The sequence below is a fragment of the Mus caroli genome, unplaced genomic scaffold, assembly GCF_978045245.1.
Source record: "Mus caroli unplaced genomic scaffold, Mus_caroli_1 scaffold_7, whole genome shotgun sequence".
Classification (NCBI taxonomy): Eukaryota; Metazoa; Chordata; class Mammalia; order Rodentia; family Muridae; genus Mus; species Mus caroli.
This window is the reverse complement of record NW_028227262.1, coordinates 123,909,533-124,043,933: the sequence shown is the minus strand read 5'-3', so window position 1 is coordinate 124,043,933 and position 134,401 is coordinate 123,909,533. Positions and strand designations below refer to the sequence as shown.

The following is a 134,401-nucleotide window of genomic DNA, read 5'->3' as shown; positions in this document are numbered from 1 at the left end:
GCAAGTCTCTTGTGATTTGCAACAATTGGTAGCAACTGGTGCGCATGCTCAGGCTTCAGACTCCCCAGGGAATAGTGACACATTCACAGTCTTAGATTCCCCAGAGCAGAGTCAGAAAAGAAACAGAGTTCATTGGTTTCATTCACTCGGTAAGAGAGTAGATTGTAAGGTAAGAAGGATCCAGGTGTCCCATTACCTTTAACATTGACTTTGAAAGCATCCTACCAGGAGGTGGAGTTAGAGCTGATCACAGGGAGCAGGAGGAACGCAGCAACCTTGATACATTCAGAACTGAGAACTGAGGAGGACCGAACTCCCATCACCATGCCCGTGCCTTTCCAATTTTTATATATACACAGCCCCGTGTAGCAATCTTGGTATAGCTAAGAAAACAGACAAATATCGGACCAAATTTTTAAAAAGGGAAGAAATAAAAATGTGAGATAGAGACAAAGGCAACAACAGGAGAATTATCTAAGGGCACAATAGAAAATACAGTAAAAATACAATTGCAGTAAAGAGCCTCAAACTGTCTACATCCTAAGCACTGCCATTTGTGAATATGTGTTTACATAGCAAAAGGAACTCTACAGTGAGACTTAAATATCTGGAGATGGAAAGACTGTCACGGGTTATAAAGTTGTGCACACACAAGGGACCCAAGAAAAAAAGGTCCAGAGAGTAGAGAGAGATGAGAGGGTAATAGTCTATGAAAATCTTTATAATTATTTTTCTTGTGTTGAGGTTCAAATGGGCAGACGCACAGACACCAGACATAACAACAAAACTGACAAGGGTCAAAAAACAAAAAAAAACTATTTTGGAAAAAGATGGACTTAAATTAAAATACGGGATTTTACCAAAGGTTAAGTGTCAAATGACATGTCACCATGGAGGTAGTGTTCAGCATCAACTTGTTGGATGACTGAAAATGGAAACACAGATAAAATTACTCTTCTTTTAAGGTGGAAAAAATGAAAATAGAAGAAAATCCCATTTGCAACGGTATTTGTCAATACCTCAAAATACTGCAGGTTTATATCCTGTGCGTTCAAAATATAAGATCAAGAATAAACCCTTGTGAAGCCCTTGTGTCTTACAAGGAATTTTCGAACTTATTTCTAAGAGCAAGAACAACCAGAATCACATGGAAATAATGTAAAGAACATCAAAGTTAGGAATAAAAATTCCCACTCTGGTGTATGTAATAAACAGAACAAACTAGATGTATGCGTGTCATGTCAACCAGATAGATCCTGAAAGCACAAATGTAGAAATAAACAGTGAACCATCAGTGGGTTCATTATACCGCACTGCCATTTGAGCTGTGTCGATATGTGGATAGAAAGGACACATGCTATTTGGATTAGTAGTCTATTCAAAAGTTGGTGTATGGAAATGTTATGTGAAGAATCTTCTATTGTAATCATATTTTGTTATCATATATAATTGTATTGTGTAGTTATATATTATATATTTATATATTATATGTACTTAATTATATATAATAATTTTAATTAATTATTTTCTTTCTTTTAAAAAAATCCAAAACAAGAGCTAGGTTAACTACGGAACAGAAAAACAAGATACCAAAATAAAGTCTGTGATGCTGTTTTCTCTTTCAAAGTACCTTAAAGACTGGGCTATATATGTAAACAATTTTCTATTCTTCTTACTCTGGATCACTTAAATGAGCCACTAATTTTAATGGTACTCAGCAAGGAAAAGAGGCTGAACTATAGGGGGAAATCCCTTTATGTCCTTCTTAGAAGCCCCAGTAGGCATCTTTAAAGTGGCAGAACACAGCTCCCAAGTAGACAGCTTATGCTTATGTAGATTGTGAAAACACTGAAGGGCTGCCTATGTGTATGTGAATGCTGCCTTCATTTTCCTAAGTATCCCCTCCTCCACCTGAATAATGATGCCTTCCTGTTTGGATGGATGGCATGCCCTAACTCCTTAAGTTTCACAGTGACCATGAAACACACACACACACACAGGAACTCTTTGAGCCAGGAAGAATATCAGTTATTTAGCTTTCAGAAAAATATAATTTTTCTTCTGAAATACAAGGATACAAAAGGCTGCTTTCAGATCCGCTCACATGATTTAATATGTTGATTAAATAAATGAGAAAGAACTATATAAAATGTAAAAATTCAATGTCATTACTAGTCCAACTATTTGTAATTCTTAGCAAATTTTAAGCACCATTAAGAATATATAAGCCTTAGTGGGTAATGCCTATGATAAATAAAAATCTGAATTAATGAGTTTATTTTCTAAGAAAGTTTAGAATACATTTTAAAAGAAGTAAAACAAATGCCTTTCAAATGCTTTCCCAAAGCTCCTCTCAGCTGTTGCTATAAATTTAAAAATAGGAATAGTCACAGCTCATCTATTTCTGTAGTTTCTACTTTAGAAATAAATATCAAGAAGTTAGCTGCTCAGTGTCTGAATTAAGTCTGAGGTCATTTATGTGTGCATGAAGGAATGGTGTGGTCACGGCTATCTTCTATGTCAGCATATCAGGAGCTCTTTATTGATCTGATTGCCATTGATTTTTATTAAAATTAAGGAATACATGTAAATTATTACATCTCAGTATTTCTTTTTTTAAAAAAAAATCTAAAATTTTTTATTAGACATTTTCTTTATTCACATTTCAAATGCTAGCCCGAAAGTTCCCTATACCCTCCCCCCGCCCTGCTCCCCTACCCACCCACTCCCACTTCTTGGCCCTGGCATTCCCCTGTACTGGGGCATATAAAGTTTGCAATACTAAGGGACCTCTCTTACCAGTGATGGCCAACTAGGCCCAAATTCATTACACTCCATTTACTGTTTGGTGTCCTGAAATGAGACATATTAAAGTGTATTACTAGTTCAAGTTTTAAGATATATCATTGAACTGGAGAAAAACTATGCAGTGGGCAATTTATTTCTCAAATAATTTTTCTTTCCTGTCCTTCAAATAATTAAAAAAATCTTTTTCACAGGAAAACTTTTAACATGTTGCCAATAGATTACCATCTAAAATTCAATGGTCTTCTCTTGATTTTGACAATTTGTAGTTCTAAATTTTCTATGTTCTTAATAAACAATTATCACTTGGAAAGGCTTCATTCACATACCTATTAGTCTATTTGTTCTATTATTCTGTTACTTTTACATAGGAAAGTTTAATTAGAATTGATAAGAATATAGTTTTGTTAGAGCTGTAACACCAATCATAACCACATTTTAAAAATTATATAATTATAAAGCATACATATACTTTAATTTTAATTATATAAATATATTTATATACATTATAAATATATATATAAGTATTTACATATCTGTGTGTGTATGTGTGTGTGTGCACATGCACACGCATGTGTGTATGTATTTGGGGGCATCTTAAGGTGCACAAGACCTTTTATCAAACATAAAACAAAACAAAGTAAAACCTTGTCCTTTAAAAAATGTAGCTCTTGAACTACATAAAATATGTTTTCCCCACTACACTACACAATGTGAAAAGCCTGAAAGGTAAAATGATGTAAAAACGAAGATGAATTAACACATGCATGACCAAATGCTTCCAAGTTCTCTTATGGTGTAAAGGTTCAAGGAGCACAGCCTCTTTGCTGCAAAACCAAAGAGAAATAGATCATTTGATATTTACTGTGCCTTGAACCAATCCAACAGGAGCCAAGAGCATAATTGCACAAATGACAGATTGTCTCTAGCAATTTCATTACTTCAGATTTAGTCCTTATAGATATTATTGTAAATAGGACTTTCCAAGAGTTATCCAAAGTTGAAATACCTTAAAGATATTTACTTCTTTCTCTTTCTTTTTTGGGTCCAGGTGTCAGTTCTGTCAGGATGATTATTCTTTTTTTTTTTCATTAGGTATTTTCTTCATTTACATTTCTAATGCTATCCCAAAAGTCCCCCACCCACTCCCTCACCCACTCCCCCACCCACCCACTCCCACTTCTTGGCCCTGGTGTTCCCCTGTACTGAGGCAGATAAAGTTTGCATGACCAATGGGCCTTTCTTTCCACTGATGGCCAACTAGGCCATCTTCTGATACATATTCCAAAACAAATAAATCATTTTATTCTTCTTTTGCTCTGTCTATGGCCATGCATTCAAGTTAAGTAAGTTGCTAATAAAAGGACAAGGCAAGCCAAACTACAAAAGCAGGACCCGTCACTGACAACAACAGACCTGCTTGCTACTTTGAATCTTCAGCAACATGACTGGAATATAATGTTTACATACTGAGCTAGTGAAGAAGGGCATGCCTTTGTATATGAAAAGCCAAAGAGTGAGGTAAGTTGGCTCAGAATTGAAATGAGAATACACTAGTGATTAGATCTCTTGGCAACCTATTACATTTTAAATCAATTCCGTGAACACATCTAAATCTTGCATCTTGACACTTTCAGCAATTATTTTTTTTGATTCATAGTTGGAATATAACTTATACTAGAATAAGTTTAATTCTGAGGGTTATAAGACTCTGTCCTAAAGATAGATTAACAAAAATTAAATGCTTCCAGGACAATCCACCTGATTTGGTTTCACATTTGTTAGGCTTTCTATCCAGAATATATTCTCTGCTGGAGTTAAGATCCAAAAGATGGGGCTCATTGCAAGGGCTCTTGGTGCATAGAAGATCTGCTTCATACTAGGCAACAGATTGACCTAGCAGAAATATGGAATATTACATTTAAAAATTTGAAATTTGGGCAAGCATGATCAAAATAACATAGTTACAATAACTATTCATTTTTCATGTTGATATTTAAGACCACTATTTTCATTTTTATATTTATTTGTATATAAGTTTTTAAGATGGTTCTTAGGACGCTTTTGTAATGTGTCTACCCTTCCTAAGAAGCCTTTCCTACAGAAAAGAAAGGACTGAGAATTCAAAGTTCTCATGGCAATGGGAGGGAGAAGATTGGGGTATTGGATACACAGATGACAGGATAATGTAAACAAACTGTCAAGAATATAGCGAGGCTTGGAATAGAAAAAAAGGCATGTGAGAAAGGAGTAAAAGGTCATAATGAACGACTTCACAAGCAGCTGGTTTTCAACCAAGAGCAGTATCTGATAGGAGGTCCTACAGAGCTCTCTGCAGCAAAAGAGTACAGCACGGTATAGGCAAATATTGGTGCCCCAAACCATCCTTGCCACTGCTTTCTGATACAGCTATATTTCCTTCCTGAACTCAGATTTCCTTTGTACCACATGCATGTGATAAAATACACCTGCTGACATGTCTTTATTTAAGCTTTGTGAAGTCAATCATAAAAGACATTGACCCAATTATTTAGGTCTAATTTTCCAGCAAGAGGCTCATCATGGTCACATGATCACCCTTGGACTTTTCATGTGTTGTCAAAGAAGATGTGGAAGCTGAAGCTATACTGGGCTCACATGTCTCCATCACCGCTGCGCTATACAAAGAAGCACAAGCTTTCCCAGACAGAGCAATTGGGAGGCACTTCCCAGAATGAGAAGAAACTCAGAGCAGGAGAAGACATGCTTATGCTATCTTCACTCCAAATGCTGTCCTGATGACTAAAAGGGTAGCACATATAAAATAAACAGGGATGTATACAGCAGTTATGACCTTAAGTAGTATTAAGGTTTGTACAAACCTATTAGCGTATCTTGATCCTGGATTTGTAAATCTGATAAAATGTTTTTTCTTGATCTTTCAACAACAAGCAAAAGTATGTTGTCTCCCTCTCCCATACAGAATTTTGTATGTGAACAGGTAACCCCCACAGACTCTGGGAAAAAGGGCAAAAAGACATAATTCCTTCTCATCTCTGTCAGATAAATTATCAAAGGCCAGGTACAGGTGTAGCCCTTTGTGTAGAGGAGTTATATTTGCCGCCCCCCTCCCCATTCCTATCTTTCCCTTGGAGTAAACACAGCCAAAGAAGATTTGTGGGTCTTGTCTATCTGACTCTAGCATAGACCATGGAAGGCAGGTACAGAAAGCCTTTCTCCTCTGTGGCCTCGAGATGAAGATGAATGAACAAGTACAGCATTTAGGAAAGACTTGGAGATCACAAAACAGAACAGCAAGCAGTGATCAGAGATTGTAAACCAGAGCATCCTCACCGTATTGCATCTGCATGAGGTTCTGCGCTTGCACCAGAAGGCAAGCCAAGACAAAACCATTCACTTTATAATCTATTTTTTCGACTTAATAGAAATTTTTATGTACTCATTCTTTTTTGGCCAGGGTTTCAAACTATAGCTTAGGTTGGCATAGAACATGCTGTGTGGCCGAAGGTTACCTTGAATACTTACTTGATACCCCTGTCTTAGTGTCCTACGTCCTGGAAATGTAGACAGACAACACTAAGCCAGGTTAAAATCTGTTCAGGCATAAGAGCTTCCATATATATGCCAATGCTTGTATACAATGTATAGAATTCAAATCTAGGTAAACACCCATCTTTTACAATCTTGCTTCAAATCCCGAGTTCTAGGTATTTTTCCCTTAATTTTCTATGAATTATCATTGATATTGCCTTGTTGTGACAGGCACACTGAAACTTCGTATGTTAATTATAACTATGAATAAGAATTCACTAACTGGGAGCTGGAGAGAAGGCACGGAGGTTAAAACCTAGTATTACTTTTGCTGTGGGCTTGAGTTTTAGCCCCCATCTGACAATGAATCGTTGTAGCCAGTGACTCCAGCTCCAAGGGACCAGATGCTCTCTTCTGGCTTCCAAGATCACCATGCTCGCTGCCTCCCTACACTTACATAAGTTTTAAGACAATAATAAGTAAAGTTGGGATGTAATGTGAATAAATATTTAAACCATTTACAGAACTCACTAACCAGCCCTTCCCCATCTGTCACCACCAACATCATAGCTTTAATGTCTGTGGCATCTGCATTTTTCGGTGGCACGGATAAGTGAGGTCATGTGTGGCTTGTCTTTCTGTACTGTCCTGCAGTACTTCACTTTCAGTTGTTTACAGTGTAAAACTCGATTTCAAAATTACATACAGAATTCTGGAGACAAAATAGACAAAAGGTATTATTTTTTTTTATTTCTAGAAAGCTCTGTGGGTGGGAGTGGGTGGTAGGAATTAGGGGTGGGGGAGTTGGGGGTGATATCCAGAGGGTGACTCTTCCTTGTCAGAGGAGTAGTGAGGGGTAATGGGCCAGAGAATCTGTGTGAGAGGGTACTGGGAGGAGAGTGGGGACTGATAATGGGATGTAATGTGAATAAAAGATTTTTAAAAATGCATCTTTTCATATTTATTCAAAAGAATGACATCTATATACTCTTCCTATAGATTCTAAATTGATATAAATATTTAATAGTTACAGAAAATGATGATTTATTATAAATGTATAAAATTCTATTTTTATGTGATATACATTATTGGCTACTAACATAAACTGCTTAAAATGGTTGGGTTTTACTGTTCCATTAATAAAAAAATGTGATAAGGAACTGTTGACTGTTGACTTATTATTTAAATATATAAGTTTCTGTATGTGCGTGTGTGTGTGTGTGTGTGTGTGTGTGTGTGTGTGTGTGTGTGTGTGTGGGTGTGGGTGTGGGTGTGTGTGTGTGAGAGAGAGAGAGAGAGAGAGAGAGAGAGAGAGAGAGAGAGAGAGAGAGAGAGAGAGGACATAACTGAAGACATCTGTAGAGTTCAGAAGACAGTGTTGGATTGCTGACATCTCAACTTGCAGATGGTTCTCAGCTGCCAGGTATTAAGCCTGGGAACCAAACTCGGGCCGGGCCCTCTGCAAGAGTAGCAAGTGGTTTTAAGTGCTAATTCATTTCTCCAGCCCCTAAGAGAGTATGGGCTTAGAAATATTGTACAAATATTTTTTTTAATTTAGTAATTTTCTAAGTGGTACATTGTGTGTATATTTTTATATCTCTATAGTAAACATACTATGCTTGTAACAAGAAATGCATAGATGTTTCTAGAGAAAATTGCATAGTCAGAGTTAAGCAGTTGGTAGACTCCCCATTGCTCTTCATTCCTCCCATAGAATGTGGACCGCTAAATCACTGGTGGGATCTTCAGCAATAGACTGGGAGCCTTTAGTTGGCATTGTCTACTGGAAATTTATTGGTTCATAGGTCAGCCATCTCTAACTCTCACCCTACCCTTTCCCATTCATTTCCATTAAAGTATGTTAATTCCACTAACAATGGGTGCTATTGTGATGTTTTCATAAGTGTATATGTAGATGTACTTAAAGTACCTTAGTCCTGTTCATTGCTCTACTACTCCCTCACCTGGCATTCCTGCCTTCCTTTTCTCCTCCTTTTTTAGTCTACTCCTACTCCATTGTCTTCCTGTTGTTGTTAAATCTAGACTGCACATATGAAAGAAAGTATGCTCTATTTTTCTTTCTAATACTGGCTTGGTTTGCCTGAAAATCTGTTCCCTTATCTGTGAAATCCAGTTGTCCTTGTCACTGGAGTTATATAAGCTACCATTATATAAAGAAATGAGATGTGACTGAGAAGGCAGAGTTATTTGATTTGAACATTTTATAAAGTCAAAATGTTTTAAATTGTATGTGAGATGAAGACAAAATATTGTAAGAAGTTCAAACAGTTGTGTCTTCATATCCCTTCATTGGTGTTAAGTTCTCATTTTAGTTAGATTCCAACTGGAGATGTAAGTAATGTGTTTTAGTTATCGCTTGTATAAGAAAGGAAATGTGGGGACTGGGGAGATAGGTTATTCAGTAAAATATTTTCTGCATAAGCATGGGGATCTGAGGTTAGCTCCCTAGTGGGTGCCTGTGATCTTGTAGTGTTAAGAAGGCAGAGACAGGAGGGACCCTGGGGCTGGCTAGCTAGCTAGAAATGTCAAATCAGTTTGCTACTGGCTCAGTGAGAGATCCTACCTCAAAAAAATAAATGAAATGTACACCCACAAAGAAAGAGAGCTGACTTTGACTTCTGGCCTCCATACACACATGAATATATGCGGGCACACAAACACATACCTACTCACACATACAAGAAGAAGAAAGAAAAGAAGGAGGGATTTGATTCAGCAATGGAACCCATATTGTTGAGTACCTCAGTAAGAATTTGTATGTTTGAGTTTCAAAAAATGCTTAAGGCATATATTAGTTACTTTTAAATTAATTGCCTTTCAATTAAATGGCTGTTACAAGTTCTAAGTGAAATACATGAGTTCCTGTAATAGCTCTTACACTGATGCCATCATATCTATCATTTCATGATACTTAAATTACTGTTCCTTATATTTGATCCTCAAAACTTCCTTTCTTTCTAAATTCTTCTTTCAGTTACCAATAAAGCATAGGTACCTAAAAATTGCAACAACATTCAAAACAATGGCCTGGGTGTACCACTAACACATGTTCAATAGTACACTGTTTCAGCTGTTGTCATTTTCATGGAGAATTCACTGCAAATACATCCATTAACTCAAGTTGGTGATTCTAAGACAGAAAATAGGATTATTGCCACAGCTTATTGTTTTACATGTTTAAAACCACAAGCATGACTGTTTCTCATATAAATTGTTGTGGACTATACTGTTGGGTTGATTCATTAAAAATATTAAATATTCTTATGAAATACTGATTCTGTGTATATAAAAAGCAAAACAAAAAATGGTTATATAGGGAAGCTTGATGTGCCTCCTGTCCTAGTTACAGGAAGTTTCTTTTGATCATTTTAAACCAAGTGGTATGAAACAGGCTGTGTAAAAAGAGAAGTGAAATCCCATAACTTAGCTTTAAAAATCTCTATTTCTTGAAAGCATACTTGAAAGTACAAGAGAAACTCTTATTTTTTTTCAATAGAGAGCTAAAAAAATAAAATAAAATCACAATGACGAGGGGCAGCCTCAAGACATAGAGGAAATGTTGTTTCATTGGAAGCTGCTCCTCTAAAGTCTTCTTTGGATTTCTACTCAAATCTAACTGTTGAAACAAAGCTGGGGATCTTCTCCTAGTGACTGCCTTTCCCAGTGCCTGGCTGCTGCTGACAGCTCGGGCTCAGGAGCCTGCTCTGCAGGAGAGGCAAAGCCTTTGGGGAGAGAATTTTCTATCAGAGTAGACATGCCATGGTAGATCTGTCAGAGAGAGCCAGACTGGCATGCTTCTCCCTGAGGGCAGTATGAAAAAACACAATGTCAAGGAACAGGCAAACATTGCCATTGAAAGCATTTGGCGAATTAGTAAGTGTCCCAAGAAATCAAAAACGTGAAAAGGAACATCCACTGGAATCTTTTTATTTAAATATTCCATACAGATAACTAAAAGAAATTATCTTTCTTCTAATGGTCCAGTGAAACAAATGTATGGCTGACACTATATGATTTTACATATAGCTCATATTCAATTTTCATCCATTTTACAAATATGTATTAGATTTATACCATTCTGATGCACAGTGATGGGCTCTGTGGGGAGATAGTGCTTGGCAGGAACTGGCATAAAGCTTTTTTACATATAAAGTGTAGAAAGCACAAATATGATATCATATATAGGAAAGCATTAAAGACATGTATGCATAAGTATAGAGCCGGAAGATTTGCATCTTTTCATGACTGTCACAATGCTGCCTGATCTGTAGGATTTGTGTTCAGAAATAGGATAATTTGGTATTCTTAATATGAAAAGGACAAAGAGAAATCTTGTTCTAAAACCAATCAAATATGCCGAACATCAACTTTAAGGCTATTAGTATTGCTTCTGGGTGTATAATAAGTAAAATATTCTGTAACTGCTCACATGAGTTACGTGCAAAAGTAAATAGTGTTCCTTTTAGAAATGTTGCATATAGGGAAGGGGCAAAAGATTGTAAGTATGAGAATTCTAAATATACGCTGTGCAGAGTACACTGAATAATATTAGTGGTATGTAGAATATCAATGCTCTACTATTATAGTAATAATAAGAATCCATTTCATAGAATCTTACAATAAAGGCAATTAAGTAATATAGCTATAGAAATATGAACAATGTCAGTTATACTCAAAACATGCTCATATTGGATTTTTTTGAATATTGCTTGTAGGGGGCATTCTCACTGAATTTGAAGCCTAGGGTTGCTGAAATCTCATTCTATAGGAACGAGCCTCACTTCACTCCACTCCATGTAAATACTAAAGAAGGTGCTAATTTTATTTTGTCCTAGCCATTTGCACCTAGTGAGGAGTCGGGCATGAAGCCAGAGTCTCCAGACCAGCCAGGCTTAGCAGTGTGTGTGTGTGTGTGTGTGTGTGTGTGTGTGTATGTGTGTGTGTCCTTTGAAGAGAGTAGAGGAAACTTTCAGCACCCGATTATGTCTTTATTCAGGTTTTGTTATTGCACTGGGAGACTCCAGAGTGTGCAAACCCATAGCTGCCTCTGAAAGTCACCAGTTTGTCTCCTGCTTTGTCTGACTCTTCTTTTTCTCCACCTCTGAGTTTTGTCACCTTGAAGCTTCATTCATCCTGCCAATCACATCACCATCCCACTGTGACATGGTCAAAGCTATTATATTAGTTTCAGAAATGAAGAAACTGAGGCTCTGGCCATTACAAGTACTCATCCAAATTAAAGAGATTCTGATAAATTCCTCTGCACCTGACACAGTCCAACCCTTAAAAGAGAGAATGGAACTTGATTAAGAAGAAAAAAAAAATCCTACCCACAAATGTGTAATTGTGACCCTGAGTGCAGAGACTGGAGGGGGAGTCTTTTTATATTATACATGAGGGTTTCAGTGTAATATTGTGTATATCTACACAGCATGCATGTGAATAAACTCAGTGATAATAGAATGTTCAATTCACTCAGGTCACTGAGACTTAGGGCAAACAGAGAGCTGTGCATGTCACATCCACTGAACATTTGAAGTTTTACATTTCAGAATGCCTTCAGAGTTAAGCCATTTTGTTAAGGTGAGACTGACATTCAGTTTCATGGGGATATACTGTGAGAGGTAGTTCTGTGAGGGTGTTTCTGGGCAAAGTTTCCATTTCAATCGGTGTACTCGAGTGTCTGCCCTCCATAATCCACGTGGGCCCCTTTAGTGAGCTGTAGGCTTGACTGAAGCAAAAGTCCCAGGGAAGCAGAAGTCTAAGTCTTCTCAATGTTGCACGTTGGCCTTCAGCTGTGAGACCAGCTTATCCTTGATCTCCATCGCCTCTTAGTCTACCATGAAGACTGAGAACTTGCCAGTCTAATTACGTTTTCAGCTACTTCATTAAAATGAGTATCCTTTTATACACACTCTGTCTTTGAATTCTGGTTTCTGAGTTTAAAGGCAAAGAGTCCTAAGTCATTATTAGCACTGTGTTTCAGTGCATATAATTTTCTGTTTTTAATAATTCATTGTTATTTACTTTACATACCCCTCCCTCCTCCTCTCCCAGTCCCACACTTACAAATCCCTCCTATTTCTTCCCTCCCCTCCCTTGGGTACCACCACACCCTGGGACATCTAGTCCCAGTAGTACTAGGTACATCTTTTCCCACTGAGTCCCAACCAGACAGTCCAGGTTGGCAACAAAGCCTGAGACAGTGCCTGTAAAAATTTCAGTCCAGTCCAGTCTATTCAAATGGTGTAGGAAAAGCATGAGATAAGAAAGTTAGGGATCCAGAGCTGTATTTTTTTTTATTAGAGTTTATTCACTGATTGACTCAGGCACTCATTCATCTGATACATGCTGGCCTCTGTGGTAGCTGCAGGCACTGCACTGTCCTAAAAACTGATACAATGCAGAATGGAATCACAGCAACCTGATTCCTAGCTTCTTCCTGTTTATGTAGAATAGGTAGATGATATATAACTAAAAAAGCAAACCGTGATTGAGCAAAGTACTTTCAGAAAGCTCTAGGGGCAGAATATTTCAGTGCAAATGGCTAGTGCAAAGCATTTATCAGGGGGCCTCACATGGATTGGGTCACTGAATTCTCATTTAAGATAGGGTAATGAGAGATCTTAAAGAGATTGTTTTTAAAGTTAGAAGCAGTTGTCATGTGTGGCAGTGCCCATAAGGTCATGTGTGGCACACCTAGACACTAGTAAGAAGGTAAAATAGAGAGATAATTAGAGTAGTTAAGAATAGGAGAATCATTTGCAAGACCATATGGACTTAAAGATGAGCCATCAAAACCAGGCAGATATTCAAAGTGAAGGCACATGCACAAGAAGAGAGGCAACATTATAAAGGGCATGCAGAGAATGGCAGAATAAGACACACCCATAAATTAATGACAACATAACTTGTTTGACTCTTTCTTCTATTAGCCAAAGAAATCCAACATATTTTCCCTTTTAAGTTGGACATCTGGAAGCTCAGAACCAATAGTTTTTATTTTCCTAAAGTAAATCTTTGTCTCCAAATTTTCTGATGTTCTACTTTCTCTTCAATATAAAAAAATTAATATTATGAATATTTGATTTTGAAAGAGGTCTGAGGCAGTAACCAATGAAGTGAGTTTTGTGTTTCTCTAGCTTGTTCAAGGAAACCTGACAGTCTGAGGGCAAAGTTGTTTATCTAGAAATGTTGAGTGTAGTACATTTTGGTATTTGCCCTGGCATCAACAGAATTATTAAAATGACAATCATTAGAGATTTTCTTTGTAACCTACATATGTTGTTTTCTTTTATTTAAAAATTTAGTTCTTTCAGACAGGAACAATTATGAGTCAGAGCTCTGTCTGAAAGAACTGCAGGAATGGAAGGTCCAAAGTAAGATCCAGCTTAAGGGGAGGCCCCAAGGCCTGACACTATTACTGAGGTTATGGAGCACTCACACAAAGGGACCTATCATGATTGCCCTCCAAAAGACCCAACAAGCAGCTGAAAGAGTCAGATGCAGATATTTGCACCCAACCAATAGACAAAACCTGCTGACCCCTGTGGTTGAATTAGAGGAAAGCTGGAAGAAGCTGAGGAGGAGGGCAACTGGCATTCTCAATTAACCTGGACTCCCAAGATCTCTCAGACACTGGACCACCAACCAGATAGCATGCACCAGCTAATATGAGGCCCCCAACACATATACAGCAGAAGATTGTTGGGTCTGGGTTTAGTCAGAGAAGATGCACCTAACTCTCAAGAGACTGGAGGCCCCAGGGGGTTTAAAGGTCTCTTAGAATGGGGGTGGGGACATCCTCGTGGAAACAGGGGGACAAGGAGGATGTATGGGACTTGCAACAGTCGTTGGGTGGACCAGAAGAGGAATAAAACCTGGAGTTAATAATTTAAAAACATTTTTTCACACAGTATATTCTGATTATGGCTTCTAACCACTCCATTGCTAGTTTCTCCCAAACGGGATTCACATACTTTTTGTCTCTCCCTAGGAAACAATCAGGCAAATAAAATAAAATAAAATAAAATAAAATAAAATAAAATAAAATAAAATAAAAAATAAAATGCAAAATAAGGTAGGAAAAAATGCAAACCAAAGGAAAAGAACCAAAGAAAAAGGCAAAAGAAAATCAAAACAACCCTGAGATTCCACCTCACAGCAGTCAGAATGGCTAAGATCAAAAATCAGGTGACAGCAGATGCTGGTGAGGAGGTAGAGAAAGAGGAACACTCCTCCATTGTTGGTGGGATTGCAAGCTTGTACAACCACTCTGGAAATCAGTCTGGCAGTTCCTCAGAAAATTGGACATAGTACTACCGGAGGATCCCACAATACCTCTCCTGGGCATATATCCAGAAGATGTTCCAACTGGTAAGAAGGACACATGCTCCACTATGTTCATAGCAGCCTTATTTGTAGTAGCCAGAAACTGGAAAGAACCCAGATGCCCCTCAACAGAGGAATGGGTACAGAAAATGTGCTACATTTACACAATGGAGTACTACTCAGCTTAAAAAGAATGAACTTATGAAATTCCTAGGCAAATGGTTGGACCTGGAGGGCATCATCCTGAGTGAGGTAACCCAATCACAAAAGAAATCACATGATATGTACTCACTGATAAGTGGATATTAGCCCAGAAACTTAGAATACCCAAGATATAAGATATATTTGCGAAACACATGAAACTCAAGAAGAATGAAGACCAAAGTGTGGACACTTTGCCCCTTCTTAGAATTGGGAACAAAAACCCATAGAAGGAGTTACAGAGACAAAGTTTGGAGCTGAGACGAAAAGATGGACCATCTAGGGACTGCCATATCCATGGATCCATCCCATGATCAGCTTCCAAACGCTGACACCATTGCATAAACTAGCAAGATTTTTCTGAAAGGACCTGATATAGCTGTCTCTTGTGAAACTATGCTGGGGCCTAGCAAACACAGAAGTGGATGCTCACAGTCAGCTATTGGATGGATCACAGGGCCCCCAATGGAGGAGCTAGAGAAAGTAACCAAGGAGCTAAAGGGATCTGCAACCCTATAGGTGGAACAACAATATGAACTAACCAGTACCCCCCGGAGCTCGTGTCTCTAGCTGCATATGTGTCAAAAGATGGCCTAGTCGGCCATCACTGGAAAGAGAGACCCATTGGTCATGCACACTTTGTATGCCTCAGTACAGGGGAACGCCAGGGCCAGGATGTGGGAGTGGGTGGGTAGGGGAGGGGGGAGGGTATGAAGGACTTTTGGGATAGCACTGGAAATGTAAATGAAGAAAATACCTAATTATATATATATATATATATATATATATATATATATATATATATATGTATGTATGTAAAGAAATACATATAGATATAGAGACATTTGTATATATAGGAATTCCATAAAAATACAAATAAAATATATGTAAAAGATCTGCAGAGTTCCAAACAAACAAACAGGATGTCCTGGCTCAACATTATGAGACAAGGGGCTTCCAGTGGTGCCTTTGAGTTTCATTTCTGTCTGGCCATCGATGCTGCAAACATGCAGCTTACCCTTCAGAGTGGTTTGCTTTGTCAGTTAGACTTCCTTGGAGAAAACTAATTTCTCATCTGCAAGTGGCTATAAGTTGAAGGTAGCTTCTGGATGAGGGATGTGGACTTGAGACCAGTTCTCCTCTTAGCACTAGGATCTCATGTACTTCACATCAATCCACGCAGGCCCTGTACGTACCAATACAGTCTGTGAGTTCATCTGTGCATTTACCCGGCCCCACCCTCGTGTCTAGAAGGTCTTATTTCCGTGATGTGCTCTATCTCCTTTGGCTTTTTCATTCTTTGTGACATAGATATGTTTCCTTAAAGAAGCTAAACTTCTTCAGCAATTTTAATCTCAAAATGAGTTATACACAATAGGTTATGAATGAAGCAAAATGTTTTCACTCTACCCAGGGAAATTTTGAAGTTACAGCTTCTTCAGGCTCTTCTGAAATTTTCCTTTTAAGTATCAGGAGGGGAACAAAGGTCCTCTAAGTCAGATAAAGGCCCTGTCTTAGATATCTTTTTTATCCACAACATTAATTGTTAAGCAGTTTCGAAATTAGAAATTTCCAATTATGGTTTCAAGATACAATATATAAAATTGAAAATATATGTGTATATTCATATACACAAAGAAACACATTTTAATTGTTTTAAATACATACATATATATGTGTGTATGTGTGTGTGTGTGTGTGTGTGTGTATGTATCATAAATTTCTGTCTAACCCCTGTTTAAGTACAAGTGTAAGTGAAGCATTTAAGTATATTCCCTGTCTTAGTTAGGGTTTTACTGCTGTGAACAGACACCATGACCAAGGCAAGTCTTATAAAAAACAACATTTAATTGGGGCTGGCTTACAGGTTCAGAGGTTCAGTCCATTATCATCAAAGAGGGAGCATGGCAATATCCAGGCAGGCATGACACAGGAGGAGCTGAGAGCTCTATGTCTTCATCCAAAGACTGCTAGTGGAAGACTGACTTCCAGGCAACAGGGGTGAGGATATTATACCCACACCCACAGTGACACACCCATTCCAGCCAGATCACACCTATTCCAACAAGGCCACACCTTCAGATGGTGCCACTTCCTGGTCCAAGGATATACAAACCATCACATTCCACTCCCTGGTCCCCATAGACTTGTTCAAAAACATGAGTCTAGGGGGTCCATACTTAAACATAGCATAATGCAAAATGCATTTAGTCCAACTTTCAAAGTTCTCATAGTCTATAGTAGTTGCAACAATGTTAAAAGTCCAAAATTCAAGGTCTCTTCTGAGATTCATTCAACTTAATTAACTGTAATCCCCAAAGCAAGGCAGGAAACCAGCTGGGCAAATTCCAAACTCTGCATCTCCATGGCTGATGTCAAAGCGGTCTTCAAATCTCCACTCCCTTTTAATCTTTGTTGACTGCAACAAACTGCTTTCTCCTGGGCTGGTTCTACTCCCTGTTAGCAGCTTTCCTCAGCATGTATCCCATGGCTCTGGCACCTTTAGCATCTTTGAGTCTCCAAGGCAATTTCAATGTTACAGCTTCTTGTTTCAGTGTCTGGGATTCCACTTGATCTTTTGGACTCCTCCTAAGGGCTGGCATCACTTTTCCAGCTCTGCCCTCTGTAGCACTCTAAGCTCAGGTTAATCCACTCCACTACGGCTGCTGTTCTTGGTGATCATCCCATGGTACTGACATCTCCAATACACTGGGGTGTTCCACTCCAACTAGGCTTCACCAATAGCCACTCATAGGCTCTCTTCAGGGTGCCAAGCCTCAAATTCTTTGCATGACCCCTTCAGTCCTGGGCCTTCAACTACAGCTGAGGATTCACCTTCTCCAATGGCCTTCCATGGCCTCTCACAGTGCTAAGCCTCAGCTTCTCTCGATGATCCCTTCATTCCTTCACAAGCAGTACCACCTCAGTGACTCTTACACATTACCAAGTCCAGCCGCAGCATGAGGTACAACCTTGGGTATCTCTGGAGCACAGCTTCTTTGTGCTCCCAGAAAACACTTTCCAGAAGATTTAACCTCAGTGATGCTGGTCTCTTCTTAATCACTGCTAATTCCTTAGCTCCAGCTAACCAGCATCAATTTTCCCAGTAGTTCCTTCCATTCTTAACTCTAGAGCCAGAGCCACATGGCTGAAGCTGCCGAGTTCTGCTGCTTACAGGAACTATAACATGATCCCCTTGTACTATTACATTATCACTAGCTTTATGTTTTCTAAATCCTTCACAGCCTAAACTTGGCTATCCTGGTTCTTGCTCTGTAGATTGACCTTGAATGCAGAGATCAGCATGCTTGTATCATGGGATTAAAGGTGTGTACCACCATGCCGGATCTAATTAAACTGGGTAGAATCTTGCCCCAAGGTCCCACTTCCTTAATCTGTTATCTCCTAGAACACAAGCTTTTGCTCCATTTCACTTCCTGGTATGCCTTTAATACTCGAACTCTATATTTTATATTTTGCCTTTCTAAGCTTGCTATGCTTGTTCAAACTTCTCTTTGTGAGACTTAACCAGAGAACAAAGTCTCTGCTGGGCTTTTTTGAAACTTCCTTTGGATTAATTGGATTAATGCAATTAATCCAAGTCTCTTCACCTTAGCCACAGGCAGACTTTTCAGACAGGGGCAAAAAGTAGCCACATTCTTCACCAAAATACCACAAAAACAGTCTTTATGCCACATACTGAAAGTCTTCTCCTTTGAAATCTCTTGGACCAAGTCAACACAGTTCAAATTACTCCCAGTAACAAAGTCTTCCATATTCCTACTAGGATGACCCATTAAGCCCCATTTAAAGCATTCCACTGAGTTCCAAATCCAAAGTCCAAAAATCCACATTCTTTCAAATAAAAGCATGGTCAGGCCTATCACAGCAATACCCCATTCCCAGTACCAACTTCTGTCTTAGTTAGGGTTTTACTGCTGTGAACAAACACCATGACCAAGACAAGTCTTATAAAAAACAACATTTAATTGGGGCTGGCTTACAGGTTCAGAGGTTCAGTCCATTATCATCAAAGAGGGAGCATGGCAATATCCAGACAGGCATGACACAGGAGGAGCTGAGAGCTCTATGTCTTCATCCAAAGACTGCTAGTGGAAGACTGACTTCCAGGCAACAGGGGTGAGGATATTATATCCACACCCACAGTGACACACCCATTCCAGCCAGGTCACACCTATTCCAACAAGGCCACACCTTCAGATGGTGCCACTCCCTGGTCCAAGGACATACAAACCATCACATTCCCTTTGTTCTGCAATCTATCTCAGAACTTTTTCTTCTGGCACAAGTCCATATATCTATTTAAAACAACGCTGATCACCACTTAATTTTATGTCCAGCAACTACCTTTACTTGTGTGTGTGTGAATTTGACTGTACTGCATGGAGTAATACACTTGCAGCTCGTGTGGTTTTGCAACTGTCTTTCTCCACTTAGCCTACGTCTTCAAGGTTCATCCACGGTTTTACATGTACAATTCATTTTTCTTTGTCAGGATGAGAAAATACCCCATTGTGTGTGTATGCCACATTATGTTTTAGCTTTTCACTTATCCATGGACATATGGGCTATTTCTCCCTCTTGGCTGTTGTTAATAACGTTCTTGTGAATATGGATATGTAAACATTGCTTTGTTGTGCTGCTTTCAATTTCTGGGGGTGTGTAACCAAAAGTAGAATAGCTGGCTGTATGCTAAGTTATGTTTAGTTTGGTTTTAGTATGTTTAGTTTTTAAGGATGTATCATATTTTTTTCCTGCTGTAACAGTCACTTTCCCCCTTTCCCCAACAATGTATAGGGGACCTAGTTTCTTCATATCTTCTTTCCAATCATTAACTATCCTGGTGGTTATGAGATAACTCATGATAGTTACACATTTATATATCATGTAACATTCATTATGCTTTAAGAATGTTGATGTGGACTTATTTTCTTTGGTGGTGGCAGGTCATTAGATGTGCACTATATGAAATCCTTACAAAGAAATGGTGACAAACACAGACCCCTCCAGTCAGAAGGCTCCCACCATGACTTGTACATACTCTTGGACTATTCTGTCTGGAAAACGATTGTTAGAGAGCAGGCTGGTGCCTTTAGCCAAGTGGAACTTACTAGTACTTAGTTATTATGTATCTAAAATACCTGCACAGGCTACTCCCATGATCTTCAAAAGAATTTTTGTTATAAAGAGTATGAAAAAGAAAAGGAAACTGCACAATGCTTGAGTCAATGTTTATTTATTTTATTTTGTTTATTTATTTTTAAAGATTTATTTACCTTTTTATGTATGACTGCACTGTTGCTGTTTTCAGACACACCAGAAGAGGGCATCAGATCTCATTACAAATGGTTGTAAGCCACCAATTCAGGACCTTTGGGAGAGTAGTCAGTGCTCTTAACCTCTGAGCCATATCTCCAGCCTGAGATGATATTTATATATATTTTGGATAACAGCAAGACTGAACACTGCCCACTTACCAGTGTTGTCTAGCTACAAAGTGACTATATTAATAAAATGGTTACCTTTGCAAAAAAATTGCCTTCTTCAACTATATTCTGATGTGTTAGTGTTGTGTGTCATACTTATAGAGCCTTTGACATATACATTGTTGAAAACCCCTGTCACCAATCTCCAAGTAGAAGCACTATGTTATTCTTTCTAGCAAGTCTATGGCATTTCTAAGTTTCTGCAATGAGGTTAAAATGAAAAATAAAAATAAAATAAACAAGTCAATAGCAACTTGGTATAGAATGAACTGCATAATTTATATTGTATATGGCTTCAGACATGAGTAAAATCTGTAAACAGATTATCATATTGAAATGATAGCATCACATGATATGTTTCTAGCATTTATGAAATAATCAGGAAAGGGTTTTACGATTTTTAAAGAAAACAAAGGTGCAATCCAGATGATGTTTTACTGACACGTTGCTGTTTATCTGCTCTTCATTTAAGATCTTCAGCTAGGGAGGCAGTTTGCAAGTTAGAGAAAAGAATAGGAGACTGAAGAGACCTGTATATCAAGTCTATCACTCATGGGCTATCACAATGTGGTATTCATTTCCTGTGTGACTCTCAGGCTAGAATAATCAAAGTAGATTTCCATGGGACCAAAATAAATTATATATATAACTGTTTTAACTCAAGAAAGTTGGAAGCAATTTACCATGAGGAAAATAAAAAGAAAACTATTAATCTCTCATAAACTGTTTTTATCTTCCTTACCACTTAGTCCCTGTTTTTCCACACTGCCTTAAGTGAGCATGCATATGTATGTAGTCATTGTCTCTCAGTAGATGTTGTTCATGTGTATTCATACAACTAGTGACACATAAACTTTTTTCTATTAACCATTATATATGTTGTAATACTACTGAGTTCTCCAATAGTCTTTGAACACATTTGCTATTCCTGATCCTGTGCCTTTGATAAAGAGGAGTGACGAAAGGCAATTTGTGCAAATTAAAACAGAATAAAAGAAGGAAGGAAAAATCAGTGAGTTCATCTTAATACTCAGGCAAAATCATTTTTAAATGAGATACGTCAAAGCTTCAAACTTCCAATGACTATGAACTTTAAAAGTATTGATTTACAAGCCGGGCGTGGTGGCGCACGCCTTTAATCCCAGCACTCAGGAGGCAGAGGCAGGCGGATTTCTGAGTTCGAGGCCAGCCTGGTCTACAAAGTGAGTTCCAGGACAGCCAGGGCTATACAGAGAAACCCTGTCTTGAAAAACCAAAAAAAAAAAAAAAAAAAAAAAAAGTATTGATTTACTTTTTCTGTTTTAGGAGAGGAATTATGTTGTACCATCTGTGAGTATGGATGTCAGTATGGCTGAGGTTGGTTCTTTCCTTTGATCATGTGTACTGTGGGCATTACATTCAGATTGGCTGAAAGTGCTTTTAACTGCTGAGCTATCTTGCCAGCTGTATTACGAACGTCTATACTTTAAGATATGTGAATGAGGAGTCCAGATTCGAAAGTTCAAGTCTATTGCATACTGGGAGCGGCTTCTTAGAAAGTGAAAACTGCAATACCAAAGCCTTAGCAGTCCTGGGACTCTGTTGAGAAGGTATTGAATTACCAGATTGGTGTGGATGCCCCTAAGCACACTTGAATACATAGGCTAGCTGTTTACTTGGAAGGTTTACAGAGCAGAGGCCCATTCTTCCATAGTTCAGAGAGGATACTATAACGTTAGTATTCTTCCAGAACTTTTTGGTGTCTTTGAAGCTTTGCTTCAAAGGGAATTGGAATTGGCAGGGACACAAGCAGCTGTGACCAAGCCAGTTACGTTTCTGGAGGTCTCTAGACACACATTTGCAGAGACACTGATAGAGTTCGCAAGCTGCTGCTTATTGTGACCATTAGAATCTCAGACTGGATTAATTTCTAGATCAGTCCAGAATCCTGTGAGGAATAGCTCCCTCGTCTGTCAGGCTGCCACAGTGCAGTTTACAGCCTCAGGCTTCCAAACTGATTTGATTCCGCTAAGTTTGCACTTCAGATTGGCTGGACATTTCTGTAGTTGCTGTCATGATCTGAAAAATCAAGTGGTGTGTATAAATAAGTTCAAAATATAATAAGTTATAAATTTCCTGTTACACAAAATGTGTGAATTGGCTACACATTTTCTTCAGGAAAAAAAAATACTGTTATTTTATATGATCATGAAGGATGAGTAGAAATTTGTGCAATTTTAATTTATGTGTACTTTCAGTTATGTGCTCATTAAACGAAAATCCTGACTGTTAATCATCATGCAAATGGCATGTTTGTACAGGATTTAGAATGCATCTTTTTCATACCAAATATAAAAATGTAAGGCATTAGTCTTGCACTGAAGAACACTAACTATAGAAAGATCTGCCTGGCTCACAGAAACCTTAAAATTAAAAAAAAAAATGTAGTTAATAGTTACCATATCAGCAGTTTTCTCCTACCAGCTCTCACTTTTGTACTCCAGACTCCAACTCTCTTCACAAGATGCCTGGATTTTATTCTGTTCCGTACCTCAAGCTTTTAGATACTTACTCAAAATTAAACTGTGTCTGCTTAAATGGCCATCCTGAACTATTTTCTCTTCATAAATATTTTAAAATGTACTACAGTTCCTGAATGTCAAAAGGGAAGTTACCTTTGTTAGGAACTTAACAAGGGTCCTATGAAAGGGAAGGAGTTGGGAAGAGTGTAAGACAAGAAGGCAGGTGCATATAGACCTGAAGGAGTTTGCAGTTACATCCTTCATCTATGTGCTTTCATTCTCTGCACTTCCCTAGCAGAGCCTTAAAGCAAAATGAGTTAACATCTTCTCACCAGCCCAACTAGGAATCAGGCTAATTGTCTACATCCATTACTCTCTTCAAATCTCAGTATCTTTAGAAAATGTGACAAACTGAGGCTAAGAGATTGAACTTGAACAAAGCAGGTGTGGCTCCAGACCCCTTGGGAAAAAACACTGTAATATGATATACTTGCCAGGCAGGTTCATTCACTTGTTTCTTCACACTTCTCTGTCATTTCCTTGAAAGATTATTGGTTTATGGTGATGTAAGGCTTCCCAGAGAGAGCGCAGCACAAGCACTCACTTTCCACAAGAAAGACTCCCTAATAACTACTTTTTTTTTTTTTTTTGGTTGTTTTGTTTTGTGTTGATACCAGAACTACCAAAACATCAAAAGGGAGTATGTTGCAGAAGTTATTTAATCCCTTCCTGGGTTTCTACTCAGCCTTTGACCCTTTAATTCCAGATAAAAGACACACAGCCTTTATATTTACAATAAGCCTTAAACAGCAGTTGGGTGGATACCTACCTGCTATGTTATTAGAATTTACTTTTCCATTGATGACCCAGAAACATTACTTACTACTTACTGTTTCATCTGGGTGCCCTTAACTCCAACTGGCCAGCTCTCAGGACCAGGTTTTTATGGCTCACCTAACCCATGGTTGTTTCTGCTTCTGCTTCTGCTTCTGCTCCTGCTCCTGCTCCTGCTCCTGCTCCTGCTCCTGCTCCTGCTCCTGCTCCTGCTCCTGCTCCTGCTCCTGCTCCTGCTCCTGCTCCTCCTCCTCCTCCTCCTCCTCCTCCTCCTCCTCCTCCTCCTTCTCTTCCACCTCCTCTGCCTCCTCCTCCAATTCCTCTTTCTCCTCCTCCTCCTCCCCCTACTGCTCCTGCTCCTCTTCCTTCTCCTCCTCCTTTTCCTCCTTCTCCTTCTCCTCCAGTACCTTCTTCTTCTCCTGGTGGTTCTTCCACAACCCCAAGCCCAGGGGAAATCTAAACCCCACCTATTTCTTTTGTTTTCAGCTATTAGCTGTTGACTTCTTTATTTGCTAATCAAAAATAACTTGGAAGCTGGATCATAGGTCTACATGGGGACTCTCTCATCTCCGGGGCAACCAGTCTTGGGGGGAGGAGCAATATCCGCATTAAAATACAAGCAGCACCAGGCCAACTCACTACCCACTACAGGGTAAGTTGCAAGGCTGTAAGAAGATCTCTGCAATTTCAAGGCCAACTATAGGTATAAGTGAGATCCTGGCTCAGGAAACAAAACAAAAAGAAAAAGAAGGAAAAGGAGAAAAGAAAAACAATATGGGTAGAAAATAACCAACTAATAGGGCCTCAGTGAGCCAGTGCTGTGTGACGTAGAGACAGAAATTGCAATGAGAAATACAGCATGCTTGTTACAGAAATGTAGCTATTAAGTAGGAAAAATAAAAGCAGGCAGAGAGAAGATGAAAGAGAATGTACAGAAGGAAAAGAGAAAGGGAAATGAAGGAAAAGAAAACAAAATGGGTTCAGACTCATCTACAGGGTGAACATTTTCATATATGACACTCTATGTAAACTTCATATTAATTGCTCCAAATGTTCTCTGGAATACTTTCAATTTTACAAATAAAAATGGCAAGTAAATTTTAGATAGCACTTAGCTGACAAAAGTTGATGATCCATAAGTAAAAATATCATCTTGTGGCTGCCATATGTGTAAGCTTAGATAGGAGGGGAACAGATAAAAACACATGTTTAGATTATTATGAAGAGACGCACTAGCTTCCCTAAATTGAAATATTCTCTGTGATGCTTCTAGTTACAGTATTTTACATATACTTTAACTAAACAGAAAGTATCTTCTAAAAATTTCTACTGTTTGGTATATTCATTTTAATAGGCTATTTTATTTTATTTTATTTGCAAATTGAGAGATAATTTTGTGTGTCTGATAAAAACCTCTTTTGTTTCTGTTTATTTCACCATATAAGGAAGCCTTATTAATAAGATCTGCTAGACATTGTAACACCCATGTATAAATCATTTTGACCCAGAAGAAGAAGAAGAAAGGGCTAACTTGGGTTGTAAGTTCATTTAACTAGCTGAGAGAATAGGCAACTGAAGAAAATGGGAGTGTCATCATGGTTTCTTTGAAAGTGCATTTTCTTTGCTTGGATTGTAGTCAGAAATTAATTAGGATGAAGTTGTTTATGCACATACACACATGTGTGTATGCATATAAAATCAAATATGATTATATTTTTGTCTATTACTATGTTTGTAGTATTGTGTTAATGTAAGAATCTGATTGTAAACCAGAACCCTTATGTTCCTTCAGATGAGTGATTCTAATGTTTCTGTGTGACTTACAGTTTTATCCTACATAATTAAATATGGCATGTTCACAGTACTTCCTAAGGCTTTGGTTTGAGATAAGACCCCAGATTCTCCAGCATCATGGATTTCTTTAAGAGTAGGTATTTCATAACTATAACAAAAAACCTCAGATAATTCAATGAAAAGGCATATTTTGGCCTCCCAGTTGTTGGGAGTCAATTCATAACTAACTTGTTCTGTTGTTTTGGGCATGGGACCTGGTGGAAGTGCTTGACAAAGTAGAAATTGGTTACATCATGATCTAGGGAACTGAAGAGAGCAAAAAAAAAAAAAAAAAAAAGACAAGGGTCCTGCAGTGTCCTTGATAGTCATGCCTCCATGACATAAATCTCCCATGAGGCCCAGCTTCATAACAGTCTCTCAATAGCAGCTTCATGAGATCACATCTTTAATACACTGACATTTGGGAAACACTGAAGATGCAAACTACAAGACCACTTCTTTCCAGATATACTTAATATAAGATGGCAGCTTTTGTCTCTCCTTTCTTCATTTCTCTTCTCTTTGCTCAAGATGGAGTAAGAATCTCAGTTTTTCACTAAACCTTATTTAACTGTACTGATGAAGGGTAGATTCCTCTTTGCACATGACTTTGGCAGAATAGATGTCGAATAATTCACTGCAACTCTACATGAAAGAAGTCTGAAAATTTTTCATGTTATCCACATGGATCTAAGTTCTATTGTGGGACCCATCTTCATATAGCTTCAAGAATTGTGCTGTAATTCTTTCAAAATTGACAACTATTTATCTCTAATTATCTGTTATACATTTACAAACACAGAGTATATACCTGACAAAGTGCTCTTGAGTGTGTGCTTTGTCAGTGCTAGAATCGTACTGTACGCAGGGAACTTCCATGCAGATCTGCAAGTGCTCTGAGATCTCTGACTTCCTACATCCTGAATGGAACTGAAATTCTTCTGAACTACTTGTTCAGCATAGTGGGTTCTCAACTCCTGATGACTGAAATCAAATCAAGTTACATCCCAGTAAAGGGATTTTGTTCTTTAAATTCTCTTAATTTTTTTTTTCAGGAGAAAGTTGAATCCCACAAAATCTAAAAAATTACAAGTAAACAGTAATAAAGGTTGATTTTTCTGATCATGGGAACATTGCTGTTGCTATCTTTGCATCTTGTTCTACAATATTAAGAAAAATCATGGAGGCTCTCCATGGACAGTAATTCGCATGTGCCCAAGGACCTGAAAGCATTTCCATAGAGTCCCGAATCTCCAGCCTCTCCACTATACAAGAGACAAAGACATACCTGATTGCACACACACCTTGTGTGCTTCTTTCCTTTCTCTGAGTTTCTACCTCATTTCCCATCTCTTCTGTGAGATTGCTTTCCTCCCAGTTTTCTGTCCTGTGTCTCTACATCATCTTGCAGTCTCTCAGTGTGTTAAGCACCTCCCTAGTTTGTTGTCCTCTGGATGTCTCTTTCTAGTTATATTATCTGACATTTGCCATTTTTCGTTTCTAATATTATCTGCCATGCCACTTCCAATTTAATTTTTTTCTCGTTGTGACTGATGCATAATAATAAATTGGTTTTCACTTCTGCAATATGTAATGATCAAATCAAGATAATTAGCTGTTGCAGATGCCGACTATTTTCCATGTTTGGAGCCTTTTACTTCTTTCATAAAATACGTGATGAGTTGTTATACACTATCTTTACCATACTGTACTGCAGAACATGAAAACACACTTCTCCTGACAGAATCATGGGTACCTGATACCCAATTTCCCTCTGTACCCAGTCCCCTTCATCTTCATTGAGAAACAGAGCAACTAGTCTATTGCTAGTGATAGCAACTCTCTTCATTATAGTATAAAGCATAGTCTTACTCAGAGACACACACCATGCTTCCTTAGCACAGGGTATACTAGCTAGTTTTTATGTTAGCTGGACAAAAGTTAGAGTCACCTTTGAAGATGGGGTCTTAATTTAGACCTTTTTTTTTTTTCATAAGAATGGCTGGTAGGCAAGTCTCTGAGGCATCTTGATCTAAATCTTGATCTATTTACTGTGGTGCTACCCTTGTGCAGGTGTCCTGGGTGGTAAGAAAAGCAGGGTGAGCAAGCTCCGGAGCAAGAGAGCGAGTAGGCAGCACTCTTCTATGGCCTCTACATCTGTTCCTGCCTCTGGGTTTCTACCTTGAGTTCCTGTCCTGACTTCTTTAGATGATGAACTATGATCTAAAAGCGTAAGCAAAATAAACCCTTTCCTCTCCAAGCAGCTTAGTGTTATGGTCTTTATAAGAGTAATGAAAACCCTATGACAATTGGGCAGCCTTGTCGTTTCTCACTGATGCCTTAGTTCCTGCTCATACTTCCAATATTTTATAAGAGAAGATGATGATGATGATTTTGCCTCATTCTGTAGGACTTCAGCATGCTAGTAACACTCCTCAATCCTACTGCTTCTGGAAACTTTTACACTAGGTCACACAGAAAGTTGACTTGCATGATGAACACAATGCCTTTCAAAATAGACATCTTGAACAATTTTCCTCTTGAAACAAGAACAATCATAGTTTACTACCAAAACTTGTCTGAAAGACCTAGCTTACCTAGCATAAAAGACAGGAATATGGAATCTAAAAGTGAAGTAAAATTAAGAGCACAAGAAAGTAAGTGACTAAGTTAGCTTTGATTAAGAGAATGACTAGAATTGCTAATGCCTGATTGCTGCATGGAACCCAAAGTGACAAACTCTCAGAGATGAGGTGAGTGAGAAAGAAATCCTCTCACTAAATCTAGATGATGATTTGAAAGAAATTTGTCTATCTAGAAAGTGGTATCCTCCTGTACACTTATAACCATTAGCATGCTTTCCCATATGTCTTCCCTTCAAATTATTACTATTTTTGTGTGACTGGATCTGTGTGACAATTGTAAGTTAAAATAGTTTTGGCTTTAGATAAAAGAAAGGAACTTCAAGGAATTGAAAGAATAAATATCAAAGTTAATAAAAACCAATTTGACATGCCAACATGGGTTTGTGGAAGCTCGAAAAGACTTGCCTCCAGATGGAGATATAAGCAATTGTGGGCTGCTGACAGAAGGAGAATTTGTCTTCTTCAAGGATGAATTCCTTGATAGTTTATCCAATTCCAACTTATCAGTCTTAAATATAAAAACAGAAACAAACAAGACAAAATGACACAAAATCAACAAAACCAACAACACTACTCATTTCTATGATTCTCTCTCTCTCTCTCCCCCCCCGTGTGTGTATATATAAAGTGATAATTTAAGGAGAGATCATGAATTTTAGAGGTCATAGCGAGAAAACATGGGAAGAGCTGCAGTGGAAAGAGGGAGGTGTGGAAATTATGAAAAACCAGCACTAGCACGTGAAAAATTTGAACATTGTTAAAAGAAAAAACCAAAACCCACTGTATAATGGAAGGATTATACAGGGATGTTCATACTTAAAATTAATTGATTACTTCTAAAGATAAATGAAGTTATTACTACTGTGGAAGCATGGATAAGACTGGGAAAGAGCAAAAGAAGGACCCAGCTCTTCAGGGTTCTACGAGCTACATTAAAGACATGACAGCTGAAGGCTTTTCAGAACTGGGAAGGCACAGCAGTGGTTAGCATCAGGATTACCAATGTATCGCAACAGAAAGAATTTTCTCCAAACATAATGAATTTTTTAGGAATGAGGGGGCAGTGAGATTTCTCAGTGGTTAGAGGTCCATGAAACCTGATGTCCGGAGTTGAGTTTGATTCTGGAGATGCTGAGGGGGTTGGAATGAGATGTTCTCACATGTGTGGGGCATGGGGATACTTGTTCCCAGTTGTTGGTGTTGTTTGAGAGGTCTTAGAGGGTGAGACCTTGATGAAGAAACTGTGTTACTGAAGTCTGGCCTTGAGGTTTCCACAACCACAAAACATTCCCAAATAGTGCACTGTTTCCTGTTTATGGTTTGAGATGTCAGTTCTCAGTTTCCAGCTCCAAGTCTTCTGTGGGTTGTTCCAACATTTTGGCCTCTAATACCCTGAAAACATAAACCCAATGTAAACTTTCTTCTGGAAGTCACCTTGGTCATGGTGTTTTATCATAGCAATAGAAGTGCAACTAATATGGACTGACACACATGATAGAACAGAGTTCTGAAAGCTGCCCACTGAATTCCACAGGGAGACAGTGGCACATTATAACCCCCATCTCCATCCCAACCCTTCCACATGCACACAAAAATACACAACAATATAATAAAAAATTTAATCTACAGGGATGATTGAAGGCAATTAATAGATTAGCCACTATTTCCATGATTCTCAGATAGGAAAAGAACACTTTCTGCTTCCCTCTACACCATTTCTTTGGAATAGGGAGGTTTTCATGAACTTGTTCCTATAAGTCCCTTATGCTGTTGTTAATGAAAACAGCAATGCCCGCAGAGAATAGATTTTATTCTGGCTTCAGGGACATCTTAAAAATCCAGGACTGAATGGGCATGTGTCTCTTTGTGTCTGATTTGTTTGGTTTTGTTTATTATATTATATTATATTTTTATTTATATGTCACCCCTGTTTTATTGTTTAGTGAGAGACTGAACGGGGTAGACTTGGAGAGGAGAGGAGAGGAGAGGAGAGGAGAGGAGAGGAGAGGAGAGGAGAGGAGAGGAGAGGAGAGGAGAGGAGAGGAGAGGAGAGGAGAGGAGAGGAGAGGAGAGGAGAGGAGTAGGGAGGACCTTGAAGGTGTTAGAGGAGGGGAAACAGTAATACAAATATAATGTGTGAAAAAATCTATTTCAATGAAAGAAAAATAGAAAAAATAAACCAAGGATTTCACACGCAACAGACACCAAAAGAGAGTAGTGAATCATCACACCTCAAGTTGCTTCTCTTTGTGACCTTGTAATTTCTCAATTTCTCAGTCTTCAAGGGCTCATCTATGTCCGTTGTAACATCATAAACACTTCTTGGGTTGTATAGCTGCTCTCGTAGCATATACTGCTTTATCTCTTGGCAGATTCAAAGAATTGTCATTTTTATTGGCCGAAATTGGAATTCAGATATTGAATACATAGAATAATTTTTAGTTTCTTCTACTGTGCACACCCATAGGCACACACAGATACATGAATACACATGGGCATATTACTAGCACATATGTTCAAATAATTATGAATATTAGAAGAAGCCATTGCTGACAGATGCCAGAAAGAGTGAAGGGCAAAGGGATCATACAATGACAATTCTAAGGGATATAATATGCTGATGAATTGGCAAATGTCAAAGATGTGACTAGTAAGTAAGAATAGCTATCAAGTTTATCCGTCACAACCCCAGGTCAGACAAGCTACAAGGAAATGCCCGGGAAAAATACTTTCCTCTTCTTTGCTTGTGAGCAACCTGGGTAAGCTATTTAGTCTATGCTGATTTCTTCTTTATACCTCTGTCATGAATTGTCCTCTCAGTACCCTAGCATTCACTGCAGTCTTCAGTATCTGACTCACAAAACAGAAAGCCACAGAAGTACAACGTGGCTCTCCACCTTGCTACCCATGGCTTTCTGTTACACTTAATTTCACTTCTCTACTCCCCAGGTCACATTCTAGGCTTTGTACCACTTCATACTTCACCTCTGAAGTCTCAGCTCAAAAGTCCCCATTCTTTGAGAGCAAAGCCTCACTCTTCCAGCTTTCTAACTTTGAGACTTCCATTGAACAATTCTTACTCACAGATATCTTAGATCTCTAGTCCACATCTATGGACTCCTTTTGATGAATGAAGTTTAGATCCTGCTGATCTTCCTTGTGGTAAGAATCTTGAACTCTACCTTTTATCCAGTGTGGCAATGCTGTCTCTCGCCTCTAACTTCTGCACTGCACCTGTTAGCTCCTCCTATCAGAATAGTCTTTTGTTCTCTCCTTTTCCCCACCACGTACGTTCCCAATTCTAAGCATTCTTTGTGCTGCCTTTGCAGTCACATCTCTCAGAAAGCTTCCCCCACCTCCAGGTCTGAGTTACTTCTGAGATGCTTGTGTTTGTTCTTCATTGTGCTATACAGTGTCTCATGACTCTCAGCTTAGACCTGTGTATCTCATTAGACTAAGATAGACAAAGACTGGGATAGTATCTGCTCGGAGCCTGAACCATATGCACTACTCAATAAATAACTAAATGTTTAAAATTAATGAAAAAAGTTGTATGTAGATAAATATTCATAGTCTCAAATTAGGATATTCATTATGACAGGAGTATTTACTGCTGATGGAACCTTATACACCCTCCTGGAAAATTACTAGAAAAGTAAGTAATTATAAAATTTATATAAAAGTTTTATGTACTATACTTTAAGTGATTGTAACATGCAAATTATATGCTTTTAAAAAGCCATGTACATATGATCTCCACTCCCAACATTGAAAATTAATTTCCTGATTTTACATCAGTTTCTTTTTGAAGAGCTGTCTTCCTTTGGCTCAATGCAATGGAAAGTGACTTTCTGAGAGAGGAAACAGGCTTGTCTTAAATCGCCTGACAATTCACTACAGGTCCTATTGGTCTTCTAACATTTTCTGACAGCCTCTCTACCTTTAACAACATCATTGGCCTTATATACAGTCTGTGCCACAGACTTTTCTTCATAAAATCTCAGTGCTAAATTTGCTCATGCCACAAATGTGTGAGCTGCCTGAGAACATTGGTATTCATTCCACTGCCGGTCTCCTCATAAAAGTGGAAGTGTCAGATGATGATAATTCTGTCTCCAGAAAATGTCTATAAAATGCACGCAAATTGAGGAAACATAAAAGTTAGAAAGAGACATGTAAGAATAAAAGAAAAACGCTAGGCTTTCATAACTGCTGACAATTTGATACCGTAGTCCTCGAAGACTATTAGACTATATCCAGCTCCTTGCAGATGACATGTCAGAGTTCCTGCTGCTCTGGCAGAGAGATGTGTCTCTATGGAGAAAGCTCACTTCCAAATACAGCATAGTAGGCAAGGCATATCTATGCTAGTAACTTCAAACATGGGGATAATAACAATTAGAGAAATGTATAATACTGAATATAAATTGCTGAGTGCAACTTCCAATATTCTGATCCATTGTGCACGTTTTTCTTCATTTTCCTTTTTATTCTTGTTGTTTTAAGACAAGGGATTACTACATAGCCCAGAATGGCTTTGAACTCATTCCAAGCCTCCCTCCTCAACCACCCAGGTTTGGTCCTATAAACTGTTGTTTGACTCTTTTGTTTGACTTTTAGACACATGTCTATTTACTCCAATAGAGCACCAAGAATGGAGAGGATTCACCCAAGTCTAACATCATGAACCAATGAGTTCTTTGAGCTGCCTTACTGGAGTGTGGACAACGGAAAGGCAGCTACATCACAACAAAAACTCACCCGGACTGTGGTGACTCACAAAAGTCCAAGAATCAAGTTCAAATCTCCAGATGTTATTGTGCTTACCTGTAACCTCAGAACTGTATGGGTGGGGACAGGAGGACTGCTGGGTTTGTTAGGTACCAGCTTTGCTCCAGATTCACTGAAAGACTATATCACAAGGGGAGAGGGATACAGAGCAGAACCCCCCTCACATTCCCCAGCTTCTGTGTACACATACGGGAACCCACACCTATACACATGTGTATATATGATGCATATCATGCATGCATACACACACACACACGACATTATTTTACATGCACCTACATATTTATATTTTCCTCTGGTCTGGATGCCTTCCTGTAGATCTGAGTTTCCAAGTCTGTAGAATTCTCAACACCCAGAAGATCCTTTTGAATTTTCTTATGCTTCCGGTCTGCTAGTGGCAGATCATCAGCTGTTATCTGAAAAGTCTGTAACGTCTTTCTTTGTGAAAATGTCTTATATTCTTTCTGGAGACAAAATTCTACTGGAAAGAATTTTCTCTCAGCACTATAAGAAGTATATATTTTGCCCCCCCCCCTTATCTTTCATGTATCCCCTGAGAAATCAATGATCTTTGAATCACCATTTCCCTGTGCATAGTATTCCATCATCTTCATCCCCAACTCAAATACTTAACACACTAGCATCCAAATTTTTTCATAGTTAATTTTATTATATACATATGTATACACATATACATAAACATATACATACATACATACATACATATATACATACATACATACATACATATGGCTTCCAATGTATTCATTTCCCACTGGTATTTTGTTTTGCAAATTCGAGTATCTTTTATGGATAATTTCAATTTCTTTTAAACTTAATTTATTTATTTACTTTCCATCCAGACTACAGTTCTCCTCCCCCCTATTCTCCAAGTTCTTCCACCCCACCTCTTCCTCCCTCCATCTACTCTTCCTCTCTTTCTCTTCAGAAAAGGAGAGGCCTCCCATAGATACCAACCAGCCCTGGCATATCAGGTTGCAGGAAGACTAGGAGCATCCTCTTCTATTGAGTCTAAATGAGGCACCCCAGTAGGAAGAAAAGGTCCTACAGTCAGACAACAGAGTCAGAGACCACTCTTGCTCTGCTGTTCAAATCCCATTTGTAAGCCAAGCTGTGCAACTGTAATATCTGTATAGAAGGCTTAAGTCAGTATCATGCTGACTCCCTGGTTGGTAGCTCAGTTTCTATTAGCCCTTATGGGTCCAAGTTAGTTGTCCAATGACATTTTTAATTATAAGTTTGTTTTTCAATAAATTTGAGAAATTCTATTTATTTTCAACATTCATCATTTTCCATTTTCTTCCTCTTTGTCAGGTGAGAACCCACATCTCTGTCAAACAGTCTAGTATAAACTCTCATATCTTTAAATATCTGTTTCTTATCCCCAATCACTTCTTCAAATTGAATAGCATCAATTGATGTGTCTTAAGATTCAATGTCTTCTCTGTTTCCTTTCTCATGCCCTCCCCTTATACTCTTTCTTTCTTCTCCTCCTTTTCCTTCTATCCTCTCCATTCCTTTTCTCTTCTCTGCTTTGTGGTTCTGGGCATCAAACCAAGGATCTTGCAAAAGGTTGGCAATGTTCTACCAGTGATCTATACCCTCAACCCTGGGTTCAATGGTGTCTTCACTAACTCTAATACACTGTTACATGCATCACGTGATGACAGTTCAATATCCAGCTCAATAATTTACATTATGTTCTCATTACAGTTTATATATTTTTAGACTGGTATTTTCTACTTGTTATTTAATATGCACATCTTTGTTTCTCCTTGAACAGAATTATCATAGTGGTTTAAAATGACTATCTGCTAATTCCAAAATCTATTGATCTATGAATTTGTTTATATGTTTCAAATGCACTGCTTCTTTTCTTGATTCAGGGTCACAGTCTCAGGGAGCTCTGGGTAGTTTGGTTAGTTGATATTGTTCTTCCTATGGGGTTGCAATCTCCTTCAGCTCCTTCAGGCAAGCTCTTCCATTGGGGTTCCCAGGCTCAGTCTGATGGTTGGCTGTGAGTATCTGCATCTGTATTGGTTAGGTGCTGGCAGAACCTCTCATGGAACCATAGGGTGCTAGTGAGCAGGCACTCTTGGCATTAGCAATAGTGCAGGGGTTTGGTTCTCTGGATGGCTTTTCCTTCAGTTTCTGCTCCATTTTTTTTTTGTCTTTCCCTTTAGACAGGAACATTTCTGGGTTAAAAAATTTGAGATGGGTGGGTGACCCCATTCCTCAACTGGGGGCTCTGCTTATCTACTGGATTCATCTTATAGGGCTTCACTTTGATGGTCTTACTACCTATATTTATTTCAGATCAAAAGTTGTTGCTCTTTATAGAGACAGTGATTGCACAACAAAACCAACATTTTGACGGTTTTCCTAATACCTTGGGGAGTCTGCAGCACATTTTTGTCAATATGCATGGCCTATTTCTTTAGCATTCATAAGCTAATCTCGTTTTCCTTTTGAAAAACAATGTGAAGTGAATTTGACAGAGGAATAGACAGGTCCAGACAAATCACATTTGCTCAAAGGGAATGAAATAGAAAAATAGAGTATCACAGAAAATCTGTGGATTATTTCCCATGCAGTCTAAAACTACTGAAGAGAAGGCAATGACATACATTAATTAATTATGAGTCTTCAAGTGGCCTACTGACAGAAGCATAAATCTGAATTCCTTTGGCTATTTCAAGTGATATTTTCTCTGTAGATCATTTGCACCTATTAAAGATACAGCCAGACATGATTATTCAAATCATTGCCCAATTCATATCTAGAAAAAAGGCATGAATTTTCTGTCAAGTCTTAGTGTTAGGTTAAACTTGTATTTTCTTATAGTCTTAAAAGCTAACATTATTGTCAAGAAAAATGAGAAAGTTGGCTGTGGTGGATCACACATTTAATCCCAGCACTCAGGAGGCAGAGGCAGGTGGACCTCTGTGAATTCAAGGTCAGTCTGGTCTTCAAATCAAGTTTTCAGCAACAGTACTGTCACAAAGAGAAACCTGTCTCAAACAAAGCAAAACAAAACAATAACAATAACAACAAGAGGATGGTGTGAAACTGATGAAAAATGTAGAAAACTTGTCTCTTGTTATCTTAAAATAAGAGATGCCTTTTTTGTCTATATATTTTACTTAGCCATTCAGTAGAGTCCAGTGTTTTGCCAATGACAATCATAAATGGGCATTTCCACCATTATAGTGAATTGTTTTTTGTTATTCTAACAAAATTTCTAGTATGGGTAAAATGATGACAGACATGATACTCTGCTGTTTTGAGTATGTGTTACATGAGATCCTTATGCAAAGATTGTGAATAACAGTGGCTTTAGTGCTACAGCAAACAAAGGAGTGTTACTCCGTTTTTGTTTTGTATGCTCTTTAGTAGCATTAAATGATACCTCTCTTAACTAAAGGATAAAAATGCCTTAAATTAGTACACTCTTAATTGTTCCCCTACTTATTCTAGAGCCCAGCCCAGTGTGACGATGATCAAATTGTTATGATATCACGACACTGATTTTTCACAACCTTTCTTGAGAAAAACATTTAACTAGGTTTGGTGACTCATGCCTGTAATCTCTGCTCTGAAAGGCTAAGGCAGAGTTACTGCCAGTTCCACAAAAGCTTGGGCTACATAGTTCCACAGCAGCCTGGGCTGCAGAGTGACTTTCTGTCTTAAAAGGAAACAAAACTAAAATAAACTAAACTAACATAAAATAAAAGCAAAAACAGGAAACCACATATATTCTGCTGGGGTGATTTCTCATCCATTCAGTTCCTAAAATGAGAATCAAATTATTTCAAAATTGCACTAACTTACACACCCAGGAAAGACTATCGCTATCAGCAGCAGCCTGATTCATTTTGGTTGTAATTTTTGGCAGGCACTGATGGCTTACTGCTATCTATTCAATTCTGCCAGAGCTGAACAAAGTTAAAAATTCAATGAAATCTGCTTGTTGAATGTAAAAACACCATGTTAACTAGCTTTTCATCACTATGACAAGATCCTGAAGAAAACAACTTCAAGGAGGCCGAATTTATTCTGGCTTAGGGTCTGTTCTCATTTCACTGTTGGCCATATTTATAACACTGAGGTGCACGCAAGGCAGAGTGATGTGACAGTGAGAGTGCTCATGTCAGTCTCGGTTGTTCAGGAAGCCAAGAGAAGGTGGAAGAGGTTGGGCAACAGATACCATCCAAATACATGATTCAGGAGAACAGATTCGGCCAGTCTGGCCACACCCCTCAATTTCCACCACCTCCTACGAATCCATTCAGTGAGGAATTCAACAATAAGTGAATTTGATGGTTTGGTCAGACTCCTGAGCAAACACTTTCCCAAAGCTCATGAACTGATAATCACGAAATTAACAACACATTTTGGGGGGAATGTGGGACCCTTCATACTCATACAACACAGGGGCACACACCTTACATTTGAAAGTTAGTCGCCATTCTACCTCTTTATTACAGTTCATCTTTACTTTCAAAATAGAAGCATCTGTCCTCAGAGCTTCTGCTCCACTCGCTGATCCTCCTTCAGTGTGACCGTAGTTAAACTAGCTGCTCTTAAATATCAGGCTTACTAATGTAGTAATTTCTGCCACCTTACTTTGTCATTCTGTTCTATTTCTTTTTTCATGATAGAATTGATGTATTAAAATAATTTGAAATAAAAAAATTCCTTGTAGTGTCAGTTAGTTCATGATTCCTCCATTTCATTCCTGTGTACAATATCCTGCCTAGACTGGTCCTCAAATTAACTGAGTGTGCAGCTGTTTTCCTTTCTCACCACTGTAGAAAGGCTTAAAAGGATGCTGCAGCATCAGAAAATAAGAGAGGAATAAAATGATGTCTTTGTAAGAGAGCACCAACTAAAAAGAAAAAAAAAAGTGTACCACCACTGAAGCCCTTAGAGCTTTTCTGTACTCGGTTCTGAGCTTTTAAAATTTTTTTATTAGATATTTTCTTCATTTACATTTCAAATGCTATCCCCAAAGCCCCCTATACCCTCCCCTCGCCTTGCTCCCCAACCCACCCACTCCTGCTTCCTGGCCCTGGCATTCTCCTGTACTGGGGGTTCTGAGCTTTTTAGTACATTCTTTCGTTTAGTTCTCTGTTCTTCCTGATATTCTGATGTGAGCCTTATTTCAATTTGCAGCCACCACAAGGTCCAAGCAGCTTGTTTTGGCCATGCAGCCATAAGTTGAATACATCTGAGCCAGAATTTATGGTAGCAACTCCAAATCTGACACTGATAGGTAAGTGTAGCACGAGAACAGCATTGAGAACCACTGTGTTCACCATTCTAGAGAAAGGTACTTCTACTCAAGTGCTTTCCGGGCTCCAAGCGGTAAAAGCCGAAGAGGTGAATAGGTGAAGGTATGTATTCACATAGCTTCTAAAAGCAGGTCTGAGTGTGTTACCAGGGGACATGACTAAATGTACAAATTACTGGACATCACCCCCATCGACTCCTTATTCACTCTTCATGGAAATAATGTAGGCTCAAGATTTGAAGTCAAATTTCTGGCTCTCAGGTAACTACTGGTTTAAATTCAGTGTTGGTGGTAATACATGCTAGTGTTCTGATTTGAGGGCAGGGATATCTAATGTGGCAGGATCCATTCATATTAGGGTTATTAGAGACCTCCCATAACATGTCAATAACGTCTAGACTCTGGGTCCTGAGCAGTGAACAGAGCTAAGTTCTGGCTTCTAAGGTGCTCATGCTGGTTTTGGGTGGTAAAAGAAAACAGAAGGCAGAAGGTAGGCATCTTTGACAGGACAGGGTGGACTTTCTATCAGGAGGACAGTCTGAAAGTTAATGTTAGTACAAAGGATGCTCAGGAAGGAACCCTGGAACACTAAGTCCCAAGTCCCTGAGGGAGATTTTGTTTGCCTGGTATGCTGAAGACACAAAGAGCAGTGTTTGGATGAGAGAAGAGAATCGTAGCAACAGAAGGTACCAGAGGCTCAGAAAGGTAAAGGAGCACATTGGCCAGTGAAGTCCATTACAGTGCCATTCTATGAGATGAGAAAACATAGACATCACTCTGAAGGGCAGTCCAGACAAGAGAAGCTGGTACCGTAGCACGGGCAGCACGTTGTAGGGAAGGGTAAGTACAAACTTCTGGCTAGATCTTAGAGAATTATGCGTCATTATTTTTCTAATGAATTGAATGTGGAATAGATAGAGAAAAGGAAACAGGTGACTAGGCATAATGTTTGTGAATTTGGAGTCTAATACATTTGCTGTAGATTAATTCCTCTCCAAGCTGGCAACTTTGAGAATCCTGATTAACTTCTAACAAAAGAAACATCTTCATGGAGGTTAAAAAACAAACAAATAAACTGGAAAGTATAGTCCAAATGACAATGATTTATTAAAACCCACATTTACCCTGACAGGAAGCATGGCATGCAAACCATCTAGCATCTAGTCTCAGGGATCAATAGGTACATGAGTCAGCCTGCTCAAGGTCATTCCTATCAGTAGGAAAACAGCTCCTTCCGCTTAAAAAATTTCATGATTCTGATATAGTAGCTTATTACTGCTTGTAGTAGTTTTAAAATATGTAGACCTGGTATCTTCTTCAGAACTACTTTCTACTATGTTCAATTAAATTTAAATTTCTGTACTTTAACTATTCTTGGTAACATAAATCATTCTACTATTTAGATTATATAAATCTATCTCGTTACTAGTGAGACTAACATAAAGTTTTACATAGCCATATTCAATAAGAAAATATAATGTCATGTGCAATTGTCATGTACAAATGTTGTTCAATAGATTATGCATTGTTTGTCTAGTTCTGTTCATATGATATGTATTTTCTTGCCCTCTCCTTTTTTCTCATACTTTTGTTGTTTCCGGACCTAGCAGCACAGACCCCTCAAACCTGCCATGCATCCATAGTTAGCTGGAACTGTAGATCCTGCCCCCACTGGGATTACAGGGATGAGGCATTATGCCTGGCCTCATTCTTGTCCCCTTTTTTCTGAAGGTATGTCTCCTACTTGTCTTTTCTCACAAAGTGTGTCAAGTCATTTTCAGGCACATCCTGTATGAGTAATAATTGAATATAAATGTATGAGTCGACCTTTAAAATACCCATTTTGCACACTGTATTCTGTATCTTAACCTTCATTTATACTTTGGTCATTGTGTAGAAATATGTATCAGTGATTTCAACATTTGAGGACAAATTTACCTTTGTAGTGTTTGGAACAAGCAAAAGAAATTTATTCTAAGTACTACCTTTTCATCTTCAGACTCCATTTAATTATAGGAAGAAAATAAGTTCAAGGTCCCAGTCCCTAGGAGAGTTAGTGACTTGCTTATAACTGAACAGCTTCTATTGTATGAGTCCAGACATCTCAGGGACAACTTGTAACAAGATGGTTGTATGAGTCCAGCCATCTCAAGGGCAACTTTTCCATCTTGCTGGCAGGATCAAAGAAGTTCATGTTCTCAGGTCTAGGAATGAATACTTATCTTACTTCTTCAAATGTTTTCTTAATTGACTGTTAACCAGTCAAGAATGTAGAAATTGCTGTTATCTAAACCAAGGTGCATAAGTTGTGAATACATAAAACCAATTGCCTGTTATGCCCAAATTAACTACATGCAGCTGCCTGCTCCTTTGTCCCCTTACCACTCTGACCTCCAGACTTAATGTCTAGGAGAATGAATTAAGGACCCCAAAGCTAACTTTGGTCCAGTCTCCAACAAGTACTCCCATGCTTAAACTATAATGTCAACATACAGTTGGATAGATAACATTGCAGCTCCCTCTTAGCTTTGTGTTCCCATCCTTAAAATATGTATAAACTCCCTTGGTGAAACAGTACAGATTCCAAACTGGCTGCCTCCCTGAATGCTAGGAAAACAAACCTTTCATTTTTAAGCTTCCTTATCTGAAGTCCATTTTTCTTGGCTTCCACCCCAAATCCAACAGTAGAACCTTATCTAGTAAGGAATAAGCACGGGTAACTTCCTAAAAAAAAACAAAAACAAAAAACAAAACAAAACAAAACAAGAAACCCTACAACAATCTCTTTTTTTTTTTAAGATGTATTTATTATTATATCTTATCTAAGTACACTGTAGCTGTCTTCCAACACTGAAGAAGTGGGATCGGGATCAGTTCTCATTATGGATGGCTGTGAGCCACCATGTGGTTGCTGGGATTTGAACTCAGGACCTTCAGAAGAGCAGTTGGTGCTCTTAACTGCTGAGCCACCTCTCCAGCCCCAACAATATCTTTCTACTACAAAGTATATTTTTACCTGACTCCACGGGTTACTCATTTTGATTTGAAAAGATCTTACGCTGGAACTAGAATGGTAGTAAATCCTTGTAATCCTTGTACTTGGAAGGAAATCCTTATATTTAGGAGGAAAGTTTGAGTTGTGAGATCTTCACAAAAAAAGTTTTATCTTCCCTACAAGCTGTACAAGAAACTGGTATTAGCTACACTTGCATACTTTTATTAACTGTCATGGATGCCTGGGACAGACAACTACTTATGAAGTAGCTAAGTTTGACAAAATACTAAATTTTAAAACTCCCTTCTAAATAGAGGTAAAGAAAAAATCATCTGAAAACTAAGAGTTTATATAAAGCCTTGTTGTTTTATCTCTGGGAATTCAATTGATTTCAGAGAAAGGAAAAGCTATTTTAAAAAATCAGATGCCTGTAAGACTGCAACAATATATGAAAAATGTTTTGTTACTAGGTGATAGGGAGGCTAAGGTTTTTAACAGATACATTCTTCAACTCTTTAAAATACTGTTAATAAGCAGCTGAAGAAAAGGAAACCAACACAAGGTACAAAGAGCTTTTTTCTGGAGATTGTTAGATAAAGGACAATTCAATGTCTCTAAAGAATCAAAACAAGTTTCTCTACACAAGCACTTGCACAAATTCTCTCTCTTCTTCCTCCCCATGTATGACTTTGTGATCCACATTTCAAGTACAAAACACAGGCTGACTTCATTAAGCTGTCACAGTCTAAAAGTAGCAGAGCCACTGAACTATAAGTGCCTCAAGAGCTGAGAGTCTGAGATTCTTTACCCTTATCACGCTAATGATGACGGAAGCTGGACACTTTGCAACCCATTAAATGCACACGTGACAGGAAGGGACATTTATCTCTTTGTAAGGTGATCACAACTTTGAAACTTTAACTCATCTTAAATTTCTAAAGGTTTCTAATTACAACATTGAAGGAAAAAATAATACACAGCATTCCTGAATGATTTCCTGACATCAGTGTCGATATAATGTTACACATGAGTGTTCATAAGTTCCCAGCACTCCCAGGCAAAGACAGATCACTTCATCCAGATTTTACTAGTAGTTGAAATGTATACCTCCCCGATGAATGAGGATAGGTTATAAACCATCTAGAGATCCCAAGGCATAAGCAGAGGAACATATCCTTTATATGTGAAAAAATGATATTCTAGGGGTGAGTTCTCACTGCTTTAATTAAGTTCAAAATTCCCAGTGAAAACCACACAGGTGATATCCTTCCTTCCATTAATTTTCTGTCACCATGAATCTGTCAAGCATTAAAAATATCTCTAGGAAACAGTGCTACAGAAGTTCCAGTCTGCATTAGACAAGTCTCTAAAATACTCACTACCTAAAACACTGTAGCAGATATGGTGAAATCAGTCCAGGATGTCTAGACTTATTTATAGGAAAAACAAGACAAAAGGTACATTAAAATAATAATAATTTGATGGTTTTCTAAACAGATGCCCCACATGCCAAAGTTAAATCAAGAGCAGGTAAACTATCTAAACAGGTCCACATCACACAAGGAAATAGAAGAAGTCATTAAAAAACTCCTAACCAAAAAAAGCCCATGGCCAGATGGATTTAGCGCAGAATTCTACCAGACCTTCAATACCTGATACCAATTTTCCTCAAACTGTTCCATAAAATAGAAACAGAAGGAACACTACCTAACTCGTTCTATGAAGCCACAATTACTCTGATAATTAATACCTAAACCACACAAGGACCCAACCAAGAAAGAGAATTTCAGACAAATCTTGCTTATGAATATCGATGCAAAAATACTCAATAAAATTCTTGCAAACCGAATCTAAGAACACATCAAAACCATCATTCACCATGATCAAGTAGGCTTCATCCCAGGGATGCAAGCTTGGTTTAATATACAAAAATCCATTTACATAATCCACTATATAAACAAACTCAAAGAAAAAATTCACATGATCATCTCCTTAGATGCAGAAAAGGCATTTGACAAAATACAACACCTCTTCATGGTAAAAATATTGGAGAGATCAGGAATTTAAGGTCCATACATAAACATAATAAAAGCAACTTACTGCAAATCAACAGCCAATATCAAATTAAATGGAGACATACTTGAAACAACCCCACTGAAAACAGTGACAAGACAAGAATGCCAACTCTCCCCATATCTATTCAATATTGTATTCAAAGTGTTAACTAGAGAAATAAGACAACAAAAAGAGATCAAGGGGATACAAATTGGTAAAGAAGAAATAAAGGTATCACTATTTGCAGATAATATGATAGTATACATAAACAACCCCAAAAATTCTACCAGAAAACTTCTCCAGCTGATAAATTACTTCAGCAAAGTGGCCGGATATAAAATTAACTCAAATAAACCAGTAGCCTTCCTCTATACAAAGGACAAACAGGCTGAGAACGAAATTAGGGAAACAACTCCCTTCATAATAGCCACAAATAGTATAAAATATTTGGGGGTATCTCTAATTAAACAAGTGAAAGACCTATATTACAATAACTTCAAGTCTCTCAAGGAAGAAATCAAAGAAGATCTCAGAAAATAGAGATCTCCATCCTCATGGATTGGCAGAATTAACATAGTAAAAATGGCCATCCTACCAAAGGCAATCTAGATTTAATGCAGTCCCCATCAAAATCCCAAGACAATTCATTAAAGACATGGAAAGAGCAATTCTCAAACTCATCTGGAAAGGCAAAAAACAAAAAACAAAAAACAAAAAAACAGAATAGCAAAAACAATTCTTAACAATAAAAGAACAGCTGGGGGGAATCACCATCCCTGACCTCAAGCTTTACTACAGAGAAATAGTGATAAAAACTGCATGGTATTGGTACAGAGACAGACACATTGATCAATGAAATATAATTGAAGTACCAGAAATAAAACTACACACTTATGGATAATGGATCTTTGACAAAGATGTAAAAAATATACAATGAAAAAAAAAGCATCTTCAATAAATGGTACTGGTCTAACTGGCTTTCTGTATGTAGATAAATGAAAATAGACCCATATTTGTAACCTTGCACCACATTCAAGTCCAAGTGGATCAAGGTCCTCAACATAAAACCAGTTACATTCAATCTAATAGAAGAGAAAAGAGTCTTGAACTCATTGGCACAGGGGGAAATTTCCTAAACAGAACTCCAATGGCTTATGCTCTAAGATCAACAATTGATAAAGGGGACTTCATAAAACTGGAAAGCTTCTGTAAGGCAAAGGACATAGTTAATAAGACAAATTTGCCATGTACAAATTGGGAAAAAGACTTCATTAACCCCACATCAGATAGAGGGCTAATATCCAAAATATATAAACAACTCAAGTAGTTAACCACAAAAAAAAACCAAACAACCCAATAAAAAATGGGGTATAGAACTAAACTGAGAATTTACAACTGAAGAATCCTGAATGGCTGAGAAGCACCTAAAGAAATGTTCAAAGTACTTAGTGATCAGAGAAATGCAAATCAGAATGACTCTGAGATTCCACCTTACACCAATCAGAATGGCTAAGATAAAAACCGCAGGTGACAGCAAATGCTGGCGAGGATGTAGGGAAAGAGGAACACTCCTCCATTGCTGGTGGGATTGCAAATTGGTACAACCACTCTGGAAATCAATGTGGAGGTTCCTCAGAAAACTGGAAATAGATCTACCTGAAGACCCAGCTAATACCACTCTTGGGAATATACCCAAAAGATGCCCCACCATGCCACAGTGGCACATGTTAGACTATGTTCATAAGGATGTGGAGCTGTGGGAGGGTGCAGGGGGGGGTATGGAATGTAATATGGAGTGGAAAAAATAAATTAATTTTTCAAAAAAGAAATAATAATAATTTTAAAACATTATTAATTACAAAGTTATAAGGTTAAAAACACGGAAATAATGATGTGTTCTTATAAAAATCTCAAATTCCAAAAGTTGCTGGAAATAAGACATTTAGGAGAAACCACAACAGGTATCAAAACAAAACAACTACAGAATTCCTAGCTGAAATTACTTGGTTTGGGACATTGTAAGCAATGGGCTTCTTCCTCTCTGAACATGTTCATGAGAAATAGAAGATGGAAAATGAAAAATTGTAGTAATGGATCCACAAGTTAATTCAATTTTCATAAGCACACACATATCTTTTTAAGGAAAAATATGGAAAACTGTAGAGCAAACCAAAATGACTTCCTCTGGGATAACAGCTAAGTCGCTGAGTAACTTTATATATACTCTCTTGTCTAAAGCTCCCAATGGTATATATTACTTCTATCAACTATAACCATCTGTGGCTAGGAGTTGTGGTGGTGTGATTAGGAATGCCCCCCTCCCAACTCATATGTTTGAATGCTTGGCCTGTAAGGAGTGGCACTATTAGAGGGTATGATTTGGTTGGAGGAAGTGTGTTATTTTGGAGGTGGGCTTTGAGGTTTCCTACGTCCAAGTTATGCCTAGTGAAGCTCATAGTCATCCTCCTGTTGCCTGTGGATCATGATGGAGAACTCTCAGCTCCTACTCCAGCACCTTGTTTGCCTGTATGCTACCGTGCTTCTTGCCGCAGTGATAATGGAATACACCTCTGAACCTGTAAACCAGCTCCAATTACATGTTCTCCTTTATAAGAGTAGCTGTAGTCATGGTGTCTCTTCATAGCAATAAAACCCTCGTGACTTCAGGAGGACAAGATTTAGAATGTAGTTAGGCAATTACATTGGTCTAGCCAAGTAGTAGACATCCATTCTTTTTTAAGATCCAAGATCTTACCAGCACTAGGAACTTGACTTGTTTTCCAGGACCAGGCATGATTTCTCTCCCTGTTGACAGGCTCTAAGTTCAATTGGAGGAGCTGTTGGTTACTAATGACATGTAGACACCACTATTGCACTTTTATAGGTATTTTACCATGCTGTTTTGTTTTATAGTCATCACAGCTGGGTAGGACTATCAGTTTCTTACCTCCCTTGGCAGTTTGCATAGTATTTTTTGATATCATGGAAGCTTGAATACAGAAAGGAGGCTTTCAGCTTAGATTCAGCTCAAATAATATGAGCCATTTACCCTCCCTTGGTTGAGTTCTTCAACAATTGGAGCTTATTTTCAACTTCTGAGCAACAGCAATTGGTAATAATGTACTGGGAGTCAGCTGGACTGCCCTGTCCTCAAAAGGATGTTTCCTACATGCCTGGTGCTGGGGTTCTGTTAGTCCATGGTTCTTGTGGGAAGCACTGTCTACTCAAGAGGCACAATTTCTTTTAAAATTCATACATTATTTACATACTTATATATATATTGACTTATATGCATTATACATAATTTTAGGTAAATATAAAACAATCTTGTCTTTCCTTATTCCCAGAGGTAAGGGTAGTTATTACAGTACACAATAAAGACATTTCTGCTTACAGCAAATATATACTATCAGAAAAAAAAAAAACAACACAAAAAATACAATACAGAGATCAAAAGATTATGGAGAGCCTAGCCCCTCTGATATATCTACATCACAACTCCTGCTTCTATGCCTTAAACATAACACAGAAAGAAGAGCCAGAGCACTGGGAAGTCTGTTATATCAGTCTTTCCAAGAAATGGTTTCATTAAGAAGACCAGAACAATGGCAATCATCAACAGATACACTAATGCAGATGGGGAAAATCCCATGGGGCCCTAGGCCTAGATCAAGAACTACAGGCAACTAATGACTGCTGAGAGAACAGAATTAGCCTCTCCCAGGGATAAGTCCATAATTGGTTATCTAAGACAATGAGCTTATCCCTGATATTATACACACACACACACACACACACACACACACACACACACACACACAACATAAAAAGACTCAGCAGGTTATATTTATACATGTGTGTATATACAACATTCACTGTGCAAGGGTAACAGGCCCCTAGACTTTAGTAGTTCTTCAGATTGTAGCATGATGAGAACTGACTGCATGATGGGTGGATTATTCAGGCTATAAAACTCAGTGCATAGACAGTACCACCTGCCAAAACAAAAATAAAAGGCCTAATCCATCAAACCGCATAGTTCTAGGAAGTCTCTAAATGTACTAACCTTGCATTTTGGCTTCTGTAGTTCTGTTTCTGGCTAATTGCTCTTTGTTAACAGTGTGTCAATGTAAGGTGTCATTTCCCCCCCAGAAAGGATCTAGGGGGTACATTAAGATCCCAAACACCCAGTGCACTCGCCTGTGCACTTTCTATTGGCTTAAACCTGTAGCTGAATGGTCTTCTCTGGTGTATACCTCAAAACACAAGGTGATCTAGAATTAAAGAAACGGTATGCACATGGAAATGTTACAGTATTCTGGCATTCACAGTTCTCTCAAAGAAGTGTAACCAAGGGAGGCCAATCAAATAAAGTGGGAGCAAGTGCACACCTCCAGGCTTTAAAGCACATTCTTTCTGTCATAGAAACAGACCAATGCAAGAGAAGAAAAACAATGTCATGGTGTCTACACAGATGTTACAGAGACTGAAAATTGAGTCAGATACTGTAAATAAACTGTTTACTTAAATTTGCATAATGTTAAATCAAAACAAAGATTCTAGCGACATGCACATAAAGGATCAATAGCCAGCAGAAGTATAATGAATTACCATCCAATTGCTCTAGAAATGAAAATTTTCCAATGTCTGTTCCTGATAAAGGGTCATAGGCATGTGCCACCTTTAGATAAACACTTTGTGTTGATGAAACTTTTGTCCAAAACTGAAAAGAAAACTCACAATAAACAAAGAAATCACAGCAATGTGAGCTTATTTAAAGGCAAGAGAAAGCACAGCTGTTTTATTGAGAGAAACAGTTCAGAGAAAAGATTCCCTTTGTAAACCTGAAGGTACAACATGACATACTTGGAGTGACATTGTAGTACATGATCCTCTGGTTGCTTCCTGAAGGCAGAAGAAATGTTCTACTTACTCCCGAATCACTAAAGCGTCACCAATTTTAAACATATTTGCTTGACGAATATTTTAAACCAAGAGTTAATAGGTTCTGAACAACAGCATCAATTTCTCACTATACCCCAAAAGCTGATAAGTTAGGAAACGGGGAAAATGGGAACTAGGAGTAGAAAAGCATCAACATACAAAAGAACTGGAGTTTAAGACTACTATAAGGAGGGGAGATGTTAGAACCTTCTATAGTGCTAGAAAACACACTGGTTTACTTGACAATTTACCTCAGCTGTTTAAAGTAGGACTTAGGCCATATTCATCTCAGAGTCCAGGTTGTGGTGGCTACCGGTACAGATCACCTGAACTCAGCACATGACTAGCATTCAGAACACATGACCAAGTTGCCCTTTCAGTCAAGATTTAGTCTTCTTGTCAGATTAAATAGTTGTTAGGTTCAAATACGTACTTGGATTTGAATACAATACTTAGTATGCAGTCAGTACCAAATATCTGGAATATAGGCTTTTTTTTTTTTTTTTTTTTTTTTTGCTGAGTTAGAGTTCTGTTATTGTGCCAAAATACCTGTGATGATAACTTAAAGGAGGAAATATTGATTTTGGCTGGGCCTTAGAAGTTTCAGTCCATAGTCACTTGGCCTCTGTAGTTTAAGACCTATGCTGTGTACTGCATAGGATGCCAGTTCACCTCACAGCAGGAGAATGCAAAGAGTAAAGAAAAGCAGAAGTCAGGCTGCCAAATTCCCTTCCAGGACACAGACTATACAATCTAACTTCCTTCTATAAACTTCACCCCTTAATGTTTCTACAACCTCCTAGTGATGCCATAGCCCACTCAACATGCCTTTAATATGTGGTCCCTTGGAATATTCATGATTCAAGCCATAGCACCCCACTCAACACCTGCAAATTAATAAACCTTTCAAAATGTGTGCACTTATTTTAAGCTACACAGATCTGCTATCTCTTAGTTTTTAGCAAATAACCTAATACAATATAGCTAAAGCATAAGACAAGGACTTTGAAACAGCAATTATGAATATGTAGAAAGATCTTAAAGAGGATATGAATAGGTCCCTTGGTATTGCAAACTTTATATGCCCTAGTACAGGGGGATGCCAGGGCCAAGAAGCAGGAGTGGGTGGGTAGGGGAGCAGGGTAGGGGGGAGGGAATAGGGAACTTTCGGGGTAGCATTTGAAATTTGAAATGTATATAAAGAAAATATCTAATTAAAAAAAAGAAAGAAAGCTTTCTCAAAATTAAAAAAAGTCTGTAAAAACCACCTTTGAATGAAATAATAGTTTGACATGATAGTAGAATTTAGTAAAGAAATAGCATTATTAAAAAAACACAAAATGAAATAAAACTGGAATAATACATTTGAGAAATTAATCAATCAATCAAACAAACAAACAAACAAAAACCCAGATTTTTTTTTTTTCCTTAACCAAAAGATGGAAAGAGATGGAAAAGAAAGTCTCAGGTGTTCAAAACAAGGTAAAAAAGTTGACACTGCAGTCAAAGAAAACACTAACCCTAAAAAATCCAGGCACAAAACATCCAGGAAATTTGGGACACTATGACCATGAATTTAAGAATAAAAAAATAATACAGGGAGGAGAAGAATCCAGGTCAAAGGTACAGGAAACATTTTCAACAAAACAATAGAAGGAAATTTCGCCAATCTAAAGAAGTGTCTATCAAAAGTACAAGAAGTATAGAAAATGAACTGAACCAGAAAAGAAATTGCCTATATTATTTCATAATCAAAATACTCCACTTATGGAACAAAGGAAAAATATTAAAAGCTGCAAGAAAAAAAAAGGATGAATAACATATAAAGCAGACCCATCAGAATAGCACCTGACTTCTTTTTCTTTTTAATTAGGTATTTTCTTCATTTACATTTCCAATGCTATCCCAAAAGTCCCTCATGCCCTCACCCCCTCCCCTACCCACCCACTCTCACTTCTTGGCCCTGGCGTTCCCCTGTACTGAGGCATATAAAGTTTGCAAGACCAATGGGCCTCTCTTTCCACTGATGGCCGACTAGGCCATCTTCTGAAACATATGCAGCTAGAGACACGAGCTCTGGGGGGTAACTGAAAGCAGAAAGGCCTTGGCAGGGTTTGACAAACTCTAAGGGACCATAGATGCTAGCTAAGACCATATCCTCAAAATCTTTCAGTCACAATTGATGAAGAAAGAAAAACATTCCAAGATAACAGTACATTAAGCAGTATCTATATACAAATCCTGTTTTACAGAAGGCAATACAAAGAAAACTTCAGTCTGATAAGGTTAATAGCATCCAAGACTAAACAGGGAATAAATAATCCTGGACCAGTGAATAAAGAGGGGTGAAAATCCCACTCAGCAATAAAATAACAGAATCAATAAATAGTATTTATTCGTAACTTTCCATATTAGTGGTCTTAACTTCCTAGTAAAAAGACACAAACTAAAAGACTGAATTAGAAAACAGGATCAATCTTGCTGCTACATCCAAGAAATATAACTTATCAATAAGAATAGACATCACCTCAGGATAAAATGATGAAAAAAAGTTATTCCAAGGCTCTCTCTCCTACCTAGTCATCACAGAGTAAGTAGTCCTGTTCTGCCACATGTTGCCACAGTGCAGTTCTACCTACCCATGACAGGAAACATGAAGTCACATGAACCTCTGAGACCGCATCTCAGCATTTCCTCAGCTGTCTGTCAAAAGTGCTATACAATAATATCTGAATAACAAAAACTCAAACGACTCAGCAACAAAAAAATGGATAGATAATTGATTGGGAAAGGAGGCAGAGAGGGGGGAGAAATAGGAAGAAGGAAGAGGACGATAAAGGAGGAGAATGAAGGAGGAGGAGGAGGAAAAAGAGGGGAAGAAGGGAGTGGTGTATTAGAAAGACTTACAAGTTGTAGTCCAGCTAGTTCAAGGATGGCTGTATACCTACAGAAGGTTTAAGAACCCAGTAGTTATGCAGCCCACAGGTTGAACGTCTCAGCTGGTCTTCAGTGTATGTCAGAATCCCAAAGAAACTCCAATCCAAATAGATCAATACTTATCATCCTGCACCTAACTCAACTCTCAATGGCTCAAAGACTTCAACAAAAAAACCAGATACACTGAACCCGATAGAAAAGAAAATGGAGAATAGCTTTGCACTCACTAACACAGGAAAAGACTTTCTGAACAGCACACTATTAGCACAGATAGGCACTAAGATCAACAATACATGGGGTCCTCATGAAACTAAAAAGCCTCTATATGACAAAGGATCATCATTTGTACAAAGCAGCAGGTTGCCAAATAAGAAAATGCCTTTATCAATTATGCATCCAATAGGATAATATCTAAAATATATATAGAACTAAAAGTCCAACCAAACAAAACCCAAAACAACAACAAAACTGAGCAAGAAAGCAAATATCCCAATAGAAAAAAGAAGGTACAGAACTAAACAGGCTTCTCAAAAACTAACTAATGGCGAAGAAACACTAGTGGTCACAGTATTGGATTGAATTCTGCATGCTACTAGAGGAAGAAGGTAAACACCAACTCAGCTACAAACTCTAGGGTCTACAACCATGACCTGCTTCATGATACACTGGCACAATACTGGAACAAACATCATGGGGGAAAACCACTATGATTGGATTCATGGCCCACTCAATGAGATGGAACCTATTTATGCTTAACAGTGTGCTTTGTTGGCCAAGAACCTGAGACTCACTAGGACATGGGCCCAGGGAAAACCAAATACTACTGTTCTGATAAAGGTGCATAGCAATAAAATGACCCCTAACATTCCCCTCTACCCATGTGTATTAGTCAGTGTTCCCTAGAGTAACAGAACTTATAGATATCTTAATCCTTTTTCTTTCTCTGAAGCAAATTTATGAGAATGACTTACATGCTGTGCTACAGCTAATTCAATAATGGCTGGTTGGGACTAGAAAGTACAAGAATCCAGTAGCTATTCAGTCTACAAGGCTGGGTATCTCAGCTGGTCTTCAATACATTTTGGTATCCTAAAGAAGTGACCTCTAATGCTAATGAAGGAATGGACTTGTTAGCAAGGCATGGTTAAACAGGCAATGAACAAGTCTTCTTCCATGTCCTTATACAGGCTTCCAGCAGGCATGGCCCAGATTAAATTTCGATCAAAGATGTGCTGTCTTGATTCAAGATCCAGATTAAAGGAATGTCTTTCCCTAGTTTTAAAGACCTGGAATAAAATCCTGTCTTCCTACCTCAAAGATTCGAAGTAAATCTTCCTTTTTCAAATTAAGCAACAATCCTAGGTATGTCCTTCATATTTTGAGTTTTAGTTCCGGATGTAGTCAACTTGCCAACCAAGAATAACCATCACATCACTGATTAGTGCCTCACTTGGTCATCATCAGAGATTCTTCTTGCAGTACATGGAAACTAAGGCAAAATTCCCAACTGGATAGAATACGAAGTGTGGAGTATTTTGGAACACTTAGTCAGTCCTAAATTGGATGTTTTCTTTTCTTTCCTTCTCTGTGAGCCTATGTGAATCCTGCTTAGTGATTTAAGTGGGCCGTGTTTTCCTTCATCTCCTCTGACTCCTATAGTCTTTCATCATCATCTTCCATGCGGTTCTCTGAACTCAGAGGGGAGGAATCCTGATGGAGACCTCCAATTTAGACTCTTGCAGAAAAATGTCTGACTGTGGGTCTCTGCCCCTGCTCCCATCAGCTGCTGAAAGAAGTCTCTCTGAGGGAAATGGAGGGGGAGTGGATCTGAGAGAGACAGGACGTAGGAGAGAGCTGGGAGGAATGGAGGCGGGGCTACATTAGGAAATATTGTGTTAGAGATGAATCTATCTTTCAAAAAAAATGAAGAAAAAGAAAACATCCCATTAAGACTCCAAATCATTGAAGGATCTATGTGTATAGGAGAATATTATTACAAATGATGTCATTGATTCTCCCCTCCCACCCCCCTATTATGTTTGGGTCTACCTTAGGTCTTTGGACTATCCAGTCTCCAGTTCTTGACCATCCAGGCAGTATATACCATGGGCTGTCTCTTGTGGCATGGATCTCAAGTTAAAGAAGACGTTAGTTGGCCACTCCCACAAGGATGGGCTCCTTAAATAGGATGTTTTTATCAAACCTCTCTCCTAAAGGCTCATGGAATTATACAGAAGAAGAAGCAGAAAGACTGTGAGAGCCAGTGGGAACAGAGGACACTAAGGAAACAAGGTCTTGTAGACATCACAGGACAAACACACACATGAGATCTGATACCACCTGCATGTACAAGGCCTATTCAAGTCAGACAGAGTCTCAGTGCTCAGCAGAACTGGATATGGGCTCCCAACCATAACCAAGAAGCTATTTTCAATTGGTAACCACTGGCAAAGATACACCTAGCTTTCTCCAGTGGAGTCTAACTAGTAACAGTAACCTAGAAAGAAATGGTCAATAAAAACCAAACTCAATGGTATTTTGTAGACATTTTGGTTTCATATTGCTTTATTTGGGAATCCCCCCTCCCCACTCTTTTGTCATATGGGACTTTTGCTTGTATGTTATGGTTTCTGATTTTGTTTCACAGATTGTTTTTGTATGTGCATGTGGTTTTTTTATGGTTTGTTTTCTTTATCTGTTTGTTTTCTAAAGAGAGAAAAAGAACATGTGTAGAGTTGGGTGTGTAGAAAGTATCTGGAAGATGTTAAGGAACAGAAAATTCATCAAACTATATTGTACAAAATATTTCTTCTTCAAAAATAAAAGCCCATGTAAATTGATAAATACTGTTGAACAAAATGCAGAACATTCAATTGTGCTAACACCTCAATAATGCAATACGGGAATACTTTACATAAGACTACCAAAAAAGAGAAGATACAGATGATTCACACACACACAAATCATAAATCTCATCACTTTATTCACTGGTGGGCAATGAAGCATCTTCTACTGTTGTAGAGAAATACTGAAGGTCAGGCATACTCTTTGGTTCACAGAGCTACACTTACGCTAAAGTGGGCGACCAGAGCACCCAAATAAACCATACGTCTTCTGAAAGTACATCAGTACAGCCAGGCTCACAGAGACAAGCATCTGTTCAACTGGCACTCAATTAACCTGATACTCATGTGTGGATGCAGAGGGAGAATCCGTTCAGAAGTTGCTAAGCAGATTCTTCGGTATAAAAAACAAAACAAAACAAACAACAACAACAACAAAAAAAAACAAACATCAAACAGCACAGAAGTAAAATCAGCTCCCAGGGTTTTATAAATGAGAGCCAAGAAAGCCTGGTTCTCCCCAACCAGTGCTGCCTCATTTTGTACCTCCCAGGACATGATAAGCAACAAGGGATTTTTGACATGTTCACAAGACAGCATAAATAACAATAAAATATTTTTCTGTACAAATTACTAAACTAGAGTGAAAAAGAATAAAACACTTTTTCACAATAGCAAAATGTCTGCTGGGAATCTCAAAGAGTCATGATCTTTTCTAAAACTGCAAAATCCCATACACACTGCACTCAATGGCAGTACTAGACAACATTTTCTGCAACTGTAGTGTCAAAAATCTGGTAGCAAATTCGTCGCTCTGTTCCGATGGTGACATTGTAGGACTTGAGGAGGCACTCTAGCCATGGGTATGCATCTACAGACAAAAGGAAACATCACTTAGATAGTTAACTAAGCACAGAACTTGTAATGCTGACTGATTTTAATTTTTTCTAAGGAACAGATAGATGAAAGTAATTAGGATTATAGAACACCCAACAGCAGAAGACAGCTGTCATAATTCCCCCTCGGCCACATCCCAACCTTTCAGTGCTGACTGCTTAGTGGCCTCCCCTCACTTTTCCTTGATGAGTTGGAAAGAAAATGGAACCTGAAGTTCAGGTCAAATCAGCCTGGGTGTTACCATGTGACCTGCCCTGTAGGAAGCAGCTATGGACCCCCACCATACTGGCAGCAGTGGTGCTACCCCTACACTCTGAACATAGTTGACTCATTTCTAACATCAACAGAAGGTTCAGGACACTCTGAGCAGCATCTGGTATGGCCCTAAAGTCAACAAGGATAAAGTGTAAGACACTTCTGTGCATGGCTGTTGGAACTGTACATGGTAGAGACATGGAATCCTTGGCCCCAGAAGGCCATGGTGGCAGTCATATCTGCTACAACTTGGCCTTGGCAGGAGCATGGTGACAGCCAGTGTTTGGGCAGAAACAACTACAGCTCATCAATTTTGCAAAGTAAAAATTTAAAATCCAGAAGTCCATTAACATGGAAAAGAAAACTCGTCAATAAGTCAAACAAGACAAATGCAGATTATTTTTAGGACATGGTTTGTATAGAAATTGCATCCATTTTGTATCATTACAGCTTCAATGTCTGTATGCTCTATGTGTAAAGTCAGAGTCAAATGTAGGGTGACCAAAACTGCTATATTTTTATTGTATTTCAAACTATTTTAAAACACCATTATTTTTATTTATCTCAGCCACTTCACACCAAAATATGGGCAACAGTTATTTTTCACAACCGGACTCACACTTGGCTTACTTCCAGGCTACATATTTGAAACATACTAGGTATTTTTCCAAGAAAACAGAGAGAGAGAGAGAGAGAGAGAGAGAGAGAGAGAGAGAGAGAGAGAGAGAAAGAGAGAGAGAGAGAGAGAGAGAGGGAAAGAGAGAGAAAGAGAGAGAGAGAGAGAGAGAGAGAGAGAGAGAGAGAGAGAGAGAAGGGGGTTGGGGATGGCATCTTTTAATTACTACCTACCAACTTTTATTCCTGGGGGACATAACATATCCATGATCGTTTCTAGACTTCTCTGAAGGTCCTCATCAGTGAGGATTTCAGATGCTGGGATCTTGAAAAAGTGTTCCTAAAAATGATAATGATAAGCACAGGAAATATTAATCTTTTGAAAAAAACTCCAATGTGAGGTTGGAGAGATGCCTCAAAGGTTAAGAGCACTGGCTCCCTTAGCAGAGGACTCAGGTTAGATTGCCAGTACCCACACAAGTGGCTCACAGTCACCCGTAACTCTTGTTGCAGGGGATCTGATATCCTCTTTTAACCTCCACATGAACCATGCACGCACATGGTGAACTGACATACATACACGCAAAACATTTCAATAAAAAAGAAAAAGCTTCAATGCACAAAATTTCAACACCTAATTTGCTAAAATGACCTAATATATTCATCTGTCACCTAAGGTTGTGGAATCTATAAACTGCAGTACTTGTTTAAGTTAAAACCTGATTCATTGCTTTACTGGTAAAACAGCTTTGAGATGCACTCACATACACAATACGACCATGCAGCAATGCTGATGGTACTTTTGTACCCTGTAACGTAAATCTACTGTGAGGTATGATAGAGTCTAACATTAAGAAACAAGCACTTATTTTTTTCCTCTTCTAATTTAGGTTCCAGAGAAGAAATTTTTTTTTGCTTTGCTAACTATTTCTTCAATGTTCAATATACAAGGCACACAGAAGCTGACTATAAATATTCATTTAATGAGTGTATGGATGAATTGGGAAAACAGAAGAAAAATCTCTTAATCTTAACTTGGATTATGATTTATATAAGTTAAAACACCCCTCATTTCCCAAATAAGAAACCCTCTCACCCTAGTAAATGGCTGCTCTTCCTCTTAGCTTTTAGTGTTTCATGCTCCGAGAGCCACTGACTTGACTGTGCCTACTGGAACTATGGGTTCCTCTGGAACATCTAACAATGTCATCTGAAGTTGAAGAGTTTGGGACATACATCATTAGCCTTACCTCAGGAAGAAAGCCATCAGCCACACAGGCAGTCAGTTATGAATGAAAACGTATGTGGCAAGTCACATCAGGGCCTAAGTTAATCTTTCCTCATCGTCAGGACTCCACACAGCACAGGGAAATAATAGGTGGCTCTGATTATACGGAGAGGATGATCATCTTCAAACGATCAAAGCTAAGGGTGGCCTCAAGGACTCGGCATTGGGTAGCTATGAGTGTCACAAATGAGAGCCTTTGCTCAGCTTCTCTGCGGCTTATACAACAATGCTTGCATATCAAGTGGCTTCATTTCTTTTAAGATGAATGTGTGGAGCCTTACAGAGCATAATGAGAGGACGGCAGTGTGGCTATCTGCTTCCTAGTAGCAGAACTTCTGTATGACAGGGAGAATGTCGCCTCAAACTTTGATTCCTCAACTTTATATTTTTTAAAATATGATTTATAATAAAATTCAAAGGCAAAGACATAATATTGTATTTATGTGGTCCTATTTTATTTATCTACTTTAAGATACTTTAAATACTTCTAAGAACAAAATACATAGAAGCTGAATTTTAGGGTTTTAAAGTTCTCAATAATTTACACTGAAGTAAAACTAAGAAGTATGGAATATATATATATACATATATATAAAATTTTAAATATAAATTTTAGTGAAATATCTTTAGCAGTTCCCATTACTCACAGAATCCTTGAGGTAAGCATCCAATACCCCTGTTCCGTCATCCAGAGTGAAAATCATAACAAACACATACTGCAACGGCACAATGCCCAGGGCTGGGGGAGGGGAAAAGCACATTACGTCTGGCAAGGGGTCATTTTTATAAGCTGAACTCTATCATGTAGCTGCCAATGATGTCGGCTAAAAGAATTTACAAGAAAATGTGTATTTAGGAACTGAACTGTCTGCTCCAGTATTAATTTCTTAAATTCATGAAGCAGACCAATGTATTTATGTAGGGCTAGTCTAATGATGTAAGCAACTGTATCTTAATACTTGACAGAAACCATAAAAAGTGTTAATAAAATGTAACACATTGCATACTAACAATATGAAAAGTCAAACTAAAATTACAGAATGCTCTGAAAAGGAACAGGCAGTTCAGTGGGTTTCTAGTTTATCCCTATCTGTATTATGAGGACAGAGGTTTGTCTTTTTCTTTTTAGGAGTTGTTATTTGGCTGAAGGAATAAAATTGTTAGAATCTGGGATTCCATAATTTGCTAGGATAAAGAAGAATGAATAAATTAGATATACCAAATCACATGAGAATTTGCCAATAGGATGAACATCCTTTTACTGAAAAGTTGAAGAAACTGCATACATGTATAGGATATTATATTACCTTCCATCCACATCCACACAGCCCATATTCCAGTAGGAGAATTAATTAAAGAGGCAGACGAGGCAGAAGAATAAATTGGCAGCAGATAGAATTTTAGTGTTCAATAGCAATAAGAGAGGAGCAGAGTTCAGAGCTTCAAAAGGCACCCAGAGGTTATACTGAAACAAAAATGGTGGACTCAAAAACTATGCTGAGAAATGCAAAAGGGGATTACCCAGTTCATAGTAACATAGACTGCAGGGTATGACATAGTCATATCATGAAGCTAGACATAAAAACCAATCCCCCGCAAGTGCACATATATTTATATAAGATATTTTATGTAACAAAACTCCAGTCTAGCAGAAAGAATCTGAGTGATCATTTAAAAAAAAATTATTCTGAGTTTCCCAAGCAATACCTACAGCTGTCAATATCTTTGAAAGATTAAATTCTGATTAGAGAATTGGTCAAGTGGAATGCTTATGGAGACGATAAAGGAGAAAGGAATGAGGAAAAGTGATAAAGGGAGGGAGAGTGTCGGCTTTAAAATATAAACTCAATGGAGGCACAATAGATACTGTCAACCCTGGAGTGTTTTCCTTATGGAAGGTTGACTGGATACATACACTGAATAATTCTAGTAGACAGGACATGGCCCATATAACTTCTGTATAGGCAGACTTGGCTTCACTATCAATGACTATAGAAACCGCCCTAGTCATGGGAGCTGTATATACAAGGGCAAAGTGATCAGTGATGCATTTAAGAGAGAAAGACTCCTCTCCCCTGGCTAAAGACTTGGGAGGAATGTAGCAGTCACCTCAACATCTCTTCCAACGCTAGGATAAGAGTCAGAAGGATTTGCTCAGGACCTACGTTTGCGATCAATGATTAAATGGAAAACAAATGACCAAGTACTAAAATGTGATTATGAAGCTTGGAAATATTTGCAAGCAATTTAAACACTCAGTCCTCATCCCGCAAACAATTAAACAGATTTCAACTTAGCAAAATTAACCCAATCCTGCCAAAAAAATTTCAATAAATATTAAAGAACAAATCAGTGAGATGATAGGGAGAATTGAAACTATATAACATAGCAATTTATCTAACCTTCTGCCACAGAGGAAGGAGTCCACGGTCCTTTATGAAGACGGGAGTTTAGGTTTTTTATAGGTTTCAAGCTTGAGCACTGTTTACATCTGAAATGAATAAGTGAAAAACAGTAAATATTTAAATATAATCAAATTCTAATTATCACATCCTATTCAAGTATGGACAGTTTTAGAGAGTCAGCTATTAAATAAAAAAACCATAATACTGTCTATACTGTAGTATGCTTGTTTCAAGAGAATTATGAATAACTTTCCACATAAAAGCAATTAAAGATACTGTGGGTGTGGTGGCTTGAATGAGAAAGGCCCCCTAGCCTCATATATTTGAATGTCTGGGTCCATGTTGGTAGACTTTGAAGGAACTCTAAGGAGATGTTGTGCCTTGCTGGAGGAAGTGTATCACTGGGCGTGGGCTTTGAGGTATCATAAGCCCACACCAGACCCGTTCTCGCTTTTTCTAGCTCCAACTTGTAGGTAAGATGGGAGAATTCAGCTACTGCTCCTGCAGCATGCCTGCCTGCCTGCCTGCCTGATGCCATGCTCCCCACCATGATGGTCATGGATATAGCATCTGAAACTGTAAGCAAGCCTCAAATTCAATGCTTTCTGTCATGGGTTGCTGTGGTCATGGTGTCTCTTCACAGTAACAGAACAGTAACTAAAAAAATGGGCTTGAGATTAGATCTTTTATGTTAAGATTCAGGAATTGGACTCTCAATCTATTAATAAATTTGGTTATGAGTTTTCTTGTTAAAACAAAAAGACTCAGGAACTGTTTGAATTTATGGCTTTGTTAGCAGTATCTGATGGCCACGGCCTTACCAAATCAATAAGAAAAAGTTATTCTGAATGAAAGGTGAGAACAAGTAATATTTTAGGTAAAATATTGTTTTGAGTAAGCCCATATTCAGAGTCATATACATTATGATGCCTGACAGTCAGAAACCATCTAACATATAAAATTGGACATTGTTTTATAGAATTTGTTCTCCTTATATATTAATATATTTTAAGGACAAGAAATTCTCCTTTATTAGGCATGACTGAATGTCTATGAGAAATAGAAAGAAAAGATGATTAGAAGTAAATTTAACCGCTATGGGGGACTTTTGGGATAGCATTGGAAATGTAATTGAGGAAAATATGTAATAAAAATATTAAAAATGTAAAAAAAAAAAAAGAAGTAAATTTAACACTATTTTTCACTTAGTTGGATAATACAGGAGTGTTACAGGACTGTTTTCAGGCTTATTATTTAATTGACAAATTACACATATTTCTTTATTTACAGTAATAATAGAAAGATAGTGGAATGAAAATTATTCACTAATATTAGACAATGATAAGGCAAGTTAGTGGCTCATATCAAAAGGAACACAGAATATGAGGGGTTTTGATATTTCAACTAAGAGGCACATAAGTCTTGCAGAAGGTTTAAAGATAGGGATAGGGAGACACTAGGTGCTTTACAGCAAAAATAGTTACTAATTAATTTTATTTCATTGCTGAAGGTTCCCATCCATTGTGTATGAAACAAATCAAAGGGCAAAGGTCACTGGTCACTCTAAGGACCACAACCAAGTAGCTTTGGTAATGGCAGAAAGTAATTTTATAATAAAAACCTAAATTTAGTTTGATTAGCAATAATGACTTGCAAATGCTATACCTTAGGAGAAGGAAAGGGCAACAGGGAGAGAAGATGATCTAACTAGGCTGCAGGACAGGGCTTCTCAAAGTGGTGTTTTTTGGGTGACTTTCATCAGCAGTACTGGGTGCTTTCCATCTCTTCCTTCTAGGTCTGTAGGCCTCATGCTCTCTGCCAGTTTTCAGTGGCAGTGCCTCTGCAAGGTGCAAGCTTAGCAGCTGTGGGATTTACTTACTGGATTTGCAATTCTGAACTGTCCCTTTATGTAGCAACTTGCTCTTATGAAAGAAACAGATTTAGGCTATGACCGAGGAAGAAAATATTCAGTCTTATACCCACTGTGACTTACCATGCATACAGAATATGTATATGTGTATGTATATACGTGTTCTAGAATAGAACTATTCAAGAAAAATTTAGTTTGGATGCTCTTGAACTCACAATGGGATTACATCAATACATCTAGTCTAATGAATATAGTATCCAGCACACAGCTGCCTACCTTAATGATCCTGTTGTCCACTCAAATTCTTAATTTGCTATCTCTGCCTAGCATGTGAATGTTATGCTACACACCACTTGACTGGAAAAGATTAAAACTCAACATTAAAGAAGAGTTTATTGAACCTGTATTGTATCTGCATAATTCTAACACAATCATTATAGCTTGCGAACTGTTTCTAACTACAAACTAGTACAGGTGAGTACCTACTGCAAACAGAGCAGCCTGGTGGATAAACCACGGAGACCTAGTTGTAAGGCAAGAGCTTGAGCTGACCACATACCCATAGTGATGCACCTTTCCCTGTATGAGGAACGGGGCTGAAAGGGTAAGGAGCTCCAGGTTCTCAGGGCCGGAGCGCACAGGCATCACACTGTGGAACTTGCTGGACAGTTTAAAGACTTCGCAGAGCCTTCCTCCTTCAAATGAATTAATTAATTCTTGAATAACACAAATATAATTGGAGCAAGATGTGACATATAAGTAACACATGAGATACAGCAAATTCTACAAAGAATGGCAAAGAAAGGGAGTTGTAAATTTAGAAGAAAACTTAAACTCAGCAGGAGAAAAAAATAAAATGAAACAAAACAAAATAAAAAAGCTCACATAAAAATTAGATTAAAAAACCCAGAAAATAAAAAAGTAGTAGTATTCTACTCTTTTAAAGTTGTCATGATCATGGCTTCCCAAGGCTCTTTTCCTTATTAGTAGAGGACATTTATCCCATTTTTATGAAACAACAGTGACATCCAGAGGCCAAGACAACATCTGCTGCACATAAGCAACCAGCCTTTCTACTACATTGTTATTCAACTAGATTTGCTCAAAGCTGACAAGATTGCAGATAGAAATCCAACAAGTTGGATATATGCAAGTTTTCATAAGTTGAAAATGCACAATTCAGGTAAATGAGTTTGGTCATACATATTTGAATCTAGTTAATGTACTATTTTGGGGAATTTAAATCAATAGTCTTCTACTAGGTGCCCATAAGGCATAGTTAACATAATTTGCCAAACAATATTCTAAAAACCAAATAACAAGTCTCTTACCTTCTATCAAAATTAGACATTCACTTGAAGCAGGGAGAATGCCATTATTTTTCACAAAATGAACAGCGACCTGCCGTCCGCCCTGGTCTTCAGTGGTCCAGACTTTTGAATAATACAGTGATGTAGCTTTCAGCTTGATGTCTGCAGCTTCAGTTGCAGCATCTTGCAAAATTTTATCCAAATTGTCCTCATGTGGAACTTCTTGCCTAAAATTATTGATAATGAAGAATCAGAAAAGGCTATATATAAATTCTCAAAAATTCTAATGTAATAAATTATCCAAGTAAAAATAATCTTAGGGGTTACATAGTGTTGAAACTTGCTACTCCTGCATAAAACCAAGGTTCACTTCCCAGCACCCATATGAAGCCATGATACCATCCATAACTCTAGTTCTGATCTCTGTGGGTGCCAGGCATACACATGATATACATACACACATGTGGGTAAAACACACACATTCATAAAGTAATTGAATGTAGAACAAATCCAAGAGATGATGTACCTAACCCTCAAGAGACTGGAGGCCCCAGGGAGTTAGAGGTCAGGTGGGGTGGGGAGTGGGGGCATCGGCATGGAAATGGGGTGGGGTGGGGAGGAGGTGTGGGATGTGGAACAGTCAAAGGGTGGGAAGGGTGGATGGGGGGAGATGGGGAATGGAATATGGAATATAAAAAATGAATTAAAAATAAAATAAAATTAAAAATATTTCATATACAGATTAAATCAGCTATACTTTCTTATTCATTTTTCAGATTTAATGGATTTTATTCAATAGATGTTCAACATTATATGGCAAGATAAATCTGTGTTATAACGGGGAGACATATTGCCTCTGTGTTGGTGAACACATGTCATGGTGTATGAGTTGAAGTCAGACAACAATCTCCTATCATGTAGGTTCTCAGGTCAACAGGCTTGTTAGCAGGCATCTTCACCTGTTGTCCTGTCTCCTTGACTCATGCTTGGTTTAGAGTCCCAGGTTACAGTTATTCCCAGTACTAGTCTGTGGATAGACAGCTACACAAGTAGCCCTGTATTCACCCCAGTTAATCTCCCTGTTACAGGGTACCTACTTTAAAACATATTAACGTCATTCATCTTTAGTAATACCTCATAAAATCATAAATGTTCATGGAGTACAAATAGCATGGCATAGAACAAAAAGGTCTAAGTGTCAGATCATGTTGGGAACAGGCAACCTTGGGAGGTAGGAGGATACGGGGCATCTACCAGAATGTACCAGAGAAAGTCAGGACTCAAAAGGAGGGACCCTAGATGAAATGCCCTATAGTGGGGGGAGAAGGAACTTGTAGAGCCCACCTCCAGGAGAAATACAGGGCATTGAGAGAGGGATCGGGTTGCCATTCCATAGTCAAAACTCTGATCCATAATTGTTTCTGTCTGAAAAAACTGCATGGGTGGAAATGGAGGAAAAGAATGCCTGAGGAAACGCCTGAGGCCCAAAGTGGGGTCCAGCTCAAGGGGAGGCCCCAAGGCCTGCTACTGTTACTGACGCTATGGAACTCTCACAAAAAGGGACATAGCACAACTGTGCTATGAAAGACCCAATGAGCAGCTGAAAGAATCAGATGCAGATATCTGCACCCAACCAATGGACAGAAGCTGCTGACCCCTGTACTTGAATTAGGGAACAGCTGGAAGAAGCTGAGGAGGAGGGTGACCCTGTAGGAAGACCAGCAGTCTCAGATAACCTGGACCCCCGAGATCTCTCAAACACTGGACCACCAACAAAGCAGCATACACCAGCTGATATGAGGCCCCCAACACATATATAGCAGAGGACTGCCGGGTCTGGGTTCAGTCAGAGAAGATGCACCTAACCCTCAAGAGACTGGAGGTCCCAGAGAGTTTAGAGGTCTCATGGGGCGTGGGACATCTTGGTGGTGGAGACAGGTGGGCAAGGAGGAAATATGAAATGTAGAACAGTTGGAGGGTGTACCAGGAGGGGACTAAAATCTGCAGTGTAAAAAAAAAAATTAAAAATTAAAAAAGAAAGAAAAGGAAGGGGAGGGGAGGGGAGGACAGAAAAGGTCTAATTGCTAGTCCGAATTCTGTCACCAGCTGTTTGGAACTTCAGGTAATCTCTTACATTCAGTAAGATGCTTTATGCTTTATTTCTGTAGTTTAATCACACTGTCCAGGTAAGATCATGTGGGTAGAAAACAGATTCCTTGGATTTAAAGATCAAATTTCTTTACAAATTCTACAATCTCAGATTTGTAAGGAAAACTATATGTTATTCTAGAGACATATTAACAAATAACATGCACACACACATATTATGTGTACATGTTTGGGTGTGTTTTGTACGTGATAGTGCACTAAAGCTTTAGCTTGATAGACGTTATCTGATGTGGATTTTCATGGACTCTCTGTATTTTCCAAAATACAAAATTTTCTATATTTCAAGAGAAGATGGTACATTATAATAAAGAGAGTAATAGGAGATAAAATTCATTATCTAAACTTGTTTTGTGATGAATTCATAATAATAAGATTTTAAAAATTCTATGTATATATTCACGTAACTAGTGCTGGGAAGAAAGACATTGAACATATTACATTACCATTATTCATCATGGCAGAAAATTTTCAGTTATAGCTATTATATTATATCAAACTTACTAAACCTTGAATTTTAAGCCTGTTTATAGACTATTTTATTTATTATATACTATGCAGGAGTTTTTGGAGGAATTTAGTACTTTCCCTTTGAGTCAGCAGCATTCTTGTAAAATACTACAAATTAATCAAATCATAATTTACTTATTTTAGGACTTACAGTTACACATACACAAACAGGCAACCATACACACATGTGGACATGCATATATACACACACACACACACACACACACACACACATATATACACACACATATACACACATGCAAACACATACAATATGACATGAAAGTGGTTTTTGTTTGTTTGTTGTCCTTTTGGGAACTACTTACAATGAATGACATTTGGGACAGAGAAGTTTAACAGACTGGGAAAGTCTCCTGGGCAAATACGATCTGAGTTTGGCGCGGACTCGGTATTGTTGAGGAGCTTTTTGCTTCAAGATGGCACACAGTGGTGTTTTCTCTAAATGTTGGTGATTGGTAAGTACTGTAAAGAAGTTTTACATTTAGTCAGAGTAACTAATGTACAGGAGTCTTAGCTACATTTGGCATGAACTCTCCTGAAGCAAAGACTTACTATAAAATCAATCTCAGCTACAGTTACTGTTTCTAGATGGATACTGTACCAGGCACACAGCAGATAACCAGCAAACTTAAAAAACAGACGCTGAGCAACTGGAGCAACGGGTAATTTAATTACATACAATGTCCTTATGTTTCTTTATACCATTAAATACTATGTGCTTATGTATTCTAATATGGAAGTAGTAGGAATTTCAATGAACTTCTAACTTATAGGAAACTTGATAGACCATGTTAACAAGAAAATGAATATTACCTGTATAAAGTGTCTATCAGTTCACTGCCAACCTCTCAGATAAATCAATAGGCCACCACTTACATGCCAACTGGATTTCATCAAACATTAACAAAATGTATTTACTAAATAAAAATTATCTACCACACAGGCTCTTGTCCTGAGTATCTCAAATTCAAGACTATTGAACCCTCCTTCATTAAAGAGTCAGAATGTGAGAGTAGAGATGAAATTAGGAGAATTCAATTATCACAGTCATGCAGTGTGAAAGAAAAGGGGTTTATTTTATTTTATTTTATTTTTGGTTTTTCGAGACAGGGATTCTCTGTATAGCCCTGGCTGTCCTGGAACTCACTTTGTAGACCAGGCTGGCCTCGAACTCAGAAATCCGCCTGCCTCTGCCTCCTGAGTGCCAGGACTAAAGGCGTGTGCCACCATGTCTGGCTGGGATTCATTTTACAAGCAGAAAGGGCAATAGGAGAGGAGGAAAAGGGGGATGTGGGTGATGGGAAGCAAGCAGAGTTAACAATAGAAGAAAAGAACAGGGAGGAAATGCCTGGGAAAGAGAAAACTGCAAGGTTTGGGACAACTGAAATGAGTTGACCCTAAGCAGTTTAAAGCAACAGCTGTGACTCAGCTCTTAGACTAATTCAGGCACATAACACTTCCCCAGGCCCTACAAAGCTCAGTCAGGAAAATGCTTCTAGACATAGCTGTAATGCAACAAAGCCTACCTTCAAGGAATACATCTTCCTCCTGTGCTAAGTGGCTAAGCGTTGTGTGAAACAGCTGTGCAGACCTGATTAACTTAAAGTAAAATGAATATATGCCTCATTTCACATTTGAGGTAATCTTTTAAAATATTTGAACTTCGTATTACTTTCAAACTTAAATAAAAACCTGAATATACTTCAAAAAGATCAACCAACTATAATATACTAGTCTCTGCATCTACCTTTATCTGTTTCTCTCTGTACAATTTTGTAATTGAATTATTGAGAGTAGCTTCCAGTATTTGTCTTTCCTTATACACTTCAGTATTTTATGAAAAAAATTGTTTCATTGAAATAACTGTAGTAACTGTTTCAAAGATAATCAACTTGGATTTAATACTATTATACAATTATCAGGTACTTAAATCTTTCCAACTGATTAGACCTTTCTGCTCTAATCTTGACAAGGCAAAATATTTGTCTTTCATGTGTTCACATTCTAAGTTGAAATGGCCCCCAGTTTATCTGCATCGACTTAATGACATGGACTTGAGGATGTGAAAGCCACTTTGTCAGATTCAGAGATGCGTCTCTGTCACAGAAGCTCCTTTGTGGCACTGGTTCCTAGGGCAGTCTAGGGAGAGGTCTATTAGAGAGGAGGCTGCTCTGCAGGGGAGGGAACTGGCGCTGGTGACAAGAGGACGCTCATTCAGCATTATGCTCCTCTGATTACATCCCAACTTTGCAATTAGTAAGGAAGTAGCTAGAAAGGGGCAACCATGTTATTCTTTATCAAATACTTAGAATCCAATAGTTTGTTCACAATTAAACCAATACTTAGCTGCATGTTTGCAAAATGGTGAAGTTTTAAATATAATTTTTTTTCATTTATGAGTTGGTATTTCATCTTTAAACAGTTTACCATTCAATCACAGTTCATTAATTTTTATTAGCAACCTGCATTTATACAATCCAATTTGACTCAAAGACTTCTAACCCACCTTTAATATTTAATTTGATTACATTGTTCCAGATTTGGTATTTTCTATTAACTGAGAATTTCAGGATGTTCTTGGTTTAGCTCTAATTTCCTTGTCCAAATTTTGGAATCTGCCTTTTCTCTAAAGATACCAGGACTTTACAGGTCAAGATTTGTCTGTGCATTTCCTATGATTATTGCTTCCAGTTCACTGCCTCTGCCTGGCAATACCTGTAATATTTTCCATATAGTCATCTAAAGCCTGAGTATAAAGCCATCTTCAGTTTCAATAAAACATACAGCTTTATTCTTCCATTCCATACTTACATCTCCTTTCTCCAAGAGGAAAACATTTCCATTTTATAGCATTTACATTTAATGAACTACTTACAAATTATTTAATATACTTCTGTTAACAAATATTTTTTCTGAATTAAAGGTCCCCCCCCCAACTTAGTTAAATTAACAGTGTGTATGGTAAATATGTACTATTACTGCTAATGTTAAAATTTGGGAGCATAATGAAAATATTTTCTTAGGTGTATAAAGTTAAATACATAGTATTTTATCGAATTAATGTCAGAGTACAATTTAAATAAATAAGCTAACACACCCAAATGCAATAAATTTTATAAATCTTAGTGATTTATAACTTAAAATTCATATTCAATATAGAGATATGCACATGTTTTACCTTATGCTACTACAGGAGGAGGTAGGGGGACCAAAATTACACACACACACACACACACACACACACTAACTGCTCCCAGGAAATCTAGCTTGACTGGATAGGAAGGAATTGGGAAGTGTAGACAAGCAGCTGTATGCTGGTTACTGAATTGTGAGGGGTCTTACTTGTAGCAGAGACTTGTTGACATCGTTCTTCCTCATAAGGTGATACTGTACCTAATCCTGAGTCTAAAGGAACAGAAAAGCAAATCACACAATTACATAGCTCTTTAACATGGCCACTAGAAACTTAGGGTAAAACTTAAAAAAGAACACTGTCCAAAGAAATCAAAGAAAGCCGAAATAAATGTTGATGTCTATTTTCCTCAAATTCAGGTGTTACAAACAAAAATAATAGGCTTAGTTATAAAAATGTGACAGGCAAGGTGTCTTCTTTCTTTGGGGGAAAATATAGAGAATTTAGAATGACAATTTAGTATATCAATCAAGGAACTTTGGTATTGATAGAAAGGCAGGCAAACCAGGAAAGTTTAGAAATCAACACGTTTTAATAGTTAGCAAAGGAGGGAAGGCCATTCACAGAGAACACAGGGTTTTTGTTTTGTTTCGTTGGTGGTAGTTTTTTTTTGGGGGGGGGAGGATGTTTTTGTTTTTTAAGAAATGGTTTTGTGACTACTAGGAATTATTACTGAAAGATGGTGTATACTTCAAAATAAACCAATTAAGTGATACCTTCGACGCCCGCCCCCCCCCCCCCATAAAAGCATATTTATAGCCACTGGATGTTTTGGTAGATACTAAAGCCACATAAACATGGAAAGGACACAGACAGTGCTTCTAACCCCATGTCCACTCATCAGCACATCTCTCAGCATGAGGAAATTAACCACAGACACAGGTTCCAGCATAGATGAATATCAGTACATGGTGTGTCCAAAAGCAATCCCATTAAGATCAACAACAAGGTTGTCTTTGAGGATTTAGATGACTCATGCTTATGCATTAGACTGCCAGGTTTGGGCAAAAACCAACTTGGGCTAGTTAAGGCAAGGGAGTACCAATACCTTTTGTTCCTTTTAGAAACTGACAAGGAAATGGTTGCTTAGGGAATTCATGCAATGTTTTTGTGTGCATGAATACAAAACACTATATACACATATCAAAAAATCAAGTAAACATTATTCTTTTATTTAAAAATATGATTATATATTTAAGGGTGAACCAAGCTTGGAAATGTGTAGGACAAAATAAATGTTTAATGAGTTACTTTAATGAACATACACATATACCCTGTATTATAGTCAGATGAGCTGAAAAGAGAGACCCATGTAAGAAAACACTGAAAAGGAAAGTGTGCTTACACTTATGAGGAAGTAAGATATCAACGTTATAAATTGTCCTTACTTGATAGTGCAGAGCTGTCCCCACTTTCTGATTGACAGATACCAGTTGAGGTCTCAGTGACTGGCAAATTTGCACCTTCTAAAGCTCTAAAATGGAAGAATATAAAAGCAAATTGTGTAGCAAATTTAATAGGAAAACTTTTAACTATACCCCAAAATCCAGTTCATTAAGTTATATCATTCAGTATGATTCTAATCAATAGTCTATAGCTTTTATCAGATTATCTGAGACCTCTAAAGCCCTCACAATCAGCAGCAGTGGGTTAGATAGATAGGAAGAACACTCAGTTGATGAAATACTATAAAAAAAAAAAATTGGGAACTTAATGGTTAACATTATCAGTAATAATGATGTCACTGAAGCTTGGAAACGTAAAATTAATCTGGGATTTAGCCCTTCTCACCCTTCCCTTGGCATCCATCCATCTACATTGCTTTGTGACTCCACTGACCTGCAGAAAATCTTTCTTGCAGGGACCAGTGACTGCCACACTAGCCTGGAGTTCAGGTAGACCTTCATTCTTCTTCCTGTGTTCCATTCTGACCTCTCTACACATAACCTAGTTCCAGCTCCAGCCTACTGGTCAGACCCTCTTTCAGTTCAACATCTTGGTACAGATGCTTGAGTATAATCACTCCTAGTCACTTCTTTCAGCCATTCCTCCTAGTCTATCTCAATTCCTTCCTGACTTCCCACCAAACCAGCAGAGCAGTTCTCTGCCACTGATCCCAGAACCGCCTCCCTTTCCTAGGACCAGAACAGCTTGTTACCAGGAATCCCAAATTGAGTAGAAGCAACCAAAGAACAGAAAGTCCTTCAAAAATTGAAAATCAGATGTCCACAACAAGAAACACCTTAAACAGCCTAACTGCAGATGCCCAAGTCACAGAGCAAAGATTCAGGAATGAAGAACAAGACAATACACCTCCTCTAGAAGCCCATAAACCAATTACCATCAGCCCTGAGAAAAGCAATTAAGCCAAAGCACGAAACAAGAAGAAAAATAGCAAATATAAATACAGTCAACGACCTTAAAAGGGATTATGAATACATTTCTAAAAGAAGACCATGAAAACACAAACAGTTGAATGAAATAATGAAAACAATTAAAGATAAGAAAGTAGACTTTAACAAAGAAATAAAATCAATAAAGAAAACCCAAAATGAAATAAAAATGGAAATGAAAAACTAAAGTCAAACAAAAAAAACCCTCATAGGTAAGCCTAAAGAAGACAGAATTTCAGGTCTTGAAAACAAATTAGAAGAAATCGATAGATTTGTATGGTGGTTTAAATATGCTAGGCCCATGGTAAGTGGCAATATTAGGTATGGCCATGCTGGAATAGGTGTAACCTTATTAAAGGAAGTGTTTCACTGTGGGGGTGGGCCTTGAGTTCGCCTAATGCTCAAGCTGCACCCAGTGTGGAAAGGGAGCCTCCTCTGGATGTCTGCAGATAAAGATACAGAACTCTCAGCTTTGCCTGAATGCTGTCAGCCACTAAACCTCTGAACTTGTAAGCAAGCCCCAGTTAAATGTTCTTCATTATAAGAGTTGCCTGGTCATGGTGTCTCTTCACCAACAATGGAAACCCTAACTAAAAGAGAAGTTGGTACCAGGCACTGAGGTATAACTAACATAGGCCTGAACATGTTTAAGAATGGGGAAGACATTGGAGCTAAAGGTGATTTGAACTCTGTGGGCCTGGCGTAAGAAGTTTCTGAGGAGAATAATTTTAGTGTGTTGTCTAGAAATTATTTTTGTGATATTTTGGTAAAGAGTGTGGCTGCTTTTTGCCCTTGTCCAAAGAGTGTACTTGAGTATAAGGTAAAGAGATTCAGGTTAATTGCATTGACAAAGCAAGTCTCAAAAAAACCCCAGCAGAGACTTTGTTCTCTGGTATATTCTTATGAATAGCAATTTGATCAAGCATAGCAAGCTTAGAAAGGAAAAACAAAATGTATGGTTCAAGTATTAAAGGGGCACAAGGAAGAAAAATGGAGCTAAATCCTGAGTTCATGGATATCAAATGGAATTAAGGGAGTGGTGACCTTGGGGCAAGATCCCACCCAGTTGAGTTTATCATTTATGTGTTTGCAGTTGAACAAGGGATAGGCAATTATCCCTTTTATGACTTGATTATTATTTTCATTTGGACATAAGGATATAGGTATGATTTTATGTAAAACTGATAAGGAATAGATTGTGATGGGTATTCTCAGTTGTCAACTTGACTATATCTGGAACAAAAACAATCTGAAAATGGAGGGCACATGAGTGATCCAGACTTTGAAGCTGGAAGCCAAGGGCTTCTTGAGGCACAGTGGCCATGAAAAGCTTAAGTCCAGGTCTGGAGGTACATGCCTTTAATCCCAGGAGAAAGATGCAAGCAGATCTCTGAGTTCAAGGCCAGCCTGGTACAGAGCAAGTTACAGATACAGAAAAGCTTAGGTCCAGGCATGATGGTACACGCCTTTAATCCCAGCATTCAGGAGGCAGAGGCATGCAGATCTGAGTTCAATTTCAGTCTACAGAGCTACTTCTAGGGCAGCCAAGCTTAGGCAATTGAAGGAGTTGAAAAACAGCATTCTGGTGATGAAATAATAGAATGGGGGTGAGGGGTGGGATGGCATTTTCCAGCCCCAGCAAGCAGCAGAACTTGGCAGCTTTGGCCACGTGGCTTTGGCTTTAGAGTCAAGAGTGGAAGGGGTTTCTGGGACAATTGATGCTGGTTAGCTGAAGCGAAGAAACTAGCAGTGATTAAAAAGGCACCAGCATCACTGAGGTGGAATCTTCTGGGAAGTGTTTTCTGAGAGCACAAAGAAGCTGTGTTCCACAGATAACCAAAGTTGTACCTCACGCTGCATTTGGACTTGCTAATGTGTAGAAATTACCAAGGTGGTACTGGTTTTTTTTTTTTTTTTTGATTTATTTATTTATTCTATGTACATTGAGCTGTCTTCAGATACCCTAGAAAAGGGAGTCAGATTTCATTACAGATGGTTGTGAGCCACCATGTGGTTGTTGAGATTTGAACTTAGAACCTTCGGAAGAGCAGTCAGGTGCTCTTACCCGCTGAGCCATCTCACCAGCCCAGTGGTACTGGTTTTGAAGGTATGAGGGGTCACAGAGGGTAGCTGAGGCTTAGCACTATTAGAAGCTAAGAAAAATGAAGGTGCAGCTTCAGTTGCCATTGATGGACCAGGACTGATTGAAGGGGCCATGCAAAGAAGTTGAGGCTTAGCACCATGAAGAGAACCTATAAGAGGATATTGATGAAAGTGCAGCCCATTTGCAGCAGAAGACCCCAGTGTATGGGAGATGCCCATACCATGAGATGACCATGAATAACAGCAGTCAGTGGAGTATAGTCAGCCAGAGCCTAGAGTGCTACAGAGGGTAGCGATGGAGAAGTGACCCAAGCTCTTTGGAGGAGCCCAGAAGATCATGTGTGAATCCCAGACATTAGAACAAGAAGCTGAGAAGTGGAAGTTGCCTTGGATACTCAAGATGTTAGAGATGCCAGAGCCTTAGGAAACCTGCTGAGGAAGATACTAATAGGGAGAGGAACCAGTCCAGGAGGAAACAGTGTGTTGTAGTCAGCAAAGCTGAAAAGAGTTGTACACCAGACATGGAGATAAAGTTTGGAGTTTTCCCAGCTGGTTTTTGGTCTTGCTTTGGTTCAGTATTTGCTCACTATGACCTTTTAGAATGGTAACCTATTTCCTGTGCCATGATATTTTGGAGGTATGTGATTTGGAAGTATAGGGGATTTCAGTTAAGAGATTGCATTAATCTCAGAAGAGACTTTGAACTTTGGACTTTTAACATTGTTGAGACTATTATATACTATGGAGTCTTTTCAAGTTGGACTAAATGTATTGTACATTATGCTATGGCTAGGTAATGTGTTTTAATAAGTCTATGGGTAGCAAGGAGTGGAATGTGGTGGTTGAAATATGCTTCACCCATGAGAAGTGGCACTATTAGGTGTGGCCTTGTTGGAATAGTTGTGGACTTTTTTGAGGATGTGTGTCACTATGTAGGTGGGCTTTGAGGTCTCCTACTGCGCAACAACAGCCCTGGGTAGAAAGAGAGCCTCTCCTGTCTATTTGCAGATGACAGTGTCCCTTTGGCTAGCTTTGGATCAAGATGTAGAACACTCAAGTCCTTCTCTAGCACTATGTCTGCCTGGATGCTGCCATCCTTCCCGCTATGCCGATAATGGATGAAATTTAACAACTAACTACTGATGAGTCAAGCTCAAAATAGGTAAGAAAATTAAAAACTTTTTATGATTGTATGAAAATGAAAACACAACATATTTAAAGTTATAGAACATAATGAAAGCAGTTCTAAGAGCCAAGTTTATAGCACTAACTGCCTATATTAAAAAAACTGAATAAATTTAATATAAGTAATATACAGACGCACTTGAAAGCTCTAGAAAAACAAAAGAGGATGTGGAAAAGAAATAATCAGGGTCAGAATTAAAATCAGTTTCACCCAGTTACAAACTGTACAACCTACAACAGAAACCCTCCTACGATACAAACCAGTTCAATAGAGGCTCAGATGTTATAGGGTAGCTAACCACTTCTAAAAACTGGGCTTACGACTGAGCATCACTCAGCCTCATCACAGAAGCTGCTTCTTGCACTTGATGTTAGTCAATGAAGTGATCTGTAAGTGGAGAAGATGCAAGGAGGTGAGAGTCTTTAGAGCATGTAAGGAGCCGTCCTCACACTCGCCATTACAAGATGGCGCTGATAGCACTGACACCCGTGTTCTAAGTAGTAAACAAGCAAGCTGCGCATGTGCCGGGGTAGCTTTCCACGCCATGTGCTCTGCCTTTCCCGTGACGACAACTCCGGCCGATGGGCTGCAGCCAATCAGGGAGCGACACGTCCGAGGCGGAGGACATTCCTCCAAAAAAGGGAGAGGGCTCCGCCATTTCTCTCTCTCTCTCTCTGGCTCTCTCTCTGGCTCCCTTCTCCACTGGCTCCTGATGGGGTAAGCAATAAAGCTTGTGCTGCAGAAGATTCCGGTTGCCCTGAGCGTGCTCTTACCAGGGGAACAAAAGCGGCGGGCAATAAGAGCACTCATGCTTAAATAGGATGTCCTTTATCACACTGTTTCTTTACAGCCTCAGGGACCAATGCAGGAGAGAAGACAGAAGGATAGTAAAATCAAGAGGTGGTGATGATTCTAAAGAAAGGCTTCTTTCAGATGCACAAGGACTGATGCTCACATGAACTCATAGAGACTGTCATAACATGCACATGACATACACAGGTTCAAAGCAGAGTAAATCCCAGCTCTGAAAAGGGGAAGTGGACAGAAAGCTCTTCCCTAACCAAGAAGTTAATTTTAACTATACCTGATAGAAAAGGGAAAATCAGCTTTCACCAATGGAGTTTCACATGGTATATTAACAGCTCTAGGACAGGTCCTGTATTGTTCAGAGCCTAGCACAACAGACTTTGTTTTGTTGCTGCTGTTGTTTTTGTGCAGTGTATGTTTTGTTATTTTTTTGCATTGTTAACTTTCTATTTAGTTTATATGTTTTGATTTGCTGTCCTTTTTTCTAGAGAGAGAGAGAGAGAGAGAGAGAGAGAGAGAGAGAGAGAGAGAGAGAACGAGAACATGAAGTTGGGTAGACAGGAATGTGGGGACAAATACAGGAGTAGTTAGGGAAAAGAATATGATATAAATATATTGTATGAAAACATTTAAAGACAGCAGAGGTAGAGATAGAAGTATAGTTCAGTGGTATAATCTGCCTAACAGGTGAAAGTGTGGGTTTGATTTTTTTCAGCAAGACAATGAGGAAAAACAAACAAACAAGGCCTTACCCAACCTGAGGAACAGGCTTGCAAAGTAACCTAATAAATATCTAAGTTATGTTTTTCAAAAAGGGATATAAAATACTCACTTTTTCAGCTGATCCACACAAGGGCTTGTATCTGGCAAAACCCGAATGCCCCGACCATAACTGGTCCCTCCGTGGAGATGGAACTCCAGCCTTAATGATTCAGAACTGCTGGTTTCTGCATTTCCAGGCTGAAGTTTTGTATGGAGGCTATAGATTCTAAGAAAGCATCCAACCTACAAAAAGATCATTTAGAAATCTCATTGTAGAATAAAAGGGATTAATTAAACAATTTCTGACATTTGAAAATTTCACAATCAATAGGAGGCAATAACCAAGGACATAACAACCAGGGACACTGTCCAAGCAGAGACAACACTGGATGCAGGACAGCACTGTGACTATTATCAGCTATGTGGATATGAAACCTGTACATATTACACAACATAAGCAGGCCCATTTCAGAGGTCTACCAGTTAAAATATAGTAAAGGTAGTTAAGATTAAAATGAAATTCTATTTGATAATATTTGGAAAAGAACTTGTCTGAACTGGTCTGAAATAATATTAAAAATGTGACATAAAATGCCCTTACTATGACACATTAGAAAAAAAGATTAATCATGTAGTTTCATCAAAATAACATAATAGACTTTACTTCACAGGTTAGTTTTCCTGCTAGGCAGAGAAATGCTCTCGAGCCCTCTCATGCTGGTATTATATGTATGTCTGTACCACCATATGCTTTCCCATAAAGCACAAAGTCTATAGAAAGTCAAATTTTGGTAAGCAGTTGTATGTTTATCACAACCTTGTAAAACACATTATGTGAACTCAAATATGGGATTAAACCAGAATTTTGAACTAACTATTCTTTGTCATTGTCAGCTATTTTTCTAAATTTAGTCAAATCCTCTTTAACTAGAGAACTGAAGATTTTTCTCAATGAAGAATTCAAATAAGAAAACATATTAGGGTATTTAAAGACACTAATAAGACCAAGTGCTGTTGTATTGCTTCTAGTATCAGCTATGGGGGAAAGGCAGTTTGTGCCTGTATTTTCAAACACAGCCCAGGCAACCCCATTTTAATAAAATAAATAAAACTAAGACATTCACATCTATCCAAAGGGACAAACTAACTACAAAATATAAACTGTATATATTTTTATGTAGTCTTATGAGCAAAAAGGAATGAAAAAGAGGAAATTCAATTTATTTGCATATAAACAGTATTCCTGAGTATGTGATGAGAAGTCATCTTTCTCCTTTTCCCCACAAACTCAGTACAGTTGTAATAACATTAGAAAACAAGCATCAAAGGGCAGGGTTGAAATGGGGTTGCGGGAGAGAGGGAGGTAGGAAGGGGAAAGGAGAGAAAAAGAGAAGGGTAAGCAAGTGAGTGAGGGTTGCACTCTAACCCTCCTTGTTAACCTTTAGTGCTGGCGGAGCAAAGGCAGGAGAGAGGAAGTGAGCAAGAAACAGCCACGCTTGCAGCACTACTCCTTCCCCTCCACAGATGTTTCTTCTCCATCCTGGTGGATGTTCTGAAGAGGGTAGGCAGGAGGAGGGAGCCAGCCTATCTTCCCCACATGCCTTTACCTGCTTCTTCTACATCAGACGTGGAAAAGGCAAGACAGAAGTTTGGGGAAAATTTGTAAAAACTCAAGAGAAATATGTACTTTTCTGTGGACTCTAAAGTGAGATACTAGAATAATAGATATTAAAATGGCTACTTTGTAAGTGTCTTGGGATGTTTATCACGTCTGCCTTTTTATTTATTTATTAGTACAGCATTTCTATAGCACAGATGTTGATAACCTTCAAAGGACTAGAATGAAACCTGAGGCACAGGGAAACGATCTACATTAGCTAAGCTATCTGAAACACAATTTCATTTACATTAAAATTTAAACTTAAGGAGTTTCAGCCAGACACTTCGGGGTCTTCCATGACATCCGACATCTACATATTCCAAAAATGTGTATGGAAGAAAAAGCCAAGATCATTCCGAAGAGCAGGATGTGGGGCAAGGTGGAAGTAGAATGAACACTCTAAGGAGGATACTGAGCACAGCTACGTGCTAGAGAAAGAGAGGGAACCTGAACTGCAGAGACTGAGCTCAGCAAGGGCTTAAGAAGGTCGCATGTGCAGCTCTATTGGGAACAACTGTGGCAAACTCTTCAGGAGAGAATGGAAATGGGGAGTGTGCTACTTATTCCGTCTTCCTCACTACACTGCAGCGGCATACAGCATGTACAGACTGTGCTTACTTCTCTAAACAGATCACAAGAGTCAGCATGACAAACTGTTATTATTACAAACGCCTTCTGGAGGCAGTACTGGATTGTTCTATAGCTTGACTAAAGATTATGAAATGTGTCTGATGATCTATTATGTTAAAAAACTTGTTTAATCTTGTTACTAATACAATATTTTTCCCGAATGTACAAGCTAAAGAATTACAATAAAAAACATAAAGGTGTAGCCTAATCTGTAACAAAGGTTTATTTAATAAGTAGATAAGCACCTACAATATATAACTAGAAAGAAATCACAATGCCAGTATTAAAGAGTATTCTCCAATTTTTGCTTAAAAAGTAGGTACAGTGCAATGTTTTTATTTTCTCCTATAGCTAACTATAATTAGTAGGCCACTAAATGACAAAGTGTGATATGACTACATATGTTTTATGCTGTTGTAAGAATTGCAGCATGGTAAGAGCACACTGTTTATGGAGGTCGATATCATGCTTCCTAACAAAGTCATCATTAAAAGCACTTTTCCTGCTCCGATACAACAAGTTATGAAATTATCCCATGCATGCTGGTGTGAACATCTGTCTTGAAGTGCCGAGAATAAGGTAGCCGCATCAATGACACATGACTGAAGACTTCTGATTGACTTGTGAGAAAATGAATAAAACTTGTCCCAAGGAAGATTACATAGTTATATCACACCCAGAGAAGCCTTTGCATCCTGATACAGACCTGCAAAGGCTATAGTGCTACGATGTCCATGAGAGAAAAGACGAGCCATCTATTTTCTTACTTATGTGTGCTCACATCACCCTCTAGTGGACCATGCAGAGGATACATGCAGAGGATATGACATTATGACTAAAAACCCATTTACAATACTGTTGGACTGCTAAACCAGCAGATGGTCTTTAATCCTCCCTGCCCTCCCCGGAGAGCCTTTGCAATGAGCTAGTTGAGATTTAAGCAAGAGAAGCAAGCAGGGCAGGCAGAGGAACCTGTGGAGCTAAGGCAGTAGCACAGGGAAAGAGAAGGGATTTCAAATGATCCAAAGATCAAAGCAGACAATGGAGCAGAGTAAAAGTGCACACCCTTTCTCCTCATTAAAGAATCAACCCTTCCTGCGTATCATGAAAACTTTCACATTTACACGGATGGTTATTACTGTTTCCAATCTGTGTAGACAGAATCTTCAGAGAAAAATTCAAAAGTCTATCTTCAAAAGTATTTTTCCCAAGTCCAGGGGTGCCTGCACGCACATACTCGTGTCTAAACGATAAGATGACATAGTCACAAGCCCTGGCCCTACCCTTCACGCTGTTTACTGATCTGAGTGAGCTAAAGACATTCTGTAACACAGTATGAGAGTGCCAGTGTTTTCTGCTCTAGGACATTTGTTTAACAAAAGGCAACAGCACTGAGCTGCACACATACGGTTTTATTTCTGTGTTTTCTCTTTTTATGGATAGGTTGAAATGATCTACAGCTAAGATCATTTCCTTTCAGTGTTTACTAAACCTGGAAAAAGACAATGCAGCTTGATCTTGTGAATGCCTTACTTTGTCACATAAAATGGAATGAAGCAGCAGCTCTTCTCTCTTGAGATAATATCCAAGTCACTCTGCATATTGTTATTCACGATAGTGTTATCTACTACCAGAGAATTTAAAAATATATAGGTAAAAATTAACAGAAAGTATTCTCTACCATTTATGAATATAAATTTTTACTAAAAACTGCCAAATTTCCATGGACAGTAAGAAAGGCCTATACAATATACGAAACACATTCAAATTAACTGTGTGTGCTAGAGGTGGTATAATACTTAAGACATAGTCCATGTCTACACTCTATCAAAACAATTCAGAACGTCTTAAGAAATGAAGTTAGAGAGCTGGAACTGGAGTGAGAACCTTAGTCACGTGCCTATCACAGAGCTACTTGACTTCACTGGGACAGACCTGTGAGGTCAATGTCCAATGTCTGCTGGACACAGTGACCTGTGATGACTGGGGACCTCAGTGTGTACTTTCCCACAACCATGCAGGAATAGAGACTTCTTTCTGGCTGTCTGGAACCTGGTGGTTCACGGAATAGGAGCTGCAGAATAAGCACTGGCAGGACCCAGAGCAGATGCTGCAGATTCTGCTTTCAGATAATCAGACTGTGCTCCGGCAGCTATCAATAACTCAAAATCTATTTTTGGAAAAACGGATGAGCAAAAAAGAATTCAAGGAGATTCTAAACAAAATATGTGGCCTGAAGATATTTCCTATATTGAATGTGAAATTTTGTTTCCTACAATAACTTGAAAACTTTAACAATACAAAATATTTTGCTTCATACAAATTAAGGAATGATGAAAATTCACGTATTCCCATTGCTTCTAGTCCTCTAAGCTACTTACAAGTGGACATTACAAATGAAAAATAGTATTAGCAGATTTACGTATACATGTTGTCCAGATGCTACCCATTTAAATAAAATAATTTGTCATTAATATTATGTTGGAGATGCATACTGCTTTAGAGATGGCTTTCTAATGGTTAAAACCTGAAGCTCAGGCACCATTTCAAAACCAGGGGTATGAAGACATAAGTGCCAGAGACACGGTTGCTATGAGATTGTGTTTCCTAGAAATATTGGTGAAGAATGTGACTACTTTCTGCTCTTGTCTAAAAACCCATAAAGTCATACCAGCAAGGCTTGCAAAGTATGGTCTGAACCAGGGTGATATCAATAGGCATGCTAACATGGAAAAAGAAAGCTGACAAGGTCTGAAAGTCAGAGGAAGATCTACAGACAACCAAGGAATTTGGATAGCAGGAGAAACAGTCTTCCACAGGGAAGAAGGCATCAACTGGTTATCTAATACTGTGCTGGTTTGAATGAAAATGATCCATATAGTCCCATAGGGAGTGGCACTACTTAGGAGGTGTGGCATTGTTGGAATAGTTATGGCCTTCTTAGAGGAAATGTGTCACTATGGGTGGCTTTGAGGTTTTAGAAGCTATAGTCAGTCCAGTGGCTCATACTCTCTTCCTGCTACCTGATGCTCCCGACATAGAACTCTCAGCAACTTCTCCAACATATGCCTGCCTGTGTAGCAACATGCTTTCTTCCATGATAATAATGAATTAATTCTCTGAACCTGTAAGCCAACTCCAATGAAATGTTTTCCTTTATAAGATTTGACATAGTCATGTTGTCTCTTCACAGCAATAGAAACTCTGTAAGACAGATGTTGGTACCAGGGACTAAGGGTTTGCTGTGATAGGCCAAACAATGATTTTATTTCGAGGAATGTAGACTTTGGAACTTTGGGTTAGGGAAGTGGTAAAATGCTTTAAGTGTAGCTTAACAGGCAATACTAGTAAGAACATGGAAGACGGGGTGGTGTAGGTGATCTGAACTGTGGGGACCCAGCTCAGGGAGAATAATATTAATATATGGCCTAGAGATCATTCTTCTGATATTTTGGTGAAGAATATGACTACTTTCTACTCTTGTCTAAAAAAATCTGCATAAGGCGAAATGGAAGAGCTATCAACTAACTAAAAGGATTAAAGAAAAGCTTATGACCAGGCACAGTAATGCACACCTTCAATCCCAGCACTTGCAAGGCAGAATCTGGTCTACCAAGTGAGCTCTATGACAGCCACGCTTAGGCAGTGGAGGAAATCATAAAACAGAAAACTGCTGAAGATACAATGCAGTGAGGGAGCCATGTTTCAGTCCCAGCAAGCAGCAGTGACTGGCAGCTTTAGACCAGGGAAGAAGACTGGGGTTCTGACATATCCTCTCTATAGCTCAGGAAAGCTGCTGAGATAGGCATACAGCACAGGTGTCCCTGCACATAGGCATACAAGGCTACTGTGTGAAACTTTGAAAGTAAAGTCTGGACTGTCTTGGAGACCACAAGATGCTGAAGATACCAGAGCAGTGATACCTGATAAGGAGGATGGCCAACAGGGAGTCAAAGCCGCCTAGGAGAGTAAAGTGGATGCAATCAACAAAGCTGAAAGGAGATGGAGATCTGAAGAGTGCTTTGACATCAGACAAGGAATAGAGTTCAGAGTTTGTTTTCAGTCTTGCTTTGGTATAGTATTTCCTCATTATGTTCTCTTTCTTCTGTGTTGGTAATGTCTATTCCATGCCTTAGTATGTTGGAAGTATATAATTTCCTTTTTGCTTTTGAATTTATAGATGATTAATTGTTTAGTCTTCCATGAGTCTGAGAAGACACTCTGGACTTTAAATGGGGTTGAGAATGTGATAGACTATGGGGTCTTTTAAAGCTGGATTGAATGCACTTCTGCATTATGATATGACTATAAGCCTATGGGGGCCAGGGAGTGGAATATTGCGGTTTGAATGAAAATAGCCCATATAGGCCCATAGGGCGTGGCACTATTAGGAGGTGTAGCCTTGTTGGAGTAGGAGTGACCTTGTGGGGAAGAAGGGTGTCACTGGAGGGAGTGGGCTCTGAGGTTTCAGAAGCCAGGCCTAGAGGCTCACTCTTCTTGCTGCCTGCTGATCCAGACACAGAAATCTTGGCTCCTTCCAAGCTCCTTCAGAGTCCCCATGCTTTCTGTCATATTGATAATAGGCTAAAACCTCTGAACCTTAAACCCACTCCCAATGAGATGTTTTACTTTGTAAGAGTTGCCGTGGTCACGGTGTTCTTCCCAGCAACAGAAACCCTAACTAAGACAAATACCAAAAGGCAACTCTGAAAACATATATGCAAGTAACATTTATAAGGATGGAACAGATACTGTTTATATATTTAGAAAATACACACACACACACACACACACACACACAGACACACACACACACACACACAAAGCAGAAAAGGCCATGTAATTTTAAAGGCAGCAAGGACTAGAGAGTACATGAAAGGGGTTGGAAGGAGAGGAGAACAAGAGTTAATCATGCAATTATATCCACAAGGAAAAAAAATTTTAAAATGTGTGTGTGTGTATCATATTCAAAGTTTTTAAATTTAATTTAGATATTCATTTTGTAAGTTAAATCTTGAAGATAAATTAATCTGAAATTAATTTCTATACACCAAATATTACTTACAAACAATATATACAAAACTAAAAAGGATATAAAAAACAAAAGAATAAGCATCTGTCTACTTAACATCACCTCGATGGATCTTGCCACTTGAACATGGTTATCGTAGACTAGAATGTCCACCACCAGACTCTGTAGCCGTTCAATGTGACTCAAGTCACCTTCAAAAGTGAGATCTTGTGTGGAGACTCTCCAAGAGGGAGGCACAGTCTGGGTCCCATCCCATACCTGCCGTGGAAAGTAAAGTAAAGCTCAGTGCTCTTTATCCACAAACAGTGGGCAAGCGTAACATGAATCGCTGTATGTTGTTAAGTATCTAGTACCTTAAAACGGTGTATAGCCATCTGAGATTGTAAGAGGAGCAATTATGAACTACTGGTGATAAGCAGAAAAATGTGAAGATACAAAAAACGAAAAAGTCACTGTATGATACCAAATAAAATATTAACTAGCCGTGGGCTTTGGATTTTTTCTATCCTGTTCTCCAATACCACACCCCTTCTCCCCCTACTCTCCTCTCCCTCTCTTTATCTCCTCCACTATACCCATCAGCTCTGAGTATGTATGGCTTCTGGTTACTAGAAAAAACAAAGATATAAGGCAAACTAAGGAAAAAGAAAACATTAAAATAATCAGATTATACCTGCTTCAAACTGAATATGAAGAAATCAGAAGATGCTTAAAGAAATTTGAACTTAAAATTATTTTTTAGCATCTACATTGTATGAACAGAGTAATAGAGAAACAGTGGGATAATGCTTTGTTTAAAGATTTTTGAGGGCAGGAAAGATGGTCACAACTGATAGTGCATGTAGCTGTTACAGAAGATATTACTTTCATTTCCTCCACCAATGTCAGGCATCTTACAACTGACTGTAACTCCATCTTTAGGGGATCTAAGACACTTTCCTGGCATTACCAGACATCTGTATAAACGTACACATACCCTTATACAGATAATTAAAAATAAAGCCTAGATCAGCCTGGCTTGTGTACGTGACTGTGGGGGATTTGCTTTTAACTGTTGATTGAGGCAGGAAGGCTCCGTCCACAGAGAGCAACATCATCCTTAGGAATGCTGTCCTGAACCAAGTAAGAAAGCTAACTGAGTATAAACCGCTCCATAAGCCAGCAAACAAGTACCATCCTTCATGACTTCTGCAACACGACCTGGGCTGGCACGGAGTATGATACTGGAATATGATGCTTTAAGTTCTCGCTTGAGCGCCCTTCCTGACTGCCCTCTGGACTGCGATGTGTAGGCATATGTCAAATTGCTCTTCCCTTCCCTAGGTTAATTTGGGTTAAGGTGTCTTATCAAAGCAACAGAAATGATACTACAATACATAACTACTAAATAAACCTGAAATCGATTACTACAAAAGGGACCAAGATTACGATTGTACTGAAAGGAAAAGATTACATTGCAAACTAGTAAGTGTAACTTAGAATAATGTCCATTTTCCTGTTTTTAATATTTGATTTAAAATTATTTTTGATGAATAAGAAAATCAGTCATCATTCTATTCCCTCAAAGTAGTTAAGAGCAAAGATTGCCATTCATTGTTCGCAGGCTAGTTTCCCTACCTTATTAAGCACACGTTCGGCATACAGATGTAGACGTGTTACTAAACAGACTACTACTAAAGTTTCTCTTAGGAAGTTTAAGTCTACAGTTGCACTGTATAGTCCTAGAACATTCTAGCCTACAAAAATAGTTTACCCAGTCAATTACTACAGGATTTTTTTCTTTCCAGGTTTTGACTATATATAAGGTAAACTATTATTTCAAGTATATTTTTTCATACACTTAAAATGAGAAATTCATGAAAACAATTTTAAATGATTTACAAAGATTTTTAGACATATTAAGCTGTCCTGAAGAGAGCCTTGCTAATTTTCTTATAATTATTTCTCAATGCTGAATTTAAAATAAATTCCTTGATCTTATTAAGACCTGCTAGTGTTCAAGCATGGACTGGGAGGGGCTTACCACGCTGCAGCCCCTGACACTTGCAGTCAATAGCTTCTGGAGGAAGAAGGGTCATTGTCTTTGGGAGTGCCATCATTGGTGGGTTTTCTATGTCCCAGTGAATGGACTCACATTCAAGGATATACTGGCAAAACTAAATGATCTTAGCGAGTTATTGAAAACCAAACAAAAACAAAAAAAGGAAAGGAAAAGGCATGAAAGTGTGAATGAGATGCTCTGTGGGATGGATGAGGAGATAAAGGGAGAAATCGGAGGTGGATATAATATTTTATTGTATACATTTATGAAATTCTCAAAGAGTACAACTAAAAAGACAATATTATAATAAACCTTTTCCCCAAGGTTAGCCCATCAGATAATAGATTATCTACTAAAATGGGCTACAGGCATATATTAGTTCTTTAGAAAAAATATGCATTTTTGACTGTATCAGCTACAGGGTAGTAACAGCCAAACAGTCAACAGGTACTGTCTGCAAAGAGCCAGTGCTTTCGTTCTTAGTAATGTTTAATGTTTAATAAATGGCAATGTGTTAAGGTCGTCACATTGCCTAGGGAACATAAGTGATTTGTTTAAGATTCTTTCTAACTGTAGATGACTTTATGTTTGTTTGGTTTAGCTTTATTTTATTTTATTTTTTTGAGACAGGGTTTCTCTGTGTAGCCCTGGCTGTCCTGGAACTCATTTTGTAGACCAGGCTGGCCTCGAACTCAGAAATCTGCCTGCCTCTGTCTCCTGAGTGCTGGGATTAAAGGCGTGCGCCACCATGCCTGGCTGGTTTAGCTTTATTTACTTGATGTACTTAACTTTCTTTAAAATAAGATTTTATTTCTATGCTTTGTTCATATAAAGCTGTCAACTTCAAAAACGTGGTATTTTATTCAGTGATTTCTATTTTCACTGTTCCTTTAAAATGTCCCAGCAGTAACCGCAATGCTAGTCCCTGTCTTGTCTAAGGACTATGACACTGTATTTCTCATCTAATTATTCCAAATAGAGACAACAGAGAATTAAACAAGGATCTCAGCCAAGGAGGTGCTGCTGAGCCCCCTCTACCATACGGCCAAGCAAGGAGGAAGATGAAGTAACTTCCTTCCCTAGGTTTCCGTGGTGGAGGAGTAAATGAAGATTTCATAGTGTTTATGGGACTGCATTTTTTTCTTCCTTGCTGATGTAAAAACAAAACAAAGATACCACCAAACATTTTAAGGTTATTTATGCCCATTCCCATGAACTAGGCAGTGAAAGACATGGGGACAAAGTCGGCCATCATTGGGAAGAGAGGCCCCTTGGTCTTGCAAACTTTATATGCCCCATTACAGAGGAACGCCAGGGCCAAGAAGTGGGAGTGGGTGGGTAGGGGAGCAGGGCGGGGGGAGGGTATAGGGGACTTTTGGGATAGCATTTGAAATGTAAATGAAGAAAATATCTAATAAAAATTGAAAAAATAAAAATAAAAGGAAGTTAATGGATAACAATAGAGGTGACTTTTTTTGTTTGTTTGTTTTTTGTTTGTTTGGCTGTGGATTTTTTGTTTTGTTTTGTTTTGTGTTGTTTGTTTTTGAAACAGGATTTTTCTCTATAGCCCTGGCTTTCCTGGAACTCACTCTGTAAACCAGGCTGGCCTCAAACTCAGAAATCTGCCTGCCTCTGCTTCTGCCTCTGCCTCCTCTGCCTCTGCCTCCTCTGCCTCTGCGCCTCTGCCTCTCTGCCTCTGCCTCTCTGCCTCTGCCTCCCAAGTGCAGGGATTAAAGGCGTGTGGCACCACTGTCCAACCTAGAATTGACTTTACAAAGCAGCAGAAATCCCAACACAAAAGTGTCATTGTTCTGTAACTCATTATTATTAAAAGAAGTGAGTGTCAGACTCTTCCTGAAATTCATACTTGACACTATTTTTCTCTGAAGGTAAAGCACAGACAGGAAAGTGCAGGAGTACAACTATGTTAAAAGGGGCGGGGTGTCTCAGCAACAATACATTCAGTTAAATTCAGTATGAAAAGCAGTCTACAAACACTCTCAGAATGCTACAGGCTCCTTAATGACAGCCAGGTGGCACTAAAGCATGATTTCAGGTACTTAAAGCATACCTTTAGAAGAAATGCTGTGGAGTCCACCTGTGCTTTACCCAGGAGCTGACAGGTCAGGTCGTAGTACTGCATGGGCTGAACATCACACAGCTGCACTAAAATTGAAGGCGCTGAAATGTGCTCGGATGCCCAAACCCGCAAAGCTTCTACCATTTTTTGGTCCTGAGGAGTGAAGCTAAAAACTTTGCTGGAAGTACGTGCTGTGACAGGCATCCCTACAGTCCCTTCAAATGTCAAAGATGCGAAACCAGAGCAGTTGATTCCCTGAAGCTCATTTTTATACACTTGGATCTAAGAAAGTGGGACAAAGCAGAAAATGAATAAAACTCAGAAAACAGAGACACCGGAAATTATACATTTTTCTGGTTTAAGTAAGAGAGTATTTTTTACCCATTGAATTAGCTCATGAAGCAATGCAATCAATTGATAATGTCAAAATACACAACCACTCAAAATTTAAAACATTAAGAAAAATTTATACTTTAGAAAAATAGTATCCAAATCCTATTAAACTTGCATTGTTCCATGTATGAGTTTAACTGTAATTTTTGATAAGGTGAAGGAATAGTGTGACAGTTATTTATGTGGCATAGCAAAATCCTGAAGACACAAACATGTGAAGTAATGCACACAACAGAGGCTAAGGCATCTTGATGACTGAATACGCTGAAACACACTGTGAGGACTTTCTCTGTGTAAGTCTGTGGGCTCCTTTACAAATGTACACCTATAAAATACATAGTATTAATATTTTGTTCATGAACTCACTTGCTCATATGAAATACTTCCATATACTTTAAAAGCTCTGGTAATATTCTATGACTGAAAACAAAGTAATTATTTCATTTTCTGGTTGCTTGATAAAATAATTTTTCCTATACTTTATCAATTTGCATTTGTTTTTATATTTAAAATGAAATTTGTAGACAGCACATATTTGGCTCTTGATATTTATTGAACTTATAATTTTGGTAGTAGTCAAGCCTATATAAAATTATGGTCATGTGTAAGTCTTCTCTACCACTGCACTGTATTACTTCTCTTGCTCACTCTTGTGTTTGAAACACGTGGTTCCTATTGTTCTTTTATTCCCCACGTCTGTTTTCTTGATGCTTCACTTACTTTCTTAGGTATGAATAGATTCTTGGCAGCACAGTGTGTACAGATTCACTACTGTTGTACCAGACACTCCCTGTTAACTTCCCACTTCCCTCTATGTACTCTGTACTACACAAGCTTGACGGGTTAGTACTGTAATTCTCCCTCATCATCCCATCTGTCCCTTGGATACTGGTCTGTACAAACCGACTGCTTTTGCTTAAGGCACGTACCTCTTAGTGAAATTATTAAGATAGGTCAAAAACCGTACACATTTACTTACAGTCAAATAGTTTTGCAAGTTCTTAACCAATTTCTAGTTGGAAAGGGCCCATGCTACTGAAGAGTCCTTTAGTCTAGGTACATCGATCTTTATCAGAGATCATTGCTATTGATGCCTGTATGCAGTGTGCACTTTCTCTTCCAGCTGATTTTAAGCTGGCTGGTGCTTTTCAATGTTCCCCCACCATTAACCTTTTAAGAGTTGCCTCACTGTCTTAAGCATATTTCCCCCTTTCATTTTTTTTCTCCTGAACTTTAAGCTACACATTACATTATGAGATACCGCTGCAAATGTCATTATGGTCTATTCGTTTTTACCTACTATGTCTTTATGCCTGGTAGCATCACTGTTTCTACCTTCAGTCAGTAATCCTTATTAATGTGGACAGTAGAGATTTTTCATTTGTTGTTCCTTTTAGGTACTGTACTTCTCTTTGGTTTCTTGTTCAGCTTCTATTTCTCTATTTTGACTGTTGATATATTTTTACTTGTTTAACATTTAAATTTGCTGAACATAGTTTAATTTTTTAAAAAAATAAAACTTAAAATAGCTACTGTAAAACTGTTTAAGAGACTCAATGTCTAGACCCCATGGAATGCAGAGTCCATTTATCTTTAAAAAACTTTCTTCTTCTAGCTCTTGGTAGTAAGCACTTATTCTCATGGTAAGCATTCTGTTCTTGATGACTAGGATTCTCATGGTAAGCATTCTGCTCTTGATGACTAGGAACTAGAGAGCAACACCTCAAAGGTTCTGAAGGTTGCCTCCTCGTATGGACAGAGTTCTCTTCCTTTTGGCAAGTTGCTAGCTGAACACTAAAACTGACAAAAGACTGAATTTATGCTTTCTTGTCCCCCAAGCCCTCTGCCTCAGTGAGACTCACCCTGCAATCTTAGTAGGACTTATAGTTCTTGACAGAATATGAATACAAGAAGCCTTCATCTAGAAGTCTGCCCTTCATGAGATAAGGGAGGGCTTTGTGGGGTCTTATCAGACTTATACAAAGGCCTAGTTATGGTTTTTGTGAAAGGCTCACTACAGGCTCCTGGGGTAGCATGGGTTGTGGTGACTATGGAACACAGAGCCTCCACGCTAGTACTAGGTACACCTGTAGATCTACATTTATTTTCTCCTGCTTCTTATTCTGGCAGCCACCTGAGACACACCACTGCCAGCCTCTCTACTGTGAGAATGAGCCCAAATGGACTGCCTTTTTATAAGCTGTGCCTGTCACAATAATAAGGAAGAACAAGACAGTGTTAAAGAGGTAGATCATTAGTCATCCTTGACCAGACTAGACCTCCAGTATCTCTACTGCTGCATCTCTGTTTCCTATTCAAATTTAATTCTCCTAACACAGAGGTTCTTAGAATCCTTAAGTGATCTTGCGTGGCCTGCACAGTACAGTTTTCAGTTGCATTCTGGGACAAATTACCTAAGCCCAGCAGACTTCTGGATACCACTGTATTCCTTTTGCTCTCTAGAGAGAGTCAAGTTCCTTTGGCTGGGTAGAATTTTAGTCTTCCCTCCCTCAGCTTACCAGAATTATACAACTTGTACTTTAGCAGTCTGAAGCCCGTCAGAGCACAAAGTAAGAACCCCATATTAAATTAAATTAATCAAAAATAAGTTACAAGGATGTATCCTATCCTTTGCAAATTATATATGAAAACTTGAGAACATCAAACATATTTGGAAATAACAGGACAAATTGGAACCAGTTGGAATCGTGGCTTCTAATACAAGTCTAGGAAAAGAGGACATGCAATTTATTTAAATGAAAAGGAATCTAGCTACTAATGAAGCCTGATACTATTTACATTTCTTATCTCTTTAAATGCTTAGTGTCACATTTTAACAAGGCAGCCATATAATTAGTACTAACTGCTGTTAGTGAACAAGGCAGACTTCTTGTCTAATAATGTAGGTTGCAGAAAGGATGAATTATACCTTCAGCCTGTGGAAGCGAACAATGTCTCCAACTTTATAAATGATGGGGAGGGCTTCATAGTTTCCACTAAAGAGCATACAGGTTAACTTCACATTTGTCTGGTCCACAATTGTTACAACTGAGCAATAATCTGGGAAACAAAAAATATTTAACAAAAAATTAAAGTATTTCAATGCATCTTTGATAAAAGTAGAATATGCTTATTTTAAAATACCAAACAAATTTTATTCATTTCTATTATTAGGACTTCTAAGAAAAAAAAATAAGGTTAAGACTTGATTTTGGTTCTTTAGTTGCAAAATTAATCTGAAAAAGTGATCCACAAAATTTAACCTTAAGACATATAATGAAAGAAAAATTAAAAATCTACATTATTTTTCTGGAGAAGAAATAACTTTTTGTTAAAGTATAAAAGTCTTGAAAGAGATGAATATTTTCAAGTAAACAAAATAAAATTTGTAAAATAAATATAATTATACAGATAGTGAGGGCTATTGGAATAAAACTGTTTGCCTAACATGAGCAAGGCTCTGAATTTAACCTTAAGCATTATATGAGGGAGGGAGGGAGGGAGGGAGGGAGGGAGGGAGGGAGGGAGGGAGGGAGGGAGGGAGGGAGGGAGGAAGATAGGGAACAAGAATAGAAATGCAGAAAATATAAAAAGTCCTATCTGTGCTGTACAGATATGAATGATCAGAAAGTTTACAAACCCACCCCGTCAGAGTAAACATATATAAAAAGAATTTATATAAAACTACATACCAGCAATAAACAGGACAACAAGAATAATGATATTTTACTTTGGAAAAATTAATATTTGTATGTACAGGGTAATAGAATTTTAGCATTGGTGCTATGAAACTTGTAATAGATACTGCTGTAGTTCAGAAAATGATACACTAACAAAGTGCTGTCTTCCCTAAGACTTGAGTAACGTAACGATGGTACCACAACAGTCAAGAACCCAAAATATCAAAGAAGAGGAAAGGGGACGGTATGAAAATAAATATTGTACATTATTTTTCTGGGAAAAAATCTTTCCTTACTTGAAAGTAAAGGAGGGCAAACAGGGAAGGAGGATAACATTTGGAATGTAAATAAATAAAATAACCAATAAAAACCATTTTTTTAAAAGGTGAAAAAGAAAATCATCTCCACCAAGAAAGAGTAAATAAATGTAAATATTTTACATGAACATATTAATAGTCAATATGAAAAAGTAAGCAATAGAATTCAAGAGGAACATTGTCCATGGAATATTACCATGCTATTAAAAAAATAACAACATGAAATGTGCTCTAAGATAATCACACTACAATCCACAGATCCACAGAGGCTAAGTAAAAACAAAGGGCTTAAGGGGAAACACATGAATCTCCAGGGAAGGGGAAATTGAAAAGACTGCATGGGTGGATGGAGGGCAGGATGGCATGGAAACAGGAGAGACCTGGTGGTGGGGAGGCTGGAGGGACAGAGTTCTGAGAGAGACAATAGGAACTGGGGGAGATAGAAACCTAGGGTAAGAGAATTTCCAAGAAATCTATGAGGGTGACTGTAGCAAAGACTCCTGGTAATGGGGGAGAGAGAGCCTGAACCAACAATCTTCTGAAACCAGGCAAGGCTTCTAGTCGAAGGATTGGGAGACCCACCCATTCTCAAAACATTTGGCTTAACAATTTCTCCTGCCTGTAAAATGTGATGGGCTAAAGGTAGAGAAGAACTCGTGGGAATGGCCAACCAAAGACTGGTCCAGCTTGAGATCCATGCTCTGAGAAGGAACCTAAGTCTGACACTGCCAGGAGAGCCAGGAACCAGAGGCTGGATAGCCCAGAGACTTAGGACACAACCAAACATGACTGGCAAAAACAAAACAAAATAAGCCAATGAAGTGATGCCTAATGATATTTTGCTTTACTGGTAGGCTCAGATCATAGTATAGTTAGCATGAGAGAGGCTTCATCCTGAAACTGATGGGAGCAGGTAAGACCCACATCCAAACAGATGTAGGCAGATTTCAGGATCTAGAAGAGAGGAACGAAGCATTATAGAAGACAGGGGTCATGGACACCACAAGAAAACTCACAGAATCAACTCATCAGAACTCTCAGACTGAACTGACAATCGGGGAGGCTTCATGGGCCTGACCTACGTCTTCTGCATATGTGTTATGGATGTGTAGCTTGGCGTTCATGTGGGACTCTTAACAGTGGGAATGGGAGCTTTCTCTGAATCTTTTTCCTGTCTATGGGACATTTTTCCTTATCCACCCTTTACCTTATCCACCCTTAATATGAGGGGAGGTTCCTAGTCTTGTTGCAACCTGATATACCTGTTTGGTTGATATCCCTGGGGAGCCTCCCCTTTTCTAAGAGGAATGGATCTGGGGAAGAGGTGGAGGAGTGACTGGGAGGAGAGAAAGGAAGGAAAACTCCAGTTGGGACATAATATATGAGAGAAGAAGAAAGATATGATCATCTAATAAAACAGTGGTTCTCAACGTGTGGGTCATGACCCTTTGGGGGATTTGCACATCAGATATTTACATTACTATTCATAACAGCAGCAAAATTACAGTTACAAAGTAGCAATAAAACAATTTTATGGTTGGGGTCACCACAACATGAGGAACTGTATTAAAGGGTTGCAGAATTAGGAAGGTTGAGAACAACTGATCTAAAAGAATTCACAGGATGAAAATACTCATTGCTGAATACAGTACACCTACACTGGCATAGTCAAAGCCCCCTTCTGAGCCAAGAGAACATCAACTGAAAAGCAAGTCAGTCAGTCATTGGCTGTTTGTAAAAAGCAAACATAGAACAAAGGTACACCCATGAGCACACTTAGCTGGCCAATGATCTTGCCTGAAAAGGGAAACTGCACGTAGGACATTTATACAGTGAGAGGTAACATTTAAGATTCAACACAAAACAGTCACCAGAAATACAGATAGAACAAAACTCCATCTGAAAGAATAAGAAGTCAACAAGAAACTCTGTCCATCTTTTGGGGGGATGAATGAAAAAGCAAACAACTAGCTGGGTGTGGTGGTGCATGCCTTTAATCCCAGCACTCAGGAGGCAGAGGCAGGTGGATTTCTGAGTTCAAGGCCAGCCTGGTCTACAACGTGAGTTCCAGGACAGCCAGGGATATACAGAGAAACCCTGTCTCAAAAAACCAAAAAAAAAAAAAAAAAAGCAAACAACTAACAACAAAACAGGCAACTTGTGAGGGAATGGTACTAATATACTCAATAAAAACCCACATCATTTGATCTTCCTTGGATTTCTTTTTGTTTGATAGTTGGTTATGGTGTGCAGAATCTAAACTGGGTCACAGGACTAGGCTTTGCCCAGTCCATCTCTTTTCCTGCTGCCTGCAGATCTGACTATATAACTCTCAGCCACCTCTCCTATACCATATCTGAATATATAGTGCCCTTTCCAGTCTCTTCTGATTAGTTTTGAAGTCTATTTTGTCAGCTATTAAGATGAATACACTGGCTTGCTTCTTGATTAGTTTAGCTTGGAATATGCATTCACTCTTGATTAGTTTAGCTTGGAATATGCACACATACACAGGAAATGTGTATCTTGCTTCCATGCAGCAAGATATATCCTATTTTCTAATACAATCTGTTAGACTATGTCTTTTGATTGAGGAAATGAGATCATTGACCTTGAGAGATATCACTGCAATGTTTGTTGATTCATATTATTTTGCTGTGATGCAACTTTCCTTCAGTCTCTTTGATTCACTGGTCTGCAATTAGTTATTTCTTGTATTTTCTTGCATGATGTTAACTTCCTCAGGTTGAAGTTTTCCTTCTGGTGTCTTCTGTATACCTGGATTTGTTGATTACTACTGCTTAACTTTGTGTTGTTCTGGAATGTTTTTCTCCATCTAGTGGTTGAAACTTCTGCTGGGTATAGAAATCTGGGCTAGCATTTGTGGTGTTTTAGTTTGTGGAACATCTATCTGTTAATCCAATAGGTTTGGTTTTGTATGCTACTTCTCTCTCTCGCTCGCTCGCTCATTTTTAAATTTTTATTTTTCTTTACATTTAGTTTTGATTATTGTGTTGTGGTAACTTTCTTTTCTTGTCCTGTTTATCAGTTATTCTGTATGCATCTCGTACCTTGATAGGCATCTCCTTTTAGTTAGAGAAATTTTCATCTTCAATTTTGTTGAAAATATTTTCTGTACCTTTTACTTGGCTTTCTTCTCCTTCCTTTAATCCTATTATTCTTAGATTTAGTCTTTTCATAGTGTCTCTTATTTCCTTGATGTTTTGTGCTTAGATTTTTTTTAATTTAACATTTTCTTTAACCAAGGTATCCATCTTTTCTATCTTCAATGACTGATATTCTCTCTTTTATCTTTTATATTCTGTTGTTGAAGATTGTCTCTGAGATTTTATTTCACTCCCTAAATTATTCATTTCTAGTTTTACCTCATTTGGAGCTTTCTTTAGCGATTTAATCTCCACTTTTAGGTTTTGAACCTTTTTCTTCATTTTATTCTAATGCTTGTGCTTTCATAGATTTCATTAAATGGCTTCATTCCTATAATCTTTAAGGTCCTTGAGCATTTTTATAAAGGCTATTGTGAAGCCCTTGTCTTTTGTTTCACCTATGTTGAAATACTCAGGGTTACTGTACTAGAGGGAATACATATTGTCCCACGCTTTATGTTGGTGTCTAAGTATCTAGGTTTGGGATGCTTATAATTTGAGGAACTGATTATCAGGTCTTAGCTCTGTTGAGTGGATTTTCCATTCCTTGGTTTCTGTTGCCCTCTCTGTATCTTAGAAAATGTACTGGTTATAGGCTGCATGGTATGGAGTGCTGAGTCCTTCCAAGGTGTAGTAGCTGTTGGTTCAGGTCAGAACTTCTTTCTGGGTTTTGGAAGCCAACAAGAATAAAGGTGAGCTGGAAGAGTGGTGCTGTGGGGGTTCACAGAAAGAAAAATAATTGGGTCAGGAAAGAGAATCTGTGGAGTTCTCAGGGAATAGAGGAAGAGAGGAAAAGAGGGAAGACATGTTGCTACAGTCAGTCTGCTATAGGATTGGGGATGCATTCTGGAACGTCTTAGTCACAGGGAGACTACCTGTATGCCCTGAATTTTGAAAACAGATGCCTATGAGATGGGATAGATTTATGGCAGAGAGAAACACTCTAGCATCAGCAGACTTGGCAGAGAGGCCTGAAATCTCAACATGCGTGTGCTTCACCTAAAGAAGCATATCTGCACAGAGCACAACATACATCCTGGTTTCCAACTCACAGAGCACAACATACATCCTGGTTTCCAACTTTCCCATGATTGTCAGTTTCTCTTTTGTAACTATAGCTACCTACCTATCACTTTTAGCCAGTGTGGAGAAAGAAAAAAAAAAAAGGAAAGAAAGACCTTCCATGTGTTTAAATACTTTACAGACATGATTTTGTTATCATATATATATAGGAAGGCCAGAAAAATGGAAAAGTTCTTTGCATAAATCAAGAGCTCCCTTGAAAACAAAACATGAAAACCTACCTCTATCTCTGAACATACATATTGATATGTAATAATTCACAGGCATGTGATACTTCCTTAATCAGAAATGATGGTCAGAATACATTCTATGAACCTTAAATATTTTTGTCCTTGCATAGTTTATATGTCTATCTGAAATTTAAATTTCCTCCAATGCCAAATACTCCATTATGGTGGCCAGTATTTAATATTTTAATAATGATAATTGCATAGATTTGTTTCACAAATTCCAGTAAAATTTCTAAAAATAATCTAAGTGAACCTAATACTTTCCTTTGTCACTTAATACACTAAATAAGGGCAGAGTTGTCCCTGATCCCCAAAGTTTAAATGTTCCTCATGCTGATGGGTTTTCTTGAGAGTCACGGTTCATTCCTCAGTACTTGCTACTGGCAGAGTTTATACTCTTTGCATAGGTAATGATTTATCATGACAAGACAGAACTAATGATGTGTGTGACATTTTCCGAAGTAAATGGGAACTGACATTTGAGTTTGGTACACATGGATAGAAACCTGAAAAGGAATTAAGCACACACAGTTTTAGAGAAGTAAGAAAAACAAGGTTGCTTGTTTACAAACTTGAAACTGGTAAAATTTGAAATACCAGACAGCAGGAAAAGAACTGGGTTAGATTTCAACCACTGATTTGCCTACAGTTAAACTAATTATCAAGGCAAACTAGATGGTAATTTAGAGCCAAATAAAAACTAGTAAAATATAAGATACCTTAGCTGACTATATTTCAAAGTACAGAAGTTGAGTATTTGCTACTTTTCAAATATGAAAACAAATTACTTATGTTAAGCAACATATCTTATAACCAAAACTCCATCAGGGCAAAATCTGTTATTACTTAGTGGTTAATAATTATCAAGGCCTCATTCTGTAGAAGGTAGCATGGTAAGCAATATATACAGACACATATGTAATCACAAAAATCTCCTGAATTCTTATAACACTGTATACTGCAGAGAATATTGCTTCTAACTCTGAAAAAGGAAATCCACTTTCTCAAGCAGGTGAGGTAAGGTGTCTAAGCCCAGGCACACTGAATGTGAGAAAGCTGAGAGGCAAACTTAGCCTGTCTAACTAATGTCCCCATGGTGCATGCTTTTAAAGAAATTATAATCCCAAAGAAAGATAAGCTTAAACCAGTAAGGGAGACTTCAAAGCTTTTCTAGCCCGGTAAATTATACTGCATCTCAATGGTGTTATAGTAATTACTATTTCATGAACCTAACAGGAAATAGTAAATATACTAAGTTTATTACAGAAGAATTAATAGAAAGTTTCATCCATAAATTTAGAATCCAAGAACATTATCAGACTATTAATTCATTCTAACAAACCTGTTACTGAACTGCAATAGCTATGATTCATATACAAGCTAATCAAGGCATGTGGAGTAAGCCAGGAAGCAGCACCCCTCTGTGTTCTCTGCATCAAATCCTGCCTCCAGGTTCCTTCCCTATTTAAGTTCCTGTCTTGACTTCTTTGATGATGAACAGTGCCATGGAAGTGTAAGCAAAATAAATCCTTCCCTCCCTAGGTGGCTTTAATAAAAGTGTTTTGTCATTATAAGATACTATCTTAAGAAGATAAATCTACTTCCTAAGAACAGTCTATCAAAACACAGTGCCAGCCTGGTCAGAATTGGCATACAACTCGGAAAGAACAGACTTAGAGATGTCAAAGGAACATGGTCATTCAGTTTGCTCTGGTGTCTCATTAGCTGCTTTTAATTAGGCGCTAACCTCCTGGAAAAGGAAATTCATTATGGATTTAAAGGAAGATTCTAGAAGAACTGAGCACAGAACATAACTATTTACACTGTCTCTCTGCATTCAAAAAGTAAATTAAAATGTCAATGTATTGGTCTAGAGTCACAGAACTTATGGATAGTCTCTATATAGTTAGGGAATTTGTTGTGTTGACTTGTAGTTTGTAGTCCAACTCCCAACAATGGTCAGCTGTGAAAGGGAAGTCCAAGGATCTAGTAGTGGCTCAGTCCCACAGGCTAGTAGATTCCAAACAGATGTGCTGGCAAGGCAAATTCGAGCAGGCAAAGAAGAGTGCATCTTCCCTCTTCCAATGTCCTTAATGAAGGTCTCCAGCAGAAAGTGTGTACTAGATTAAAGGTGTGTACCACTATGCCTGGATCTGAGGCTTGTTTTGTTCCGGGCTGACCTTGAACTCAGAGATCTTCTTGCCTTAGTCTCCTGGGATTCATAGCCATTATGTCTCAAGATCTCCATGCCAAAATCCACGTCAGAAACTTTTATCTCTCAGCATCAAGATCTGGATCACAGTTGAGCCTTCCAATTCTGGATTGTAGCTTATTCCAGATTTAGTTATGTTGACAACCAAGAATAGCCATTACAGTCAAAGATACAAAACAAGGCAATCCCAATAAAACAACAGGATAATCAAGGATTGGAAATATCTAATGTCTCAATTCTAACTCAAGATTAAGTGTACCAGGTAGGAACAGCAATGAGCCTGCCATAACAAGTTTTGATGATTGCTCCAAGGAAGTGATCCAACAAACAAAACAAATTAGATAGAATAATAAACATATTTTTTAACCCTCATGTTATTCTTTAATCTTTTCCAGATGAAAACACAAAATTAAAGATAATTTAATAGTCTGTTGCCTTGATACCTGGCATCAGTAGTGAAAGTGTAGTGAGCAGAAAGAATATCTAAGAATATCGCATCCTTACCCAAACAGTGCATAGTACAAGGATGCATGTATATAAACACATGTGTGTGCTTAATTACTTCAGGAATATTTCAGATTCAAACTGATTAGAAGGTATTTAATTAATTAGTTTTACACTTTGGTAATATTTGCATAACTTGACATAAATCTGAAAAGATAACAGATGATAAATTAAGCTCTTTATTCTGCAATCTTGAGCAATTCACCCAATTTCCCCAGCATGACTAAGTGTAAATTGCCTTGGAGTTTTATTGTGAAGGAAAAAAAAATGTAGCTTACCTAAGGAGATCTTTAATCAAAGAAGCATGCATACATAAAATGCATAATCCATGAGAGATGCCTCTGCAAATGCTTTTTCATTTCCTTTCTATCTATAATACTTTCTCTTTTTTATTGCCATTCAATTCATTCATTGAATATGAATGAGTAAAAAATGTTTTAGACAGAATCTTACAGTTAATAATTAGCTACAGGAAATTATAAAAGGCAAAGTGTCATATTATGCACCAAAATCCAGATATAATCCTCAAACTTCAATCAAAATCATTCATGTATATGAAAATCAGCAAATACAAAGGGTTTCATCCCCTACCTCCTGTGAGAAACACGTGGAATATTTATAAATGGAGTACTTGTCATGGACAAAGGTAGGTCAACATTCCATAGCTTTACATGGGACGTGATGGACAGCTACGGCTTTGATGGTTTCCATTACTGAAAGTCAGACAGTCAAGTGCCTCACTCAGAGAGGCACCCTCACAGAGAAACACCATAGCAGTTCGCTGTAGGCACTGAAAAGCAGGAAAGCCAGTGCCTGCTTCTCTCAGAAACCGCAGCATTACAGGGATACAAAACCGTCCAGCTTTAAGATCTGTATGTAAAAAGCATAACCATAGACCTAACGGAGGAAATCACTACAATAAAAACTCCCAAATCCTACAAAGACCACAGTGTCTAGTAACAGGATGACATCTACAAGAAGCCACATGGAGAACTAGGGAGATAGCTTCATCTGTAAAGTCCTTGCTGAGTAAGCATGCGAACTCAAGTTTGATTTCCAGAATCCAGTTTGAAAAACAAACAAACCATGGTAGTGAGTGGCATTTATAACCCTGTGCTGAGGACACTGATCCCTGGGGCTCAGTGATAAGGCACCTGAGTCTCTATAGTCCAGGCCTGGGAGAGACCCTGTTTCAAATGAAAACAAAACAAAGCTGAGTGGATGCACAGGTCCTGTGGAACACCACCAGAGGTTGTCCACTGCTCTATACATCTATGCCCTGACAGAGATGAAAGAAACACACAGGAACAATATACACACATACAAGGATTCTCAAAGTATCATAGTTGTGAGGTTAAATGTTCTCTTAGTAACAGGACTGATCGACTTGTAAAGGAATAAGTGTTTTACCTCTTCCATGACTTAATATAAAGTTAGGGAAATGGAGCATTTGCTACCTCATGAAGATTGTGATCAGAAATGATACTACACTATAGACCATATATAATCTTCAGTATTGAGGATATAAACAATAGCTTTTTTAAATCGAGTAATAAAGAAGCCAAATTGCATCTACCATCTCTACAGTAAATTTAAAATTTATAAGATAAATTTAAGAAAAAGTTTTACTTGGTGATATATACATAGATATGTAACATTATAACATTATGGAAATTCAAAATGAGTCCCATAAAGGCAATTCCCCTACCTACCTAGTCGTATATACATCTAGACGTTACTGACACTATGGATCTGTTCTGTGACATCACATATGTAAGAGACCCATCCATGGACTGCTCATGCACACTTATTCTAGCACATTTCTGTGTCGATATTCACTAAGCTGATCCTTGGCTGAACACAAACATCAGTGTGATTTTCCTGACTTCTGTTGCTATACTTAATCCCGATGAAGGATGAGTTCTGACAACAGAAATAAAAATACAACTGTAACTAAAACTACAGGATGGATGAGTTTTAGACTTCACTGCCGATCTTGCTGGAATGAAGACATCATGCTATGTCTGAAAGATGTATTTTAAAGTCTCAATGACTGTTCATATAAAATTGATGACATTCATTTTAATTTGGTAACTCAGAAGAAACACAGAAATGTATTAGTCCCATAATAACAGATGTTTCATTACTAGTCATGAATTTTTTACTAATGCATTGTATTCAACTACACATATCTGATAGAAATATGAGGCATAGGCATACATACTAAGTAATTATATCTCCCCATGGCATTCCTTTTTATTCATGATTTAATAATATGATCACAAGAAAGAATGATTATACTACCTACTAACTAAATATATACTGCCATCAGTGTTTTTAAATAACATTTTAATTTTATACTGCCATTTTTAATTAGCTTCTGAAAATGAGGCATTTTCTGATCATGTTATTTAAAAACTTTCAATGGTATAATTGACATGTCATATGCAAAGTTTTAAAATCTTATCTTCTATCAAGTTAGATTGATAAACTCGACAGGCCAGGCTCAGACACTAAGACTGATAGTAAGTAAGAGGGTCCCGGTGCTCATTATGACATGCTATTCAGGCACAGAATGGGAAGAGGCCATTACCACCACTGCATGCCTTGAGAATCTGCCTGATTCTATAACTTGTCTGTTTTTTTTTTTTTTTTTAGATTTATTTATTTTTATTTATATGAGTACACTGTAGCTGGCCTGATAAACAGCTTCAGTGCAGTAGCTGGATATAAAATTAACTCAAACAAATCAGTGGTCATTCTCTACACAAAGGATAAACGGACTGAGAAAGAAATTAGGAAACAACACTTTTCACAATAGACACAAAAAATTTAAAATACCTTGATGTGACTCTAACTAAGGAAGCGAAAGATCTGTATGATAAGAACTTCAAGTCTCTGAAGAAAGAAATCAAAGAAGATCTCAGAAGATGGAAAGATCTCCCATGCTCATGGATTGGCAGGATCAATATAGTGAAAATGGATATCTTGTCGAAAGCAATCTACAGATTCAATGCAATCCCCATCAAAATTCCAACTCAATTCTTCACTGAGTTAGAAAGGGCAATTTGCAAATTCATCTGGAATAACAAAAAACCTAGGATAGCAAAAACTCTTCTCAATGATAAAATAATCTCTGGTGGAATCACCATACCTGACCTAAAGCTGTACTACAGAGCAATAATGATAAAAACTGCATGGTACTGGTACAGTGACAGACAGGTAGACCAGTGGAATAGAATTGAAGACCCAGAAATGAACCCACACACCTATGGTCACTTGATCTTTGACAAGGGAGCTAAAACCATCCAGTAGAAAAAAGACAGCATCTCCAACACATGGCAGTTAGCATGTAGAAGAAAGCAAATTGATCCATTCTTATCTCCTTGTACAAAGCTCAAGTCTAAGTGGATCAAAGAACTCCACATAAAACTAGAAACTCTGAAACTTATAGAGGAGAAAGTGGGGAAAAGCCTCGGAGTTATGGGCACAAGGGGAAAAATTTCTGAACACAACAGCAATGGCTTGTGCTGTAAGAGTGAGAATCAACAAATGGGACCTCATAAAATTGCAAAGCTTCTGTAAGGCAAAAGAAACTGTCAGTAAGACAAAAAGGTCACCAACAGATTGGGAAAGGATCTTTACCAATCCTAAATCAGACAGGGGACTAATATCCATTATATATAAGGAACTCAAGAAGATGGACTCCAGAAAATCAAATAACTCTATTAAAAATGGGGTACAGAGCTAAACAAAGAATTTTCAACTGAGGAATACCAAAGGGCTGAGAAGCACCTCAAAAAATGTTACACATTCTTAATCATCAGGGAAATGCAAAAAAAAAAAAAAAAAAAAAAAAAAAAAAAAAAAAACCAACAACAACAAAAAAAACAAAAACCAACAACCCTGAGCCCTGAGATTCCACCTCACACCAGTCAGAATGGCTAAGATCAAAAATTCAGGTGACAGTAGATGCTGGTGAGGATGTAGAGAAAGAGGAACACTCCCCCAGCGCTGGTGGGATTGCAAGCTTGTACAACCACTCTGGAAATCAGTCTGGCGGTTCCTCAGATAATTGGACATAGTACTACCAGAGGATCCCACAATACCTCTCCTGGGCATATATCCAGAAGATGCTCTAACTTGTAAGAAGGACACATGCTCCACTATGTTCATAGCAGCCTTATTTATAATAGCCAGAAGCTGGAAAGAACCCAGATGTCACTCAACAGAGGAATGGATACAAAAAATGTGGTACATTTACACAATGGAGTACTACTTAACAATTAAAAACAATGAATTTATGAAATTCTTAGACAAATGGATGCATCTGGAGGATATCATCCTGAGTGAGGTAACCCAATCACAAAAGAACACACATGATATGCACTCACTGTTAAGTGGATAGAAGCCCAGAAACTTAGACTACCCAAGATACAATTAACAAAACACATGAAACTCAAGATGAAGGAAGACCAAAATGTGGATACTTCGTTCCTTGTTAGAATGGGAAACAAAATACCCATGGAAGGAGTTACAGAGACAAAGTTCTGAGCTGAGACAGTAGAAAGGACCATCCAGAGACTGCCCCACCTGGGGACCCATCCCATATACAACCACCAAACCCAGACAATATTGCATATGCCAGAAACATTTTGCTGACAGGACCCTGATATAGCTCTTTTTCGTGAGGCTATGACAGTGCCTGGCAGAAGTGGATGCTCACAGTCATCTACTGGATAGAACACAGGTCCCCTGAAGAAGGAGCTAGAGAAACTAACCAAGGAGCTAAAGGGGTCGGCAACCAACCCTATAGGAGGATCAACAATATGAACTATCAGTACTCCACAGAACTGTGTCTCTAGTTGCATATGTAGCAGAGGATGGCCTCATTGGCCCTTGGTCTTGTGAAGATCATATACCCACAATACAGCGGAATGCCAGTGCCAGGAAGCCGGAGTGGGTGGCTTGGGGAGCAGGGCGGGGGGCGGGGGGGGGGGAGCGTATGGGGACTTTGGGAAAATTTTTGAAATGTAAATGAAGAAAATAATAAAAAAAAGAAGTGAAAAATAAAAGTCACTGAGATTTAATAGTGAGTGCAATAAATCGCCATGCTGCTCTGAAGACTGTAGACTTCTGACTATTAACCCTTGCTACACATGGTCATAGGACATCACCGCATCTGTCTGCGTCATCTCTGATTCCAGCAATATTCTGTACTATTCACGGCCCACGTCTTAACGTCCTTGCTTACGTTTACTCCTAAGTACAGAATCAGTGCTATTCTAAGTGAAGTTCTTTTTCTTATTCTTTGAAGTTGTTCATCACTGGGATGCTTCTATAATGTTGTTTGATTTTGCAACTTTACTGAACCCATTTACAAGTTTTCAGAGGAATTCCTTTTTGAAGTATTTAGTTTTCTACTTACAGGATACTGCTCTTTACTGACATAACTTAATTTCTTTCCTCATTGGCTTTTTTTCTTTCCTTTTGCCTCCAACCTACAACTGTTTGGGCTACAACACAGTCCCAAAAATAGGCCACACTTGCACTTTACTAATTTCTGAGGACAAGTTTTGTCCTTCTCAGTGACTAGCATCATGTTAGCTGTGAGAGTCGCATACATGAAGTGTGAAGTTGTGATAATTTCTTCTACATTCTTCATTGAGCTTTTACAATGATAAACTTTGTGGGTTTTTTATATTATAAGTATATTTCTCACAGGTATTTTCTTTGTGGTTACCATGGGCTCATATAATACACTTTAAAGCAGAAGGAATCTTTTCTAAGCTTACAGATATTTAACTTCAATCACTTTAAAGCTCTCCTTTTGCATCTCCTCCCAGTACTCTCTCAGCTCACACTCAGCACATGCTATACTGTGTATCACTTAACGCAGATTACGAATAGATTTTCTCTTCTGTTTGCTTTTAATTTCTGTGCCAGATGTTCATGTGCTTCCACACCATTTAGAATCCTTTAGAAAACTGAATCCACATGGTGTTAAATAAGACCCTGGAATCTAAAGACCACAGTCACTTCACAAATTATCACCAAATAATATTCATCACTATTGTTTGGCAATTAAAAATCAGGGGGAGCCGGCTGTGGTGGCGCACGCCTTTAATCCCAGCACTTGGGAAGCAGAGGCAGGCGAATTACTGAGCGAGGACAGCCTGGTCTACAAAGTGAGTTCCAGGACAGCCAGGGCTATACAGAGAAACCCTGTCTCAAAAAACAAACAAACAAACAAAACCAAACAAACAAACAAAAAATCAGGGGGGGTGAGATGGGGGTTTTCAAAGGGAAACCAGGAAGGTGATAACATCTGAAATATAAATAAAGAAAATATCTAATAAAAAAAGTCAAGATTGGGCTTGATCTAAGCTGTGTCTCTGAGATCACTAAAGCAGTTCTTGATCATAAAACACCACACACACTGATACGTACCAGTTCCTCTGCTAGCATATGGAGGCTTAAAGAATTTCACAACACCATAGACATTGGCAATTGTACCTTCCTTAAGTAGATTCAGGGGTGTATATGTATAAGGAGCTGTTGAAACCTAAAGAAAGAAAACAACAACAATTATATCACTGTCTACATTTTAGAATATTAGGTTAAGACTTGTAAATTAAGTATATTTCATTTTGTTTTCAAATGGTTATCCTAAAGAAGACTTCAAAATGTAAAGGGGAAACATTTATAAAACAACACAATAGCTTCCAAATGTTACTACAGAAACCAACAAGTTTTCTTGAAGTAATTTTGTTCAGAAGTAGAGAAATTTACACACCAACCTATAAAAGTTTAATCAACTAAAAATGTAATTATACTTCTTCAACAAGAAAAGTATAAAATCCATTAAAATATCAAAAGTTATAAATCCTGAAACCACACAGAAAATACTTTTGAATATGTATACCATCAGTGTTAAAGCTCTACGAGAGTCTTACTAAGGGAGATGACTATGCGTGGTGAGACATCTGGGAAGGCCCAGGGAAGCCACTAGAGTCCTGTCCAGTAAAGATTCTGGCCCTTGTGAATCATCTTTCTTGAATATTCCCAAGTGTATTTAGCTCTAAGGGTTCTTTGGTATTAAATCATCTTAGGTAGCATTCAGCTACTTCTTTCCTACCTGGCAAAGAATAAGTTGGAAAATGAAACTCATACTAAAACATGGCAGAGAAAACTGCAAAACAAGGACATTTAGGCTGTTTTTAAAATATATTATCAGTTCAAAACTTATGACACAATCAAAATCTCCCCACATACACAGCTACACAAGAGTATCTGAGGCCTGATTGAGAAATCAATTGAATAAAGCAGTTCACAACAATAACAAGGGAATAGAAAGAGCAAAGAGATTGTTGTGTGAGGTTGTATCTGCGTGGTAACACAGTCACTAAATTACCATGGAAAATTTCAGTAGCCCATTTACTCCTGCCCCACTTAGAAATAAACTTAGCACATCATTCTGGAAATGACTAGAAACCCAAATACAGATTAGTTCTTATTAAGAAAGCTGATTCTTTGATGGAGATAGAGTACGACTTTGCAATTTAATCAGTCTTTAATATACAAGAAACATGTAGCTCATTATTTATGTTACAATAGTGCTCAGCAAAAGGAACAGAAAAGAGAAGATTCTGGCTGTCAAATTATGCCGATAAATAAGTGGACCGGGGATTCTGTCTTAACCAGCATGTCCCTAGTATGAGAAGAATGGGAAAGGCAGCACAGCTTAGGGAGACTAAACAGCAACTGTATAACTTCTTATTGGTTCAAAACAGAGAAAAGCAAGCAAAACAAAAATTATTCAATGTCCTTTCCATGAAATTAGTCACTATACATTCATATACCCATTTATATAGCTCCAATTCTTTTTTTAAATTAGGTATTTTCTTCATTTACATTTCCAATGCTATCCCAAAAGTCCCCCCATACCCTCTCCCACCCCCCATTTCCCTACCCACCCACTCCCACTTCTTGGCCCTGGCGTTCCCTTGTACTGAGGCATATAAAGTTTGCAAGACAGATGAGCCTCTCTTTCCAATGATGGCCGACTAGGCCATCTTCTGATACATATGCAGCTAGAAACACGAGCTCTGGGGGGGGGGGGGTACTGGTTAGTTCATACTGTTGTTCCACCTTTAGCTCCTTAGGTACTTTGTCTAGCTCCTCCATTAGGGGCCCTGTGATCCATCCAATAGCTGACTGTGAGCATCCACTTCTGTATTTGCTAGGCCCCGGCATAGCCTCACAAGAGACAGCTATATCTGGGTCCTTTCAGCAAAATCTTGCTAGTTTATGCAATGGTGTCAGCTTTTGGAGGCTGATTATGGGATGGATCCCCGGGTATGGCAGTCCCTCCCTGTCTTTTTTGATAACTTTGGGTTAGAAGTCGATTTTATTAGATATTGGAATGGCTACACCAGCTTGTTTCTTCAGACCATTTGCTTAGGAAATTTTTTTCCAGCCTTTCACTCTGAGGTAGTGTCTGTCTTTTTCCTTGAGATGGGTTTCCTGTGATGAAGGCCCGAAACAGGACCTGTCCTAGAAGCTGTGTTGCTTCGGCCTGTCAGCTTCTGTAGTCTACACTCTCACCTGCGCAGACTAGTCTCAGAGGGATCTGGAAAACAAGATGGCTCCCCCAGGTGCTCTGGCAAACCCTCCCAGGCAGGTCAGACACTTCTCCTCTGGCAGGGAAGGTGCCCGGATGTCTGGAGCCCAAAATGGGGTCTGTTTCAGAAGCTGTCCTCTAGGGACCTTGGGGGTGTCCATGGACTCTGCGCCCAGATGATCCGGTGCTGGCGCAGACGGGAAGGGATTTGTGACCCTGGTCAGGCTGGGTTTTCTAATTCCCTCATGCTGTCTCAGGTCCCTCGCAATTGGATTGGAACAGAAGTTGTGTTCCACTCACTGGTGGTCCTAAGATCGCATGGAGAGTCCTCTAGGGGACCTTGGGGGTGTCTGCTGACTCTGCGCCCAAGGTGACCCGGATAGCTCCAATTCTTTTTGATATGAATGTATCAACGAATTTGTCTACATAGTCGAATGGGAATTATCTGTGAACATCATAATTTTACATAACACTTTCAAATAATACCAACCTGAGTATAAATTTGTTTTTATTGCTAACAGTGAAGGATGATGTCCCAAAGCAAGACTGCAGGGCAAGGGGACATTGCAGTCACTTTGAACTTGAGACAATGTTGTTAGGGGACTGTTAATAGCGATAGATAAGGAAAATGATAAATGCGTGGCTATCACTGACTAGGTGATTTCCAGGTTCATCATGATTGTAGAAGGGACATGACAGTTCACACCCCTGGAGCAGAGGCAGCAGGGTGTGGGTTTTCTCAAGTGCAGATGCTTGCTATAGGTGTAAGGATTATTTGCATAGTAATGTACATATTTTCATGTTGCAAGGAATGTTCTCCCTCCAAGGCTAATGACTCCATGATAATTAGAACCAGCATGAGTCTGGGAAGCAAGAATGTGGCTAATGTGCCTCAGCAAAATGGTAATGATCCAGCTCTTAAGGCTGTAGGAAGGAATGCTGAAAACATGGGTTCAAAAAATACATAAACAGAATTTCTCAACTAAGCAAAATATAAGGATGCAATATGATTTCGATGAGGAGTGTTACAGAACTAAAAGAACAGAGAGAGCTTCACTAATAAGTCAGTAAAGAGAAAGGAATAGTTAAAAAAACAAGGCTCAGGGGTCAAGACATAAAGGTGCAGCAGGAAGTGAGGTAGAGGTGATCTCAGGGCAGGATCCCACCTAGCAAAGCTTATTGCTTTTTCTCAGAAAGACAAGTAGATCTCTGAGCTCAAGGATGTCTACAGAGCAAGTTCCAGGAAAGTATAGCTTAGGCAGTGAAGAAGTTAGAAAACAGAAAGCCAACTTTGTCACATAAAAACAGCTCTATGTCTAGATTTGTCAACTACAAGTGCTGTGCCCAATGAACTGCATAGGACTTGCTATATTAAAAAATGTACCTGCGGCTAAGAATCAAGGGGCCAAGGTCATAAAATGCTGATCTGTGGGATAATCTAAAGTAAACAGAGAGTAAATGATTAAATTGATACGCAAATAAGACTGGGCTTTGGTCTGAAAGAACTCCGATATTTAGACAACTAACATACTTCTATTAGAATTTTGTCTAGCAAGTTTTCTGACCAAAGATAGCTAAGAGTGATCCAGAGAGCTATCATAGCTCTTTTAGATTTTTTTCCAGAAGGTTTTCTGACTTTAATTAGAAAATCCAAGAGATATCCAGAGATTTATAGCTCTTTTAGAATTTTTCTAGCAGGTTTTCTGACATTGGTTAGAAAACCCATAAACTAGCTAGAAAGCTGTCTAGAGAGCTATTGAAAGCAGACAGCAGAGCTGTTAACTTGTATCTATCACTGACTTTGAGTCATTTCTTCCAGTGCTCCCAAACACTCCTTCCTGGGGACCTTATTCCAAGCTAAGGCTGGTCCTTGACAGATCGTAACATGGAAATATGAACAAAACCCACAAAGCAAACCCCACTTACAAGCACTTGGACATAAAATTACATCAGGGATCTAAACACAGTCTAACAAGCTGGTGTTAAGTGTCTAATATCTATGCCAATAGGAATACACTATTTAAAGCATTCTATCATGTCCTAACGTCATAACACAAGCTCCTATTTCTTTTTGTGTGACAGTGATTCCTAGGACACTATATTGCTCAAAGAATATTCTTAAAACAACTAGAATATTCCTGTGCAATAGGACCTTGTGTGATTGTTCTAGCCAACAAAAGGGCACACAGAAGATTTAAATATGACCAGTGCAGTGATAAAATGAGGTCTTTGTTACTGATGTGTGGGAGAGTCTCCTCCTGAGATCCAGGATGTAATAATAATCTTCCTGCTTCATTGAGTTATGTCATGCTGAGCCAACACTTAAGATACAAGTTTTTTGTTTTTGTTTTTTAATAGTCTCATGTCCAGCTGCTATAGCCTTACACAGTATAGATCTATAAGTCACTTACCCTAAGATACTAAGACATATTCATGAGAAAGCTACAGGACATAATGCACTAAGGATAATTTGATGACATCTTCAAAAAGCTCTTCAGCAAGCCAGGCGTGGTGGCACACGCCTTTAAAATCCCAGCACTCGGGAGGCAGAGGCAGGTGAATTTCTGAGTTCGAGGCCAGCCTGGTCCACAGAGTGAGTTCCAGGACAGCCAGGGCTACACAGAGAAAGCCTGTCTCAAAAAACCAAAAAAAAAAAAAAAAAAAAAAAACCAAACCTTCAACATATAGGTCACCTATCTATAGCTACATCTTGCTAGCTGAAGACAAAGCTGATCACATGATGGAGCAAGCGAAACAATGAGGCAAGAGAATGTGAGCACTAGGGACTGAGGATGTACCTCAGACACAGTGTTGCCTGCCATGTACAAGAGTCTTGTAGCAACCAATCAACCAAAAACCCCAAAGAAACAACAGGCAACACAACCTCCCCTCAAACAAAAACAAACCCCATCCCTAAAATAAAATAGATTAAATGTAATGTAGTTTACAGCAGTGGCTAAAATCCAAGACTGTCAACTGGAAGTTGACAATGTATCTAGCAGGGCTAGGGAGATGATTTAGTAAGAAGCACTGGCCATATATACGTACAAATTGGAGCATGCAGGTAAACACTTGGTGGGGTTGGTGGTCCACCTGTAATCACAGCCCTCTGAAGCAGATAGAGGACCCAGGCTAGCTACACTAGAGTTAGCACATACAAGGTTTTAGTGAAATATTTTGCTGTGGAATGTTTAGTAGATAGATCTGACCATCACCTGCTAGCACATACATGTACTTGCCGGGAGCACACCACAATGGCTAAAGATAGCTTACTGCTCTTGGAAGAGACTAACATTTGGATTCTAGCACCCATATTGAGTGGTTTACAATTGTCTCCATTCCAGGAAATCCAATGCCTTATGGCCTGGGTTGGCACCTCCATGCAAATGCTGTACATAAACTTAAACAAGCATATACAGATACACAGAAAGAGAAATGAATAATAAATGAATGCATATAGGTTGAACACACATTATATTAAACTTTATCAATGTATTGCTCTCTTTCAAATTTCATTCAGCTGTAAGTATCCAACCCATAAAAATAAAAACACTGCCTACTGACATTAGATACCACAATTTTATAAAATAAAGAAAAATTGGTTAAAAATGTGTAAGTATAAAAATCTTTATTTATTTATACAATTTGTTAAATCACAACTGTGTACCCAACAATCTGCTTTAATACAGGCTGACAAAAGAGATGAATTTGCCTGTGGATTAAACTAATAAAAACTGTGTGTCTTCATAAAGTACGAACTGGTTTTCTTCCAGTTTTGTTACATGTGTATAGCTTATGCAGAGATATTAGTAGATGATATAAAAAAAAAAATCAAATACCATTAGGTACATACAGAACTATAATGCAATACCATCATATAAAAAAGTGAAGATACTGGCTTCCATTGGATTAGCACTAATGTAAAAGCTGACTATAAAATAGGTTAATTTAAAATTAAATTATAAAGTAGAGCAAAATATGAAGCAGATACATAAATGTTTACGTGTCACTATATATATATATATATGTATATATATATATATCACCTTACCAAAGACATTGTTTGATGAAAACTCCTCTCACAAATTTATCATAAATCTGCAAACAAAACAAGAGAATTTATTTGTATGTATGTTACTTTCATTCAAATATGGTTAACTGTACATTTAACAATACTCACATTCTCTATCACAGTATAGTTTAGTTTCATGACTCATGTCAGACACACACAACCACCTGTACCTGTAGCTCTAGGGGACCAACATGTTGCTCTGGGCTCCACAGAAGCCTGCACTCACATGCACACATCCCTACACACACACACACACACACACAAATTCCCATAATTAAAAAAATGTGAAAGATGTAAGGTCAAATGGAATTGTAATTAAAAGTGTGTTTGGGGGTGGGGTGGGTCTCAAATCTCCTTACAGTAACTTCCTTAGCCAATATTAGACTCAGCACAGAGGAAGTGACTGACAATCCAACACTGCACTAACAGTGTAAGCAACTTCTTGTTATATATTCCTCAGGCACATTTCATTTTCTTTTTTTGTAAGGAATAATTTTAGCGGAGTAGCTAATGATTTTGAAAGGGGAAAAGATATTCAAGCCTCAAACTTTGGCCTTTGTGTGGCATGTTTATGGCTCATGTGCAGTGTTATTATCTTTGTTTCCTTTTGCTCTGTCTATTGCCATTTTGTTTTGGCAAATACAACTTAATAAGAATGTTTCAGCCTCTACACTAAACAACTAAACAACTCAGACTTAGAATTTTACTCATAAACTTAAATAATATTCTATTCAATTACTTTGTTCTAACAAAACCACAGTAAATGTAGTCAATGCCAAGTAACTTGAGCTCTTTACAGTTAAATTCACGGAAAGTTTCTGTATGAAGCTTTTACTTCTCTCTAGCACATGCTGGCACTTAAGGAACAAAATAAGTATATTCTCTAACAAAAAGTAAAAAACACTTGCTTTCAACTGACCTCAGAGCAATACATCATAATTTAAATGAAAGTAAGATTTTAGTCAAAGATTTATAATTGTCTAACCTAACATGTCTGTCAATTCTAAATTCTAATGTACACACACACACACACACACACACACACACACACACTGAACCTGTACTCACACACACACATATAAATCTCCAGCTGTGCACATTTACTATTTCATGAAAAACATTTTCAAATATAAACATTATATAGAAAGAAATAAAAAGATAAAATTTATAGGGAGCACACGTGATATCAAAGAACAGCTGGTTTTTAATCAAATATTTACTTAAGCTAGAAGGTAGACAAATTTGATATTCATCATTTTAGAAAATTCAAATTCAGAACACAGGAAGCAGATATTAATTATTTTAGGCATTTTTGTTGACTGAAAAAACTGAATACCAAGTCCTTCACCCACTACACCACACAAACATCAGGATACACAAATATCCTCTGCCAGTGCCAATCAAATGCTACAAAACCTGCATAGTGGGTTTTATTTTTGAGACCCCACTCTTGTACAAAAAGCAAACAAACAAGAACAAACTGAAGAACAATTTATTAAGTAGCCATGAGAATGGTCTCATTTGAAATCTGAGCATAGAAAGGAACTACAGTTAAATTATTTACATTCTAATAGTGGAATTGTGTCTGTATATATACCAAAAAGGCTAGGAAGAGCCAGATGATGATGTGGACACAAATGTTTTGATATATTTTGTTAAAAAAAAAATAGATGAGACAGAGCTGGAGAGATGGTGCAGCTGGCTGTGCTTAGGAGGACTGCAGTTCAGTTCCCAGCATCCAGACCAGGCAGCTCAAGGGATGCAATGTAATGTCCTCTACTGGCCTCTTCACCTTCTGCTCCCATCATGCAGATACTGGTACAGACATAAACTAGTAAATCTTTTAAAAACTGAGGTGAACATTTAGACAGCCTAATGGTCCTGTGACATAAACATGGATATATGCAGGCATAATATTTGAAGTCTATTCTGTATCCTATAATATGGTTTAAATTAAACAATTCATAAATTTGTCTCAAAATAATACATCACGCTGAATACTCAAAAGGTGAAACAAAGTGCCCACTAGCTGTGATTGTTGATGGTGATTGGATCGAGAATCCTCTAAGTAACATGCCTCTGGGGAGGTCTTTGAGGAAGACGCTCTTCCAACAGAATGGTTGGTACAGTCCAGCTAAGACTCATAGAAAGACTCATATATCCAAGAGGTCTAAGGAAAAAGCAATGCAGCTTGACTGCCTACCTTTCATTTCTGCTGGTGAGTGCATCAGCCCCACTGCTGCTGCTGCTATACTTTACTGACATCAGATGCCAGCTTCTTGAGTCTTCCAAAGGCTCTGCAGAAATTCTGTAGGCTTTCTGCAACCGAAGATAGAGACTGCTGAGGCATCAAACAGATTGGCTGAACAGCTATGGGGTTCTCAGCCTCTGTAGCATGCAGATGCTCGTTGTTAGGCAATCCAGCCTCTACAGTATAAACAAATAATATATACTTTCTATCAGTTCCACTAGAAAACTCTAATATGCTGCTGAAATTAGCTGACAAATGTATAACTGTTAGCTAAACAGCTCTCACTGGTTCTATATGTTTAAAGTTTTGCATAATAAAGGCTCAATTGGTTAAAGAAGCTGATGCCAAGCCTGACAACCTGAATTTGTTTTCAAGACCCACTTCTTAGAAGAGGAGCAACTACACATGTTGTCCTTTGACCTCTATATTCCTGAACATGGTATTAGCTATATTTTTCATAAATGTCTTTATCATAAAAAGCAAGGACCCTCTTAACTTTCTGAGTTCTATTGTTGCGAGCCAGCCAGCGGCTCACATGGACAGGGTACACCTGAGTGGCAGGCTGGAGCTGAAAGAAGGGGGAATTAGGAGGTCAAGAGAAAAATGGTGCTAAGTCAAGGTTCCTGATCAAAGCTCAAATGTTTAATGGCAAATGCGCTTATAAAGGAAGGGAGGGGGAATTCCCACCAATTCATCCTTTGAGTCTGGAACCAGCTGCAAGATAGGGTGTAGACTCTGGAATAGCTCAGCAGGTAGCAGTATCTTGAAGCGGAACAGAGGCAGTGGCTGAACAATAGAGTGATCTAGAGAGGATGGCTCCACCCTAGGTAATCTCCTTAGTGGCAGCAAGGTCAAGGTCTGGCTCAGCCTGCTTCACTGGGGGGAGGTTACATTCTATCATGAAAAGTGCTGGGATTTGTCAAATATGCTTTCTGCAGCTACTGGTATAAGCATTTCATGTTTCCCCTTTGTTCAATTAAGGTAGTCTATGCAGTGACATTATTACTATGATTATTTTCCATGTTTTACATCTCTGCCTGGTATTAACACTACTCAGGCTAATGCTATTCATAAGTTGTAAGTTTACCTTGACTATGTAGCGAAGGGTTTACAGCATGCATTGTAAGATAACTAAGAATCTAATGAGCACAATGAGTAACACAATACAGTAATTTTTAATAACATTAGTTTGAGGAAGAAACAGATATGTAAGCTTAGAGCCTCTGTTGAATACTAAATATTGACATGAAGTGACAGGAGAAAGTTTCCCATTATATACATGGCTAAGTTATATATACCTTTTGGAATTTTGCACTTTTAAAGGCATCATTTTTTATGTATCTTTTGGTTATGTAAAATATTACACGCATGATTTTATATATCTTTTCCATATGTAAATTATACTTTCCAATTTTTCAAAAATGAATCTGTAAGAGAATATTAATAACTCTAAATATATTTTAAAATACATATTGTTTAAAATTATTCTGCAATTTGAAAGTTAACTTTTTCAGCCATTTGATAACTTTTCAAAAACACTACTACACTGTTGAATTTGATTTTGATTTTTCCTTGTCAACTGATAAAAACTTATGTATATAGGTAAACATATTAAATACAACTGTTATATTTTCACAAGCATAGTTATTTTCAAATATAATTATGAAGAAAAAAATTTAAATGTTTGTACTTAAGGCATGCCAGAAAAATCAATTCATAAAAATGGGTCAAACAAAATCAAGAGAAAGAAGGCACGGTGCCAGGCCTATAATTCTAGCACTTGAGAGACTGAAGCCAAGGGACCACAAGGTCACATCCTGTCTGAACTGTACAGTGAAACTCTAGCACAAGTGTGTAGCGGTAAAGCACATGCACAACCTGAGTCAAGCCCCAAGCTTAACATAAGAACCAAAGACATGGGCTGGAGAGATGGCTCAGCCACTCAGAGTTTATGAACACTGGATGTTCTACCACACGACCTGGTTTTGGTTCCTAGCACTCATGACTGTCTGTAACTCCAGGACCAGGAAACCTGACACCCTCTTCTAGTATCTGAGTATCTGAGAGTATCAGGCACACATGCACTGTACAGGTATACACAAAGACAAAACATTTATACACATAAAATAATAATGATGATGATGATGATGATGATAATAATAATAATAATAATATGTTTAAAACAGATAGGTCAAAAATTCCAGAAATAACAGAAAAGAATACTAGCAGAAATGATTAAATAAAATTAAATCCTTAAATTAGACAACTAAAAATTATTCAAGTAGAGGGAAATGCAGACACAGAAAATAGTAGTTACAAGAAAGACACTATAGAAACTTTGTATTGAAAGTTACAAAGAAGATGTACTGAACAGAGTTAAGAGATCAACACAGAAGCAGGTACTATAATAAAATGGAAAATACAGAAATCTGATAACATAAAAGCTGACATTTACAATATATCAAATAGACTTCTAGCTAGAAAAAAACAAATGATGAAGACAAAAGCTAGAAATGAGGTATTACTACTAAACTTACCAATACTAAAATGCATCAAAGAATAACTTTAAACAGTATATTGGTCAACTTAAATGAAAGCGGCAATTTCCTATAGAAATAAAAAATCAAAAGTTCCCTCAAGTCAAAAGAGATAAAAGCACAGAGAAGCACCTCAACTTGAATAATGACATTTATTATTAATATTCCTCCCATAAAAATATCTACTAGACATTTAAGGCAGCAAGAATCATTCCTCAAACTATTTTAAATGAAGAGGAGGGGCCACTAGCAACCCATCTCATGAGAACTGCATTCTTAGACAAGAGTGTCATCATGACAAAGCTTCACACTATTAGCCTTAGTAATGTACACGCAAACATCTCTAGCAAAGTGTTGGAGACCCAAACCAAAGAGTGTAACAAAAACAGTGTTCCCTAAAAATATAAGATAGTTTTAAAAGGAAAAAACTTATCAATCAAGGGGAACTACATACGAGCAGAGACCCAGTGATCAGCACTCAAGGCAAACCAGTGTCTTTAGCAAAACCCAACATCCCATGATGAGGGAACTCTCAGTGAATTAAGGTGTGAAGACACCTGCTCAATCTGAGGGAAATACTTACTGAAAAAAACATCATCTGAAAGGATGAATGACTTACTGACACTACATTTCCACAGACCGCTTTCACATATACTGTGTCATCTGCCCCTGACAGCAGTTCCCCAGGGTCTTCTTCTGGCCCACCCAGCTTCTTTCTGTCTTTGGTGTACAACATTGGCTACTTGGGCAAGGAGTAGAATGAGCACCCAAGCTCTATTCCTGATCTGGGGGAAAGGTTAAAGTGACGCACCATTAGCTATAATATTTGCTGCAACTTGGAAGACAGTCATGGTCGTATCAAAAGAGGTTCCTCACAGTCCCAGGCATCTATGCCAAACTGCTGTAAAATTAAATCACACACATTTAAGCAACATACATTTAAAATGTGAAAAATATCATATGCTGATGACAGTGTGGAAATCACCCAAATTCTCATAGAAATACTGACAATAAATATGTGGATGGCCTAAAACACACAAACGTCACTAAAAGTTATTCTGTGTGATCTGCAGAAACACATATTCCTAAAAATATATGCAATCATATCTGATATAGCCAAAACCATAAAACTTCAACTGTCTATCAACAGTAGAACAAGACCAGAAGAGATAAACGGCCATATATGTACAGAATGGAACAGTCCAGGGTAACGAAAGTAGACCAAAGTCACTTGTTAAACCTCATTAGCATAAGTTCACAGAAGAGCAATGTGAGGCCATAAAACTAAAGGAAAAACAACTAGCCTATGGATCACAAAGACATTCATTATCTTTGGAAGGTAGTGACAGGAAGAACGAGTCCTATGTCATCCTCTTTTCTGGATTAGATACTAATTACAAGTGTATGTTTCCCTTGTAAAACTCCCTTTGACTTGGTCATTTTCCCACAAAGATGTACATCTGAGAAAATGTTAAGGCTTAAAGAAATAGACCCATCTGGACTGAAACAGCAGTGCCTGTCCCGCCACCCTACACTCATTTGCTCTTGTTTGCTTAACAAATGAATGGCTACTCTAATAGATCTCACATCACGCATGAGGTCCATAACTGAGCCTTCTGCTTACTTGATCTCTGGCCCTGCTGGAACTTTACAGTTCAATCAGCACTCATCTGTCAAATCCAACTAATACAAACCCAAAACCAAACAGGTTTCAATTTTCTGCCAATACATCTTACTTGATGAATATCGTAAAGATATTCAATTTCCTCAAAATTTATTCTGTCTTTAGATTCCACACATTTAATTTGTCTTTTAACAAGATCATATTTGTATTTGGTATGACAAATTTTATCATTACTCATTGCCCTTCTTCTCCCCTCTAGGATGCAAACTCTAGAAAGCAAAGGTTAAATTTGGTCACTACAGTATTCCCAGAACTAACAACAGTGTCTATCCTAGTGATGGTATTAATACTTGCAGCTCATAGTCTGGCTCCCATTCACTGCCCCAGACTATACAAACAATTTACAGGCTGTAGGTGTGACTAACTGGTAGTATCTAAACGGCTAAGGTATACTTCCTAGCTTGCCAAGTTTACTTGAGCGTTAGTAAGGAGACAGAATTCTCCCTATATAGGAGGCCATTAATATAAAAAGTAGTATGTTGAGGCACAATTTAAAGGTTACTAAAACAATTAGGTCATGCTAGTCAAAAATATAAACAGAGCAGATAGACATTGCAATAGTCTGATTGCGGGAGTAAAGGGATCTCACATAACGGTGAAGGAATGAGAGGAAGGAGGAGAAACTACAGCAAATCATCGCTGGCAAAGGGAGAGGTAGCATTTCCTTAGAGAGATACTGGCGATCTGCACTGTTCTAAACACATTACCTAGTGAAAAGTCACTGAGAGTGTGTGTGTGTGTGTGTGTGTGTGTGTGTGTCTACACTGTTCTAAACATATTACCTGTTAAAAAAAAAAAATCACTGAGTGTGTGTGTGTGTCTACACTGTTCTAAACACATTACCTAGTGAAAAGTCACTGAGAGTGTGTGTGTGTGTGTGTGTGTGTGTGTGTCTACACTGTTCTAAACATATTACCTGTTAAAAAAAAATCACTGAGTGTGTGTGTGTGTGTGTGTGTGTGTCTACACTGTTCTAAACACATTACCTAGTGAAAAATCATGTGTGTGTGTGTGTGTGTGTGTGTGTGTGCGCGTGAGCACGTATGTCCCCAACCCCATGTGAAATGTAAATAGATAAAGATTTCTAGAGTATGAGTAAAAGGGTAAGCACAAATGAAGCATGCTTTCATTACACACCTTAAAGTATAATCTTCAAAACAGCTGGTTTACTTCCACAAAGCACAAGAAGCAACTGAGTTTTCCCTGAAAAGAAAAGAAAAATAGTTAGCAAAGGAGACCATTTTTAATTATACATATATATGTATAGATGTATATAGATGTATATAGATGTAATATTACAATAGATTTTAAAGCACTGAATCTATGGAGTTATAGTAACAGTAGCAAAACACAAAAAGATATGTGCTCCCACATACGACTGAGAATCACGATCAGAAATGTCTCTGCTTACCACACACACACACACACACACACACACACACACACACCCCTAGGGTGATGTAACCTTTGTTACTGCTGTCTCTGACCAAGGGTTATTGCTCACAATCTCTTCAGTAAGATGCTCATTTGCCTTTCAAACCTTGTGCTGCCTAGGCCTTGCTATACACTCACAGTTCCCTACGGTGTGCGTTCCGTGTTGTAACGCTATGCTAGTCCGAAAGAAGCTTTATTAATCATCAGAGAATCTTTCTTATTGCTCATTTAGATCATTCGTTCAGGAAGTCAATATACTGTCGACACATAAAATTTAAAATTTACTTGACAAAAATCAGAGGACCTAAAAACAAATATCATTTATAATTGAGTTTTTAAACCCACCTTTTAATTTAGATACTGAGAATGATGAAGTAAATCAATTTTCTAAAGCTTTGCCTTATCCTCTATTATCTCTTCATAACAACAACAACAAAAACAACAAAGCTTGGTTTTAGAAAGTTTAAATGATAATTTAATAAAGAAAAAAGCTTACACATGAAATGATATGCTCATAAACTAGGATGCTGGACAGTCTGGCCAAATTAATACATAAAACACAAGTGCAATTTTGGTTTTGTTCTAGTTCAGTAACTAACTATTCTGTCAACTTAAAAACATCATTTACTCAAAAATACAGACAAAATAAAGTATTGCATCACGAGTTTTCAAATTTCTTTTGGCTCTTAATTTTAATGATTCTTTGTAAACATCCACAAGAATATCTATTTTATTTATTGAAAAATATTTAAAAGTAGACCCTATAATACCTACCTCTTACATTAATATTCCAAACTTAATCATAGCTAAGAAAGTTCCAACTTTCTGATGAGACAGAAATATAACAACTTTATTGATAAAAGAGTCATCATAAAACTATGGGTATAAACTATGAAAACATAATTACTTAATGTATAATGATTCAGAAATAAAGATGTAAAGTTTCTACTCAGGTAAAATGCTAGGAAGAACAACAAATGGTTGGACAACCTACACGTTCCAAACCCTTCTTTGACCCACCAGAGGAAACACAGGACAATAAACTACCAGAGAGCTGAGTTAAAGAAGAGAGGTATGTGCTTGTTAAAAGCACAAAGCAAATGACAGATACTAACATTTGTGAGAAAACTTATCAGACATTTTTAATGGACCGTTAAGGCCAACAATGGGCTGTGCAATTGTACAGGGCACTTAGGGGCACCAAGGGAATCAGTCATTCACAAGCTCTTCACAGACCTGAGAAGGTCAAGACCAAGGGGAAGAGAACAGCACAGCAGAAAGGCAGGAGCCTTGGGTGACTCTTTCCCCCTTACTTTTCATCAGAGTAATGGCCTAACAATATGAGGAGTAGAGTGACAAGCCTCTGAGTTTGGTGGAAACCCACTGTGGCTGGCAAAGAGAACAACAACCAACCAAACCAACCAAACAAACAAACAAAACAAAAAGCATTCAACTTCTATTTGGAACACAGAAGTAAGTCAAAATCTATACTTAAGGACAGATTAAGATAGCCCAAAACTGAGATCTCTCCAATATCCAAACCTGAACTCTGGGCACAAGACTGTGTCTCCTCTCCTCTTGCCCAGCATAGTTGAGAATTTAAAACAGTTAAGTTTCCTGAACTCACTGACCCTCTATTCTAATTGTTCTGCATTTTATCTCATCAAGTCTGAAACAGGCTGTCTAAATTCAAATACCATCTCTGCCATATATTAGCTATCTGATCTCAGGAAAATTACTTAACCTTTTTGAAATACAGCACCTTTGTCTATATAGGTAAGCTATAAAGCATCAATGTCACAAGTCTTTGTGATAATTAAACAAATTAACATACACACAACACCAAAATGCCATACAACAGAAAAAAAAAATACTAAATTGTACTGTTCACTAGCATTAAATGATTATTTTTTCCTAACCTTTCTGCCACTAATTCAAATCTTTATCAACTCTTACATTCATTGCTGTCCTAACCTAATTGGATTTTCTCCCTTTAAGCTTTCTATATCCTATACATTCTTTGTACAGGAGGCAGAGTGGCTATATGTCTTTCTCCTGCTAACATCTAGTATGAAATTAACAGTTTTACAACAGCATCCAAATTCTTCAGCATACACTGACTGTCAAAAAGGTTAAATACACTGTGTCACACTGAAAGTCTCAGTTTTAATTTCTTAATCTAACATATGAAACCAAAAAGCTATCTCATGTTCACATATCATACTGCTACACATTATTAATTAGAATTAATAATGGTCAGATATATTTATCTTGGACCTTAGAAACGTTTTCCATTGTATCATAAAATAATATGCTCGTTATGTGACTGCTGGAAAATTGTAACACTGATATATTCAGTCTCAGTTGTAACTGTAAAAATAAAAAACAATCTCTTACAAAGAAACGGAATATAAAGTATGGGTATTCCTTCTCTGGGGGAAAATGTTTTCTGAGTTAACAACCTTCTTAGCTGGATTTCCACTTAGCTTTTGTATTTAAAAAACTTTTAAGAGCTAGATTTTAGATGTTACAATTTCACCAACTTCACCTTGGTATCTTAAAATGTTGGACGTGGGGGCGGGGGATAAGTAGTCGTTTTATTCTTTAATCCCTTTGTCAATTAAAATATTGTGTACGCACACTGTACCAAAAAGCTTCCTGATTTCAAAACTGGCATTGGTTGCCTCCTCCCTCAAACTCGTAAATATCCTAAGAGAAACTTGCAATTGAAGCTAATCTGTGAACTCTTAGGTTGAAACTTTCTTCTCAAACTCCTTGCCTGGGCTACTCAATAGCATTGCTGCTTAACGCTGATGCACAGGGACCAACCGTTCCCAAAACACTCAGCAGCATGAGGGCGAACTTGGATCTGTTCACGTCTCTCTCCGATAGGGATCAGTCAACACTAACTGTACGTAACAGCGTTTCTGCAAATCTGCACCAAATTTTGCAGAGAAGAGTCCTCGTTATATTTACCCAGGGTCGGCCCACAGGGAAACCCAAACCTCACCAAATTCACTCACCAGCAAAACCCGCGGACAACTAAAGTCTGGACCCAGGCGCCTGTGACGTCATGCACGCGCGCGGGCGCGAGCAGCTTAGCTCACGCATGCGTACTCCACTAGAATTGCACTGCGGCTGGCCGGGAACTCCCAGGTAAACAGAGGGCGGAGCCGCAGCAAGTTGTGTCACAGCCCCTCCTCTCCTTGGCTCACGCGGATTTCCGGTTGCCCAAAGGAGACTGGGCGAGCCGGACCAGTTTAGGATCAGCCATTAAAGGCTAACCACACAATCCAAAATAAGAGTCTTAAATCCTGTAGCAAGTGAGAACTCTATTCTAAACCAGGCTGGTTCCAGATTCCATTCTGTCGACTGGAAGCCCCTGACGCTAAAGCTTTTATTCTAAGTTAAACATTCAAATACGACTTTTCCAAGGCTATAAATACATGATGGTTGTGATGTTATTTGTTTTATAGCACTTTGGTGACATCTGGGGTATTTTCAGGTAAACTGAAGAACCTTGCCATTATTTTCTAAAGCTTTCTTCTCCTTCCCCACCCCCGTGTTCATAAAATATAAGTGAACCAGGAATAACAACTAAAGTGGAATTCAAGGACTGCCCATTAGAGGAGTATAATAAGGCTCAGATCCATACTGTTAGTCACTTCACACAGTTGTAAAATACTATTTATCCGCTAAGTTTAGCCACTGTATGGATTTTGGATCCTGTGCACTTTGGTCGAGAACAGGGAACCAGAAGATTCTTCTAACTGCAGCTGATGTCCTGGAGGCAGCAACTTTGGCAATAAGCAAGCAGGGAATCAGAAAAATTAACAAGAACCAGCAACCAAACTGGTGACATACTGGTCAAGAGAACCGTTATTGCTGGTTATAGCTTCATTATAATAACAGGTTAACGTTCTTTGGGAGTGGGAGGAACAAACATAAGCATACTTGGAAGCTTATTTTAAGTGGCTTGTGAACAAAGTCCCCCTTTCCCAGGAAAAGCGACCCTTTTTCTGAGTGAAATGCACAATTGTTGTTTTACCAATTCCCGGTCTGTTAAATAAGCTGCTGTACTTGTGTTTTGCCCAAAGCTTTGCTTTTGCTTCAGAATTAATTCCCCCATCTGATTTGTGTCTGATTTCAGACAAAGCCTATACCCAGTTGGTGCCACCCTCACTTCCAACACAGTCAAATCTTGTCTATCCTCCTAGTGCATGGCCATGATTTCCTCATTACTTTCTCTCAGTATTTAAACACATTCTTCTACATTTGAAGTTTACTAGGAGCAGGGATAACTGTTCTGTTTTACAGCCAAGACTACTATACAATGGCTGCTAGCTTTAGGAGCCAAATATTCATTGGATGAACAATACTCCAGGGAAAAACATGTTTCTTTTCTTACCTTTAACATCAGTTTTTCCATCCTTCCCAAACCCCAAGCTGATTACATGGAAATGTTCCTTAACTAAACCAGGGAATACTCTGTGTTGCTAAGCCAAAAGGAGATATTTAGTCTCAAGAAGTTTTATACTAAGTCCAAAAGCACTGTGGTTTTATTGTCAAAATTTGTAAACTCATCTTATTAGCCAAGGATTTTCCCAAGTTGTGTGAGTTTTCATTCTTTATTTAAATTATTTTTTACAATAAAAAAATACAATTACATCATTTAGCCTCTTTTTTTTTTTTCAATCCAACTACACCCACACCCTCTCCTCACTCTTCAATTTCATGGCTTTTTTCCTTAAGTACACACACACACACACACACACACACACACACACACACACACACACAGAGCATACATCTTAAAAAGATGTAACCCATCAAGAAATGTTTAAGATGAGATTCCCACTGATCAATAATGAACATCAGATTTGGGATGGGGATTTTATCAGATGATACATGAAGCAGTCACTGAGTCACTATAGTTATTATGGGTAAAGATTCCATGAGATTCCTCCTTTCCACATTAGTCTCTGTACTGACAATGTAATTAATCCTGTCTTGTTTAGACAGCCATATTGTTGATGTATCACAGGGGTAGCTTCCAAGTCATTTCTAGGAGACACAAATCTCATAGCTGACTTCCTGGTCCGATGGCCTTTACAATCATGCCACTCTCTCCTCAGATGTTATCTAAGCCTTCCATATGGGGGTTGTGCTATAGATGCATCCACTGGGGCTGCATAGCTCAGGACCAGTTATTTTCTAAATTTTGACCATAAGTGGATTAAAAGTAATGTTTTCATTTTACCCCTTACCAACTCAATTATTTAACTTTTTTCCTCTTCCTGTCTTTATCACATAAATATGCACATACTACAAGATCTAATGAAGATGTGTGAAACAAGTATACATATATGATTAGTTGGTTACTTGTTATAGTGGTTACTCTCAATGTTTCAAGGATATAAATACTTTCTACAAACTAGATATTTTTAATCTTGATTTGTTTCATGATCTCCCTTTTTATAGCAGAGTTTGGGGTGCATCTGACTCCAGAGCCTGTATTGTATTTCCTCACATCAAAAATTAATTTGCATTTGAACATGAATGATAATAATTTTTATTTATAAGTAATAAAAGAATACATTTTGAAATAATAAAAGGACCCCTTGAATTAACTAGAACCTAAACAATCAGTTTCTGGTTTCCTTTGCCAATTGAAACAGCTTAAAACAGCTATTTTGATTTTAATAATTAATGTATTAACTGTTACAAGTTATAATTTTTGAATATATTAAAATGTTTTGATATAAAATCTGTAATGTGCAAGTGCTCTTTTTTAAGCAATGTTTAAAATGAGGTCCCAACTAATAAATAAGTGAACTGGGAGTTTTATTAGATAATAATGAATATAAAGAGTCAATGCAGTTACTATCAGCAATAAATGAAAGATGAAAATATTGATTTAAAACTGGCATTAGAAGACTTAGTCTTACATCTTAGTAATTGATTCAAATTGATTTTCATGACTTGTGAGACTATTGATATTGAAGTCAGTTGCTCAACAATTCAATACATGGAATATTGTTTTTTTACATTTTGATATTTTTTGCATGTCCTATGCAGAATGCCTATTCTACAATCTACTATCATCAAGTTATGTCCTTAAAGCATGACAACATCATTTTGTACTTAAACCTAAGACTGTTCTAGCAATAGTTTTTGAGACTTAGTCTTCAAATGTAACTTGGGTCTGAAATTTACTGTTCGGCCAAGGCTGTGCTGGAAGTTGCAACCTTCCCCAGCATAGCCTCTTGGCATCTGAGAATACAGATCTGTAGAGCTATAGCATGCTGGCACATGAGCATGTTGTAACTCCCTATAATTCCTCATATGCACATACATGACTGCCTGTATCCGATTCAAGACACCATCCCCACTGAACTTTTGCTTCACAGATGCTATATTTTTGGGAATTAATCAGACTTCTGTGTGTGCTATGAATATTTTTCATTTCTGTGATTTGATTTGACTAGCTACAGACTAAAGTTATGATCACCAATATTTAGAACTGTTTGCTTGTGGCATGTCATCTTCATTTTTCTCAGAAATTTTAAAATCACAACTGTTTGATCAGTGCGACTAGTTCTTTTGAAAATACAGAAATGTTCTTTTTTAAAAATCATCTCACTGGAGCAGTTAATCTAATTATTCCAGGTATTTGACTACCTCTTTCAGAGTGTGAGAAAGCTGTCAAGGCTTGTCAGGGAATTTCATGACCTGCTGCTAAAACACTGTAGAGTTCTCTCAAGACTCAGAATTGGCTGTTTCCCTAAGACTGTATGGAAGGCCAAGGCTTATATTAACAACACAGCAAAAATGGTTGCCTTTCTCTTCAAATTACACTCTCCTTGGCCCCTTTCACCCTTATCACAATTTATTTTGTGTGTGTGCATGTATGTGTGTGTAAGAGAGAGAGAAAGAGAGAGAGAGAGAGAGAGAGAGAGAGAGAGAGAGAGAGAGAGAAGCACTTATCTGAAGTTTATCTGTCCCCTTATTTTATTTGATCTTTTTTGTTTGTTTGTTTGGTTTTGCTTTTCATTAATTCAAACAACATTTTAGTGAATACTTTTTAATTGAAAATAATTTTTGTATCAATATTAGCTTAAAATTAATTCTCTCCACCAAATCAAGTTGCTTTCTTCTCTTTATTTGTATAGGCACTCTGAAACTATGTTCATGAAATAATAATATTAACTTGTTATTGTTGAATGGTCAATTGTTGAATGTTTGTTTTATTTAATTTACAAAATTACTGTGTTCATTATTTCGCCACATAATTAATGTTAAGTGAGCCAAAATAGTTTTGAAGTTTTCTTTTATTTCAGTTCACTTTACCATTAAGATTATCTGATAGCCAAATATACATTTTATATATTTATGAAGCTCATATTCCATATCTATAATATACATTCACTCCATACATAGAGCTCTAACCATGCACTCACACTAATATTACGGCTTTATCATGTTCGTACTGACTATAAGGTGGACCCGATTGATCACTTGAACAAACCAAACTGTGTTGAACATTTATTAAGAATGGTAATTTCATGTTATTTCTCTGCTACATGTACTTCTTGACTTTTAGTAATTAATTCAGTTGTTGGGTCGGTTCACTCAACCAGTGAGCACCACTTATCGGATCTAACTTATTATGCCTGATTACTTCAAATACAGAAGCAGTTCCTTAGCCACACGTTGGACTGTGTGCATGGCTATCTGACTATATTTGACACTAAAATTACTCAGACAACTTGCAGCAGCTTCAGGAGACTACTACAACCATGTGGCAGCTCACAGTATGCAGGGTGCAGGAGTCAGTGTTCCAGTCATGAGTACTCGAGGCCAACTGCACTGGCCTTGGAACACAGCACTCTTAAGAGGGCCTCAGAGGATCCCTAAGGATCCCACTTATCCCGATGACAGAGAGAGCATTTCACTAGGTCGGTCAGCAGGAAGCCTGTTGGTGGTAACTGAGTTTGGTCCATATGTATCATCTGTGATTGGTGGAATTAGAAGCTGTGCTATAATTTGTGAAAACACGGTGCTGCATTGGCAGGCTTGGTTTTTCCAGTCAGCTAAGAAACATCTACCTTGCTAAAGTAAACCAAACTGTCTTCCAAACAGTCTTTCTTGTCTGGGTGTGATGAATATCATGGGTCGAGTAACCTTAGCTGTTGGGACAAATAAGGTATGGAGAATTTCATGCTTGAGTGCTGTATTTGCATCATTTGTACCCATTCTGACTTTTCCCATTTCCTTACCGACTCCACATCAAATTCATGACCTCTTCCTGAATTCCTATTACAATGTAATTACTATTACTGTTGTTACTGAAAGATTCAAAACTCCCAAAGGGAGGCACTTACTCAAGCCTCGGGTCAGCCGCGCACCCAAGAAGACACTGAGACCGGTACTTAAGATGTATAGATAGTAAGATTTAATACATCAACGACAAGAAAGCAGACAAAAAGCACATAAATATACCAGATATCTGGGGTCGGACCTCATGCAGCAGGTGCAGAGGAGATCCGGCGCCTAGCCCAAATTTTCACAGGCTTTTATAAGAAAAGGGCAAGGGGGGGAGCAGGGCAGGGAAAATACAGTTTTTACGTCACTAAGTGATTCAACCAAGGGTTTTTCCAAAGTGCTTTTGCAACCGCGTCCCACACTTTGGCCATGTACTTGATTCATTGGAACTGAGGTTTTTACTCACACCCTTATCTCAAAGATGTCCCTGGCACAGTCCTTAGTTGGGAGGGGTAGGACTGGGTTCGTTCCAGGAAACCCTTATCTCAGAAATGTCCCCGGAACAGTTTTCATTTGAGAGGGGGTCTGACTCTGGTGTGAGAGTTCAGAATGTACTCTGGGGTGAGAAGTTCTGGTGGGTTCCGGGAACAATCTCCAGATGGGAGGGAAGGACTCTGGGGTGAGAGTTCTGGTGGTCAGTAATTTTCCTCTTTCATTCCCCCCTTCTTTTAGTAAATAATTCTAATCTTAGAATTTCAGATACTGCATAATGCACCAAATGAAAGACTCTATTTTAACATGGGAACAAAAACAGAATAAGAAGCATTAGTAAACAGAACTAGGCAGGAGCCCTTTTAGCGAGGCTTGAGGGTCTGGGCACGATGTAGGTGCACGTAGATCAGATCTCTGGCTGGAACTGGTGAGATGTCCTTGGGATACCCAGCTCGTTCACTGTCTCAGCTGTTGGGATCCCTGGAGCAATGTTGTCCGCGTACTCAGTCCAATTTTTCCCAGTTGTGACCAGACCACCTGCAAGCCTTTTAACTTAGCATACAGAGCATTATTATAACAACATAGGTTTAAACACATCATTTGAGACTATGATGGGCATAGGAGTTTCATAAAAGGATTTTAAACAGAGTAAAACTGAATCAAGAAATAGGGCATAGGGAAGGAACACCAAGTCCATGCCAGTCTCCACGATTAATTTTGTCAAGGTCTGTCATAGAGTTTTAAACTAATTTTTTTTATCTGTCCTGAGCTCTGAGGTCTATACACACAATGTAATTTTTATTTGACCTCTAAATACTTGGCCACACCCTGACTTACCTGGGCAACAAAGCAGGGCTATTATCTGACACTATTGCTTTTGGCACTCTGAACCTTGGAAAAATTTTCTTACCTTCAATCATGAGGCTACTGCTGTCCGTGTACCAGCTCAAACTCTCAGGCCAAGGCTGATCTGATCTTTACTTGCCGAGGTAAGTAGCCCCCTCTGTTGGTAGATGGCCCCATGGATATGAGCTGCTTTTCATCAACTACTGCTGCTCCTGTGACAAAGCTGCTTCCATCTGTGTACCAGGCAGGCACACCTGGCCAAGGCTGATCAGTCAGATCTCTTCTTGTTCCAGTTTCCTCAGCCAGGACATCAGCACATTGATGTACAGGAGTGGAGTCATCTGCCAAGGAGCAGTAAACTCTGGTAGTGGGTATAGTCACATGCTGACCCAGAGTAAGCTTGTCAGCGTCTTTAACAAGCAGGGCTGCCTTTATGCTGTCAAAGGCTTTTTGGTGTTCCTCAGTCCAGGTGAATGGGACTTTTTCTTTCTGCAAAAGCCCGCCGTTCCCAGAAACTCACGTACTTAGCGTGGGGTGGTGGGGGTTGGGATCAGCATCACAGTCTTTTTTCTGGCCTCGGTGAGCCACCGCTTTTCGTCGTCTCGGCACCTCGGTACGACATAACTGAGCTTTACTCCAACTCACCCAGTTCATTCAGGAGCTTCTAGGAGGGCCAGAATTTCTTCTTTGTCTTTGATGTCTCTGCCTTCAGCCAACCGCAGGGCTTGGGTTAGCGCCAAGAGTTCATGTTTTCCAGAGCATTAGTCAGCCATCGGTCAGGGGGCTGAACGAACCACACTTTTAGGGCATGTGCCAAGTTTTGTCTCAGAGTCAGTTTATCTGCGTCCTTGACTAGAAACCACTATGTGCAGACAAGCAGGTCATCTTACAGTCACCAGGTCTAATTTTCACAAGTATGCCACCGGTCTTTTTCAGGGTCCCAATCTCTGAGTAAGAACCTCTTTGGCAATACTTTTGTTCTCAGTCACATCTAGGAGTCCCAAAGTTAGGGACAACATTAGGGCAGTCTCAATAGCATCTAAGGCCATCCAAGGTTGTTCTTTATTTTTTTATACGAAGGGCTGTTTATCTTTTTAATTCAGCAAAACCTGGAATCCACAGTCTGCAAAGGCCTGCAGTGTCCAGGAACCTTTTAAACTTGCTTTGCATTGGTCAGTGGAGGAATATGAAACACAGTCTCTTTTTAGCTGCTTTTAACAGGTAGGCCACCGGTCTCTTTTTAAGGACTCAGCTTCTGTGTTAGCACCCCTTCTGCTATCTCTTTACTTTCAGCCACAAACAGGTGAAGGGTTTGGTCATGAGGGGGGGGCTCCTCTTCTTCTTGTTAGGGCAGTCTCTCACTCAGTGCTCTTTTTCTTTAACAGATAACAGTAAACACTTTGATCTTCAGCCAAAAGCTTTCTTTTTTCTGTTGCCAGGTACTAAGTTTTCTAGTCTCCCTGACTTTTGTGACCAGCATTTTTTACAGATCATTTCTAAGTGCTAGTATTATTAGCAAGTATCACTGTGCTAAGTTCTAATCTTTGTCAGTTATCTCTCTTTACTCCTATTTCTTAACTGCAATGGAGATCTCATATAATGTCTCTCTTTCTATCTATATATATCTCTTTGTGTCTCTTCCCTGTCCTTGCTTACTTTGAATGTTATCTAATTATTACATCTATATTCTGTCACTTAACTTTTTTCATAGTTTACCTCTTTTTACTGTTAACCTATCTCTTCTGAGTCTGCTGAAGCTTTGCTCTCAGCTCTTTTTTTTTTCAGACCTCTATCCTTTTCTTAACTTCTATAACTTTTTATTACCTATTACCTAGGTCAGATTGATGGGACATTTACTAGCCCCACAGACATGAGACCCTCATCAGAGCCTGGCAGTCAGGTGCTCCTTACCTTGTATGTCTCCCTCACCGGAGCTTAAAACAAACTCACACAGCTCAGGGCAGTGCCTGAGAAGAGAAAACACATGGGGCAGAGAAGGGAGGGCAGCTCTATTTGGCTGCACCAGACCACTGATATCTCAAAATGAACACAATTTTTTCTGTTTACCAGAGACAGGATACAGGGGGCAGGAGAATGAGCCTTTCTCCCACCCAAGAGGCAGGCAAAGGCTGAAAACAGATCCTTTGATGTGAAGAGTCCAGCCCAGTCTCCGCTGCACGCCGGAATTCGGTGTAAACTCCTGGGAGTGGCAAACAAACGCTGGCAGGGAGGGGGAAGGCAGCAGAGTCAGCTATTTAACCATTTAACTACTAAGACCCCTGGTGCTTTCTGCACTGTCTTCCCGCATGGCTTGAGCCCTTGGTGGCAGCGGCGGCGGGGGAGTGAGCACAAAGGAGTGTGGGCATGCACCCGGGGGGAAGCCAAAGGAGGGACAGCGGCCGGCCGCAGTCGGCCCCTCCCCAGCTGTGGCAGGCTTCACGGCCACTCCGGGACTGGCAGGCGGGGGCCGGCAGGCTGCTGCACTCACTATCAGCATTTTACAACTCGGGGCACAGACAGCCTCTGCTGCTGTCATGCCTGCAGAAGCCAGAACCTCAGCGCCACTGCTGCTATCAAAGCCCTACCCGCGCTGCCAAAGCCGGAAATTCTTAGCCCAGCTCTGCAATCTCAGAGCTCTTTTGAGCAGTCTGGGACTCACCAGCACTGAGTTTTCAAATTCTGTCCTGACGTCAGTCCAAGTCTACAGTCGACAAAGGGTTAACACACACACACACACACAGTCTTGTCACGTGACACAAACACAACCAGCCAAACGCCACTTTCTGACGGGGTCGGATTTCACATTGACTCTTTTCCTGATAGGGGTGGGATTCCACATCCACTCCCGCTCTGGCAGAGAGAACTCTCTCTCTCTTTCACTCTGCCAGGCAACAGCCAGGTCTTTTTAACTGTTCTGTACCCTGGGCACTCCTTCCAGGGTCTCCCTTGGAACATCTTTTTTTGGGGTGCGGACCGTGAGGCCATAGACAGTCGTCCTCTCACAGCCACTGCCAGAATAAACCCACAATCTCAGAATACACAAATGCAGCAGTTCCACACCTACACACCCAGCAGATTGTCCCATTTCTAGAATAATAGCAAACAACAAGAGCAGACACAAGACTTGAGACAAACAGAAAAAACCAAAGCACGAGGTGGGACTCGAACCCACAATCTCACACCCTGAAGCACGAGGTGGGACTCGAACCCACGATCTCGCAACCAGAAGCACGAGGTGGGACTCGAACCCACGATCTCGCACAGAGGGGTCCACTAAGCGTCCTTAGTCCTCCCCTTGTCCTCCTGGGACGTCTCCCAGGGCGCACAGACGGTGGAAACCTGGACACGTCTGTCTATCCACACCCTGCGCTCCTACCCGGAGCGCGGTCTCACTGTGCACATTGCACACTGAGCGTCTGCAAAACCGAAACAGCGATCGCACCAGATACAGAATGGCCTTCAGAAACTAACAGAACACAGACACCAGACCAAAACAGAACAGCAGAATAGTAAATCTTACTTCTGAGTGGGTCCAGGACTTCTGGGTAGTCGCGCTGATTCCCGGCCAACGCACCAAATGAAAGATTCAAAACTCCCAAAGGGAGGCACTTACTCAAGCCTCGGGTCAGCCGCGCACCCAAGAAGACACTGAGACCGGTACTTAAGATGTATAGATAGTAAGATTTAATACATCAACGACAAGAAAGCAGACAAAAAGCACATAAATATACCAGATATCTGGGGTCGGACCTCATGCAGCAGGTGCAGAGGAGATCCGGCGCCTAGCCCAAATTTTCACAGGCTTTTATAAGAAAAGGGCAAGGGGGGGAGCAGGGCAGGGAAAATACAGTTTTTACGTCACTAAGTGATTCAACCAAGGGTTTTTCCAAAGTGCTTTTGCAACCGCGTCCCACACTTTGGCCATGTACTTGATTCATTGGAACTGAGGTTTTTACTCACACCCTTATCTCAAAGATGTCCCTGGCACAGTCCTTAGTTGGGAGGGGTAGGACTGGGTTCGTTCCAGGAAACCCTTATCTCAGAAATGTCCCCGGAACAGTTTTCATTTGAGAGGGGGTCTGACTCTGGTGTGAGAGTTCAGAATGTACTCTGGGGTGAGAAGTTCTGGTGGGTTCCGGGAACAATCTCCAGATGGGAGGGGTAGGACTCTGGGGTGAGAGTTCTGGTGGTCAGTAATTTTCCTCTTTCATTACTGTTGTGAAATTTCCCTTGACCTAGTTTGCATGTCAACTGGTTTTTATCATTGTTCAGTTCTTTATACAACAATATTGTTGAAATCTTATGGATGCACCTTTGCTGTTTTGTGTAAGAGATTAGAAGATGCTGTCTCAAAACAAGCCTGATGGGCCTCTGCCTCTCTTAATCTCTCCTCTCCTTGCCTATGATGTTTCCTGAGCCTTGGATGGGGTTTTACTTGGAGATGTAACATTTAGGGTTAGGCACCCCAATATTACATTTTCTCTTTTTAGACTAGATGTAACTATATGGTATAGTTTGTATCTGATGCAAAATGGAGCTTCTTTGAAGAGGGATGAGGCCACACTTCTCTGTGGGTATAATCCTAAATATTGTGAACCCAGAGGGAATGTGATGAATAATCAAATTTCTGTTGGCCTTCCACTCTATTCAAGTACAGATTTATTTGGAGGAAAATTGTGAAGATGCTAGATTCTTGTGCCTCCTTACAAAAAAAAAAAAAAATTGTACAGAAGAGTGTGACTAGTTACATACAAGGAGATAGCTTATTTAAAGGAAATATATGAATTTGGAGATGCACCAGACCTGCCTTTTGTCCTGGCTCTAAGAAAAAGAAGAAAGGAGAGAAGAGGAGCTGCCTGGCCTTCTGTGAGTCACTGACAGATACCATGGGTTTTCCAAATTTATTGATGGCAGGCTTTTCTTGCTCCTGCAATATTCCTCAGAAAAAGCCTGTGCCAAAGAGTTTCCCTTAGTTTCCCCCCAACAATTGGATTCTCGTATACAGCAATCTTAATGTTTCTGAATCATGTTCCTATCCTTCTGTCATGCCCCCAAAAGGTGTATGAAATCAAACGGCTGCCTATTTTCAACCAAACTTTGATCCAAGGTTCTGTGTTGTTTGGATCATGTTTCTACAAGAGCATTCTAGAGGATTACCCTTGCTGTATTATCCACCCAGTCCTGCCTGCACACAAACATTCTCCATCTGAACACACAGTGGGTTATATCATTCATGCCTGCTCTATATATCACAAGGACTTAGCAATGCTGTCAGAGTAAAAGTCCAAGCTTTAAATAG

General features: G+C 38.5%; 1 protein-coding gene and 2 non-coding genes across 6 annotated transcripts; 2 read left to right on the top strand and 1 right to left on the bottom strand.

Moving 5' to 3' along the window:
* Window positions 1-54,192: 54,192 nt before the first annotated feature.
* On the bottom strand, window positions 54,193-122,607 carry Pot1 (protection of telomeres 1). Of its 4 annotated transcripts, none has more exons than XM_021164848.3 (18): window positions 122,523-122,607; window positions 119,203-119,268; window positions 113,797-114,020; window positions 111,573-111,619; window positions 105,349-105,463; window positions 90,635-90,765; window positions 87,304-87,594; window positions 83,294-83,449; window positions 75,940-76,112; window positions 70,007-70,092; window positions 68,768-68,830; window positions 65,731-65,887; window positions 62,750-62,955; window positions 61,978-62,113; window positions 59,546-59,634; window positions 57,791-57,882; window positions 56,090-56,195; window positions 54,193-54,959 (listed from the first exon to the last, which is right to left on the bottom strand). In XM_021164848.3, exons 4-18 carry the CDS (start codon window positions 111,579-111,581, stop codon window positions 54,847-54,849), a joined length of 1,923 nt encoding a protein of 640 aa, XP_021020507.1. In that variant the 5' UTR covers window positions 111,582-111,619; window positions 113,797-114,020; window positions 119,203-119,268; window positions 122,523-122,607; the 3' UTR covers window positions 54,193-54,846. The 4 variants fall into 4 exon arrangements, 3 of the variants coding, with proteins under 3 accessions (XP_021020507.1, XP_029334496.1, XP_029334497.1); XM_029478636.2 differs by having other exon boundaries at window positions 113,797-113,912; XR_015047693.1 differs by lacking the exon at window positions 57,791-57,882 and having other exon boundaries at window positions 113,797-113,912.
* LOC115031361 (U7 small nuclear RNA) lies at window positions 109,113-109,175 on the top strand. Its single transcript, XR_003837002.1, has one exon. It is a non-coding gene; the product is annotated as a U7 small nuclear RNA (small nuclear RNA).
* LOC115031356 (U7 small nuclear RNA) lies at window positions 109,186-109,247 on the top strand. Its single transcript, XR_003836997.1, has one exon. It is a non-coding gene; the product is annotated as a U7 small nuclear RNA (small nuclear RNA).
* Window positions 122,608-134,401: the final 11,794 nt, after the last annotated feature.

Bases quoted from the DNA above. Each gene is read 5' to 3' on its own strand.
- Pot1 (XM_021164848.3), bottom strand. The intron at 62,956-65,730 runs GTAAGTAGTTCC...CAATAATTTTAG, and splicing joins TGTCCCAAATGTCATTCATT to GCAAGAAGTTCCACATGAGG. The intron at 62,114-62,749 runs GTAAGAGACTTG...ATTCATTTGAAG, and splicing joins ATGTCTAATTTTGATAGAAG to GAGGAAGGCTCTGCGAAGTC.